At 34.2% G+C, this 139,389-nt stretch overlaps 14 protein-coding genes, 3 long non-coding RNA genes, 1 other non-coding gene and 1 pseudogene across 42 annotated transcripts; 13 read left to right on the forward strand and 6 right to left on the reverse strand.

Moving 5' to 3' along the window:
- Positions 1-2,160: 2,160 nt before the first annotated feature.
- On the forward strand, positions 2,161-3,822 carry LOC105130715 (vinorine synthase-like). Its single transcript, XM_011033353.1, has one exon. It carries the CDS (start codon positions 2,205-2,207, stop codon positions 3,546-3,548), a length of 1,344 nt encoding a protein of 447 aa, XP_011031655.1. The 5' UTR covers positions 2,161-2,204; the 3' UTR covers positions 3,549-3,822.
- A 5,594-nt stretch (positions 3,823-9,416) lies between these two features.
- LOC105130718 (Exostosin family protein) lies at positions 9,417-12,636 on the forward strand. The gene is made up of 4 exons (XM_011033355.1): positions 9,417-10,118; positions 10,862-11,158; positions 11,248-11,343; positions 11,784-12,636. The coding sequence occupies exons 1-4, from the start codon at positions 9,618-9,620 to the stop codon at positions 12,207-12,209; spliced, it is 1,320 nt and encodes a 439-aa protein (XP_011031657.1). The 5' UTR covers positions 9,417-9,617; the 3' UTR covers positions 12,210-12,636.
- Positions 12,637-12,996: 360 nt separating this feature from the next.
- Positions 12,997-13,080, reverse strand: TRNAY-GUA (transfer RNA tyrosine (anticodon GUA)). The gene is given in 2 exon segments: positions 12,997-13,032; positions 13,044-13,080. It is a non-coding gene; the product is annotated as a tRNA-Tyr (tRNA).
- Positions 13,081-16,747: 3,667 nt separating this feature from the next.
- LOC105130719 (uncharacterized) lies at positions 16,748-20,535 on the forward strand. Of its 4 annotated transcripts, none has more exons than XM_011033359.1 (6): positions 16,748-16,894; positions 17,721-17,883; positions 18,092-18,372; positions 18,933-19,020; positions 19,885-19,951; positions 20,184-20,535. In XM_011033359.1, exons 3-6 carry the CDS (start codon positions 18,249-18,251, stop codon positions 20,235-20,237), a joined length of 333 nt encoding a protein of 110 aa, XP_011031661.1. In that variant the 5' UTR covers positions 16,748-16,894; positions 17,721-17,883; positions 18,092-18,248; the 3' UTR covers positions 20,238-20,535. The 4 variants fall into 4 exon arrangements, with proteins under 4 accessions (XP_011031661.1, XP_011031662.1, XP_011031660.1 ...); XM_011033360.1 differs by having other exon boundaries at positions 17,770-17,883; XM_011033358.1 differs by lacking the exon at positions 17,721-17,883.
- Positions 20,536-21,316: 781 nt separating this feature from the next.
- Positions 21,317-24,557, forward strand: LOC105130720 (vacuolar protein sorting-associated protein 24 homolog 1). Of its 2 annotated transcripts, none has more exons than XM_011033361.1 (6): positions 21,317-21,714; positions 22,001-22,077; positions 22,697-22,799; positions 23,239-23,360; positions 23,887-24,081; positions 24,162-24,557. In XM_011033361.1, the coding sequence occupies exons 1-6, from the start codon at positions 21,603-21,605 to the stop codon at positions 24,240-24,242; spliced, it is 690 nt and encodes a 229-aa protein (XP_011031663.1). In that variant the 5' UTR covers positions 21,317-21,602; the 3' UTR covers positions 24,243-24,557. The 2 variants fall into 2 exon arrangements, with proteins under 2 accessions (XP_011031663.1, XP_011031664.1); XM_011033362.1 differs by having other exon boundaries at positions 21,631-21,714; positions 22,009-22,077.
- Positions 24,558-28,695: 4,138 nt separating this feature from the next.
- LOC105130721 (serine carboxypeptidase-like) lies at positions 28,696-32,675 on the forward strand. Its single transcript, XM_011033363.1, has 9 exons — positions 28,696-29,076; positions 29,523-29,691; positions 30,417-30,536; positions 30,827-30,970; positions 31,054-31,204; positions 31,378-31,466; positions 31,712-31,970; positions 32,052-32,185; positions 32,298-32,675. Exons 1-9 carry the CDS (start codon positions 28,730-28,732, stop codon positions 32,424-32,426), a joined length of 1,542 nt encoding a protein of 513 aa, XP_011031665.1. The 5' UTR covers positions 28,696-28,729; the 3' UTR covers positions 32,427-32,675.
- A 671-nt stretch (positions 32,676-33,346) lies between these two features.
- Positions 33,347-36,583, forward strand: LOC105130722 (uncharacterized). Its single transcript, XM_011033364.1, has 8 exons — positions 33,347-33,604; positions 33,683-33,759; positions 33,908-33,949; positions 34,302-34,343; positions 35,016-35,099; positions 35,435-35,522; positions 35,885-35,982; positions 36,072-36,583. The coding sequence occupies exons 1-8, from the start codon at positions 33,427-33,429 to the stop codon at positions 36,117-36,119; spliced, it is 657 nt and encodes a 218-aa protein (XP_011031666.1). The 5' UTR covers positions 33,347-33,426; the 3' UTR covers positions 36,120-36,583.
- Positions 36,584-37,282: 699 nt separating this feature from the next.
- On the forward strand, positions 37,283-39,219 carry LOC105130723 (uncharacterized). Of its 4 annotated transcripts, none has more exons than XM_011033365.1 (2): positions 37,283-37,517; positions 38,037-39,219. In XM_011033365.1, exons 1-2 carry the CDS (start codon positions 37,420-37,422, stop codon positions 38,872-38,874), a joined length of 936 nt encoding a protein of 311 aa, XP_011031667.1. In that variant the 5' UTR covers positions 37,283-37,419; the 3' UTR covers positions 38,875-39,219. The 4 variants fall into 4 exon arrangements, with proteins under 4 accessions (XP_011031667.1, XP_011031668.1, XP_011031669.1 ...); XM_011033366.1 differs by having other exon boundaries at positions 37,285-37,517; positions 38,040-39,219; XM_011033367.1 differs by having other exon boundaries at positions 37,429-37,517; positions 38,009-39,219.
- Positions 39,220-41,718: 2,499 nt separating this feature from the next.
- LOC105130725 (protein FLOWERING LOCUS D) lies at positions 41,719-47,470 on the reverse strand. Of its 6 annotated transcripts, none has more exons than XM_011033373.1 (8): positions 45,013-47,468; positions 44,002-44,763; positions 43,843-43,888; positions 43,635-43,759; positions 43,129-43,216; positions 42,453-42,824; positions 42,192-42,214; positions 41,719-42,077 (listed from the first exon to the last, which is right to left on the reverse strand). In XM_011033373.1, exons 1-5 carry the CDS (start codon positions 46,694-46,696, stop codon positions 43,167-43,169), a joined length of 2,667 nt encoding a protein of 888 aa, XP_011031675.1. In that variant the 5' UTR covers positions 46,697-47,468; the 3' UTR covers positions 41,719-42,077; positions 42,192-42,214; positions 42,453-42,824; positions 43,129-43,166. The 6 variants fall into 6 exon arrangements, with proteins under 6 accessions (XP_011031675.1, XP_011031676.1, XP_011031674.1 ...); XM_011033371.1 differs by having other exon boundaries at positions 41,722-42,077; positions 42,192-42,375; XM_011033374.1 differs by lacking the exon at positions 42,192-42,214.
- A 715-nt stretch (positions 47,471-48,185) lies between these two features.
- LOC105130727 (exocyst complex component SEC8-like) lies at positions 48,186-61,163 on the forward strand. Of its 4 annotated transcripts, none has more exons than XM_011033378.1 (27): positions 48,186-48,600; positions 49,216-49,346; positions 49,885-50,097; positions 51,350-51,523; positions 51,693-51,797; positions 52,253-52,362; positions 52,680-52,847; positions 53,405-53,573; positions 53,673-53,779; positions 54,181-54,482; positions 54,557-54,720; positions 54,821-54,936; positions 55,218-55,291; positions 55,646-55,776; positions 55,875-55,924; positions 56,685-56,785; positions 57,436-57,548; positions 57,735-57,842; positions 58,079-58,276; positions 58,597-58,682; positions 59,531-59,681; positions 59,772-59,849; positions 60,095-60,196; positions 60,332-60,406; positions 60,571-60,666; positions 60,752-60,801; positions 60,889-61,163. In XM_011033378.1, exons 2-27 carry the CDS (start codon positions 49,305-49,307, stop codon positions 60,974-60,976), a joined length of 3,171 nt encoding a protein of 1,056 aa, XP_011031680.1. In that variant the 5' UTR covers positions 48,186-48,600; positions 49,216-49,304; the 3' UTR covers positions 60,977-61,163. The 4 variants fall into 4 exon arrangements, with proteins under 4 accessions (XP_011031680.1, XP_011031679.1, XP_011031678.1 ...); XM_011033377.1 differs by having other exon boundaries at positions 48,186-48,572; XM_011033376.1 differs by having other exon boundaries at positions 48,186-48,555.
- Positions 61,164-61,211: 48 nt separating this feature from the next.
- On the reverse strand, positions 61,212-66,052 carry LOC105130726 (armadillo repeat-containing kinesin-like protein 1; annotated as a pseudogene).
- A 1,738-nt stretch (positions 66,053-67,790) lies between these two features.
- Positions 67,791-71,465, reverse strand: SVR1 (pseudouridine synthase family protein). Of its 5 annotated transcripts, none has more exons than XR_843295.1 (11): positions 70,935-71,465; positions 70,751-70,830; positions 70,545-70,645; positions 70,377-70,449; positions 70,211-70,304; positions 70,051-70,099; positions 69,710-69,860; positions 69,125-69,201; positions 68,704-68,759; positions 68,118-68,277; positions 67,791-68,017 (listed from the first exon to the last, which is right to left on the reverse strand). XR_843295.1 is itself a non-coding variant. In XM_011033380.1 (10 exons), the coding sequence occupies exons 1-10, from the start codon at positions 71,404-71,406 to the stop codon at positions 68,217-68,219; spliced, it is 1,194 nt and encodes a 397-aa protein (XP_011031682.1). In that variant the 5' UTR covers positions 71,407-71,464; the 3' UTR covers positions 67,791-68,216. The 5 variants fall into 5 exon arrangements, 3 of the variants coding, with proteins under 3 accessions (XP_011031682.1, XP_011031684.1, XP_011031683.1); XR_843294.1 differs by having other exon boundaries at positions 69,125-69,181; positions 70,935-71,464; XM_011033380.1 differs by having other exon boundaries at positions 67,791-68,277; positions 69,125-69,181; positions 70,935-71,464.
- On the forward strand, positions 68,744-69,182 carry LOC105130730 (uncharacterized). The gene is made up of 2 exons (XR_843296.1): positions 68,744-68,884; positions 68,918-69,182. It is a non-coding gene; the product is annotated as an uncharacterized LOC105130730 (long non-coding RNA).
- A 1,527-nt stretch (positions 71,466-72,992) lies between the features above and the next one.
- Positions 72,993-80,414, forward strand: LOC105130731 (vacuolar protein-sorting-associated protein 33 homolog). The gene is made up of 22 exons (XM_011033384.1): positions 72,993-73,150; positions 73,223-73,262; positions 73,453-73,533; positions 73,651-73,845; positions 73,934-74,044; positions 74,154-74,219; positions 74,333-74,440; positions 74,559-74,603; positions 75,372-75,428; positions 75,753-75,847; positions 76,130-76,181; positions 76,313-76,369; positions 76,651-76,713; positions 76,807-76,913; positions 77,435-77,557; positions 77,702-77,783; positions 77,906-77,976; positions 78,510-78,590; positions 78,972-79,029; positions 79,184-79,245; positions 79,609-79,702; positions 80,060-80,414. Exons 1-22 carry the CDS (start codon positions 73,098-73,100, stop codon positions 80,147-80,149), a joined length of 1,791 nt encoding a protein of 596 aa, XP_011031686.1. The 5' UTR covers positions 72,993-73,097; the 3' UTR covers positions 80,150-80,414.
- Positions 80,415-80,460: 46 nt separating this feature from the next.
- Positions 80,461-84,539, reverse strand: PUB14 (plant U-box 14). The gene is made up of 4 exons (XM_011033385.1): positions 83,806-84,539; positions 82,882-82,998; positions 82,285-82,698; positions 80,461-82,200 (listed from the first exon to the last, which is right to left on the reverse strand). Exons 1-4 carry the CDS (start codon positions 84,082-84,084, stop codon positions 81,124-81,126), a joined length of 1,887 nt encoding a protein of 628 aa, XP_011031687.1. The 5' UTR covers positions 84,085-84,539; the 3' UTR covers positions 80,461-81,123.
- A 4,754-nt stretch (positions 84,540-89,293) lies between these two features.
- Positions 89,294-92,866, forward strand: LOC105130733 (ras-related protein RABF1). The gene is made up of 8 exons (XM_011033386.1): positions 89,294-89,499; positions 89,926-90,005; positions 90,911-90,994; positions 91,165-91,259; positions 91,490-91,595; positions 92,185-92,274; positions 92,411-92,497; positions 92,641-92,866. Exons 1-8 carry the CDS (start codon positions 89,475-89,477, stop codon positions 92,677-92,679), a joined length of 606 nt encoding a protein of 201 aa, XP_011031688.1. The 5' UTR covers positions 89,294-89,474; the 3' UTR covers positions 92,680-92,866.
- A 21,436-nt stretch (positions 92,867-114,302) lies between these two features.
- Positions 114,303-117,264, forward strand: LOC105130735 (uncharacterized). The gene is made up of 2 exons (XR_843297.1): positions 114,303-115,250; positions 115,796-117,264. It is a non-coding gene; the product is annotated as an uncharacterized LOC105130735 (long non-coding RNA).
- A 12,164-nt stretch (positions 117,265-129,428) lies between these two features.
- LOC105130736 (uncharacterized) lies at positions 129,429-129,793 on the reverse strand. The gene is made up of 2 exons (XR_843298.1): positions 129,650-129,793; positions 129,429-129,569 (listed from the first exon to the last, which is right to left on the reverse strand). It is a non-coding gene; the product is annotated as an uncharacterized LOC105130736 (long non-coding RNA).
- Positions 129,794-133,162: 3,369 nt separating this feature from the next.
- LOC105130737 (vacuolar amino acid transporter 1-like) lies at positions 133,163-138,971 on the forward strand. Of its 6 annotated transcripts, XM_011033388.1 has the most exons (14): positions 133,164-133,323; positions 133,412-133,491; positions 133,877-133,958; positions 134,073-134,291; positions 134,756-135,081; positions 135,862-136,076; positions 136,253-136,276; positions 137,003-137,183; positions 137,396-137,615; positions 137,720-137,855; positions 137,944-138,109; positions 138,249-138,292; positions 138,413-138,475; positions 138,640-138,971. In XM_011033388.1, the coding sequence occupies exons 4-14, from the start codon at positions 134,101-134,103 to the stop codon at positions 138,736-138,738; spliced, it is 1,665 nt and encodes a 554-aa protein (XP_011031690.1). In that variant the 5' UTR covers positions 133,164-133,323; positions 133,412-133,491; positions 133,877-133,958; positions 134,073-134,100; the 3' UTR covers positions 138,739-138,971. The 6 variants fall into 6 exon arrangements, with proteins under 6 accessions (XP_011031694.1, XP_011031690.1, XP_011031689.1 ...); XM_011033387.1 differs by having other exon boundaries at positions 133,164-133,491; XM_011033389.1 differs by lacking the exon at positions 133,412-133,491.
- Positions 138,972-139,389: the final 418 nt, after the last annotated feature.

The following is a 139,389-nucleotide window of genomic DNA, read 5'->3' on the forward strand; positions in this document are numbered from 1 at the left end:
CCCCCCCCCCCCCCCCCCCCCCCCGGTATTATCTTTTTCTTATAATTTCTCAGTATTTTTACTGTTGTATCGATATTTTTAACCGAATATTCAATTGGGAATTTAATCATTTTTGGTGATCACTAAACCTCAAATCACCGCTATTAAATCCGGTTGACTCATTTTTTAACCCGGGCTAGCTGTTTACAAAAAATGATATAAAATTAATTTGATTTGATACCATTAATCTAGTAATTTGAGTAATGATTTAATTAAATCTTGGTTTGATTTTAATTTTTTTTAAATAACGCTGATCCCGGGCTGACATTATTTTTATGCTATCAACTATGTATACATCTGGTTTTTAGTACTAATTAATCAAATTGATTAATCTGGAGGCGACGTGGTATATATTCTCATACTAATTTAAATAAATTAAGATTAAATTCATGTTTTTAATTCAGTTAAAAACAGATTATCCACTCAGAATTAATGGGTCCACAGGAAAATAGTTTTGATGATCCTACCCGATTTAAGAACTCACAAAACGGTTAGGTGAAAATCCATATTTAGGTTTTCAACAGTTATCATACGATACGACGGCTATAAATGTTATACTTTATCAATCATATACATAATTTTATGCTTAACGTCATCCTTTATCAATAGGATACAACGGGTGTAAATGTTGTCCTTTGCCAAGTATACACATAATCTTATCTTTAACGTACGTTATCTAGTCATCCTCTTGTCAAAATTATATTAAAAAAATTAATATATTATACTAAATAGCAAAATTCACTTATAAAATAATAATAACAATTTGTTCGATGCTCTTGAGTCCATTCTTTAAGGATAATAATGGATTCATAGGTTGGATTTCTTAATGTTTATATCTTATTTATTATTTATCAAGTAAAAAAATTAAATATTTGTAAACTACTTATCAGATTTTTTATATCCATATGGATGTTTATTATTTATTATTTGAAAATAAAATAGTTTATATATCTTTTTTATAATAATTGAAAGATCTTATTAATTGAAGAACCGGGTTGCTGACCGGAAAAAAAAAAAAAACAAATTAAGTATCAACTACATAGAGTTGATAAAATGTAAACTAAAAGAGTAAGGAAATAGAACCTATACATAATGTAGAGAACTAGTTGCACATAACCAGTGCAAAATTCCATTAGGGCCTCTGAATAGATATATCAGTGCATATAAAGTTATCATATATTATCTTCAACTCAATTACTGATTATAATAAATCCATGTTGTAATACAATATGTTTTTTAAAAGTAATTTTTATTTAAAAATACTTCAAAATAAATTTAACAGGTTTTTAAATATATCTAAATATATATTATTGATTTAAAACTCGAAATATTGGGTGAAATTAAAAAATGAGTTATACTATCTTATTTTAATAATCCTTTATGTACACTAAGTCATTCATATCAAAAAACTTAAGCTATAATTGGTTTCAAAGATTTATGTTTTTATATATTTTATAAATATTATCTCATATTATTCATTAAGTTCGATATTTTCCACATTTCTAAATTGAATGATTTTGTCAATTAAGTTTAATATATTTTAATTTAATATATGCATATTTAATGCAAAAAAACGATATATTTTTTAAAAAAATAATAATGGAAAAGCTAATGAATATCAATATATTTTTATCTAATGTAAATATTTCATGAACTAAAATAACAACAATTAAAAAATAATAATTTAACAAAATAGTCGATTGATGAGTATTAATATAAAGACTTGATTGAGTTTTTTAATTAAATATATGTTTAGGAATAAATTGATAATATTTAATTGTTTTGAGAATCAATTAAGAACTAAGAATGAATATATAAGTTAGGAATAAATTAAAATTGAGGGTTGTACAAGACTTGTCTACCAATAAAACATTGGGTTGGCCTTGCTCATTGCCATGATTTTTTAGATTCAAATATTAGAAATACTCAAAAGAATTTATTACAGTCCTTTAAAAGCACCATATAGCATGCAAGAAAGAAAATTTAGTCTCAATTGAAGCGCAATAACCATTTAATATTTTTATAACGAAAAAAACTAGATTCTATAAATCATTATTTGCGACTCGAAGCAAGGGTCTACCTCCTCTATATAACGAAGCAATTCTACCTCAATCAATAAGCACTCAAACACAGATAAATTTTTGCACAGCAAGAGTCTTGTGAAAATGGCGAAGATAGAAGTTCACATCATTTCAAAAGAACTCATCAAGCCATCTTCCCCAACAATTCAACAGAAAAAACCCTACAAACTCTCCCTTTTTGATCAGCTCACTCCAACAACTTATTCCCCAGCTATCTTCTTCTACCCCATGAACGATGCCGGTTTCAACAATATTACTGCCAAAACCAGAATTGATAGCCTAAAGAAATCTCTCTCAGAGACCCTTAACCTCTACTACCCCCTTTCTGGAAGGGTTAAAGATAATCTCTTCATTGATTGTTTCAGTGAAGGCGTCCCATTCCTTGAGGCCCAAGTTAATTGTCGCTTGTCTGATTACCTTAAACACCATGAAGTTGAGTCACTGAACCATTTCCTTCCATGCCAGCCCTTTACAAAAGAAAACATGAGTGCACCTATATCAGCTTTTCAAGTGAGCATATTTGCCTGTGGAGGAATATCACTTGGCTGGACTGCCTCACATAAGCTCGTTGATGGGGGAACAGCCAAGACTTTCCTTTCAGCTTGGGCATCTAAATCTCGAGGAGAACATACTGAGGCTCCTGATTTCAGTAAGGCGTCACTCTTCTTTCCACCAAGAAACCCACTTCCACAAAACCATATATCGCTAACGGAAACCTTGTGGTTCAGGGAAGGAAATTACATTACAAGAAGGTTTGTCTTTGATCCCAAAGCGATAGCAATGTTAAGGGCTAAGGCCAAAGCTGGCAAGCCGGACAATAAGCCATCAAGAACCGAGACATTGTCATGTTTCATTTGGAAATGCTGTATGGCTGCTTCAAAGGCAATATCAGATTCACCAAAGCCATCCATTTTGGTCGAAGCAGTGAATCTCCGGTCGCGTACGAAGCCACCCTTGTCTGAAGCTTCCATTGGAAATATCTTTTGGTGGGCAACTGCTGTTGCAAACCCCACCGACACAAACACAGAACTGCATGAATTGGTAAACCAGTTGAATGAAGCTATTGCACTGTATGATAGTGATTATACACAAACTATGCAAGGTGAAGAAGGGTTTGAAACCATGTCTGATTACTGCAGCCAGCTAGAAGGGTTATTCTCTCTTGAAAAACCAGATATATTTGCTTTTACTTGTTGGTGTTATCTTGGTCTAACCAAGGCAAACTTTGGATGGGGAGAGCCCTTCTGGGTTGGTCTCATGGGCAAAGCTGGCCCTGCATTCAGAAATCTCACTGTACTTATGGAAACCAAAGATGGTAACGGGATTGAGGCATGGGTCACCTTAGATCAGGAACGAATGGCTATATTGGAACGTGATCCTGAATTTTTGGCATTTGCTTCTCCAAATCCTAAGTTTTCAAGCCTTTGATGTTTTTCCTTTCTAACCCTACCCTTGCAGGTCCTGGGGTAAAATAATTATCTTGCGTAGTTTGCTAGCTTGGAGTTAGACAAATTAACAACTCTCCAGAATAAGCTAGATTAATCGACTATATATCCATGCATGCTGCTGGTTTCCTCCCTCTTCCCTCTCTGGTAATTTGTAAGAGACAATGTCTCTTTCCCCAGCTATTTGAACTGGCAGACTAGATCTAATGTTATGTAAGTCTTTTAAGTAAGCTTAATTAAGTTGTCTACCGTTTTAATTTAAAATATCTGTGTCATTTGTATGAAAAGCAAATCATTCAAGCACTGCCTAACCAGCTAGTGTAAGAAATCTCCCATACATTGCAGCTCCAACACTCGAGCCAGTTATAACGTTTGTTCAAAGAGAAATTAACCTTACAGTATTAGATACAACTGTAAATTCATAATTAGGTGGTATAATTAATGAGATTTAAGTGAGAAATGAGTTATAATTGTTGGAGGATGAGTTGGTATGAGTGAAGGATGAGTTGTTAGGTATATATATTTTTTAAATTTATGATCATTATACCCTCACTCTTGCCTATAAATAAGCAATACAATTAAGCCTATATACACACCAAAATAGAAAGAAGAAGAAGAGAGTGAAGAGAGAGTAATCCCACAAAATTATGAGGTATTTGTAATAGAGTAAGTGAGATGTTTTTTCCTAATAATAGAGAGATTCTTAGTTGTTCTCCTATTATTCGAGAGATGTTGTAATTCTCATATTACTTAGTAAAATCCTTCTATATTTATTTGTGAACATAACTCAATTGGATGAACCACATAAATTTTTGTATGTTTCATTTTTTATTTTATCTTGTCTCTTATTTTTTATCTTGTCGGGTTTGCATGCTAGAATCCTAACCACAACTACTTTAAGTTACTAATGGCAATAAACATTATTGTAAATTATTATTTTAATGGAATTAGAAGCTAATTAATTATTTAATAATTTCTATATCAAAGCATCTGGTGCACCCAGCTAGCTACTTGTAGAGTTATCATACCAAACGAGCAGTAATCAAATCCTCAGGATTGTAAAAGAGCTCGTGCTTAGAAAAAATGAAAACTATGGAAGAGATTATAAAAGTAAGAAGTGGTTAACATTTTACCTAGAGCAAGACTTGTTGCTATCTTCAGAATATTAACTAGCAGAAGGAATTTAAGAATCCAGTAGCCAGAGAAGATTTTATGAGGCTTAAATAAAGAAAGCCTGTCTTTGTCTCTCATCCTTGACTGAAAGCTGGCGAGTCTAGCACCAATTTTTTATTGCAGAAGTCATGAAGAAAACAAGGAATCAATGACGTGATTTTCCTACCCGAAAAAAAGGCCCTGAAAATTTTAATATTCCATTTTTCTGTGATCAATAATTTAAACTAATCACAGAATAAAGAACTAGTCAAGGATGATAATGATAAGGATATATTCCATTTCAGTTTAAATAATTTGCAAGTCTTAGATACCGCTCCTTTCCTTTAGAATTGTAAGAGACTTGAGAGATTAAGGTGTGGGTGTCTATACATATAATTTTTTTAAATTGAATTGTAATTTTTCATGCAACCACGCGGGCCCGAAATCTCACCAAATATGTAGAATTGTTCTACCTCACGAGTGATGAGGTTTCTAAAAACCTCCTTTAAAATGGTTTCCAAATTAAGGCTGTCATGGGTTGGAAGATGTGAAATGCCAGACGAGGATAACTGGGATTCCACAAAACAAATTTTCTAAAAAGGTTTGAGGGTCATAATTCGATGAGAGATTGAAACTTTATTATAATTATTGTATGCAATATCCGTACTGTTCAGTAAAAGAGTATGTATATAGCTTTGATCTCACGTAAACATGTACATGCAGAGTAAAAGATGATCAATATATTTGTCACCTCAACTAATTATCAGTGACAACAGGCTATATACATACTCTTTTACTGAACAGTACGGATATTGCATACAATAATTATAATAAAGCTGTCATCTTGCTTGGTTTAATTTGTGGGTTGCACGGTGTCGTCGATGAGTTTCAGACTAATCTTTAGAAGACACTTGACCAGGAAATGTAGTATTCTCCGAGTAAACTATGGTTTGATGATGATGTAGTGCATTCAGGCATAGCAGCTTGCTTTGGGTTTATCAGCCTTATCCCATTTTAGTTAGATTTATGGAATCTTAACGAAACTCCCACCGCGAGATGTTGTAGGCCTGTTTGATTTTGTGTTTTGAAAGTGTTTTTGAAAAAATTTAAAATATTTTTATTTTTTTATTAATTTTAAATTAATATGTTTTTAGTATTTTTAAATTATTTTGATGTATTGATATTAAAAATAATTTTTAAAAAATAAAAAAATATTATTAACATATATTTTAATATAAAAAATTATTTAAAAAACAACATTAACTACGTTTCCAAACAGTATCGCAATGTTCAACTCTAAAATCACCTCGGATCCAGCATCAGGGCTTGCTAGACCATTAGGGCCTCTAGAGGACCAAGTCAACAACTCACGTTTCCGAGGATCAGCACTATGTCCCACGCAGAGGGGGTCTGGTGATGGTGAGATTGCGGTTGCAGGTTGCTGCTTTCTCAGGGACGTTGGATTTCAGGAAAAAAGAAACTGTCTGTAATACTGTATCAATTATTATCAGTCAAGAATATCAATTGTTTAAATCTTTGTACATGTAAATAAGTGAGTTGAATGGTACTGTATTATTTACTTTTTGATTATTTTTCAATTAAACAACTCTTCAATAAAATTAGGGGATCATGTTATATAATTTACAAAATAATAATAAAGTAGAGGTAATATCGTTGATCCAGTCTTAATTAGGTATGTATGCAGCAAATAATGCTTCTTATATGATCGCCACACATTTAATATTCTTTTTCTTCTTCGTTTTTTTTTTTAGCCAGAAGTTTTTCCTGCCATGATTAGAGCACCCAAAAAAACGTTCTATGATAGTACCGCGTGTGCATGTATCGGAATGACATACATAACATCATGGTTTTTGCAACTATAGTGCCACGTGCATGTATCTGAATGACTTCCATAACATCATGGGCCTTCGCTTCCTGTCAGCTATAATTGTCCGATGATTAATTATTTAATATGTTTTTTAAATGGAATTATCGGATAGGTTTTTTTATTAAAAACAAATCTTTAAACAGTTCATTTACCGCGTTCATTAAAAAAAAGTTCATGAATTTTCTTAATTTGACAAGCAGAAATTTCCCAAGTTAATATTAAATTATTTTCCTTAATTTAGCTCACGTGATATTCTTCTGCTTCTTTTTTTTTTTTTTCCTAGTAGGTTAATTGTAGTTTGTCTGAATTTTTTGAAGACCCGCAAATTGAATCTTTAAATCAGTTCCATCCATGCCCACCTCTCGCTGAAGAATCACAAGATGACTTGCCCCTGTTGATTTTCCAGCTGAGCGTATTTTCTTGTGGTGGATTGGCACTTGGTGGGTGCATGTCCGGCCCACAAGCTTGGTGGTGGAGGAACTGCTTCCACCCTCTTCAGTGCATAGTCTGCCATCGGCCAGGGGTCTTCCTCTTGTGATTTTGAAGCACTTCTTCCTAACCTCGTAAAGGCATCTTTAGTGTTCCACCAAGAAATGATGTGCCGAGGCAACTTTTCTCTCTTGTAGATGACATATATGGTTTGTGGAAAACAACTGCATCACAAAGAGATTTGTGTTTGACGCCAGGACGATAGAAACATTGAGGGAAAAGGCCAGAGGTGAAAGTGATCTTAAGCCGTCTCGATCTGGAGCCTTGTCAGGTTTCCTTGGGAAACGTTATATGGCCACATCTCTTGCTCTCTCAAGCTCCCCAAGGCCATGCATTTTGAGATGAACTTGCGAGGGCGAACAGAGCCACTCTTTTTTGATGGCGCCATTGGAAACCTATTTCGGACTGTTGGGGCAGTACTAAACCGGAGGCAGACCTGGAGCTGCATGAGTTGGCCAGCATAATAAGCGAATCTGTCGCCAGAAATGGACCGTCAGGATTTCCTGAAAAGTCTACAAGGTGATGAAGGATTTAAAACCATTTCTAATGGTCTAAACTAAAGCAGCAAGGTAATTTTCTAGCGAAGGAAAATCCCGATGGGTTTCTGATCACGAGATGGTCTAATCTTGGCCTCGACGATGTGAATTTTGGAAATAGGGAATCTGTTTTGTTGGGTATTTGTGGGAAAGTTGGTCCAGCATCTATGAATTTTGCTTCATTGATTGAAACAAAATGGAGCAAAGGATCATTTGAAGCATGGGTTACCTTGGCTGAAAAGATAATGGCTATACTCGAACAAGATCCTGAATTTCTTGCGTAAGCAACTCCGAACCCGAAGATAGTAGTCCAGACCGTGGATCGATCTTAATTGGTTTGCTTACCAGATAATATATATATATATATGTTATCTGGCGATGATCAATGCGCAAAAAACCGTACTTGTTGGGTAAATAATTGCAATAAAGCTATGATCAAAGCTAAATCGTGGCATTAATAAATAATGTGAATCGAACTTTTCCTAAAAATTCCTTACTTTTTGCAATAAATTAGATTTTTTTTCAAATGATTAATTTGGGGGAAAAATTGATAAAATTAGCATTCACATACTACCTTTTTTTTCTTCTTCCCTTATGTCGTATGAATGTGATCGGAAAAAATATTCATTGTTGGTAGTTTCTTTTCACAGAGTATTTTTTATATATATATTATGGATACACTTTTAGATGGGACGAAAAGCTTTTCACGGAGGATTTATTGAGAAGGATTGATATAGTGTCTGTGTATAAGAAACTACATGTATTCTAGACCAAGGAGGATGGTGGGCTTGTGATGCAGAGGTGTACCCGTTTCGAGTTCATCACCTCAGCCATCCTGGTTAATGCTTCGTCAATTCAGTGAGTTTGCTGTGAATTTAATGTAAAATACTTCTTGAATCCCATTTATTTGTAAAATTCAATATTGAATGAATACTTCTAGTGTATTTTTCTTTCTAATCTGGTTATTTTATTGGTTTTCGTTGGCAATTTACTCTCTTTTTTTAACTTGAAATATCCTTTATTTTTAGTCAAAGTTCACGGTTTCATCCACAACAAACAAAACGAAAATAATTAAAAAGGTTACTGCAGTAAAAATCTTGTTGACTGATGCGGCTGGTAATGAAAATATTGTTGAATGCCCAATTGGTGATTTACTGAAAATACAAAAATTACGTTTGTTCTTGTATTTTAAAGGATTTTAAAAAAAATAGTTTATTTTTTATTTTTTATTAATTTTTTTAGTATTTTTTAAATTGTTAATATGCATTAGTATTAAAAATTATTTTAATATAATTTTAAATAAAAATTATTTTAAAAAACAATTAAGAAAACTCCATACCCATGAAAATTTTGTCGCTTGTATCCTTAACATTCTCAGTACTTTTATTTTTTACACTCGTTTTCATTTTTTTTAACATTTTATCAAATTGAATTCTGAGCCTTTTTCAACTTTTTTTTTTTTGGACGTGAGTAGAATGATTTTAATCAATTTAAGCATCAATAGAGATAAATCTCAGCGTTGCAATATTGAGCAAAATTTTATAGATTTCTCCCTGTTCTAATCTTAATATTTAAAATTAAAAAATAAATATACTTACTTAACTAACATTTTACGCTTCACTCAAATAACGAAAAACTAAAACATCCATGTGAATATCACATCGGACGATCGACCTGCATCGGACAGAAGATCTCTTATTCAAATAGGGACTCATTTGATAAATTGTACAGTTAAAGATTTTATATGACAAAGTTACAAACTATAGGGACCGTATGAAAATACTAAAAGCAGATTCATTGCCTTCTTCCCGGATCAAAATTCCCTCTCTCCAATCCCCAGACAAAATCCCAAAAATCCTCTCTTTTCCTCTCAAACACTCCCGCTCATAAATTCCAATTCCCTCTCCACTCAGATCCACACAGCTTCTTCTGCTATGAACTTTCTCTTTGTTAGAAATTAGTATTTTTTCTTTCTTAATCTTCCAAAATGTATGGAAAAGCAGTTGTCTCACTAGCATTCATAATCCTTCTCTTAATCACTTTCTCCCTCTTCATCGGCACTGTTGATATCAGATCATACTTTTTTGCATCACCAGATGGAGCCCACAACTTACCATGTACGCCCACCCACACGCAATCCTCTCCTTCTTTTCCTCTCAGAGTGTACATGTATGATCTTCCACGTCGATTCAACATCGGAATGATGCAGTGGAAGAAGGGGGGCGGAGATGACACGCCGGTGAGCACAGCGGAGGAGTTGCCGCGGTGGCCGGTGAATGCGGGGGTGAGGAAGCAACATAGTGTGGAGTATTGGTTAATGGCTTCGCTTCTGGGAAGTGGTGGAGAGGGAGCGGAGAGGGAGGCTGTTAGGGTTTTGGATCCTGAGATTGCGGAAGCGTATTTTGTGCCGTTTTTTAGTTCGTTGAGTTTTAATATTCATGGACGTAACATGACTGATCCTGAAACAGAAAAGGATCGGCAATTGCAGGTGATTTTGGATTCATTTTTTAGCTCAAGTTTTGAGCTTTCTGTGTTTAATTTGGAGAATTTTGATTTTTCTTAAGGACTGGATTTTGATGGGTTTAAAAAAATTTCGGGTTTAGAATTGTTTGCGGCTGAAAAGGTGAGATTTCTAGCTTAATAAACTATGGCATTCTGTTTTTTAGCCTTTTTAGGACAAAGGGTTATAGGCTTAGAAGTTTGATTCCATAGAAAAAAGAATTTGTAGAGAGTAATATATTGATTCATGATTGGAGGGGGTTTTTTTTTCCAAGGCGGTTTTTTTTTCGATCGGATATGAAATCAGCTCAATGCACTAATATTGCGGTTTTCTTTTTTAATAGTGTTGACATTTTTTAGCTTCTTTAGTGACTGGAGTTTAATGAGGGTGATATAGAAATGGAGGGATTGGCTGAATAATTCTGTTAAATCAAGGAGTTTTCTGTGTTAGGGGATTGAGTTTTCTTGCTGATGTTGATATAGGGAAGCAGTTATGAACACCTCACTAGTTGTAGATCTTTATAAGCTGGTACTGGACTGATAATCAGATATTCTCCAGTCAATTCACACTAGATTCTAGAGGTAGAGAATCTTTTGGAGTTAAGTTCAGTTTCAGAATAACTTGTTGTATCCTGCCATTACACAATATCACTATCTATTTACTGAGTTCCAATATATTTTTGCTCGAGATCTAGTTGCTTAAGGTTGACTGTATGATTCTTCTGGTTTCAGGTTGATTTAATAGACTTTTTGCAAAAGTCGAAGTACTGGCAGAGGTCTGGAGGCAGAGACCATGTGATTCCAATGACACATCCAAATGCTTTTAGATTTCTCCGACAACTGGTGAATGCGTCCATTCTTATTGTTGCAGATTTTGGCCGCTACCCTAAATCCTTGTCAACTCTAAGTAAAGATGTTGTGTCACCGTATGTGCACATTGTGGATTCCTTTAAAGATGATGACCTATTGGACCCATTTGAGTCTCGAAAGACACTTCTTTTCTTCAGGGGGAATACAGTCAGGAAAGATGTATGTGTGCTTCTCTTGGTGATGTCAATCTCATTTAAAACATCTGGTTTGATGTCAAGGTGATTTTTAATGGACCTGTTGTGTTGCAGAAAGGAAAAGTTCGTGCCAAACTTGAAAAGATACTGGCTGGTTATGATGATGTTCGGTATGAACGAAGCTCGCCTACAGCTGAAGCAATACAAGCGGTGAGTAGTGAGTGATGGGGTTTGCCAAAATTGACTTTGACATTGCATGCTGAGTTTCTTCCAGTTTTTTATTAAATGACCTTAACATTAGGATCTGACAAGTACCTTTTCCTATCCCATTAAAATATGGTGCATTTGACATTACGATATGATGTGCTTTTGCAACTAATTATCATCAAAGGCAATCCACTCTTTAAATTGAATGTCATGCCATGTTTTATTATTTTTAATACTCCCTGCCATTTAATGAACGGAATCTTCCCATGCATGCTGGGCATTGAAAATGCAAGATCATTCTTTATGATCTCATGTAGAGAGAGAATGCCATTAGTGTGCCAGGTTTTCCAAAGAGGATAACTCTAAGTCAATTAATGTGTTATCCATATAAAATTACGTAATTTTAATGTCTCTTCTGTTTTCCTTTCTTTCCTGAATATCAGTCAACTCAAGGGATGCGGTCATCGAAGTTCTGCCTGCATCCTGCAGGAGACACTCCTTCCTCTTGCCGGCTTTTTGATGCTATTGTTAGCCACTGTGTTCCGGTTATTGTGAGCGATCTAATTGAGCTCCCTTATGAAGATGAAATTGACTACAGCCAATTCTCAATTTTCTTCTCTATAAACGAAGCTATTCAGCCAGATTACTTGGTTAATCAGCTCCGGAAATTTCCAAAGGACAGGTGGATTAAAATGTGGAAGCAGCTCAAGAAGATCTCCCATCACTTTGAATTCCAATACCCCCCATTGAAGGAAGATGCAGTCAACATGCTATGGAGGCAGGTTAAGCACAAGCTTCCAGGAGCCCAACTTGCTGTCCATAGAAATCACAGATTGAAAGTCCCAGACTGGTGGAAGCGGAGAAGATGATTCTGCTCTGGAGGTTTCATAATGGACACTGTACATTCATGATTTTTTTTTTACATTATACACAATGATAACTCATTGAGGGAATAATCTGAGGTAGATACAATCACCAGCTGTCATCTACCTTTATACAGAAATTACTACATGTTCACACTTACTCGTCAGCGTCAGATCAAAGAAGATTCTCTTTTGAAAATGAGATGTGCAGTGATGCATCACTGCCTGTCTAATATTCTTTTGTTCATTCCCAGCAGCTCAGTAGTGAGTTCTGGGAAATAACTTTCATATGTAGACGTCCAGAATTTAGCAAAGAACTAATTCCACGCTGTTGTATTTGTTTCGCTCGATCTTTGTAGTTTATTTGATGGAAAGTGATTAAACATTCCATCCATTGAAGAAGTTATCTGGCAAAAAATGGTGTTCTTTGTTCTTTTCAGTTTTCCTTTTTTTGGGTCCTGAGGTCTTATTGCAGTCAGGGGAGAGAGTTGCTTCGTTTTGTTTGCATGTGTAGCCAGGTTTAAACCGGAACCTTGAACCGTTTTATCAACCGATCCTTGATGTGAGGCACGCTTCTGACGAAGGCACAGGAATATTTAGAATGCCCAGGACAGGGACGGTAGAAGGGCTGATTTTTCATCTTGCGGCGGTTTTTAGTTGCATAAAAAATTTGGAGATCAAGGTGTGGTCCTGCCTATAATTCAATCTACGTAATTTTTTCTTTTTTGTCTTATATACTTACTGTAAGGAATTTTCTAAGTAAAAAGAAGAGGAAAGGAAAGCAAAAGAAATATCCGACCTGCCGGATTCGAACCAGCGACCTAAGGATTACAGCTACAACTACAGTCCTCCGCTCTGCCAACTGAGCTAAGGTCGGTTTGTAGACTTTCCACATAATATATATTTATATATATCTATTCTAGTGCTTCGTTTATCCGTCATTTGCTGCATATATGCTAGTCATAGTTGCTGCTTTTATTTCCATACGACTCAAGGGAATTTGATTGGGTACTCTTTTATGGATGGTGTATTTTGCTTTGGAGGAGTTTTTACTTTTGGTGGATGATGCATGAACGTGGAGCATTAAGGAATCGACCAGACTATTAACTATGGGGCATCACTTGGAGGCACTACACGAATTTATATATATATATATATATAGATATTCGGGTGTATATTTCTATTAATCTTTTAAGATTCTAAAATTAATCATCAGATAAACCTTTAGTAACTATGAGATGTAACCTGCCGCTGCATAAATATTACTCAAAGGGTGATAGCTTGGAGGAGCAAAAGGGAAATCAAGATAACTTCTCGTCTAAGGAATCCAATTAGACGAGATGACATGAAATAAATAAACTTCACGGGCTTGCATGTCGTTTAAGATACTAATAAATTACATGGGTAGTCTACAATCGAAAAGAAAGGACGGATGTCAAAAGGATAGATATACTTTAATCTTTCGCGTGTAGACCCAACATAGCACCACGTTTTGAGATCTAATTTCTCGTGCAATGAAGTTATTGCTGAAATGGCCAGGGCATAGTCAAATAGTAGCCATTACCCTCCACCATAAAAACAGGTTTTAAGTTCAAACCTCGTTGTCCTAAATCTAGACGACAAATTTGTGACCAGAGTGCAGTTGAGGAAAAAAAAAAGTGTGGTACGTAGATATTTGTTTTGGGTTGTTGCTGCTTTGAAATGACAAAGACACCCGTAGATTGTCTACCTACCATGAGATGTACCAGTAGGTGAAGGGTATATCAGTCATCATGGTATAAAGACAGCTTATCCACTCCAAATTTCCCCAGATCAAACCCACGTCAGCTGGAAAGAGAAATCAGAAAATGAAAATAAAAATTAAGTATATCTCTTAAAAGCACGAGTTTTTCGGTGCGCAGGAATCTGTTGTTTATCCTTTTATATATTATTTATATATATATATTGTAAATGGATAATGCAATTTTTTAAATTTAATACTCTAACTTAAAAAAATATATTATAATTAAAGATAAATTACTTTTGATTTCTTATAAAGTTATAAAAAATTTTTAAAAAAAATGGTGTTGCGTGAGTTCTCAAATGATGCACGTGTCTTAAATTTTTAAAATAATGTAATTTATATAATTTCAGTATTTTAATATTTTTTAATTCAATTTAATATAAAAAAAATTATTTTTCAATTTCTAGTTGAGAGAAAAAAGAGGTTGTCAAATTCTGATGTTAAAAAAAAAATATCATTGACACTAATTTAAACAATTCAGATAAACTATATTTATATCAAATAGTTTTATTTGATAATAATCATTTATATCAAGTTTTTTTTACCTTTAAAATTTGTGAAAAAATAAATTTGAATTCGAGTTAATTATTTGTTTCGGTTTGATTTTTCTTTTTAAGAAGGTTTTTCAGTTTTTTAAGATCATAAATAAATTTATCATAATTTTTATAGTGTTTTAGGTTAAATATGGAATGAAAAACAGGTTTTCAAATTAAAAAAACTCAAATCTTGACAGAACAAATGAGGTGTGGTCTAATTTTTTTCAAAAAATTTTGGGGCAGTTGTTCTCTCTGGTCACAAAAAAATAAACAAGGGCCTAACAAGTAACGTTTGTTTTTTTTTTTCTATTATTTAACATTAATGGTTTTAATGGTTTTTCTCTCTAATTTTTTAATTTATATTTAAATTAATATCTATTCTCTCTTCCATTTTTATTTGAGAGCCACTTGTAAATGACAATTATTATGATTTAATTGTGCATTTAAATTTAAAGTTGATTTATCTATATTTTTTTATCTTTCTATATTGATGAATTTTGTTTTTTCAAACAATGAAATATTATTTTTAATATGTGTAGTTTTGTGTGGTGTTATTTTTTTATTTTTAAATAATGTTATTTTTCCAAATCAAATCCACGTCAGGACAAGTAAATCAGAAAATAAAAATAAAAATAAAGTATATTTTTTAAAAGAGTGAGTTTTTCGTTGTGTATGAATATGTTTTCTGTCCTTTTATATATTATTACTGTAAATAGATTATGTAATTTTTTTAATTTAATACTCAAACTTAAAAAATAAATTGAATGGAAGATAAGTTACTTTTGATCTCCTATAAAGTTATAAAAAAATGATAAAAAAAAAACAATAAACATGAGTAGTGTTACATGAATTTTGGCAAATGATACATTCTAGTTCTTAATTTTTTAAAATTATATAAATTATATAATTTTAGTATCTCAATATTTTTTTTAATTTAGTTCCAGTATAAAATTTTTTTATTATCTCTTAATTCCTGATCAAGAAAAAAGAGAGATTACCCGATTCTAGTGATAAAAAGAGAAAAGTCTTATTAACATTGATTTAAACAATTAAAATAAATTATATCTGTGTTAAATAACTTCATTTAATGACAATCATTTATATTAGGTTTTTTTTTTACCTCTAAAGTTTATGAAAAAAAAATTTGAGCCTGGGTTGAATTTTTATTTTGGTTTGATTTTGCTTTTCTAGATAATCTTTTTAGTTTTTTCAATACCATAAATAAATTTATCATAATTCTTATAGTGTTCTTGGTCAAATATAGAATGAAAAACAAGCTTTCAAGTTTAAAAAACTTAAACTTTAGGCGGGTTGTCTGCCTCAATTGCAAACAAAAAAACAAGGGCCGTAACATTTGCCCTTTTTTTTTAATTTTTTAAATTAATAATTTTTATGGTTTTTCTCTTTAGTTTATTTTAATTTATATTTAAATTAATATATTTTTTTTCATTTTGAATCGAGAGCCACTTATAAATAATGATTATTATTTTTTAGTTATGGATTTAAATTTAAAGTTGATTTATCTATATATTTTTTTATTTTTTGTACAGATGAGTTTTATTTTTTTAAATAATAAAATTTTATTTTTAGATAACATTTCTAACAAGTAACATGCATAGTTTTGGATGATGTTACTTTCTCATTTTATTTTATTTGATCTATATAATTTTTATTTTTATTTTTATTATCATTTGCTAAAATAAAAAATTATTTTAATGAAAAATTTAGTAAATATAACAGGATAAATATTTTATTTTTAATATTAAATATCTTAATTTATAATTGTTTCTTGATTTTTCAAGTTTTATTTTTAATTATTCTCAATAATTTTTTATTTATTTATTCTCATATATAATTTTTTTTTTCATTTAATTATATAGATACATAAATGTTTTAATTTAAACTAAAAAATTTTAAATTACATAAATTTATTAAAAAAACTATATATATATATTTATTTATAGAAAAAAAAATATTTAATCGTAGCGAATCGCTGACTCATAGGTTTAATAAAAACCCAGAGGAGGAAGCTCACGAAGCAAGAAAAGAATAGAAGGGCCTGCCAGGGATGAGAAAAGCAAGCATATGTGTATATATATATATTATAGATAATTTGCTTTATTAGATTTAAGAGATGGATTTAGTCAAAGTTGATCCAGATTAATCATCTGTTAGGAAAATGGATTTTCTCCTTTAATACAAAGATTATTATATTATCATTACCATACCAAAAGTCAATAATTATCAAAACCGACGTTCTCCTAATTTCCTTCTCCCCCCCCCCCCCAACCACACACCCCCCTCCCTCTGAAAGAAACACTTTAGATTCAGCTTTAAAATACCCAATGCGTTGATAAAAAATCTGGAACAAGGTATTGCCCAGCCTTTTCTCTCTTTCTCGATGTAATTCTTTTTAGGGATTTTGATTTATTCCTGCTTAAGATTACCTTTTATACTATATTTAAAAAAAAAACTGGCTAAATGCATGCTTTCTTAAATTTAGAAAATGTTTCCGAGTTCTGAAAATGATTTTGAGCTCGTGGGATTTGCTTTTGCAACTTCTGTGTCTGTGTTTTTATAATCTGTTTGGTTCGCTTCACATTTTGAGCATGTTTTGTTATGCATATACCAACAAGAAAACAGGAAGAGCAGTGTAAAAGTAGATAAACTGTAGCTGATAAGATGAGTAAAAGAAGGTCGGCTCAAGAATGTGAAATTTAGTTGATTTAACGACCCAGTTCTTGAAATCTGTTCTTATGTGAAAAAAAAAAATTATTGGACTTGTAGAATGAGGAGTTGCATAGTAGCATGGTGGGATTTTTCTTTTTTTCAGAGAATTTGGATCACAACCTGGTGAATTGTGCAAGAGGAAGTGTGGTCTTTTTTTGGATTTCTTGGTGATTTGGTGGGGATGTGAAGAAGTAAATGCATGTCTTTGATGGTTCTGTTCTGTGGGTTTGTTTTTGGAAAAGTTCATACTTTGCAACAGATCTGAGTTTGTGTTGACTTTGTTGACTGTAGAGAATAAAATTTTGTCATAAATTTAGATTAAAAGAACATTTTTTTTGTTGATCACGGCACTAGTGCTCTAATGATGTCTGACAAAAAAATGATTGCTGGGAGACTTTTATTTTTCTTGTTTTATAGCTCACATGCCTTTTGGTTTATTTATTACTTTACATGTTATGTGTCTGAAAGGAAGCTCGTGCTAGAAAGAAAGATTAAGGACGGACATTAAAACTGATAGGACCAAGTCATCTGCTTTTCTAGTGTGGAACTTCTGTTGTCATTAACATAAATGGACTCTGAAAGTTTTGGTGATTAATTTACCGAAGATTTTACATAGATTTTCAGAAGCAAGGTAAATATGATTAATGTTGAAGTTGGCTATGGTTTTATATTTGGTCCAACGAGAAGAATGTGGTTCTTTTTTTCAAAGTGTGTCACTATTGTATTCACTTTTTTTCAAAGTGTGTCACTATTGTATGTTAATCTAAAAAAAAAAAAAGTGACATTCTGACTCGTATGTCCTTATTCTTACCTTTCCTTTTGATTTGCCAATCACAGAGAAGAACTATTTTATGCCAAGAAGTTGTTGTAGAAGCCTTGCATCATTCCAAATAGCTATATCTTTTGATAAATCCCCGAAGGAACTTGTTAAAAAGGACTGGTAGTCGGCAGTTAATGTGTTACTTCCAAAGGGAATAAGTATTCAGTTTAGAGCAAATGGAGGTAAATTCTGTAAGCTCCCACTCCAATGAGAAGCAATCATCAGAGCATTCCACATCCACCAATGGAGAACATATGAACACAGAAAAAGAGAAGAGTACATCTGTATTTGTTAATCATGGTGAGTCTCTTGCCTTGGTCATGAATGCCAACAATTTCTCTAAATCTATATTCTTTTGGGATTTCTTTAAAGCAACTCACTCGGTGATTGTGAATTACAGCAATTTTTCTAGTCTTACATCTGCTGGTTTTCAGGGTCTTAATTTTTTAATTAGACGTGTTCTTAGAGATTTCTTTTTCTATGTTAAAGATACACCTAATGCCAATTGAAATTTCATGCTTTATAAGGAGAAGATGACAAAAGAAGTTTATTATTCTACCATTGACATCACAGGAATAATCTGAATAAACGTCACTGATAATTTTCTGTACAAAATAATGACTGGAAACTTTTGACTTTTTTCAAGTGTTGCTTCACATGGGTTTCTAAGTCATCCATTGAAGTCGAGTTTCAAATAGTAAATACTTCTTTGGTTTTGCTTTTGTGATTGTTATGCATCTTTCTTTCCTTTTGCAAATCTCAGTAGCGAGCCTTTGTCTATTCATATTCATTATTTTCTGTTTCTTTCAATGTGTAATTTTCTTTTCCATGAGTATAATGTGTCCAAATGCACTGTTTAGCTTCAATTGCATGGCACGAGAACAGAAGAAAATGGACAGGAAATCAATCTCGTCAGCCACAAAGAACGACCAAGGACCCAATTATAAGGTAATTTGTCTGTAAAGCTTCTTGAGTGCTATGAGCTCTATTTCAGTGGTCAACGATTTGTACCATCTATAAGCCTGGAAGCTCCCTACTCTGAATAATTTGTATTTCGTGTTTTCAGGGTGCATATATTAAATCTTGCCTCAGCAATTAATGAGGAAAAAATAAGAACGTTATTGCACTTCCTGATGGCAGACACTGAAAGTTTTGGACAGTGAAATGAATTGTTGAACTGCATTTCACTGCCTGCTGCATTCAGCCAAGAATAAATGCATGTGTCATCATGTAATCATGTAGGGACCAGGGGCTATTCTTGTCCTTCCAAAACCTATGCGTAAAGAAATCAGAAAGACACCATCGACACTTCCAAGAGAATATTTGTGCTTCCTAAGTAGGACTGACAGAAATACACCATTGACAGAAATTTAGGACTGGCAGAATTTTTTTTTTTAAGTGGCTTCATAAGTAGGACCGACAGAAAAACACCACTGACACCTCCAAGAGAATGTTCGTGCTTCCTATTTAGTTTGTGTATTACGTGGTTCATGATATCATATCATTGTTTCTGTCATTATTTTTGCCCATCCGTACTGTGGTAACCTCTGCCTAGTTTGTTCATGTATTATGATGGTTCATGACAATTGACATGATTAGATTGGTTATTGATCTTCATTTGTAATTACTCGTATTAGTGGTCTTGAATCTTGACCTTGTTATGGTCCCATCTAAGAGGGAGCCAAGACGAGAGTTTAAGAAAATACATTTTGAGCATTTTTGCATGACATGGTGCTTTTAAGATTCAAGCAGGCATCCTTGGAGCCGATCCTGTTGATAGATGAAACATAACGCGAGAACTTTTCTTTGCAGCTGGTCAACAACCTATGAAGATTTGCTTTCTACTCACGAGCCCTTCTCTGAGCCAATTCCTTTATCTGTAAGCTCTTTTCTGACAACCATTCTCACATTAAGTAAATTTTATGGTTTATTGGTTTTGAATCTTCTTTAGTGGTAGTGTGCATGAGCATGAGCATGCGCATGAAAGGTCAGGGTTAAAGATTTTGGACTGGTGATTCTTTCTGATCTTTCAGAATGTTCCACTTCTAGTTTTCTTCTTAATTTCCTGTGCAGTTGTTGATCTCGGTTCAACTGATTGTTGAATTTTGCAGGAGATGGTAGATTTTTTAGTTGATATTTGGCATGATGAAGGCCTATTTGATTAAATAATCAATGACAATGTTTTAATTCTAGGGCAATGGAGACTAATAGAAGGTAAAGCATACAGGAATTTCTGAATGTGCAGCCTGATTTCTTGTAATTGATTCTTCCATGTAGAATATGATAATGGACTAGTTAGGGTTTTTTTTTTTCCAGCTTATCCTCACGGAGATTACAGATCCCAGATGTAATTTTACTTTAATCTGTAACAAACAACTTGTGTATTTATTCACTATGAAAACTATTCTTCTTGGTAGCATTAGCATCAGATACAGAATGGTGCGCATCTTTGGAAGTCTGGCATTTCTATCCAATTTTCTTGTGATGCCATGTAAAATTGCCTCCGGCGTGTTTTATAGTATTGTTGCTTAAAAGTATGCTTCTTGTTGTTTTTTATTAGAAATATATGAAAATAATATTTATTTATTTTAAAAAAATTATTTTTAATATCAATACATTAAAATATCAAAAAAAATTTTTAATATCAATATATTAAAATATCAAAAAAAAAATTTAAAAAAATTAATTTAAAGTAAAAAAAATTAAAATGATATAAATTTTTAAAAAATAATATAAAATATAAAAAAAATAGGGTTTTAATATAATAGCTGTAGTTTTGTTTGTTATATTTAATATAATGTAAATTGTTTATTCCCTTACTGATCGAGATAAAAAAAAAAAGAGACAGTAACCAAGTAAGTTTTGTTTTGTTTTGTATTTTTATCTTTTTAACTAAATAAGTTTCCTTTTCTATTATTTTTATTTTTATTATTTCAAAATAATAACTAATGATATCTATAAAAGTAATTGACAAAAGTATTTAATATTATCAATTGATTTTAAAAATATTTCAAATTTTGCTGGATTTTTAATTCATTAACCTATTCTATTATTTACCTCATGTTTGAATCCAGACAATGATAAAGTTCGAAGAAAGAAATCTTTGTGAATAAACTAATTTATAAAGAAAATGATTTGTCTAAACTGAATTAATAAAATATTTAATTTTTATTTATTGAAGGCTCTGAAAAATAAAAATAAAAATATATAGAAAAGAATTTTGCCCATTCACTTCCTTGTTTAAGAAAAGGAAGAAAATCTATCTTTCAGAAGAAAGAGAGGGAAGCTCTCTTCCGAAAAAGGCAACGCGGTTTATGGTACGACGTGTCGTTTTCCAGCTCTCTTAATGTCCACGATTAATGTTAAAAACACCTTACACGCTGACTGAACCGGAAACAAAAGGAAACAGAAAAGAAAAACATTCCCGGGAAACAAACACCAAAAAGAAAATCCAGCTTCGATCGTAAGCTATTATTCATAGACGGAGACTGATTGTTCTCCTGTTAAAGTTGAGAGCTTGAGAGAGAGGGATGGATAAATTCAAGAGCATGTTAAAACCGAAACCAAACCCACAACAGCAATTGAGGGATTGGCAGAGAAAGCTACGTCAAGAGTGCCGTAACATTGAGCGGCAAATCAGAGGCAAGTTTCCAACTTCTCACTTTTTTATCTATTATGGGTTTTTTAAAATTCTGAGTTTGGATTGATGGTTTGGTTTGTTTAGTGTGTTTGTAGTGAATCTGGGCTGAAAAAAATGGTGGGTTTATTGTGTTTTTAGATTTTAAAGCAGAAAGATTCCATCTTGGTTGATGGGAATTGTGGCTTTTGGGTTTTCTGAATCCTGAAGCTTGGATTGCTGGGTTTGTTGCATTTTGTATGGTGATGGCGACTTTGGGCTAAAAAACTTGGGGTTTTGTTATGGTTTTAGATGTGCAGAGAGAGGAGAAAAGTGTACATAAGGCTATTAAGGAGGCTGCCAAGAGAAATGACATGGGCTCAGCTAAGGTAAATTATCAAACTTCAGAGTTGATTTTACTCAATTTTTGATGAAATTGGTGCTGAATAAGATAAAATGAAAGATCTGTAATCTCGTGATGGTGAACTTGGAAAATCATTGAGGATTTTTAGAACATTCATGCATGATGGACTTAGATAGCTTGATTTTGTAGCATCTGTTCTAGAATCCCAGCTTCTCTGTGAGCTACCGAAACTAAAACTGCTAGTTGCTTTATGTGCTTGATCATGTGCATGGATTAATGATCCTGCTCTAGGGGATTTTAGATGTCTCTTTTGGTAGTTATGCTTCAAACTCTTCCATGTATCATAATAACTGAACTGGCAAAACTTTTTTAACTTTGAAGTGGAGCTTAGAGCTAGAAAGCCATGTGGATAATGTTGAAATCAAATCAAGTTTAGGTTGAAAGTTGAAACTAGTGATGTACTCAGACTTATCCTGCAAGTATGTTGAGCTGAACAAAAATAAACCTTGGTAGTAGCTTATGTGCCTGCCATTGGTTGAATCCTGGTTGAGCCATGAAAGATGCCAATTTCATGTCTTTTGTATGGCTTGCTGTATCATATTTTACATGCTCGTGAGTCTCCCTTTCCATCTATTATGTTTCAGGCACTTGCAAAGGAGATTGTGATGTCGAGAAAAGCCGTGAACCGTCTTTATGAAAATAAGGCCCAACTGAATTCAATATCAATGCACCTTGGAGAAAGTGTTGGTAGGATTTTTTACTTGGCATGCATTTAAATTACTTAGTTTTAAGAATTTTTTCACCTGAAAGTCCTTTTATGAGAATTCTCTTTCCAAAGATATGGGAAAAGGTATGAAATAAGTTTCAAACTTCAACATTTTTATGGGAAGGAAAAATAGGCAAACCCTTGTTTTATTGTTGGACTTTTGCCAAATTTCCTTGGAAGCTTATCTTGTATTGCAGATGTGATGTGGCAAGAGAGTCTTTAGTCATATGTCCATATTGGTCAGTTTTTGTCACACTACTTCTGTGATCATGCTGCTATATTCTTGGTTGCTTGCATTTTACTTTCAAATTAATGGCTTGAACTATCTGAAATAATTTGTCAAAAAAAAAAAAACTTTAATATTGTTCTGTTTCATTGAGACTATTTCTTGAGGATTCACATGTTGGGTTTGATTCTCAGCAATTGCCCGTACTGTGGGTCATTTATCTAAAAGTGCTGAAGTCATGAAACTTGTCAATAACCTTATGAAAGCTCCAGAAATGGCTGCAACAATGCAAGAATTCAGCAGGGAAATGACAAAGGTTGGTTTCATCATTTTTTGGAACACATTTCTTGAATTGTTTCAATGAAAAACCAACTAGTTTCACTTTCTGTTTAACAGCTCATCAAAAATTCTACTAACATGCTGAGCCCATGATGGAATCTAATTAATGTTTGCAATTTTTTTTCTGATTTTTTTTTCATCATTGTTGTAGTAAAAAAAAATCCCCTGTGATCTCCAGCAGAAATTATGACTAAGAAACTTTGCTCCTATGAAAAATACAATTATTTGTCTTATTTAAACGGTAATTGCAAGTTAATTTATGTAGTTTGGGAATCCTAGCAAATTAACTGAGCTCAAAGTTTATAATGTGGGAATGGAGGATGTATTTCTTAGGATCCATTCATCTACTTATCAAATAGGCTCGATGCTTGTTAGAGTGAGAGCGTTGGATGCAGTAGGTTCATAATGTCCACTAACAATGACATGTTTCAGGCTTTGAGCAACGTTTTATGTTTTACTTCACCTATATTTTACATCCTTGGCTTTTGGTTTGCACTTTGTAGGCTGGGGTTATTGAAGAAATGGTAACTGATGCTGTTGATTCAGCACTGGATTCTGAAGACATCGAAGAGGAAATTGAAGAAGAAGTTGATAAGGTCCTAACAGAAATAGCTGGTGAGACAGCTGCTCAGCTTCCTGAAGCTGTCAGAAAGGAACGAGTAAGGGTACCTGCCAAAGAAGCAAGCACCTCCCATGAAGTACGATTAACTTCGATCTAAGTTTTTTGCATACTTGGTTTGAGGAAAGATTAGACCTAACGTCATTGCAATGTTCACAGGAAGAAGCTATTGCAGAGGGTGTTGATGACGAGGAAGAACTAGAAGAGCTAAGGGCTCGGCTAGCCAAAGTCAGATCTTAGTTCGATGCATGCTTATTCACTGCATTTCCCTCGGTGTTTATTGAAGAAAAATGAATGAGATTAGAGGCCATTGACCCGGTTACCATAATTTTTGCAGAAAATGTATTTCTGCACTTGTCATATCAGTTTGTATAACAGTACTACCACTTTGATTTTACCACTACCTAAAACCCCTGGTATTCCCCAGACACCATTTATGTGTCGTGTAAAGTATCGATGCTTCTTCTGAAGTTCACACCCTGGAACACGCTACTGCATAACATCATCTAATGATCCAAAAATAGTAGGGAGAACCAGCGCTTTCCCATTTTTCTAGTAGTCCGGCGTCGTATAAGTCCCTACAAAATGGCGAGTCCAAAAATCACTCTATGGGCTGTGGTTTAGTCACTTGCCCTCTAATGGCTTCTTTCACAAGTCACCATGTGACGGCAATTAAGTGGAAAAATTTCGAGTATGCTGCTCTCATTTCCCAAGACCATAGCTGGACTTTATCGCCTCTATCTGCGTACATTCGTATATCGGACGGGTAATACCTGGCCAATGGCCATTATCCTTATTTACTGTTCTTTTGTTTCTGATTTAATTATTAAAAAGAAAATGAAAAAAAGGCAGGTCAGGAAATTTGATGGTGATTAAGTTATAACGAGAGAGAAAAACATTAAAAAGGAGAATCACTTAGTAATTTTGGCTTCAATAAGTTTGTTTTTGTGAGTGAAGTTTATATAAAATATTTTCCTCATAAACTTATCTGAAACGATAAATCTGAATCCAAAAAATTTAAGTTTAGGTTGATTGTGGATTTTAAAAATATTTTTTTATTGTTAGAGATTGTAAATATGCTTTCCAAGGTGTTTGGGGTATTTTTTTTATTTTTTAAGGTTAAAATATGGTTTAAAACAGGTTTTTTTTTACTTAAAATATACCATCCTAATTTTCAAATAATTACAGGGTGGTTGCCCTTAAAAAAAGAAAACCTTGATACGTGGGTGTTCCAAGCCCATGTACTTGAGCCTTTTGTGAGGTCTAGGAGATATGAGACTTCGTAGTACAAGAGACTAAGCTTTTTTCTATCAATTATTGTTGCAATTGTTTAAAAAAAAAATTGTTTTTTTATTATTGTATTACTTAATATTGGTTAAATATTAATTAAATAATATAATTTATTTTATTTTATTTTTTTATCACTTTAATATTTTGATGATTCTTAATTTGTTTCTTTTAGATAAAAAATAATTATTGAATAAAATTATTAAATTCAATTAAGTTTATAATCAAGATGATGTGTTTGATTGGTCTATTTCAGTTGAATAGTTGAATAAAGATTGGACTTGATAATTTTTTTATTATATGTATAGTTCTTAATTTATGTAATTAAATGTTTGCGAGAATTTTTTGAATTTTTCTTGAATTTTTTTTATACAGAAATATATCATTAAAAGTTCATATATATACCTTTTTTTTTGAAAAGCAATATTCAACTTATGAATAAGAACGTATTTATCCAAACTTTCTGAACAAGAATCGGCAATCACTTAAAAACTTTCTGCCCAGATCCACTGCCAGTTTTCACGTATAACATATGTTTTCTGGCGAAAAGAAAACTGAAAAAAGAAATAAATATTAATGTCTTTATACATCTGCTTTTCCATTGTTCATGTTTCTGTCGAAGGAGGCTATGTTCTTGTCTTCAATAATCTATTTCGGAAGATACTTTCCAGAGTTATTTATTTTTTTAAATGTATTCATCCAAAAATTTCTTTATTTCTGAGTCCCACAAATTTAAGGCATTCAAAGCTGAGTTGAAAAATAATAAGTCAAGTATTGTCTTTAAAACTTGTCACGGGAGCTTGATACTGTGTTAACAATTATTTTTTAAAATATTTTATTTAGAAATATATTCAAATAATATAAATTTTTTTATTTTTAATATCAACATATTATCTTTTATTTTTTTAAAAATCATTTTTTAACACAATCTCAATCACGTTTCTAAAGGCTATATTAGCTGGACTCCTGCAGAACCGTTCCATGATTTTAGCATGGTTCTAGATTTAGTTGAGATTTTTCAGAACGTAACCTTGCAAAAGGTTTTAGCCAAATATAGCTTTACTCACACCGGTCTCATGTTCTTTCCATCAAAATATCTCGCTTTTTCCTTTTTTTATTTGCCTTTGAAACTGTCACCACCGCCCTTCCACTTCTATATTCCATCCCATTTTCTTTCAATATATATATAAATATTTTTTTAAAAATAATTAAAAATTATATTGACATTTAAAATTTATAATCAAGAACAATCTAATAAAAAATAAGTTTATTATTAAAATACTCGTGATTTAAATTATAAAACTAATATAATATTTTTAAAAAATCTTAAATTAATTAAGATTAAAATACTAAAACTTGTAAATTTAATAGTGAGACTAATATATTTTAATAAAAAACAAAATCATATTATAAAAATCAATTTCTAACCCAACAAATATTAAATTATAAAATTATAAAATAAATAAATTAATTAAAATATACAAAAAATAATTCGAGTCAATCCATTAAACATTATTCTTGAATTATGAGATCGTGATAACCTAATGAAAAGTAAATAAAATAAATTATTAAGTTTAATTCTTTATCAAATTAATATTAACTGATAAAATTAAAAAAAAATCAATCAAGTTAATTTCTCAAATTCAATCAAATTATCAAATTTAAAATTTATACAATAAAAATATAATAATAAAATAAAATAATAATTTTTTAATATAGAAAAAACACCATTCCAATCAATAATAATATGCGAAAACTCCCTACCCCTCTTTTCAAGTTCATAGTTATTTTTTGAGAATTTAATCTTGCAAAAGGTTTTAGCCAAAAATAGCTTTAATCACCAATTTCTTGTTCTTTCCATCAAAATATCTCTCCTTTTCCTTTCTTTCTTTTTTTTTTTTAATTTTTTCCCTGAAACCCTCACCACCGCCCTTCCACTTTCTTCCATTGCAAGCACAACTTGGATTTTGCAACCAAAATGGATCGTCACCATTCACAGCTTTGACTTTTAAAGTTCCAACAAATCAACGATCATAATCTCCCATCTAAAAGAACTTGATCGGTGTACATTGGGACCCACAATTCTTAGTCAAAACTCCAGAGACTAAAGACTCAGGCATTTGGAACCTAACAAACTTTATTAAACCAAATCATCGAATTCTTTGCTAAATTCTTTTTTTTTTAATAATTATTAAATTTCCATACATTCAACAGATAAAAAAATAAAATTTCCAAAAAATGATCTCAGAAATATACCTATTGTTAAAAAATTAATTATTAAATTTCCAAAAATAATTTTCTTACAGATAAGATAACACACACAAAAGCTCCTTGTATAAACACACAATCCACTTGCGTGCACATTTCTAACAGTGGACCCCTTCTCGCGTAATCAAAAATCCCTTCATCTTCCCGCCCGAAGCAAAAACGACACCACATCATATCATCACCAACAAAAACAACGACACGCTGTCTCCCTCACGTTTCCTTTGCTTCCCTTGTATAAAAAACACAAGACGAGAATTCATCTTAGTCCTTGTATTTATTAAGATATTACACTTATATACCTGTAGTTATAAAATTTGTACAAACTCTAGATTCTCCAATTTGTTGTGTTATGCAAAAATATAATCGAATTTCTAACAACACAATAAAAGATTGTTTTCCTATTTGTTCTTACCTTCTAAGATAATTTATCTACGATGTTAACAAATTTTGCTGGTATGAACATGTAGCTTGATTCATCATATATAATAATAATACTATTTTATTCATCATTACCATTGGTCTAAAGATATATTTATTGAGAAAATAAAGTAAAATTGAATGAAGCTAGTGTTTGCTATTGTAATTTAACTTATTTTTAATGTATTTTTCACTTGAAACAAATATTAAATTGATGTCTGTAGGTGTTTTTTGATATTCTAATGTATTGATATTAAAAATAAAAAAAATACAAAGAAATTATTTTTAACATATTTTTTTATTGAAAAATATTTTTAAAAACTACCATGTATTATGTTACTAAACACACAATTAATTAAATGAAAATAGTAAGATTATCCCTTAATTTTATAAATGAAAATAGTAAGATTATCCCTTAAAAAAAGATGGAATTTAATCACTAAACATTTTTTTTATATCTCGCGTGTATCAATTACAAGTACAACTAAATTTATTTAATTAATAGACCGAGTCTTGCAACGACAGGGAAACATAAAGCATTTTTCGACATAAGATTTTAATTGAAAATTAAAGAGCTGCAAGGACTAAAAATAACTTCAACCTAAGCATGCTCAACCAACATTCCTTAAGATGTTAACCCCTAAAATAAGACTGGTAGTTATGCCACGTGTCCCTCTTCAAAACAATCTACAGTACTCTTCTTCTATATAAAGTTCTCACCTTTGTCTTCCATTCATCCTTCAAGAACCTCCAAAATGGAGAACCTTAATTTTATTTCTGTCTTTCTCCTCTCACTTATCGCGATATCTCACGCGATTTTATCAGACAATGCTTATCTCAGTCTCGGGAAGTCAAATTTCCCGTCTGTGCAAGCAGAGAAGCTGATAAGGGAGCTGAATTTGTTTCCAAACTCAGAAGTCAACGTGATCGACCGTGGTGATGATGGTGCAAGTGTTATTAACCAAGCAGGGTATAATAAGAGGATTGTAGAGAGGAAATTTAGGTTTCCTAATGTAGTTGGTGATGAGGAAGAAAGCTTTACTGTTGATGATCTGGGAAATCATGCTGGTTATTACAAGATTGAGAATTCTCATGATGCTAGGTATTTGATTTTAAAAACCCTTGATTTTTTTGGTCCAGAGTTGAGTTTGGGGAGATGGGTTTTGTTGGCTTTTTTGTTTGCTTGTTTTGGTTTGGTCAAAGTTTTGATTTTTGGGTAAAGATTGGATTTTTGAGGTTTGAGATTAAGTGGATTGGTGATTTTTTTTGAGAATTTGTCGTGTGTGTGCCGTTGAATGTTTGATTTTGTTGGAAGTTGAAAGAGTGGAATTTTCAGTTAGTTTGTTGGTTTCTAATTATTGATGCTGTAATGAATGTTTGATTGGGGTTTCATTTTATGTCAAGTATCATTTTTTTCTTTTCTAAAAAAGATTGGATTTTTGGAATTGAAGTTTGAATGGGTTGTTAAAAGAGTAATTTTTTTTTTTTGAAGTTTGTTTGTTGGTTTCTAATTAGTGGTTACTAATTGGTGCACTTATTGTTTTGTAGGATGTTTTACTTTTTCTTTGAATCAAGGACCAGCAAGAAGGATCCTGTGGTCATTTGGTTGACTGGAGGACCAGGGTGTAGTAGTGAACTGGCTATGTTTTATGAAAATGGTCCATATACTATTGCAAATAACTTGTCGCTTGTGCGAAATAAGTACGGATGGGACAAGGTAAGATGCCATTAAATCTTCTTCAGTTTATGCAGTACTTAATTAATACTGGACTGTAATTTCATTGTTCTTTCTTCATAAAAAAATAAACGTTTTCCATAGTGTAGCAAATGTAAATTGTGAAATATCATATAATGTTATGCCAAATGGAGCAAATATCCAATTTTTTACCCAATGTTATTAAAAGTGTGTTTCGTATTGTGTATTATTTACAAATCCTGGCCCTTAATCAACCTAGAGTAGGTGTTGATAGCCTGATGTTGATATGTTCTGTACTTATCATGGGCATGCTGCCGTCGGCATTGAACCTGCAGGCTTTTATGTGATTTCTTTGTTCCAACTCTTAAGCTAGCTGCTTGGTCAGTAGTCAGTTGTTTATTTGATGAAGATCCTTGATTGCATTTTGTGAATATCTCCCAACAAAATACTTACACTTGCACTTTAGAGTTATTTTCTTCATTTTGACACACGGTTGCACTTTATGCACTGGAGTTCACTTTAACTTGGTTCTCAGTGCATTGGTGGTTTGTTTGTGATATTGTGTTAGCAGAAATACGAAGCACAAATTAAATAAGATGTGTTCTGGAAAAAATGAAGGATCGTTACTAGTGCTATTGAGTTTGGCTTTTGTTTCTCTATTCCTTTTCATTAATTTGGTAGGGAAGAACTGCAACTTCCCTGCTTGGTGACAAGAGAACTAACATGTTGCTATGATGATTTTGCAGGTGTCAAACCTTCTATATGTTGACCAACCTACTGGGACTGGATACAGTTATAGTACTGATAGGCGAGACATCCGTCACAATGAAGAGGGAGTTAGTAATGATCTATATGACTTCTTACAGGTTAGTTATCCTGTATTTCCCTGTGATAAGAAATGAAATAGAGCATAATATTCTGGCATCCCCGTGAACTTCTTATATATTAATTTCTTAGGAAAGAACTGTAATTGCTAAAGTTTTACTTTACTGAATGCTAGTCTTAGTTTGGGACACTAAAAACACATTATGTGAAACTTGAAAGGATTGGTGAATTGTTGTTTAGAAATGATTAAGAATTGTTGTTTAGAAATGATTAAGATTTGTTAAAGCAAAATATTGGGAGGGACTCAAGTGCATTCTTTGTATGGCACCAGGCCTTCTTCAAGGAGCATCCTGAATTGGCAAGGAATGACTTCTACATAACTGGAGAATCATATGCTGGCCACTATATTCCTGCTTTTGCAGCCCGAGTCCACAGAGGAAACAAAGCTAAAGAAGGAATTCATATAAACCTCAAGGTATATTAATGATTTTGTCTAATACTGACCTTTGATGGATCTGTTTTCTATATTTATTAATTGCAATAAAAATTTTGGAGCAGGGATTCGCCATTGGTAATGGGCTCACTGATCCTGCAATCCAGTATAAAGCATACACAGATTATGCGTTGGATATGGGAATAATTAAACAAGCTGAGCATGATCGCATCAGCAAGATAGTTCCAGTGTGTGAAATGGCAATAAAGCTTTGTGGTAATGTTTTATCTCAATTTACTCTAATTCCTCTAGGAGATCATTGTCCTACTTGATTTTTTCTAGATCCCATTTTTGTATCAATCAAATTTGTTTTTCAAATTTTTCTCCATGCATGAGGGTTGGACTTTTAGCTCCTGGTTCCTTGCTTGAACATGTGCTTTCTGTCTCAGGCACTGATGGTACAGTCTCTTGCTTGGCCTCCTATTTAGTTTGCAATACCATATTCAGCAGCATCTTATCAGTTGCTGGTAATATAAATGTAAGACCTCATAAACCCTCCTGTTGGAGTGTTCATGTGCAAATTTTTTTTTTTTCAATTTCCAATGTGCTCCCATTGATCATATCTCTCCTTGAAGGAATTCTTCTATACATTCAATAAGATATGTCCTTGAGGAATTTATATCAGATGCACTTTTGTAGATGTGAAAATAATCTGCATACTGGATGCATTGTATGTATAACACCCAACCAAAATTGACAAGCATTGATATATTATCCCTGCAGTATTATGACATTAGAAAGAATTGCGAGGGGAGCCTCTGCTATGACTTCTCAAATATGGAGAAATTTCTGGTCCAGAAATCTGTTAAGGAGGCACTTGGTGTTGGGGATATCGACTTTGTTTCCTGTAGCCCTACAGTCTACCAAGCGATGCTAATGGACTGGATGAGAAATCTTGAAGTGGGCATTCCTGCTCTCCTTGAGGATGGAATCAAATTGCTTGTCTATGCTGGAGAATATGATCTCATCTGCAACTGGCTTGGTAAGTAGTACCAACGATTAAGGTACAGCAAGTTTCACTTACTTATTTATCCAAGGCTGAGGGTAAATCTCACATGAGCAGGTAATTCAAGATGGGTTCATGCCATGGAATGGCCTGGTCAGAAGGAGTTTGTGGCATCTCCTGAAGTTCCTTTCGAAGTTAGTGGTTCTGAAGCTGGAATACTGAAAAGTTACGGGCCTCTCGCATTCCTTAAGGTCTCTCTCCCTCTTTCTCTAAAAAACGATAGCTTCCATTTGCTTTACCAAAAACCATAGCTTCCATTTTATGATGAGTGCTAATCTTGTTGCGCGATGCCTCTGCCAACAGGTCCATGATGCCGGGCACATGGTTCCCATGGACCAGCCCGAGGCTTCATTAGAGATGCTGAAGAGGTGGACTCGGGGCGCATTGTCAGAAGCCACAGAGGAGCCCCAACAATTGGTTGCTGAGATTTGATTGCCTTTATCAAGCATTAATAAGAGTGACCGCAATACATGGTTTCCTTGGTTTTTCCTGTAACCTTGTAAATATTATTTTCTCACGGATCAAACAGAATCCTAAACAACGGGTATCTTGGCATTTGATTCTTTGAAGATTAGAGACTGCTAGAATCGGAGTGTTCTATGGATGCATGCTTGTTTGTGTAGCTGCTATATAGTTTGTGATTTGTGCTGGAATCTTACATTGCGCGTATGTGTTTGAGGACTTTTAGCCATCTAACAACATGCTATTAAAAGAGTCAAAATGAAGAGTCAAAATGATTTTTCTGTTGAATAATGTTCACTCGTACATTTCTATTAAAAGAGTTAAAAACATAAAATAAATTATTTGAAGATTTATTTTTTTCCGAAGGTTTTTATTAAAAAAAAGAAAAATATTAATATTAAATACATTAAAATACAAATGGATTGATAAAATAAAATTTTTAAATTGGAGTGCATATAAAAAAAACTATATTTATGAAGATATATCGACAATTTAACTCTTTTATATTACTTCTGTTTTTGTCATTGGATATATTTTCCCCGCTAATTTAGGGGACGGATTTATCTTGTTTGAACAATGCGATTTCGTAGTAACATTTTTTATCTATTTATTTATTACAGTAACATTTTAGTTTCTATAATGGTGACAGTGTTACCGTTCAAGGATAACTGATGAGAAATCTAGTGAAAGCGCTGGTACGGATTAAAATTCAAATAAATTATAACTTGATCCTGATGTGTCCAAATATCTCTATCAGTAACCCCCCCAACGCCCCCCCCAAAAAAAAATAAAAACCACCTCCATACCTCTTATCGTAACTTGATGTGGCAAGTTATTATTGGATACACGGAAGATCCTGGTAACAGCAACACGGGACAAGATCCAAACCGTGTACTACTTTTATCAAGAACATAAAACAAAGGATTACAGTTTAACTCCCAGAAGATAAGGAAAAGAAGTGCTCGCTTTCATGGCTGCTGCTCTTGCATTCTCAACCAATCGTTTTTTAAATTCTCGTGCCCTTCTGTTTCCTTCAGTTTCATCAAACCCTCTTGTAATCTCAAAGATATCAACAGTTTCTTATTTATCAACAAAAGATGCAGGCCATCACATGAAGCTCAAGAACCCCTCACGAGCATCTGCAGAGGGTATGCTTAGCAGCTAGCACCCTTTCAAGTTCACTAATTAGGACTGCTTCAGTTAAGACCTGCACTTATCTCTTGCAGGAATTCCTAGTGAGTTAATGGATGAAGATTCAAAGTTTGTTCCCTTAAACGCGGAGGATTCTGCATATGGTCCACCTGTAAGTTCTGGTTAGTTATTTTCCTATTGCCTTCAAATTTGAACATTTCCTGTCACTATGCAATTGATTTTTATGTTTTGATGTGTAAGCCAACGAACATATCCGGCCTCTATTCAAGTGAGGCTAAAGAACTCTTTTTATTTTGCAGGCCTTGTTGTTATTGGGGTTTGAAGTAGAGGAAGCAGTGAAGGTAACTCTTGTTTTCTGTCTACTGACCTTTATGGAGATTGCCAGTACTAATATTGATTTGTGGCATTTTTTTATAACCTATTGTCGTCATTCCTGATAAGTGCGAACCATTAATATGATAGTTAGCTTATGCGTTGGTTCAGAGGATACTGGCTAGGCCAGCAGAATAGTTACTGCAAGTTCCAACATTTGGACTACTTTAGGTCTGATCAATATAATTCTTTGCCTAATTTCTGGGAAGAACAACTCCTTAGAAATTAATCTCTCTCTTGAAGGCATCAAAATAATTGTTGAAGGCAGTATGTCCCGGAAACATGTCTAACTTTGTACAACTTTGAATCTTCTTGGAACAGATAAGGCAGCTTCTGAAAGAGTTGGATGGTGAATTCTTAAAGGTAATATAGAATTCTCTATTTATCGGCTCATCTTCATCTAATTGGATTGTGGATATAATAAGAAATAGCTGGAACATCATGAATTCAGTGTTGAGGCAAATCCAAGATATATAACTAAATGGTTATTTAGTGTTTGGGATAATGATTAATCAATATATTCAAGGGGATTTAAATTATTTAGTGTTTTGAATACCTGTAAAAACAGTTCCAATCAAGGGGATTTAAAGGCCCTTCGATCATATAATATATTTATGGGATATTTATTAAATAGGTCAAGACAATAAATGATTTTAAAAAGCTTTAAATTCAAAGAACAAAATTCTTGAGTTTTATTTAAGAAGATTTTTATTTTACAGAAATCTTAACCAAAAGTTAGCTCATCATGAGGTTTTGTTTTCTTACTGAGTTTTAGCATCACATCAATGCATGGAATAGAATAATGGCACAGAAATAAGTGATCTAACCAAGCAGAGTCCATGAAATTTGTTTGCGAGGGGAGAGAGGGGGGGGGGGTGTTAATCACTATCGTTGTAGTTGTTTTTGTTTTCAAGACTTGAGGCTCGAGACAACGTAAAAAGGATGTTGTGATGGATGCTCAACATGTAACCAAGAATATGGATACTCTTCCGAGTGTTATTTAACTGGTTTGTATTTTGATGTTCTCCATTGTAGGTTATTTTTTGTACTGAAGACATGATTCCTCGGTCGCTATGGGAAGCAATGAATATAAGTCAAACAAATTTGGAAACTGTGAAGGTTGGTTTTCTTAACATGCTGCCTCCAGCAGCCTGTTCTTATTCCTGCCTGTTTACGATGCATTTAGCTATCGGGGGATGGTTAAATACTTGGGTCTTGTGAATAGTTTTGGTGGAAAGACCAGCAATTGGAACGTGGAAGAACATGTTCTTATTAATCAATATCATGAGTTTGCAAAAAGAAAGATAGCAAGACGAGTTGATGAATAAAGAAAATCAATTAATTTGGCTGTATTTCTCTGCCAAATCATGCAGGAAGGACGTCATCTGTTAATACTGTCAAACTTTGTGTACTGTTTTAGAAGTTGCCTGAATTTATTGTATCCTGTTCTGCAGATTGCAAAGTCACTGCCACGGATCTGCTTCTTGTCTGGCCTTAGTGGGGAGGAGATGATGATGTTCATTGATGCTTTTCCAGAAACAGGTATTCCATTGTTTTTCTTGATAAAGTAAAATTAGTTTAATGCAATTATTAGTTTGACAGTAATTTAATTCTAACTTCAAATCATAGTCATGTCACAAGGTTTTAGTAATCGTTGCCATTAAAAAAATTTGTTAAGTGCATGGTATCGAATTGACTGGACAGGATTTAGTACTCCATCCTTTTTTTTCTAATGGAAAATAATATAGCAAATGATTCAACCCAATTAGCCCCAATTAGCCAGAAGAGATCTCCATCTTCCCCTTCATGGATGAGGGCGGTGCATGGGCGTATCATTATTCTTGCACGTAGCAGCAGTATGCATTATGCAACAGGCATAAACCTGCTCTTTTGGCTATATACAGGACTAGAACCCGCTGTGTTTGCAGCTCTTGTTCCAAACAGTTCTGACAAACCACTCGAGGAATTAATAGAAGAAATTATGGGGGACCATGAAATGCTGGTGAGCTGATCTTGCTAGCTTTGATAAACTCCCGAGCAAGCATCTCCATCTAAGTTCTCACCAATGATAAAATTTAATTTCCTGCGCAGGCTGCAAATCAACCTGGTTCAACAGAGGCAAAATCAGACTCTACCTGAAGACTCGAGATTATTTCTACTGTCGTTCATGGGGTTTTCAGACAATAAAGTTCTCATTGATTGTGATTTCTGGGGACAAGAAGTCACGTTTTCTCCTCATCAGTCGAGGAAGTTCTTTTTTTCTTCTTTTGTCAGAATAATAGCATATATTGAACCTCCATTGTTGTTAACCAGAAAGAAAGGGAGAAACAGAATAAATAGCTAAGTCGAGTTTTCAATTTTACCACTCAGGTTAATATTTCCTACTTCCAAAAGCATGTAGATAGGCATTCTTAGTAGCAATTGTACAGAGCTCTCGTTTTTTAATATCAGAATAGCAAGCAACAAAAGAGATGAGTGAAAAATCTGAGAGTCTATGAAACAATTAGAAAATGGACACCAGTGCGAAGTCTGACAGTTTATGCAACAGAAGTATATGTACTGTTCTTTCTACCGAACGTGTTACAAACACAGATTTCACTGTAGTGAATCCTTGTATCTGCTGCATCTTTGTGCTTTAGCAAGATCACCTGTTTAAAATTCTGGCTGCAGCCGAGGCAGCTCCTTCAGAAAAGCTACGGCCAAAGATGTAAAGAAGGATCTGTCTCCAACCTAAAGGTGGTCATAATCTCTAACAGAAGAGCGAGAATTCCAAATAAATCTCAAATCACATGCCAAAAACAAATTCCAAAGCCTTTACAGCGTGAATACTATTGATTAAATTTGGATGAAAGATGTGATTATACCATACAAAAGCATAGCACAAATATCAAAAACAAAAAAATAAAAATTGTATGAATATATTTTTAATTGAAAAATTCTTTTAAAAATAACATACATCATAATATTAAATATTTATTAAATTAATTTAAAAATCAACATATTTTATTTTAAAAGAAGACACTAATTAACCTAAAACCTAAAATATAAGAAAAATGGCCTTATTTTCGTTCTATTAAGTAGAGAGTAATGAGTTTAATAATTTACCTCGAAACGTAAACAGTGAAAAGAAAAGGGAGAGGAGCAACAGAACATTATATACTTTAATTAATTTATTTTCATAAATAAAATAGTTTAATTTACCGTGTAAAAGTATGCCCCCATTTTTATTTTTTTGTTAAAAACAAAAAAAAAAAAAAATCTTATCCATCAACAAACTCAGAAACAAAATTTTTTTGTCTTTTCATGGCTTATGTCGTCAACCGTGTCAGAAACAGATAAATAGATTGACAATTTTTGGTTCCACTCCTACCGACGCCTTATATTATCAAACCCCCAAAGCTAAAATATTGTCTAGCATCAAGCAAAGTTTCAATCTGTTATGGTCCATCGCCGAATCTACAATAAAAGTTGGAAAGATTTAACTTCACGAAACAAGAACCTGAAGATTGTTATTATTTTCCACTCCTGGGTCTTCCTGTAAGTGATTTTCGCTTTCCCCCCCCTTTTTCACTGGGTATAATTCTTTTTATCTACTCAAAGATTGTATTTACCGAACCGTATGTATTTGATATAATTCGATGTTTTGAGAACTGGGGTTTGTTTCTTGTGATTTTCTCACGTGGGATTGGATTTAAATGTCTGATATTTGGTTTAATTTCAATTTTCGTGTTGTGTTGTGCGTTGTTGATAAAATGTTTTACTGGAAGCTGTTTAGTGGGAAAATCATGGAATGTTTAATTTCTCAATGAAGAATGAGCTGTAATATGCTATTCAATGCAGAGAAAACATGAACACTGGTGAAATAATCATTAAACGTGACGAGGAAGTTCTTAACTTTGAGCAGAGAAAGTGGAAATCAACTGAAGAAATAATCTTCAATGGTCAAAGAATGTGTCAGAGAACTTTTTGATATTGTTGTACTAGTATACCCTTTTCATTTGAATTCTTTGTTTATCCACATTGAGTAGCAGTTGCGTTTGTAATTTGTGACAAAAGCAGTAATGAACTGCCACTGGGCTTTGACAAGATGCATGGCTTCTCCATGGTTGATGGCTTTGCGGAGATAACTGAAAGCTTGGCCGAGATGATCAAGTATATAGCGAACGAACCCTCGGTAGGGCTTTTCTATGTTCAGCAGCATACTCGGAATGCAGTTCCGAATGTCATTAGGCTCAAGAACAATGTTGTGGAGAAGTCACGTGAAACAAATTTGCACACTGAAGACTTGGAGGATTCTATCACCGTGGTGAAGTCAATGAAAGAATGTGGTTTCCCTGTTGCTGATGAGATGATTAGAGACATCAGGAAATCTTTAGCAACAATGTCAGCTAAACAACCAAGAAGAGGATTAATTAATAGCCCAGTTTCAGGTTTTCAGATGGGAAGAACCAGCTCACGGGGACCAGGCACTTGGGGTCGTAATGGAGATGATGCCAGGAAGGATGGCAAAAGAACGAGCAATTACTTTTCAACTGCATTTAAATCTGCCAAAGAAAGGGCAAGCAATTTCAAGTGGCCACCACGGGATTCAAAAGAATCAACCACAAAACAGGCAGAAAAACCGTTGTCTTATCCCAATCCATCACAATTGGTCGGTATCTCTAGTTCATCTTTGCCTGATGCAGAACTTGATGAACTGCCCTTGTCCAGTCTAACTGCTGACGAGCAAGATTTAGATAAAGAAAAGGATCGGGTTGGTGTAAATTCACCACCTCGTAATATATTGTTGGTAACAGAAAACCACGATGACTTCCAGGCTGATAAGGAAGCCAAGCTAGAGGAGTGGTTGGGAAGGACTGGTGACAGCCAAGATAAAGTGCAATGGAGCAAATGATGCAGGTGGCTTTTCCTTCTTCTTCATCGAACATTTCCAATGCCATTGCTTCTCAAAAAACGTTTTGCTTGTATACCTGTTGTTTGTGCCTAGTGAGCTTATATGTTATATTACACGGTTCATCAAAATACTTGTCTCGTTTTGGTTGGTTTCACATAGCTTTAGCGTCTCAGGTTTCTTTTATTAACTTTTTTCTGTTTTCTCATGTAATTAAATGTAACTAGAGAGATCTTCTGTATGATCGCGCAGTTAAACTCTTTGGCGATGCTTTTTTTCCCTGGTACGCCCAAAAGCAAAATCATATTTGTGAAGCAGGATTTATGCGTATATGCTTGCTTCCAGCAACACTCCTGGTACAAGCTAAACATTTCCAAAATTGTACGGTATTTTTTGGAACTTATCCCGCAGGAAAACTCCAGCTCCCATTTATTACGAATACGATCATGGTTATTGCTTAAGCCTGGCACATCTGCAAACACCCTTGAGATGTTGCCGTTCACCTTTGTTGTCCAGATTTGTCTCTTCAGTAGTGTTAGGCAAGATACCTTGAATCCTTAGTTCGCAAACATTTCGTGCAAAACTGGAGCTGCTTGTCACCCGGGGTTGGGGGGGTTGTGGGGCCGGGGTGGGGATCTTGACAGGTTCCCGGTTGTGTAATGCGCTTCGATCAATACTTAGTTCTCCCTATTTATCTGATCTTGAAAGCAAGATCTAATAACCAGCCGACTCCAGCTGACATAAATAGATAAGATAAACCATCGCAAAATATGGAGGTTGATCATGTCAGCAAGACCAGTTGATGATGCTCCGACGATAGTTGAGTCTTCTCTGGTGATAAACTTGTACATTGAGATCGATCATCGTTCGGTAATGTTTTTGCACGAAGAGATTTGATCATCTTCTAGGAGTCTTGAACTTCATTAGCAGAGAGCTCTGCGATTGCATAAGCACCCTTTCTGGTGGGATCCGTCCTGAAGTATACGTGGATTGAGTCCTAACCACACACAATTTCGTACACAGTTGTGAATATTCACGAAGACTTCTAGCTTGGATTATTCAGAAACTGCAAGAAGAGATTTTCTTAACCATATGGACTTACGACACCAATGAAATTCTTGATACTCTAATCTTACGACGATCGAATTTCTTGCTGAATGCATTAACTCGTTTTTTTTTTTTAAAAAAAAGGACAAGGAAAAGAAAGTAAAGGAAATAAATAAATACATGGGACCAATCAAATAAATTTTTATAAAGCAAATAATTTTATTTTTAACATCAAAAACTTATTCCACTATTTATATATAAATATGTGATCTTGATACATGTTATTATCATGTTATTATCATAATGGGGTTATGCTAAAGACCAGAAACAACGAAGTGATTAAAGGTTCAATCACTCCATTATAGAATCAAGTGTATTAGGTCAAGCAGTAAGGTTATTCTCAAGTTTTTTCATGGGATGCAGAGGGTACAGCTTCATCTGCTTGCCGTTTTGTTTCTTGGGTTCTTCCTCCTTTGATTGGTGGAAGCTTAATGTGGATGGCAGTGTTTTTGGGGCTTCGGGCGATGCTGGTGTTTAAGGGTTAATTCGTGACCATGCTGGCAACTGGATTAAGGGTTTCTCGGGTTATAGTGGTTGCACAACTATCACGGCTGCTGAACTTGGAGCTCTGCAAAGTGATTTACAGTAGGCGCTCTCCATAGGATGTGCTCATTTGGAGGTGGAGTCAGATCGTCTGGAAACCACGCAGTTTATTTCTTCGTTTCCGGCTGGTGACCACCCTCGCTCTCACCTGATTAGTGATGCGAGGCTGCTTCTCTCGGCATTCCTCAATTCAGGGTCTTGCATACGCTACATGAGGGTAATCGGTGTGCTGATTTCCTTTATAGCAAGCTTGCTTTGGATCAAACTTGGGCTTCTCCCCTTGCCGATCTTGGTGGATGCTCTTTAAGCTGATTTAGCTGGTGCTATTTTATAGCAGGAGATAGTTTTCTTGTCTTGCTATAGTTATTTTATGTACCCAAGGGGGGAAAATCTCTGTATCTCAGGACATTTTGTGCAGGCACGGACAAGGACACAACATCGGTAGCCTTGCAATGGGTCATGGCAGAGCTAACCAACAACCCAGGGATATTCAAGAAGCTTAGAGATGAGACCAATACAGTTTAACAGGCTAGTCAAAGAATCCGACGTCCCAAAACTCTCTTACCTAAGGGCAATCTAAGACTTCACCCTTCAGCACCCTAAATCACACGAGAGAATGTGCTGAATATTGCAAGGTCAACGGTTTCTGATATCAGAGCCAAGACACGAGTTGTAACTGATGTCTACGCTATCTCGAGGGATTCGAATTCATCGGATAATTCGAATGAATCCATGCCTGCAAGTTTCTTGGTGTTTTTAGGGGGGAAAATTGTGTCCTGGTGCATCGCTTGCTACGATGGTAATAGGGGCTTAGGTGTTTGTTTTAAACCCAAGTTCAATGGGTTGGCCTGGAACCTGTGAAGACCGGTCCAAATTATAGAAAAAATAAATAACTCAGCTGGCAGGACATGATTAATCTAAGCTTGACATCAACCCATTGATTTTTTTTAAAAGATGTTTTTTTTTTTTCCCAAACCCATGATAAGGAGTTTGCCCCGGGTCAGCTTTAAAGCTATGCTTTGGAGAGTGCTTTGTTTGGAAAATCAAGGACTGGGAGAAGATGGATTCTCTGCCAATTGTGTTGCCCAATGAAATGCATGAATTCATTTTTACGAGCTACCATTGAATTTCAGACAAGTTCAACATCACATTGTTCTTTAGGTCTATCACAAAGTCTGTCCGGTGGACTTTCGCTCCGGAGAACTAAGTATGTAATCCCTTGAAATTTAATATATTGATCCGTTTGCCCACAATTCCAATATCCTTACATTGCCTTTGCAAAATGATAACATACAGGCTAATTTGATCAATTTTCTGGCCATGACCACAGCTATAACCAGTCAGCTCGAGTTGGGACGGGATGAACGAGTCAAACCACCCCAAATACACTTCGACCTCCTCTACAAAGTACAGGCGGAACCCAAGATGAAACTAGATGGACTAAAACCTTTAACCCGAGGATCACTACCTTTGCATGCATTTAAAAGCACAATTGCAACCGAACCTCGGTTTTTTTGACCTGCATTTTGTTTGCCAACAAGCTGCTCATCCTGTAACTGAAAAGGCAAAGTTGAATCAGTTTTTTTCCCTTTATTTCTACAAACCATTACACGGCCATCTTATCTTCAACGTCAGCGAACATTTGACATTGACGATACAGAGTCTAGTACCTGATCTGAATCTGGCCACGAGTCTGCACTGACAACCAAGTTTAGTACACAGGCCTTTACTGGCAGTCTTCATCATAAAAAAAAGTTACGATGTTGATTAAGATCTAGCATCAATGATCATATCTTGTGCTTTTGTGATAGAGGAAGTCAGATTTCACCGTGACTAGCGCTTGCATCATAAAATCTTCTCTCCATCATGTCACGTTTAAAATAATGATGAATTGAACTTGGAAACTATAAATAAAAACATAACCAATTTACCTGGACTCATAAAACCTCCTCCATAAGGACACATTCTCCACACCACAGTTGGCTTGGGGACAAGCTTCATGGTAAGTGGGTAGTTCAGGGGCACTGCCTCTCTCCAAGGCATGACCAAACTGTTGGCCTTCGTCATAAAGCTCCAATTCATTATGCAGTCTTTGAGAAATGACTGTAGTGATGAAGCATGAGGAGTCATTGATGACATCTTTTTTGGCTAGATACTGCCATTTTCACTTCTCATTGCAGGCAGCATCCATTACTCCAAGTGCTTTTGCACATGGAGCATGCATCTTCAACAGTTGGGAACCGCACGTACAGAATTCTCCAGCATCCCTAGTTGACTACTTCAGAAGAAAGAAGGAACAAATTCTGCAACACATCAGAGGAAAGCATTCAAAATGGAGAGCGAGTTCCCCACCAAACAGGGATAGAAATATCAAATCCACAGTCAAGGTATGGATACATGTTTGATACACATTTCAATTTTATCATAAAAGAGAGAGAACAAGTAGCATCAATTGAAATAAAATTCAGAAACATGTATCATTAAAATGCATTCAACCTAGTAATCATCAAGAAAAATGAGTGCTCATTTGCCATGCACCAAGTGACGTGATGAAAAACAATATCAGAAACCATAAAGTTAACTTGCACAAGGAATTCTCAAAATAACCTTGGTGGTAGAAGATATTTCACCATCCTAGACACTCATCAGGGAGGTGCTGTCTGATCATTCTTCAACATGTATACTTGACTTTGTCCTAACAAAATTGAAGCATTTATTTTAGATTTCCATGATGAGAATAGTTAGAGAAAACAATACTAATGAATGAATATGGACAGAAAAAAAAAAAAGCATCAGTTTACAACCCTTTCTATGGAGTGTAAAAAAGTGTATAATCCCATTGCTACTTCTGTGGTTCTAGAGAATATATGTCACTTCTCTCAATGGAAGTGCAAGAACTAAAGTCATCATATTATATAGGACATGGATAGATTATATTGATGCTAGTATGAAGTGATAAAAGGGCATTTATATTAACTTGACATAACAAGAGAAGAAGAGGCTCAATATGCATGTAAAGAGTAAACAGAACAGGAATGATTCACTTCCACCTTGCATCCAAATATACCAAAACTAACAGATTTATTATAAAACTAAAAGGACTTGATATTTACCTGCACTATTCGTTTCAGGAGGTGCCTGATTTGTTGTTCGAATTTCTTCGGATGCCTTAGCAATAACCATGTTAGAATTGGGCAGAGGAGCAGGCTTATTGCTGCTGCGCACTATTTTAGCCCTCCTGCAAGATTTTAGTAATAAGAGTTAACAGGGAAAATTCTCAAAAGAAACAATAATGATAAATCATCTTCAATCAACACAAACCTGACCAATTTTCGCTTCAAAGTTCCCTTTTGTAGTTTTGACATCCCTTTCCAAAAAAGAAGTAAAACGTTATTTCAAGTTCCACATAACAGACTAACATAATAATTTGGAGATTTGGTGAAAAGAGGAAGTAAACAAATAATGTTATATCATTTTCACCTGATTTTAGACCTAAAGAAGTAGCAGAAGCTTTGCGACCACCTCTCTCAGCCTTAATAGAAGCAATAAGTGAATCAGCAGTGGGCCCCAAACCCTTTCTCCCAATCAATTTCACTCCTAGCTTCTCACAGAGATAATTCATCCTCATTTCATCACCCCCTCTCACCTCTCTCAGCTCAAGAACCTGTTGCTTTGATAATAAAGTGTACACATGAAGCGGCTGTTGCTGATTGAAATGTGACTGAAGTTGCTGAAAAAGGAGCTTATTGGAATGGTGTTGATCTGGCCTAGAACTTTCCTGACTCTTTTTCCGTGGTTCATTAAATGTAACCCTTAAAATTGCTGTTGACTTCAAGTCAGGATTATTTCTGCCAAAAATAACAGAAAAACTCCCAAACTCTATATCTGGCTCCCTAAATAAATCTGCAAGAAGGGAAGCACATGCGTGGGCATTATTTGATGGGCTCCGATTAACCTTCACCCTTAAGGCTCGAGTGCCAGCATAGTGAGCTATGTTTGCAGCTTCTCTTAACCCGCTGAGAAAAGCTCCATGCATGGTCGCCGGATACCGCCTCATTGTGGCCTCCCCAGCAAAGAAAAGTCTCCCATCTCCCACACTTTCTGCTAATATATCATAGTCATCTCCTGATGCTCCAACTGCAACATTAGAGTAAGAACCAAGAGTAAATGGATCACTACCCCATCTTGTGCAGATAGTTTGGATAGGCTCAGGGACAGTGATTCCTTGCGGTTCATAAATACCTGCATGCATTCAAACTTGAGTCGCATATAAATATTATTTAATCATCTACTCAATATTCAGATTTGCTTTTCATCTTGAAACAGATAATTACAGTGGGCAATGATACTGGACATGCATAATGATGTAACTACTCCAAATATTTTAAACTAACACACAAATGTGGTATTCTAGAAATTGCAGAGATTTATAAGAAAGAAAAGCGAAAGCTACATAAACAATACTTTCAAACAAAAAGTTGAATGCATTACCCTTGAGGATCTGAATAACCCGGGTCACCGCATCTGTAGGCGGCATACTCTCAAATGTATGTGCAGCTTCCCCTGCTACTAAAGCAATCAAGACCGGACCACCAGCAACAGTTGCATAGCTATAAAACAAGAAGAACTCCCCTCGAGAACTTGTATTGTCAGTCAAATGTCCAAACGTGTCCAGGTCAGTTTCCCAAAACACGCAAGGAAAAAGCATCGCAACCTTATTCAGCAGTCCATATCCCAACCTTTTTATCCCATCAAGCTTCCTCTGTGGCAACTCAGGAATAAACTTGATCGACCCACTCTTCAACACCCCAAGAGGAACTGTACACAGCACCATATCCCCCTCAAAGACTTGATTCCCTGCAATAACCCGAACCCCATCACTCCCATACCTAACAGTATGCACAGTCTTCTCATACAAAATCGGTACATTCTCAGCTAAAGCCTGGACCAACCGCCCATTCCCTCCAGGCAAAAAACAATGATCCCCTCCCATGTCATATGGGTCATCCTGGTCCCAAAATGCCAATGATAACTTCGACAACAAACCTGCATTGGCATACTCCAAATTAGCACAATGCCAATTAAACAAATTGATCTCCTCCTTATTCACTGCATCCTCATAAACCTGCCTAAATGTCTCCAATGCAGCCCCCAGCGATACATCCACCGAGACATCCCCCATCAACTGCCTGAGCCTACTCGCTTTATCCAACAACCTATTGAATGCCGTCTCAACCTTCATATCCATATCCAAATCAACTGGTTTCCCATCCACACTATAAAGCGGACACTTATCCCTCACCTTATGCATTGAATACCCCAACTGCCTCGCCAAAATCCCCAACGGGTTCCCCAATGTCCCCGTCAACACGCTCCCTCCTAAATCCACCGACGCACTCACCCTATTCCCGGCTCCTCCTTCCATTCTCTTCGTGTAAACTCTCCCACCAGCACGCTTCCTCCCTTCCAAAACCGTAACCTTAAATCCCAACCTCATTAACTGCCTCGCCGCACTCAACCCTGCCAATCCTGCCCCAACAACAATCACATTTGATTTCGTATCCTCCTGGGGAAATTGCTCTTTTATCGACTGCGAAACTCCAAAATTAATATACCCACGCGAAACTAAATAATTATAAGCAGATTCTAATAACCCATGACAATGTTTCGGCACGGAATTAAGAAACATTTCTTTAGTCACCCAAACATTAACATTCTCGCGCCATTTCGCAATTATATGATTCCTAATTAAAATGTAATTAACCTGTTCGATTCCGCCAATATTGGTGACCACATGGGCATCTATTTCCTCTTCAGTTAATGAATCAGCAGGGAATCCAGCAGAGAGACCGATTACGGCTTCGTTTGTTGGATCTTTGTTGATTACTATGATTTCTTCGGAGATATCGTGGATTGGTTGTTTTTGGTGTTGGTTTTGTGAGAAAAATTGGGGAAACTGAAAGGAGGTTTGGGCCTTTTGGGGTCTGCCGCGGCGGCGTTTCTTGGGAATAGGGAAGGAGAGGAAGGCGTTGGGATCAGGAAGCGCTGGTTCTGGTGCTGGTGCGGGTTGGTTTTGGGTTGGACTAGGGGTGGTCTGGGAAGGGAGAGGAAGGAAGGGGATGAATTCGAGAGGGAGGGAGGAGAATTCTTCGGGCGTTGGAATTGGTGGGTTCATGATTGTACGATTTTAGCTGTTGGTGGTTGTGGAGAGAGCGAAGGAGGTCAGTGTGGCGGTGGCGGTGGCGGTGGCGGTGGTTAAGCAGCTGATAGCGTGGTGGATGGCGATGTGTAATAGTTAATTTCTTGAAACGAACTGGATTGCTTTGTGAACGACGTTTCGTTGATAGTGATCTGGGGCTAGATACAGATGTGCTTGGTTTAGAGGTGAGGGGAGATATAATTTACTCTTTTTCCAGGAGAAAAAATAAATTAAAAAAAGCATATAAAATTTGCTTTTAAGGTGGCCTTTTTGTTTTATACAGTGGAAATAAAAACAGAACAACTGCCTATGATGAGTAATACCCATCGTATCAGCCTGAATCAAATGGCCCCTACCAGGCGGGGGGCTTTCCCAAATATGAAAACGCTTAACCCTTTTAGCCCCAGGTTTAGCTAAAAAAAGTGCACAGGAATTCCTCTCCCTGAGCGTGTGATGAAGATCAATCACCCATGGTCTCTGCATCAGCTCCTGAATGTCAGCTAAAATTTATGGAACCCTATAGTGTCTTCTCGAATGAGTCGAATAGCATCATGAAGTCAAGAGTAACACAGAATCTTAGTAAAGCCTGGTCCCAAGAGAGTTGAAGACCATGCTTGATAGCTTGCAATTCTGTCAAGAGATTTGTGCCGACCCCAGCCAAGCTTGAGAAACTCGTTAACCAAGAACCTGCCTCATTTCTAAGAAGACCACCAAAACCCAACCTGCCTGGATTGCTACACGAATTGCCATCTACATCCAGCTTAAACTTGTGGTGTTTTTTTTTTATTATTTTCATTAAATAGATTGTACATTAATTTTTTTTTTTATCGTATCTGGTAAAAACCCTTCCGAACAGCCTTTAACTCCTTAAGTATTCAGCCTGGAACCACTTTATTTATTATTATTTTCTGCACTTCATTTTATTTCTTTTTTTTTGGGGTAACAAATACACTCGAGAGGACTTGAATTGAATGTTGAAGCCATTTAATTTAGCTACCGTTTCACTTTGCACTTAATTTTTTTTAATTGTCAATTAAAGTTTTAGTGTTATTATATAGTTTTGATGTGTTAATATTAAAAATAAAAATATATCATTTTCTTTTACTATATTTTTAAATAAATTTTTATATGTCTTAGAGACTTTGTTTTGATGATACAATATATTTTTAAAATATTTTGTAAATTATATTTTACTTAAAAAATATTAAATTATATTATTTATATACTTTTAAATAGTTTTTATATAGTTATGAAAAAAAATATTTAATGTATTTTTAATTAAAAATTATTTTTTACTGCATTGAGAAATACATGCCTTAAACACAGGGACAAAATTGAGCCATTAAGAATGACCTAGTGTCATAGTCACATAATTTCAAAATCCAGGGACTGATATGAAACAATATCTAAACTTTCAATATCTAACTCGTAGTTATTCCAAATGAAAAAAATCCATATTTATAATTGAAGCTCCATCCTTTTTCCTAGAAATAGAAGGTTAAATTATTACAGAGCCAGCCAAGAGCAGGAAATACCTCCCAAAGCCAAATACAACATTCTTTCATTTTCGACTACGTTCTCCGTCCTTGTCCGTCTCCCTCTCTGTATTAACAACAGTAACAAACCGATCATCCTTTTCACTACCTCCTAAACCGGCGATTCGTCCCGATATTTCGGTCTCGCCAATGTGCTATCCGCATCCATCCTTCGCCGATTCATAGGAACACCTCCATGTCCGCGTTCCCCTTCGCCCTTATTCAACCGTCAATCATCCGAACGAGACGTCGTTTTCTTCTTTCGAATTGAAAAGCACAAAATCTGACCAGCTATTTCGAGTTTGTTATCATCTACTGTTCGTGAATTTTTTTGAATCTGTTTTGGTAAATTATCTGCTTTTGTTAATTTCTTTAATATTCAACTTAGTTAGGGTTTTTATTGTTGTATTTTGTGAAAATGATGAGATATCAGTGTTCACCGTGTTGGATCTGGCATTTGCTTCTTTTTATCTGTTTGGTTGCTGAGAAAATGCTGCACACTTCTCTTTCTCTATCGATCTTTTGTTTCTTAAATTATTTTTAGGACGGCTGTTTCTAAATGAAGTAGAAAAAATTGTTAATAGATTTTCTATAATAAAAAACCAGCAATTAGGTTGCGATGTCCTTTGGAGTAGAACTTTCTTAGAAAAGATTACTTGTATTGGTTATGTTTCAACAGCTAATAAAAGTCAAATTATGCATTCGGAGAGCATTCAACTTTGACTTTTTACACACTATTCCTTAGAAACTAAGAAATATTAATTAAAAAGTGCAATATATTTATATCTCAACTTAATTATATATTATTGTTTTTGTAACTTTTATTGGGTATCTGAAGGAGACTAGTTGAACATTGTATTTATGGGTTATGAAATAATGAGAATATTTCATTTTGACTGTGTTGGAGAAGATGTTTGACTGATTTTGTCATTTCATTTTATTGAATTTTATATGTTTTAGAGACTGAATCATCAAGAGCCAAAAGAAAAATGAAGGGCCTTGTTGGGATGAGCTGGTTGTAAAACTGCAGTTGAAGTGCAAGGATTAAGATGGGGATTTTTGATGGGTTGCCTGTTCCTCCTGACAAAGCAGTGAGTCATGTATTTGTTTATTTTGGGGTGTTTTTGTAGAAGTTTAATGCAATATTTATTTTATAATGTGCATCGACAACTGTTGTTTAGCCAGAGTTTTGTTTTGCGCAGTAGATTTCAGATTTTAATTCAACATCTTGACTAGAATTATTAGATTGGAAGTTGACAGTGTTATTTTGGCATGAAATTGCCATGTGATTATAAATTTACATGATAAGAGCCTATGATGAATCATAAATATGTGTGTTGCCACAATATGTATATCTTTCTTGCAGTAGTAGATGGTGCTGCATCTTGCAAAAACAATTTATGGGTTGTCAAGCATCTTTAAGTGTTAATGTGGAAAGATAGTGTATTTAATTTCATGATGGTCTTTCTATGATAGATTTCATGTCAAGTAACAGCAACTTCATATCAAATTGTTAATCATGTAATCATATAGATCATTCAGCAATGTCATGTAGTTTATTGTCTTCCTTTTTATTATCCTGTTGTTGTTTTTCTCATTCCCCTGGTTTGCTCCTTTGGTACAAAACAGTATTTAAGAGAAGAGCTTTCAAGAATAGATGAGAGTTGGGCTGCTGCACGTTTTGACTCGTTGCCTCATGTTGTCCATATTTTAACCTCAAAAGATCGCGAAGCCGAAGCCCTAGTTTTGAAGGAGCAAAGTGATGTTGTTGAGGATGTCGTCGATGAAGTTGTGCAATCTTATCATATTGGCTTCAATAAAGCAATTCAAAATTATTCTCAGGTTCCTTAAATATTTTTCTATATGCTGATCTAAACATGCCTATTTCTAATTTTTATCAATTTTCTTGCTTCTGTGTATCCAAGATAGCGAAAGATAGATTATTTTCCTTTCTTTTTTCTTCCTTTTTTATTTTTTTTTCAAATTCCTTAGATCAGTTTCATATAAAATATCAATGTTTCCCACTCATAATTCAGATTGTAGAATGTTATGATTTGAAAGACAAGGATCATACTATAAAATATCAATGTTGTCCCCTTCTAATGCAAATTGTTCTTTGAAAGTTAGGGATCATACTCAGAAATTGCAACAATTTTTTAATGGTATTATTCTAAAAACACCACATAATTAAGTATACACTATTTTACAGATTGGAGCCATGTTGATTACCAAGGATTATTTTTTGCAACCCTGATGTAAACTAAAAGAATACAATAGAAGTCTGCTAAAAATCAACTTCCTGTCACTTATTTTCAGATTGGATGTAGATGTAAAATCTATAGAGTGTGTAGTTTGTGTTACCTTCTGACTACATATGATACAATTTGACTGCATTGATTTGCCAGAATCTCGAGTTCATTCCCAAACAATTTTATTTCACTTTGGGTTCTAGTATAAACCTCCTAAGCTCCCTCCCGACCATGGTTCATTATTCAACTGTATGTTTTAGGTAAATTTGTGCTTTATTTAGTAAATTTTTGTTGATTTCAGTAGATGTTTAAATAAAATTTATATCAGTAGCTTTCTCACTGTTGAAGCTGTTGATTTTCAAAGTTTATCATAAAAAATAACAATTCTCTAGCCAAACATGTTTCCAGACTTGTTTCCCACAGATGAAGATTGTGATCCAGCTGCCCCTTGTTATAATGGCCTCTCAGTTGCTTTAGATTACATATTTTTATATGTTTTTACCTATTTCCATATCAAGAAATTCCTAACTTCATTCACTTTTTTCTTCTAAATTGTTGCTTGTATTATTCCTAAAATTTCCCTTTTATGATGTAAAAGCCTGATCAAATGCTTCTTCATAAAAAAAAGTGATAAATGATTGGTTGATAAGGAATTGAGGGTGATCGTCCATAGGAGGAGTGAGTGAAATTGTATGCTAGATTGTGATGATTTCATCACAAGTTCTGTGGGACTAGATTTACCCATAAACTCATAAATGATTATCATATATCTCACTTCTCTGGAATTTGACAAAAAAGAGCTGGTGCCTATTCGTGATTATCATTTTTTAAAATTTTTCTTCCAGATCTTGCGGTTATTCAGTGAATCTGCTGAAAGTATCACTGCATTAAAGATTGATTTGGCTGAAGCAAAGAAACGTCTTGGTAACCGGAATAAGCAATTGCATCAGTTGTGGTATCGGTCTGTTACACTACGACACATAATCTCTCTTTTAGATCAGATTGAAGGCATTGCTAAGGTTGGTCTAAATTTGCCAGCAGATTTTGTAAATGATTTGCATAATGAAAGGATTTGCTCTACTACCACGCTACAATTCATTAGCATAACAGTGTTCATGGCAGAACTATTTCCATGTCACATATTTTGATGTTCTACAACCAATCTACTGCTGCTTTTTTTTGGCTTAGGTTCCGGCTCGTATTGAGAAACTCATTGCTGAAAAGCAATTTTATGCAGCAGTTCAATTGCATGCTCACTCCTCATTGATGCTTGAGCGAGAAAGTCTTCAAACGGTGGGTTGTCAAACTTCCTGTAATTAGCTCATGAGAATGGTCCTTGTCCTTTATTGTTTGTTTGGTTTAAATTAAAGTTCTGTTTTATCTCATATTGCTTCCAATTCCTAGATTTGATGGTGGTGACTTAGGACATCATAGGTTGTTGGTGATTATGTACTGGCTCTACACTGCTTATTATGGATGCCCAACAAATGTTTTTTTTATCACACATCATTCTTGCTATAATTGTCAAAATCTAGCTTTGAGATTTGTTTGACTTGTAATACAATACTTTTGGAGGTGTGGAAGCAATATCCTTTCTATGAAGGTCAAATTTCGCTTAACACTGGTTCAGGATTTCAACATGGGGTTTTTGTACATGTTTTTTTTTTTTTTTTTGCTGACTTGACCCTAATATGTCATGTAATTGGTATTTTGGGAACTTCGAATTTACTATGATTATTGTCTCGCAGGTTGGTGCTCTTCAAGATGTGCGATCTGAGCTGACAAAGCTGCGAGGAGTTGTCTTCTATAAAATTTTGGAGGATTTGCATGCACATCTTTACAACAAGGGAGAACATGGGTAAATAGAATTTTGATGGCATTTTGTGTGTTATTTTTATTTGCCTTTTGTTTGCCAATTTATAACCTCTCCTATATTGCGTGTGGAGAGTGATGCTTGTTCTTGCTTATATCACATAGATCATGTGTTTTATACTAGGAGCTTCTCTTTTGTAATGTTAAAGAAAAGTGATGACATTTTTAAGAAAGCTTTTCTCTCTGTTGTGATTCTTAAGTTTGCTGGAACTGTTGATCTTTTGAATGTTAATGCAAGCTATAATTTGAGACCTTTTTTTTCTGCAATTGAATTTCCTTATATTAGTTTGATTATTTCTGCAGCTCAGTTGCCTCAAGCATGCATGAGAGATATGATGAATTGCCAACTACTGTAGCTGTTACTTTTACTATGAGCAATTCACAATCTCTATCTCGAAGAACGAAGTTGATGAAAGGTGACAATCATAGCTTTGCTGATGGACCATACAGGCCAAGCTCTATTGACGGAAGGTAAGAATAACTATCTTCATAATTCAGTGCTATTCTCCCTTTGCTTTGTACCTCCCCTGCTCATTAATTCTCTCTTACTCTTGACATTCCATTTTTCATGTCTATGAAATGATTCCTAAGTTTAGAAATAGATTGTTTGTGTTTGTTTCTCCTTTGAACAATCATATGCTTTCCTGATCTCGTAAATGCTCACTCACATCATCAAGTCAAATTATTTTGACCCCATATGCTTTTCGCTGTTCTAGTTAAGTTTTCAAGTTTTCAATTGGTTACTTTTAGATTGAGCAATTCACTTTGTTTCCTACTTATTAATTGTCACTTATGAAGTCAATATCCTTAAGGAAAAATTTTCCAGTTCATTTCAGCTATTTCCATTCCATCACTTTGGGGGGTGTTTTCAAATTGGTTTCATATTTTCAATAGAAGTGCAAATTGTGAAGATTTTCAAGATTCAGCATTCATGGATATGTATAAGATTTTTTTTAAGTGTTTATTTTGTAGTGATCAGCTGTTAATGTTATTATTTTCTGATCATTCATGTCTATCTTCCATCACAGTTCATTTGATGGTCCTGATGAGGATCTTGATATATCTGATGAGGCAACACCTGATGGGCACATTGGATCAATGAGAGCAAATGGTGGCAATGGGAACATGAAGGACATTAAAATTGTTTCTCATCAAATACCAAGTTGGCTTTCAAATTCTACTCCAGATGAATTTATTGTAAGAACATTATACTTAAAAACCACACTCGTGTTGAATTTGTGGTGGTTTTTTTCATTTTCTCTGGGATGAAGTGCTGGTTTTTACATTTGCATGCAGGAAATTATTAAAAAGAGTGACGCTCCACTTCATGTGAAGTATTTGCAGACCATGGTTGAGTGCCTCTGCATGCTGGGCAAAGTTGCAGCTGCTGGTGCCATATTATGGTTGGTTATCTGGCTGTTGCACTTCATGTATTATGTTCCACTGAAGGGGGGAAAAATCCAATTTCTGTGGTCTTCATATCTGCAACTATACTAAATTAGTAATGATCACCCATGTGAATGGCATGGATTTGTTATGCTATTTATTTTATTTTCCTCCTTTCCCCTTTAATGATGGGATCTGTATTTGAACAACATTTATCAAGGGAAGTTCCATCTCTTGTTCAGTTTTCTTGTATACATTATTGGCATGGTTATGTTCCTTGTCTCGTTATACAAAACCAAAAGAAGCATTGTCTTATTGAATGTTTAAGTCATCTTACAAATCTATTCATGCTCATATAGAACAATTTAGTGCTTGGAGAGAGTATATGACATTCTTTGCCCTTTTTTTTTCTTAACAGCCAAAGGTTGCGTCCTACAATTCATGACATCATCGCTTCCAAGATAAAAGCTTATTCAGAACTTGTCAACTCTTCAAGGTCTAGCAATGACCAAACTGCCCTAACCAGAGGTCTTCATTCTGTGAAAGGACAACTAGAACGCTACCAGTTGTCAAAACAGAAGCGTCAGAATGGGATGTCATTGTCACGGACACTATTGGCAGTAAGCCCTGTCTCACCAGTGATGGCTCCCACAGGGAAAGCACAGGCTGCTGCAAAAGAGCTTCTTGATTCAATTCTGGACATTCTTGTTCAAATATTTGGTAGGCTACTGGCGCCATCTTTATTAACATGATTTGAAAAAATACATTTACCCTTGACACCTTTGTTGGTCTAGAGAATCATGTCATTGTTGGAGAGCTTCTGGAAGTAAAAACTGCTCAGAACGGTGACATGAACACACCAAGGTCGTTGACAGCAGATGCAAATTGGAGCCCAGATTCTGAAGCATCTCAAGTTACTGGAGGTTACAGTATTGGCCTTTCCTTGACAGTTTTACAGGTACTTGATGAATGAAGTCAGTGCATTTGAATGTTTGTTTTCTGGTAGTAAACCTTTGCTCATTTTTATTTATTGTTTTCCTTATACAATTGTGTGAAAGAGTGAATGCCAACAACTCATATGTGAAATTCTGCGAGCTACTCCTGAAGCTGCATCTGCAGATGCTTCTGTACAAACTGCTAGACTGGCGAGCAAGGTCCCTTCCAAGGGAAAAAAGTGGGTAACATTAATTCTTACAGTGTTCCTTGCTTCTTTATGGTACATTTTATTTTGGGTCTATAAGGGGGTTTCTTTTGGTCACTTTCAACCAGTCAGAAAAGCTCCTTTTTTGTAATTTTCTAGTTCTTGTGTCATGTAATCATGTTTCATTCTCTTTGAATGAAATATTGTTCTTTTCTTTTCTTTTCTTTTATATATATATATATAAAAAAAATGAAGAGTTTTGTTTTATCAGAAAGATTGTATAGTAATGCCCTGCCAATTCTAATGTGTAACAGGGATGGGTCAGAAGAAGGGCTCGCCTTTGCTTTTCGCTTCACAGATGCAACTATATCTATTCCTAACCAAGGTAGCTGGTATTCATTCTTTTGTAATGCTGTTGTTTCTGCTTTGTTGCAATCTTGAATGGTTTGAAATTAGGCCTGTTGAAAATTTATTAGAATTTACTGAAACCATGCTTTAGATGACAATCTTATAGTTGTAGGGATTCTCCTCTCATCTTGATTTAGAAGAAAACAGTTACTGGTGACTTCATATTTTTTGCCTCAATGATGCAATGGCCGCATCCCCAATTATGCTTCAGTTTTCATCTGTGTTAACTTTTTTTCAATCATTTTCTTTGTTGTTAGATTTGTTTTTCATAGGCTATGGCTCCTGTCTGATTAATCCATAAGTTTCATGGTTCCCCATGTTATCAATTATTCAGGTGTTGATCTCATTCGTCAAGGATGGAACAGGAAGGGTCCAAATGTGTTACAAGAAGGCTATGGCTCTGCTGCTGTCTTGCCTGAGCAAGGCATATATCTAGCAGCATCTGTATACCGTCCTGTTCTTCAGGTTAGTGACTGACATTGACCCAGATTGTCAAACTTGAAGCATATTACGTGTTCAAGGCTTATCTTGTTGGGCTTGTCTGAAGTGATTTTTTTCTGCAGTTTACAGATAAGGTTGCTTCAATGCTGCCAAAAAAGTATTCCCAGCTTGGGTAAGCTTGAAAAGCACTGTGCTTCTTGTTGGGTGGCGTGCATATGCAATCAAATGTCCCATTGCATGATCCACACTATGCATATTTGAGTGTAGATATTGGGCCAAGAATTTTCTTTAGATTTTTCTGTGTTCCAACTTCCTTTTTTATTCATCACTTGTCTGAATTCAAACACTGCACTAAATGACAGTATTGTGCCAAAGTCAAATAGTGGAGGCAGGGAAGATGCCTGACCACCTTCCAACCAAAATTTTACTCTGTATAGTTTGTCCAAATTCTCATTCCATAATCAACTACAGAACAGAATCACTGTATTTGGTACCATTTCTGTTAAGGGGCAGAGGGGTTGTTGGCATTCAAATTAGCCAAAGTGAGCTAACGTGACCCGAGTATGGTCTCGTTACATCTTTTACCTAGGTAGTTCAATTTTTTTTTTACATTTGCTTAGAGGTGATCACAATGAGTGTGCATCTGTGGTGTTTATTTATTTTGAACCTTGAAGAGATGGAACTTTTCATGCTGCTTGCACTCCTGGTTGTTTAGAGCTTGACCATAGTATATTAAGCTCAATCAAATGTTTGATTTTGAAGATTGCTGCACAGTTATTTTATGTGTTTCTTGTTATTTGTTTTTTTTTGTCTATAAGAGACTCAAGATTGCTGCACAGTTATTTTATGTGTTGTTATTTGTGTTTTTTTGTCTATAAGAGACTCTGGGGATCCTGATGTGATTTTTGTACTCTTTGCTTAAAAAACTGCAGGAATGATGGATTGCTAGCTTTTGTGGAGAACTTTGTGAAAGATCATTTTTTACCAACGATGTTTGTGGATTACCGGAAGGGAGTACAGCAGGCTATATCAAGCAAGTTCTTCTATATGCTCCAAAATTTAGTTTCACTGTGTTGATTGTTTAATAATGCATGATATACGTTTTCATAAATTAATTGAGTTCATCATACACTTGTTAATATTCCCTTGAGTAGTTTCTCTTGTTCAAGTTAACATACCATCAGCAGACATATTGTTTGAAGATGCAACAGTGTCAGTAGATTGTAAGACAATAGGTTGAGTGCTGAAATCACATGGACAATTGGAAGAACTTTAATTTTTACTAGCATTTTGAAAAAAATAAAAATAAAATAAACTGTTCCTCCCAATAAGAGCTTCAAATCGCTTATGGAGGTCTCCTCTCTCTAAAGCAAACAAACAAGGGGGGGCACCGATTTCAAGGGTTTCCCTTGTCGAGTCAGCTTTCGAGGCCTTTTCCAAGGAAAATCCTGAATTGGATCCCAAATTTTTATTTTTTTATGCTCAAGGACATGGAATACAAATAAGCTACATGATAATCTAAGTACCTTGACCAATTTTAATGATGCTGAGAGAAATTGTTGTTAGAATCTACTGCACATGCATTCTCAATAAGAGATTGTTGAAACTCATTTGCTGTGATGTTGAACGCTCTTTTTTATTGTTTATACTGTTTAAAATCTAATTCTGGAAGTACTATCACAGGTCCAGCTGCATTTCGTCCAAGGGCCCATACTGTTGCTCCATATACACCATCAATTGAGAAAGGTCGACCTGTCTTGCAGGGACTTTTGGCTATTGATTTCTTGGCAAAAGAGGCAAGCATATCTTATCTTTCCATTTTGCCATTCCTTGAATAAGTGCAATTTTTGTTGGGTTTGAGAAGATCTTGGCTGTGATGCTTTTATATGTTATGGAATGCTTTTTGAAGTTTCCTGTCAGTTAGTTTTAGTCTGATGTGTTGGATTTTGTGATGTCTAACGAACACTTATCCTTTACTCCAGGTGCTTGGTTGGGCTCAAGCAATGCCCAAATTTGCTGGTGACCTTGTAAAGTTCGTGCAAACTTTCCTCGAGCGAACATATGAAAGATGTCGGACATCATATATGGAGGCATTTTCCCCTTTTCTTTTCCTATTAACCATAAGAATCATTAGTGCTGTTTGCTTAATCTGTCTTTTACAATAACATCTAATTTTATGTTTCTCAAAAGCATTAAGTTCTTGCTTTGTTGTTACTGTTCCTGAACATTGAAAAGAAATGATTTCTGCATGTGCCTATAAGCCTATTTTTGTATTGTGTAGTCACCATGTAGCATCCATCAGCTAAATTTGGTGGTAATCTTTCAGGCAGTTCTTGAGAAGCAGAGTTATATGCTGATCGGAAGGCATGATATTGAGAAATTGATGCGATTTGACCCATCAAATGCATATTTACCAAATTCAGTTGGTGAATCAAACATGGTAAACAGTGCTTCAGATGCTGAATCTTTAGAGATTGAATCAGAATTGAATGAATTATTATTCAATCTGCGACCTATCAAACAGGTATGTGTAATTATTTCAGCTAGTTGTATTTTTTATTACAGGGATTTATTTTTGTCCCTTTTGTTGTCACAAAGTATTGCTCTCTCTTAGGGGTGGGGATGTGGCAGGGGCGGGTAAGATTACTAGAATTCTGTTGTACTTAAATGGTTGAGGTGCTTGTTTTGGAGACAGTTCCTTCATTGCTGACTGGTAGAGTGGACATTGTAATTGAACTTTATTGAGTCTTGTTGATGAGTTTATCTTCCCTGCTTTGGACTCTCTCTAAAATTTGTATCACAGATGCAAATTGATTTTCTTTTCCTTTCATGTCTCATTTGCAGGAAAATCTAATTCATGATGATAACAAGCTTATTTTGCTGGCTTCCCTTAGTGATTCGCTTGAGTATGTTGCAGACTCAATTGAAAGGCAAGTTCATCTTATTAGAGCAATAAATGTGTGCTTTAGTATTCTTTTTGTTTGTTGCATGAATAAGCAATAGGAGGAAATGAGGAAGTCAATTAAGAAACATCAAACTTCTATTGTCCAGAACTAGCCCTTTGTTCTTGGCTTGATGACACCATGATGCTTTCCTTTTCTGCAATTCATTATCTGAGCTGCTATAGTATGCTTGGTGGCTATATACAAGTTCTGTATTGAAGTATTAGGTGCCTTGTACATTAAGGGTGAAACTTTGTTGGAACTTATGGTCATCAGGACATGAATACCTATTTGGAATAGACATGAAGATAAGGGTGTTCTATTGGTTGTGAACTTTCAATCGGTGCCAACCATTTTGTGGCATATCCTGGGCCTCAAAAATAAATGACAACTAAAATCCCATGGAATACTCGTTGATTGACTATGTCCTCATGTTTGCGCTCTATGGGATCAGGCTGTGTGAACCTTCCAACTAGCAAGGGTCTGACTAGCCCCTATCGAAGGCAGTTGAATGTTTGGAGAACCCTTCTCACAGCTCATTATCTTTCCTATTTAGAGGATGATAATTGCTAATCTATGAGCTTTACTCTTGATTTACCCCTTCAAGACACTTGGTAAACACTGTTGTTACCTCTTATCTCCATATATTTTGGGTGTGCCGCTTGCTATGGTAGTATTTAATTTAATACTTTAGTTTATTTTTGCCACCGATAAAGTGCAACCCTAGAAGAGACTAGTTCACATCTTCTATCTTCTCTGGATCAATTTTTTTATGCAATTCTGATAAATAGAAAATACCAGGCTTTAATTTATGTGAGATTTTATTTAATTTATAGGCTTGGGAAAATAACCTCACAATCACCAAATCAAGTAGCAGATAAGGGCAAGACACTAGCATCATTTGCTGATGATTATAGAAAATTGGCTATTGACTGCCTAAAGGTTTTGCGTGTAGAGATGCAGTTGGAGACAATATTCCATATGCAGGTTTGAGAAACGTGTATTACAAGAATTTAATCCCTAAATTAGAAGTGATATCTTTCAAATTAACTCTTCTGAGGGAATACCTTCAAACAGGAAATGACCAGCAGGGTGTACTTGGAGGACCAGGATGCAGAAGAGCCAGATGACTTTATTATTTCACTCACTGCACAGGTCAGTGTCAATGATGTATGGTTGGCATATTGGTGTTAAACAGTAGATGTCCATTTCAATCTTCTCCTACAGCTTGTGCGGATAATTTTTTTAGATGGAACATTGTTGCATGGAGCATATTTTGGAGAATTTTACCTATCTTGCTCAGTGTCTTTTAATGCTATTGTCATCAAATTTTATATCATTTCTTCAGTTGTCCTGTATGTTCTTGGAGTCAAATGTTACATCTCTTTCCCTTACTGTAGATAACACGTAGAGATGAGGAAATGGCACCCTTTGTTGCGAGAGCGAAGCAGAATTACATATTTGGTGGAATTTGTAGCGTTGCAGCAAGTGCATCTATCAAGGTTTGAATCTCTACTCTTGAAAATTTGGCTGACTTTGATGTTGTTTCTCTTCTTTTTTTCCTTGCCCTTTAAAGTGCTAGGTACCTGTTATCTTCCATTTCCACGCTACTAATTGGAAACACAATGTCTTATCAGGCTCTGGCTGACATGAAGTCCATTAACCTTTTTGGAGTTCAACAAATATGCCGAAATTCAATTGCGCTGGAACAGGTAAACCTTAATACATAATAATTTTGTAATTTCTGGAATCTGGCATCCTTCTATTAACCTGATGATATATATACCAAGAATTGACTACTAATAGTTGAAACGCACCTTGCCATTAGATTGTATGAAAAAAATGTGGTATAATTATTTTTATTGGCATTTTACAGGCCATTGCAGCTATTCCGTCAATTGATAGTGAAGCTGTACAGCAGAGATTAGATCATGTCCGAACATATTATGAACTGCTAAACATGCCATATGAGGCAAGTCAATGGAAACATTGTTTATTCTTGTTAATAAATCTCTATACAGCCATACTAAGATCGCTGCCATCTCCTGAATTTTCAGGCCTTGCTTGCTTTCATCACAGAACATGAGGGCTTGTTTACAGCTGCAGAGTCGGTTTCTATGACCCTTTTTCTCTTGTGTCACTGGCAAGAACTTATTTAAAATTAATCAAATAAAACATTACATTGATTTTGCAGGTACATCAACCTTTTAAAGGTCAACGTCTCAGGGAGAGAAACCCCCCCAGATGCACAAGATCGAGTATTGCACATTTTATCTCATTAACTCTTTCATTGGTGGGAGGAGGACTATTTTGTTGTGTGAAAATCCAAGGGGTTCATTATTAATGTTGCTTCACAAATGTATAGAACCGATAATTTACTTGTTTCAAGTTTGTGGATACGGCCAGATGCAGAAAGCCAGTTTCATGGATATCACCTTCCAAGTATGCAGACAGCCACTTTGTGTTGAATTTTTGGGGTATATTGTAGAGGTAAGGGGCTTGTCAATGCTTTTGTTATTGTAGCGTCTTGTGTAGTCATATTATTTTTGTGTCTGTCTTTCCTTGGGATTGAGGGAAAAGGACCAGGGATGATCCGGGAAAGAGATTTTTCCATTGTACAAGGACGCTATGTCGCTTGATTTTGACAAAATTCAGATTGTTGGCCATTCTGGTTTTACCTCAGCTTGAAAAGATGGGTTCGATTTTAGAGTCTTCTTTGCCAGGTTGCGGATATCTTCTCTGTTGGATTCAACTGAGATTCGAACTAGTTCTCTCACCCCTCCACAACAAATAAATTCCCTGACATTGTCGTCTGCAAGAGGTAGTGGATAATTTGTTAGTCATTAGATATCTGGAAGATAAAGATACATATGGAACTGCAGATTAGAGCAGAGATGCAGCTATGGCAATGACTTTCTCCAGATGCTTTTGCAAGTATTAAAGTTCTTGATTTTGGTTGATCTATATATATATAAACCTTCCTCTTCTTTTTAGCACAGAGACATGAAATGGAGACACTAGCTCCTATATTGTCTCATTAAAATTCAATATAAGGTCCAACCACCACCTCTAGTGTTGACAATTTCCCAGTTTTTTCCTTCTTCTTCCAAACAGTCAAGCACTTGCTTCCAGATTTTCACTAGTAGTTTCAGAACTCAAATTATTCAATGAAAATGCTTGGTTCCATGGGCAGTTTACCATTATGTGCCAAATGACAGGGTAAGCTCAACATGGCGTCGTGTTGGAGCTGAAGTCGTGTTAGAATTGACAACCAACCATTCTGTGCCAAATGACAGTAATCTCAACTGGTAAAGGTGTAACTGGAATGATTCAACTTTTTTGTTCTTTATCATGATTTTGTTTTTTTAGTCGAGCTCAAAAAAATATGTAGTCTAGTCTAGAACCGAATTTTCATGTGATAATTATTCCAGTTTGATATTTACTGTTCTTACACCTATAAAATGATATTTACTCGAAACAAGACACTCACAATTAACTTGAGTTCATTAAGAAAGAGGGAACCAAAGCAGCCGCAGTCTAGAATTCAAAATCATCATGGCAAGTCCATGTGAACTTACGAAGTTTGTTACAAGGTGAGTCATCATTGGATGATAGATGCACAAGAACAGTATCTGTTGGATAACACAAGTATAAATAGATGTCAAACATGTTTATATGTGTACTCACACTTGCCACCAAAAAAAGAAAAAAGAAAAGAAAAGAAAAGGCTAAGGCCAGCAAGCTATAAATTGATCGTGGAAGAGGGGCACACCTGGCTACTTGTTAAGCTAAGCTCTAGCTGAGAAATTTTGTCACATGTTAAATCATTACAACCTTTTTTGGGACTCCAATTCATTTGCGATGTCTTGCATCTCCAACTCTAGACGAATATTTTCCTGCTGTAGAAACTGGATGCCAATAGAAGATATTAGCTAGGAAATTATAAGATACATTGAAATGAACACTTAGATACAGTAGCAATCACTGCATAAACGGTACATAAGCTGGTTGATCATATCAAGAGGAACTAAACCCACCCTACGCATTACTTCAGAAACAAAAATGATACACAGTCACGGGAGAGACAACTATCTCGGACCTTGTGACTATATTCTTTTCTGCTTCAGAAAAAGAAACTTGACATTGTTTAAGCTGTTTCTCCAAGTCTCATTTTTCACTCTCTCTCAATTTTTTTTTCCCTTTCTATTTCTGCAGCGAGATGGTCCACTTGAGTCAGAAGCTTCCGACATAAACTTCCATAGTCTAATTCTTATGTTTACTATTTTCATTGCCTGCAAAAGAATAAGATATTATTCACAAGAGAATTCTAGAATACTCAATTTGATTCTTTATAGGACTCACCCGTTGCCCAAACATGATTGTGCTAGTGATCTCTGCATGTCGTCGTCCAGATGGCCCAATCGTTATTATCAATGAAGTCTTTGCAGAGCTTGTTTAATTGAAAGTGATTATGAATTTCCATAAGAAATTTATCATTTTTTTTTTTTTTAAAAAAAAAAGAATCCTAGCAAAATATGGTAGGTGCACTGGAGCATCAGTACGAATTCAAAAAAAAAAAAAAAAAAACAGGAACGATGTGTCACAACACATAAAGGAAAATTCTAAAATAAATTTCAGAAATAAGTTCTCCTTAGGTAAGGAAAGAATATAGCAAGGCAATGCTCAGCCTCTTTCTACTAATATTTGACCTGGGAAAACGTTATAACATCATGTGTTGATATGTCAAAATAAGGGAAACTAGAAACTGTTGCTGTAATCTCGTTAATTTGGAAGGAGAACAGAGGGATTAGGCGAAAAGGAGCAGAAAGTAAAGACTGTTGGGGCTAACCTCCATATGGATCGCGCAACAATCTGGTTAACATAGAATCCCTTGTGGGTATATGTGGGGACTGTTTTCTGCCAGTGCATTTATACATATGCCAAGGGAAGTAAGAGAAAGATTGATAAACTTAGCCTCTTCGAGCAAGTGACCTTCACTGCCTACACAACAAATATACAGGACAAGGCTTGTGTGCTTGACAGAAATTCCTTTGAAGGCCCTGCCAAACAAAACAGAAGTACAGATATCAGCTCTGGCTTGTATAATATCACCCACATACCAGATTTGTCTAATCTTTCAGATCCAACAAGATCCACAATCAGCAACTTGCTTTTCCGTACTCTAGGTAACCCAACTATATTACTTCACATCTTTCTCTTGAGAACCGATTTCATCTCCTGCCTTTTGATTTATGGATCTCCGTGCATGAACCTGTAAGACCAAAAAGGTTCGGATGCTAAAAATTCAGATTATCACTACTGGTCAAGAAACACCATGAATCCTCTGCAAACTTGAAATTATATGAACAAGAAAATCTCGTGTCCAACAAAATACTCACCATTAGAATTGCATGACTTCGGGAAGATTCAGTATTGTGCTTTGTATTAGCAGCATGACGGTTTGCCTCGCCAATTTGAAGCAGTTCTGAAAAATGATTGAGATCTTGAACCTTAACTACTGAGACATCAGGCAATGATACTTCCCCAGTCCTTGCATCCTCATTAATAGGGATACTAGTCTTTTCTGGTGCAAGCAAGTCTTGTATGGATTCCATATACAACTGGAGCAGCAACATGAAGTGAGAATCTAAAACAGAAAACATCCATCTTAAAACTAGCATGAATATCTTCACACAGAAATTGTTTGATAATAAAGTAAGAGCGGGAAAAATCGCCTTTTTTAGTTATAATAATCAATTAAAAGAGTCATTTTCATTGCAGACAATCAAATGATACACAGTGGTCCCATCCAGGGAGGGGCCACGCCATTGCAGTACTTCTTCAATTGAATTAAAAACACCGGTTTCCTCATGCTACCGTCGCACAATCACAAACTAAAATATAACAACACATGAAAAGGTGCCCCATATACTCATTTCTTCATTTCACATGAATTGGCAGGTATCGTACTAGCAAGTACATCCTCAAGAGCTCTGACTATAATACCACGCTCCGCCGCATCATCTTTGCCCAGATTCCCAACCGTATAAGTTTTTCCGGTACCTGTTTGACCTTAAGCCATAACAGTCCCGTTATAACCGCTCAAGACACTCTGCAAAAAAGTATATAAAAAATTTCCAGTCTATGATCAGCATATTGCATCCAAACCATACAATCACTTCGATTTCTTTCATAACCAATTATGAGCAAACATAAATATATTAATCATATATTCAATCGCACGTTACATTCTAATAAATATGAATTAGTTACCTCAACAACAACAGGCTTCACAACAGCTTCGTAAACGCGCTTTTGAGAAGCAGTTTCAGTAAAAACCTTGTCGAATCTATAAGATTCAGAACTCCAATTTTTTTTCTTCAATTTCAACCTCTTGAACTGCATATCAAGAAACAAGCACACGCATGAATTTTAATTTACAAAAAATATAAGTGTGAATAAATAAAATAAAAACATTTTTAATCATAGACTTTTCAGCACATAAAACAAACAGGGAAAAAAAAAACCTCAGGTAATAATTCCACACAATCATTGAAATCGCCATCTAAAATGAGTTATTCTGCATTCCTTCGCCGTAATCTTGCAGCTACTCTCACTCTTCCATTGTCTGTCATTAACACAATAAATAAAAATAATTAAATGTTTTAGAATTCAAAAAAAAAAAAAACACCTCTCCGGTTTTTGAATTTTTTTTCCTTCCAAAATAACAAGAAAGCAGAGAGAGAGCGTTGTCGAAGTCGAGAGAGTGAGAGCGGGAATAAGTAGGAGTAACAGGGAGTCGAGAAGGAGGAGGAGGAGCCTTAGAGCGAACAGAATGATTGCCGTTACTATAATTTTGTCGTGAATCTCCATTTCTCGAATTCGAAGAGAAAGATGAAGAAGATCCATGGAGAGGAGTAATTTGACTTTGTTGCTGTTGCCTCTCTACTCTGCATGACACTCTCACTGTTGAATTGCGAGCCATTGTTGGAATTTCAAAGCCAAAGCGTAACCATTTTTTCAATTAAAAAAAAAAAGTGAAGGAGACCGTTTTCTTCATTTTTGGAAATTTGTTTCTTCTTTTCTTTTCCTTTCTAGAGAGAGATAAAAGTTCGAGGCCAGCGAGATGGGAGTGGGGGGACGTAGCGTGTGTTTTGTGTGTGATATGGTTCTTTCCCGCGCGTTGAGGTGGTGTTATGGACGACATGACGTTGGTGTCAGTGTTGTTTAGTAAAGGTAGGTTACTACGTTGGTTGTTAGGCTAGGTTAGGTGTTGCCGTTTTGGGATTTGTGGACCCAATGAAAGAGCTAAAATTAGCCCTGGGACGTGGAGAGGAGAGATTGGAAGTGTGTTTTTAGTGATGTAGTGTGTTTTTTTTTTTTTTCTAGAAAGGATATATTAAAATATTTTTCTAGTGTATTGTTTTTTTTTTTTCTTTCTAGAAAGGATATATTAAAATATTTTTGTAATATTAATATATTTAAATTATTAAAAAATACTAAAAACATATTAATTTTTTTTCCCATGTAAAACACACTAAAAAAACACAGAGAGAGACTCACTTAAATAGAATTTCAATTTTTTGTGATTGTGACTGCCCTGTTCATTAATGGAGTTTTGGTTTGTGTTGCCCAATGAATGCTGCGTCAATTATCTGCAATCTTTTTGTGAAAATGTGGATATATGGGAGTTTTTTTTTTTTAATGTACCAGGTTCTCCAAAATCATGGCTTCTTTGGGGTGTTCTAGTCTTATTTATTTTTGTATTTTAAAAATATTTTTAAAAAAGTTAAAAAAAATTATTTTTTTATTTATTTTAAATTAATATATTTTTAACATTTTTAAATTATTTTAAAGTATTAATATTAAAAATAATTTAAAAAATAAAATATATTATTAATATATATATATATATATATATAATTATTTAAAAAATAGCAACAGAAACAAAACTACGTGGAACTGCTACGAGATTACAATATTATCATGATGATATTAAAATCTCATCATCATATAATTAATGTCAGTTCTTTATAATTAATGTTACTACTTCCTAGTACTTCGCTAGCTACAAGCCTACAAACCCACAGCCACGGGCCTGTTCTCCTTTGCCATGTTCTGAGCATCTGGACATTCCTAGGCATCCGAGCTTTCAAGAAAGTGCCGCCCCTATTACGAATGTACACCATCGTTTATTCAAGTTGATCACTTCAAGAGAATTATCGCTGTTACTAAAATTTACAAATGTTGAATACTTTTCTTAGTAGTAATAAATTCCTCTTATAAAATGAAGACCATATTTCCAGATATATCATGTTACTAGAGGTTATATTTTTTTAATATTTGAGAGTTTATATCAGTAATATTTGGTTATTTCTTCGAAATATAAAAAACAAAGATATTAAAAATAGAAAGAACATATCTCCTTTCACCTTTCATTTTGATAAATAAAAACTTACCCTCAACTTATTATAAAGAACGTCAAGAACTTTAACAAAGACAGCTATATCAAAGTAACTCATACGAACTTATTTGTAGGTAATTACGCATTGTTTTATTTAATGTGTTTTCCTTATCCTGATTGCAGTGCATTTATCTCGCATTGTCATCATATAATTATTCTGGCGGGGTTCAGTTTGCTTTTCTATGCTGATTAAATCGTTGTCACTGACCAGTTTAACTACTACTACATAATCCAAATGTTAAAGCCAGCTATCTTAAAAGATAGCTGGCAGAAAGATCAAATAGCAGCGTCAAACTAGATGAATCGGCAGTTTCTATTGTTGTTTTCTTGTCTGTTTTGTTTTGTCCATTATGGCCGGCATGAGAAGAAAGTTTCATTCCAGGAGCAAGCTGGATACAGAAGTGGGAAGCAACCTTTCCAAATTCGTAAATCATTTGTGGGTTCAACAAATATAGAAACGCGAGCATGAAAATCCGAACTTTTTTAGTTTTTTTAGCATTGCTGTAAGACTTTTACACTACTTTCAATGCTTTTCAAAGTATTTTTTAATTTAAAATATATTAAAATAATATTTTTTTATTTTTTAAAATTTATCATCTACTAAGAAACGCATATGGTGGTAACAATGTTAGTTCAAGCAATCAAAAGAGGTCATGAAATCTCCATACCTTTGATCTCTATGACAAGTTAATATTTTTTGATTTCATGAAAAACCACATGTAGGCTCTTCACTCGCATTTACATTTCCATTGTATGCATACAGATCCTCCTTGCAACCAAGATATTTCCAGATTCAATAGATGGATTTACATTTGATACTCGCAATGCAAGCTTCCCCGACATCGTTTGCCTTCTTGTCCTGCAGTGGTATAGATCAATCCCTTCAATTTAAAGGCCAGTCCGATTCATAAATAGGTATGCCATCCAACAATGCAATAGTGTGCAAAAAGCATAGGCACCTCTCGTAAGTTAAAACCTTGAAGCTGTGTTCCATCTGATTTTGAAAGTTGCTTCCAGGTAGAGAATGTAAAACTCCAGTTATTTTGCAGCGACTGCTCTTAACATTTCCATCCCAGAGTCTTCAGATCAGTCTGTTTTAGCTCAACATGCTTCCCAAGCCTGAGAATAAAATAAAATAAAACTTAGAGCTTTCACATCAACTGATCACAAAAGAGTTGGATTCTAAAAAATATAGCATCGCCAGCGAAAGGCAGCCTCTTTTAGAAAATGCACGCTCCATCAACTACTACAAGCAACAACAGTGAGCCCTTTCCCTAAAGGGACGAGAGTAAATTTGGGCCTGGCACCCACTATTTGTCCCAAAACATGTATCTCATGATGTATCAAATGTTTTAACTTCTTTCTTTCCAACGTTCACTATATCAGCATCGAGGCTGCTAAAGTTACCACAACTAGCAAGGGAGATAAGCTTTGTTATTCTTTCTTCCACTTTTGCAAAATGAAAATTTTGATTCAAGTGAAAAGGATGAGAGAGAGGAGCTTAAAGAATGTTCTCAAAAACAGAAAAATGTCAGAGACAATCACCCGAGGTCTGATGGGAGTCTGAAACCACCAATGCGGACACGTTTCAATGAATGCATCTGAAAAAAAAAATGGAGAAATATCTGATGTAAACACATTGAGCAATAATCAGATCATAAACAAGACAAGAATGGAGTTGCTATTAGTAGTTAACATAGGAAGAGTGCCGCTAAAACCGGTAATGGCCATTGTCTGTGTTAAATTTTTAAGATAAAAGCATGCAAGTGAAAGGACAAAAATGTTTATCATCTCAAGCCACGCTTAAGATTAAGAAGCAATCAATATATCACTGTGCTTCCCCTATACAACCTCTTAGTAAGGATATAATTGATCGAGGATACAAATAACAATGCTGATGATACTGCTAGTTTCCTTTCTCTTTTTTTCCACTGTAACGAGGGTCTCATAAAAAACTAAAACCAACCTCAAGCCCGGCATTTTTTACTAGTTCTCGGACCTCATGGTTCCTCCCTTCATGAACCTGCAACAACAGTAAAAGGTCTTTAGCATTTAAGCGTGCTAATCAGCTGAGATGAGACATTGAACAAAGCAAAACCTCAAAACCAGAAAGAAACGCAAACGTTATACAAATTGAAAAGGAAAATGATCATTGAGCAACAATATTTGAGGTTACATAGCAATTGTAAGAATCCCATCCATCACACTGGTGTAAACAGCTCTCTTGCCCCACTTGTTTTTCCTTCTTCTTGGTGAATATAAAAGAAAAGAACACAATTTTTTATCAACCCCATCTCATTGAAATCCAAGAGTAATATCATTTAAGCACTTTATAGAAAAGCATGAAACTGTTTCACTGTGTTAGAATTTGGTACCTTTGAAGTCTTAACACAGTGAGGAAGGTCAAATTCAAATTCAAGATTTGAATTATATGATAAAACAAGTAGATACATGATAGGAAAGGTTGTGATGGATAAATGATGTGTCTTTATGGATGCAATACTATACGATATTAAAATAATTCTTGCTGACTGAAACATGGGAAAAATACCACAATTCGAAGACGAGGTCTTGGTCTATCTGATTGTTGTGGTAACAACTCCACAGAGTCTGGGGCGCAATGGACACCTTCAATGACTGTTCCTTCGCTGATGGCAAACAAATGACGTTTGCTTACTACACCATCAACTGTTGCAATATATCTGCAATCACACATACAGTTACTAAAATGCAGAGGATGTTCCCGTGTCTAACCATTCACAGCAAGTTATATCCAGTCCTTTCTCACCAAAAATTAGAAAGCAATTTCATTCATGATTCAATCTATTCTGCAGGAAAATTAAGCTTAACAGTTTGTAGTTTGAATAAAGGACTAATTGCATGAAAACTTACTCCTTTGATAAATTTGACGATGGATGTGCAATTTGTTGGGCAAAGTCTCCTAGAGAAGAAAGGCAGTAGTTATTATCAATCCATTGAATTTTGGGGGGAAAAAAAAACAACTCAGAAAATCCCAATTCAATATATCACAAATCATAATGTATCATCACACCATCATTGGTCACGATAATCAACCCAGTTGTGGCAACATCAAGTCGTCCGACAGTAAATAACCGTGGCTTAGGTAATCCTGGATTTCTTTTATCCTACAAAACATAAACAATTATAACAAACTTCCAAAAGCAAGTAGATAAAAAAAAATAACATAAACACCTTACCCAACTCTGAAAATAATCATCCAATAAGCACATTACAGACTTAGACTCCTTCTCCCCCAACGAGCAAATGTACCTGCCATAATTCGCGGATCACATCAGTCTCCACGGCACATGCTGCATAAACATCAAGAATACTTAAAAACAACCCAAACATAAGTGCTAACATACCCTTTTGGCTTATTGAGAGCAATATAAATTTTCGGGGGCAGTTTCTTGGGAAGCCGATTTCCATTGACATAAATAACATCCCTCCCGGGATCAACTCGAGTCTAAACATCATTAATACAAGTTAACAAAGCCATAAATTCCAAATTCCAACAGAAATACTAGTTTTATTAATAGAGAAATCATATATTTATTGTTATTATTATTACCTGTGGAGTATTGCACACAGAACCATTAACAGTCACTTTGCCTTCAAAAATCAACGCTTCACTGCTCCTCCTCGACGCCACTAATTACAGAATTAATAACAGATTAATAAATTACATATACGCATGTACATGTGTATATACGTATGCAATAAACGAATACGTAGAGTATTCTACAGTGATTTACCTCCGGCAGCGGCTAGAACTTTACTCAACCGCTGCGCTTGGTCTCTAAAATTCTCATTATAGAACCTACGCGCCGCCTTAGACCGCGTAGGCTCCGCTTCCAACTTGGCCTTCACATTTCCACCACTCTCTTTCTTCACCTTGTCTTTCTTTTTCTTTGGTTGTGTTTTGGCATCGGCGATAGCGTGGATGAGACGCGCGGGAGGGTTAGATTGGAGCTTGAGGTTTCCATCTTCTCCTCGGACTATCCAGGGAATGAAGAGCTGGCCTGGAGGGAGAGAGAGGGAAGCGGCGTCGGTTTGGAGGTTGGCAGGGAGTTTGGGTTTGGGTTTAGGAGGGGCGAAGGTGATGTCGAATTCTAGAGAAGCGGTGATGCGTGTGGGACGGATGGACTTGTTGAGGAGGGAGAGTGAGGGTTTTCTGAAGAAAGTGAGTTGGTGGTGAAGATGGAGAGTGGATAGCGATGCTGCCATTTTAGGGAGGAGACTTGAGATTGGTCTGCGGGAGGTTTAGCTTAGCCGTTAAGTTGATATTTTGTATTTGGGTTGAGTCTCCTTTCTAATGGCCTGGGCTTTTCCCTCTATTTTACTCTCGTGCTTGGTTTTTCTGAAGAAATTTATTTTATTTATTTATTTTAAATTATGGGTCTGCGGGAGATTTAGCTTAGCCGTTAGTTGATATTTTGTATTTGGGTTGAGTCTCCTTTTCTAATGGCCTGGGCTTTTCCCTCTATTTTACTTTCGTGCTTAGCTCTTCTGATAAAATTTAAATTTTTTTATTTTTTATTTATTTTAAATTAATATATTTTTTTAATTATTTTAATATATTAATATCAAAAATAATTTTAAAAAAAAAATTACAATCATACTCCTAAATAAAATTTATTAATTTTTTTTCCTTTCCTCTTCTTTTTTTTTCTTCTTCTTTTAAGATTATTATTATTTTTTGTTTTTTTTTCAAGGCTAGGGTATTGAATAGGATAAACTTAAAATTTTAGAAGTATTTGGAAATATGGTATAAATTATATTTTTTAAATTTTAAATTTTTTATTTAAAAAATAATATTTTAAAATAATTTTAGATCATTAAATATATTGATACCAACAATTATTATTAAAAAATAAAAAATATTATTTTAATATATTTCTAAATAAAAAATATTTTAATAAACAATATAATCACACTTTTAAAAACCTTTTTAAACTCTTCAACCAACTTTCCTTAACCTCAAATTGACGAACCAATAACACACAAAATTATTACTGTGGCTGCGGACATCAAATCCCTTGAAGATAACTTGGAAAATCACATTAAAAAAATATTTTGGTAGTAGGAAATCTTCCCTTTTGGAGAATAGTGCGTGCAAAAATAATTTAATCATGACATCATAGAAAAATAGGTTTTTGGTTTTCTATACAAAAAATACAATTCAACTTTAAAAAACTTCATCAAATGAGCTTTTTATCAACTGTAACGAAAAAGAAATGTAACATGTTTTCTTAACAAACTATATAATCTCGCATTATTAAAATATACCAGGGTCTCTTTGTTTACATACATAAAAAATCATTTTATAAAATATTAGATGATGATAATGGATGAAGAGATAGTGATGAAATGCTCGCCACGATGATAATGATAAAACTAAAAGTAACGGTTGAGGAGAAATTAATAATTACAGTTGAAATAATTTAATAATATTCTAAATAAATTATTATTCATTATAGAATTTCATAATTTTAAAATATTTTTTAGTAAATAATTAAAATTTAAAAAATAATTGTATGATATTTTTTATTAAATATTTTTTCGATCAAATATTCTATAAAAAATAAAAAATAAATATTTTAAAAAATAATAATAAAAGAATTTAAAAATATCTTCACAAAATAAACCAGCTTGGGATATTCGATGCATCTAATATTCAAGCCCAGTTTAACTGGATACTAAATTCAGGCACATTACGAGGCACAACAAATACTTCCCTAATTCAGGCCTATATAATAGCCCAAGCCCAGAAACAATGTCCAAGCTCTCTTTCAAGCCAGTTCAAAAAATAAAAATGCGAAGCCCAAAATATCCTCCGTCTCCATCCCTGTTGCAGACACAGAACAGAAGCCGAAGAGAACGATTTCACTTTATCGCACTTCGAATTCATAGCAAAAATGGCACAAATCCCTAACTTAGACAACTCTCCTCTCAATCTTAAATCCTTCAGGTCCGCAATAATCACCATCTACTTAACTACTCTTAATCACGATCACTAATCCACTAACTTTTAACTTTTCAGGGAACAATCTCAGAAAGATCTCGTTGACATCCTCAAGAACGTAAGTTCGTTGTCTGTTTCCCGAGAAAATGAAAATTCTCAAGTTTCTTGCAGATCCGTTGCTTTATTTTAACGGAATTCTTTGTACAATGTAGATTAGCGGTGTTCATATTCCAGCTAGGTTTCTTGAATTTTGAGAAATTTGATGTTTTATTGAATTTTAATGTTGATTTTGATTGTAAATTTAATAGATTCGAGGAAAGAAGTGTTTAGTGATTGATCCAAAGCTTAGTGGATCAATTTCGCTGATCATCCAGACAACAATTCTCAGGGTAAAAATTTTCTCTAGTATGTCATGCTTTAGTGTGTTTTATTAGCTTGATGAATTTGAATTGTGTAACTTAATTGCTGATTTTAGAAATTCTGTTGTGTTAATTGGTAATAAACAGGAAAATGGTGCTGAATTGCGGCATCTTTCAGCGGAACCAGTTCAGACTGATTGTACTAAAGTGGTTTACCTTGTTCGTTCAGAGTTCAGTCTGATGAGATTCATATGTTCCAATATTCATCATGACACGTCACAAGGACTCCAGAGGGAGTACTACGTTTATTTTGTGCCTCGTCGTGAGGTTGTTTGTGAGAAGGTATGTTTTAGTGGTAGTTCATGTGCACATTTGAATTCTGATGTATTGATCATGTCCAGGGTTGTAAGGTGTTTACTTGGTTGTGCAGGTCCTTGAGGAGGAAAAGGTTCGTAACTTGGTGACAATCGGGGAGTACCCATTATACATGGTTCCATTGGATGAGGATGTACTATCATTTGAACTTGACTTAGCTAACAAGGTAAGGCTGCTGTTTTTGTTCTCTCCAAAAGACCTTTTAGATATTCTTTTTGTTTATCCTCATCTATAATATCTTCGTTTTCTTTTCTGTTTTCCATTGAGCGTGGCAGGAATGCCTAGTTGATGGTAATACAAGTTCACTCTGGCATATTGCAAAGGCCATTCACAAGCTTGAGGTTAGATGATTTGATGGATCCAAAAAATTTACTTTTAAACCATGTAGTATTGAGAATATTTCCTGATGAGTATGCTTCTCATGATTATACTTTATGGAAAATTATGCCTGCAGTCTTCTTTTGGAGTGATACCATATGTAAGGGCAAAAGGTAAAGCATCAGTACGTGTTGCTGACATTCTCAATCGCATGCAAGCAGAAGAACCAGTTAACTCATCCGATGTAATTGTAGCTACTTTTAGTATGCTTTTAAGTTTTAACCAATGTGCCAGTTAGACACTTCTTTGTATATTTACAATTGATTGGTTGCCTGTGACTGATTACTTGCTTATCATTTCAGATGGTTATGCCAGAAATAAATATGCTCATTCTTATAGACAGGGAGGTGAACTATCTCTCTTCCTTTCCTTCTTAGCATAATCAATTATATCTAACTTTTGCAAGGCGATGTGATGCAAGTTACTCATGTACATGTGCATTGGCATGCATAAATTTCCCATTATTGTCTTAAGAACACGACTGCACTTTTGAATAGGATGAGCATTTGAAAATTTTAAGAAAACTGAAAATTAGAAAGTGACTGCACATCTCAAAACATGATATTGGATGTTAAGTGTAAGGATTGGTCCCGATCCTGGATAACGAGATGGAAATTGCTTTATATATACTGATCCTGGGAAAACTTTGTAAACACCCTCTTTCATGAAAAAAATTATATAAACTAAAAGTTCTATCTATTAGTTCTTCTAGAGTCCAAGTACTGTTTCGATAGTATCTGCCAATTGAAATTCCAAGCTGTAGTTGCAATGATTGTAAGTTGTGCGGACATTGGGTTAAACTCCACCTATGGTCATGACATTAAGACATCTAGATTCTTTAGCTAATTTAGGAGTTAGTTGTAGGGCTTTGCAGGGGTGTGCATATCAAGGAGTTAGTTGTAGGGCTTTGCAAGAGTGTGCATATCAAGTTAGTCAGCAAAGAAATTGATTGAAGTTTCTGTTGTTGAGCTAAGCTGATACCTGGGCCAAGCTAGAATTAAAGCATAAACTTGTAGTATGAATTGTAAAGCTGATATCTCTTGGACTTTGCATATTATGATCTTGATGTATAAATAAATACTCATTCTATTTAAAAATTTATCCGCTTGCTGCAGGTGGACATGGTTACTCCTATGTGCTCTCAATTAACGTATGAAGGACTTCTGGACGAGGTAATTTGACACTCAAGTTTAAACCAAGATTCTTTAGCTATTTTGACTGTTTTTTGGAGACTATATGTGCTAATTTTGTTACTAAATATGATTACTGATGAAAAATGTGTGTCTGTGTCTGTAATTCTATAGTTTCTGCCTTAAATTAAGTATAACTTCAACACAAAAATATTTGATCTCTCCTAGCATGAGCATCAGAAAATTTTAGTTTCTATTATTTGGATGCTGAATATTTGAAGTGTTTCTGAATGAAGAAAAATGACAATGCTTATCTATGGTTAGTTGGATATGTTATTAGCCACTCTCTAATTAGATTTAGTGCAGTTTCTGCACATCAACAATGGTGCTGTGGAGCTTGATTCATCTATCATGGGTGTTCAACAAGAAGGAAAAAAGATGAAAGTTCCACTTAATTCAAGGTATGCTATGTGATATATGGGTATTTCCCCCCCTCTTATCTGTTCCATAGAAAAGGGAAAAAGAGATGATACAATGGATTTAGATGGATGTTGGCGAGGAAGTGTTATCCTTGATTGAAATCCTAACTCTTATAAGTGCATGTTGCATAGGTGCAGTTGGGTTAAGATTTATACCCCATGTTTCACTGAGCTATCAGAACCTTCAACCTTCTCTCTTGCTCTCTACCCCTTTTCTTATGTCTTGGCAATTAATTCACTGTACATGGCTGAACCTTTTTTCAGCGACAAGCTGTTCAAGGAAATTCGAGATCTCAATTTTGAAGTTGTTGTCCAGGTTGCTCCATTTTTCTGGAAGTTTATTTTAATTTCCACATTAATTTAGGATTCTCCTTTTCAACTGTTATCAGTTCTTTGTATGCTCTTCAGTTTCTATTTCCTTAGTGGGCTTCTGCAGTATGATTACAGGTCCTTCGTCAAAAAGCAACATCTATGAAGCAGGACTACACAGAAATGACGACCACTGTACGTGAATTGTCATCACCTGAACTTTCATGTTTGTTTTTTCATAATTAACGAATAACTGTTGCCGACTCACTACCTGCTTAAGTAGCTGCCTTGTATTTGTTTGTTCTTCTTTCTGCTTTATGAGAGAGCTTCCCAAGTCGAGAGTTGCAGCTACAGTTTATACCAATTCCAATAATCAGATTACTATTGCATGCAAGCTTAATCTCTTGAATGCTTTACTTTTGGATACTTGAAGAGTTATGTGCATTTTCTAATCAGGTGTCATTTAATTGATACAGCACCAGACAGTTTCTGAGTTAAAGGATTTTGTTAAAAAGCTGAATTCATTGCCAGAGATGACTGTAAGTCACTCTAATTCAATTCTCACCTACCATACCCTGTCAGTGTTGTTCCAGTGATGCTAGGTTTTGATTTGCTGCTTCTGATGGCTACAGAGACACATAAATCTTGCTCAGCATCTGTCAACATTCACATCAAAGCATTCATTTCAGTCACGTCTTGACATGGAGCAGACACTTGTTGAGGCTCAGAGTTATGACATGTAAGTTGATTTGAATTCTTACATCCTTGCTTTGAGAGCTTTATATGCTCTGTTCTTTTCTGCATATTGATTAATAGGTTAATAGGCCAACATTTGCATTTGTTCTATGTCATTCAGTTACCGACCTTTTTCTGCATGTTGATGCTCATAGAAGATGCTGGATGTGATATTTTTATATTGTGTGCAAAAAAATAGTTTATTTGATTTCCTTTAAAAATTTAGGGTGTGTTTGATGAGTAGATGGATTGGTCTGACGAGACTACATGAGACAAACTTGTGCAGTAGGGGATGCTGGACAGAAATCTGGGCAAGTGGCAAGATAGAAACTGCCTATGTTTCAAACAACAGTATAAGAGTTGTCCTGTCTAGTCCTATTAATCAAACTTATTTTCTGCTCGTGTGCTTTGATAAAACTTTTCTGTACCTCAATTTTTTTCTCACACAATATTGGAAATGCTTCCTCAATTCAAAATGTTTGTATGCATTTGGAATAATGTAATTGACTAAGATTGTTTTGTCAGATGCTATGATTACATTGAAGAGTTAATCCATAAGCAGGAGCCTCTAGTTACTGTCCTGCGTCTTCTGATCTTATTTTCCATCACAAATTCAGGGCTTCCAAAAAAGAATTTTGATCATTTGAGGTAAGAATAGCTTGGTTCACCTTTTTTTTAACTTTAATTCCGCTTGCTTTTGACTTTCACAGCTGTTTTATCCTTTCTATTATGTAATTACATTCCAGTTATTCTTCATTATGGTTATTCAATACTTCTGTATTCCTCATCTAGGAGGGAGCTGCTTCATAGCTATGGATTTGAGCACATAGCAATGTTGAATAATTTAGAAAAGGCTGGATTGCTTAAAAAGCAGGTTTAGTATGATTTTTCCTTCCTAGCAAGGCATTTCGTTTGCATTACATTGTAATTTAAAAGTTAAGGTAAACAGCATCTTTCGAATTCCCAAATTCATTGTACATCATTCTAGTCTTGCAGGAAAGTAAAGGCAACTGGCTGACAATCAAACGTAATCTCCAGCTTGTAACTGAGGATACTGACACTACCAAGTATGCAACCTCTTGATCATGCAATCTATTTTTTTATAATAAAATTATTTAAAAAATGTTTAATACATTCTCCATTTAGCTCTGCTAATCTTTTGTTCCAAAGCTGAAGATGCCGGGGGATAATGAACTGGAATGTATTATAGGGCCTGTTTTCCTGTGGCTCAGATTTATTTATTTATTTTATCTGTTTCTGAAGTTGAAATTACAGTCTGCTAAAACATGTTTTAGATTGTTTTCTAAAAACACATTTTCTTAAATTCTCCTGAAACTGCATCCATGAGCATCTGTAGTATGCTTGCAATTTTTCCCCCCTAATTTATCTCTTAAAAGTTGAAATCATCTTAAATTGAAATTCTCCAAATCTATTACTGTTTGAAAAATTCATTCTTGAAAAATGAAATGGAATGCCATGAAAAAATGAAGCACACTTTTCTGAATTTATAAATTTATGCTGTTTTGATTTATTTTGCAAGTTTGCCTTTTCTAACAATCCCTTTCTTTAATAACTTGTAAAACTATTTCTTATGCAACAGCCCCAGCGACATTGCGTATGTCTTTTCTGGATATGCACCACTTAGCATCCGCCTTGTCCAGCATGCTGTTCGATCTGGATGGTGGGGTCTATTTTGAATTCTGCTTTGAGCTTTTGTACTTCTTCAGCAGTGGATCCTGCATGTTTACTGGTTATCTATATTCATTTTTGTAATTAAATTGTGAACTACCTTATAGATTAATGCATCTGTGCCTTTTCTGGTCTTACTTAAAGATAAAGCCCCTTAAGCATTATAGGTTGAATTGAGACAAGTTTAATGTGATCATGTCCAAGTGATGCACAATTGTTTAGGGTTGATTTATCACCTTGTTTTTTATTCCAAGAAGCTTAAGTTCATGTGTTCTTTGGTACATTTAATTGGATATATAACCATCTTTGCACTATAAATGTGAACTTTACAAGTGACCTTATCTTAGTGAAACATGATGGCTTGACCTTTCAGGCGTCCCATGGAAGAAACTTTGAAGCTGTTGCCAGGACCTCATTCAGAAATGAAGAGAGTCAGTACACTTCTCTCTTTCCTCCCTTCCTCTTGTTTTGCTGTTGCTTCTAATATTTTTGTTTTACTGATTGTATGCTTCTAGTTATTTACATATATGCATGCCATAGAACTTTGATATCTTTACCACAATTGCTTTCATGCTACTTGTGCAGGGTGGATTCTCAAGCAGTTCTTCATTTGACACGGTGCATGGGGCTTCAGCAGCTGTTGACAGGCATGTTCAAGCTCATCCTGGTTTCTTGTATTTTGCTCATGCTGTTGTTTCTAGTCAATTGATATTTACATTGCTTTGATGGCATCATGCCATCATTGATGACGTTGAGGTTATCTACATTTTCTGATTGATATAATCTAAAGAGCATTGCCTGTGATCAAGGATCATAAAACTTTTTTTGTGCATCTCTTTGTATGACTTTTACCAAATACTTAATAGTACAAAAAGTTTTTGTGAATGACTGATCACGGAAGGGGTTGGATTAATCATGCACCCCAGGTGTTTAGAGTAGATTCATTTTCAACTTCTATCATGCAACATCTTGATCTTTGTTGAATTGTAACACTAGTTTACATGTTTCAGAGTTGCTGATGGAAGACGCTCCCTGGTACTTGTCGTTTTCATTGGAGGGGTAACATTTGCAGAGATTTCTGCACTTCGATTTCTCAGTGCTCAGGTTTGTTAAATACTTTGCTGTCTGAATCTGTAGTGGGCAATTGTAATATGCTGATCTTGATTAGGCAGTCGATTATCAAAGTTGCATGTGGGTGAGACCTTGGTTTTTCTCCCATATTAACGAAAGCATGTAGACTAACATTTCAAAATGAACGAAGGATGGTGCATCCCATTGGATGATTTTACTGGATCTTTTTTTCCAGTATAGTTTCTCTTTTGTTAACGAAAAGCTCTATAACATGACTTCTGAAAAGAAAAGTCTGTCTCAAGTATTTGGATTCTGTCAATATTGTATCTGAATGGTTGTTATGTTGTGTATAGTTTTTTTAATATATATAAATATTCATCTATTCTTCAGGAAGCGATGGCATATGATATGATTATTGGGACAACAAAAATCGTCAATGGTAACACCTTGACTCAGACATTCATGGAAAAGTTGGGGTAATTTGTAAAGACTGACTTTTTACGCCGACTTCTGAAGCGTGGACTTGGAAAAATTTTGGCTTACCAAGCCGAGAATGAGACCGCTGACAGCAAACGCGCAGAAAGCGCCAAGGTAATGCTATTGAGCTATTATGTGCGGAGAAACATTGGTATTTTGATTATTTTATTCTCCCTGGCCGGAATTGTTTGTGTACATACGTTGTGTTAACTTTTCCAGAGAATTCTTGTAAATTGTTTATTCGGGTTGAATGAAAGGGAGGTTTTTTAATTCAATAAATGCTACTATCGATACATGCCTTCTTCAGATGAAAATAGCTAGAAAGATTGTCTTCTAGTCTATAAATATCTTTCGATCCAACTCTCATTGCAATGAAATTTCGTTTCACGCCATCTTTTAGGCTGACTACAGTTGCACCTTCTAATCAACAATCTTGGATGAAAAGGGATCAGATGACACCTGAAAATGTTTCTAAAATATAGCCATTGTAAGTCAATTCCAACTTCTTAACATATTACATGACGTCTGGCGAGGAAATGTGGATGCTCCATGCACTTCTAAACGTTCACTGAAAGAACCCATCACCTTGAATGCGATGCTAAAAGGCTGACATCATCCCATGAAATCGCTGTAGTGTTGCTTTCTTATTCTCTATACACCAAACTCCTCCACCTCATTAAAGATAATAGTTTCCTGAAATCAGCTGCAGCTCGTAGAACGAGACCAAGTCCCACCAGTGCCGGCACAGTTTTAAATGGAGGGCCACTGACCCTTCCTGCCTGCTGGTGAAAGCTGACCGTTGTTCTTACCTTTATCTTAACTGGGGGATACGCGCCATTCTTGTATGCCCAAGCCGCCAAGATGCACACTTCCATATCTGCCCTTTTGTAAAGAGATACCTATTCAAAACTTAGTAACTATTCAACAGACATGATTTTCGTTTGCAATTTTCTGAAGTAGTGCAGCGTGATTCAGAATCAGCTTTGATTAACCACAGTATCAACTCGTTGAAGGAGCTCTAATATGCTTCCAGCCTTTCTCTTGGCCCTGTCAGTACCGCTCTCCGAGAGTTCCTTTAGTGCCTCTTCAGCACCAAACTGCTTAGCTAAGATCAACTGCTGTGAATCACCAGTGCAAAGCGACCACAAGATTGCTACAGCATTCTCTCGGTTGCGTTGAGATCCAGTCCTGATGACCTCTATCAGAACAGGAATCGGGTCAACCTGACCAATTGCTACCTTCCCTTCTTGATGACCTGCAAGGATGGCAAGAATTGCCAGTGCTTCATCCACCATTCCTCCCCCAGCATCCCTCAGCAACCTCATCAGGGGTGGCACAATACCAGCCTTTACAGCCCTAGCCTTGTTTCCCTGATAAATTGAAAGATTAAAGATAGCAGTAGCAGCATCCTTCTTTCCTCTTGGAGTCCCATCACAAAGCAACTTTATAAGTGCTGGGATTGCCCCAGCTGCTCCTATAGCCACCTTATTCTCATCTATCACGGACAAACTGAAAAGAGTTGCAGCTGCATTTTCCCTGGCCTCCATGCTTCCATTTTTTAAAACATCAACTATATCAGGAATGGCTCCTGCATTAACAATGGTTCCCTTGTTAAGGTCATTTATGGAAAGGTTGAGAAGCGCTGTAACAGCATGCTCTTGGGTTCGAGGATCTGTTGAGGATAATAGCTCCACAAGGAGTGGAACTGCTCCTGCTTCAGCAATGCAGACTCTGTTATCCGCATTCCTCTTTGCTAATAAACGAAGCTCTCCAGCAGCTGATCTTTGTTGTTCCAGACTACCATTGCCCAATTTGTCTAGTAAGGTAGTGACTGCAGCTCGGTCGCAATCTGACATGCTGCTTCCTACTTTTTTGCTTCTACAAGCCCCTGGCTGTTTAGGAAGCTCTACTCCATTGCTCTCACACCATAAAGCAATCAAACTCTTCAAAACATAGTTCGGTGTAAGCGCAGTATGCAAAAGGGTCTGCTGTGTTTTTGGACATGTCTTATGGCCTGCATCTAGCCATTTTTGGATGCAGGATCTTTCATATGTCTGGACAAGGAAACAAACGCTTAATGAATAATGGCTACTAACAAAGATGCAAAGCTGTAAACTATAAGAGAACTTGTAGAAAACCTGTCCGGTAGAGACAATAACAGGATCTTTCATCAGTTCAAGAGATATTGGGCACCGAAAATCATCTGGGATAACAGGAGATCTGTGTTTAATCATACCCTTTCCAGCCTCAGCAGAATCAATTTCAGGGTTTTCTGTTTGAACATAGTCCTTCAACTTCTTAAAGAGGGATGACATCTTCTCGAACCAGTCTCCTGGATCTCCACCACTTGCAATAACCAGTTCATGGAACGCAAGGGATTCTTTCTTTAGATCATCAATAGTCTGGAGATGCAGCTTTTCTGAAAGTCTTTTTAGTATTGCAGGGTCAGGCTCCTTCTCTCTCTGTGCTATGGCCAAATCAACTTCCAGTTGATGATCTTGGAGTTCTGGACTTCCCTTTGCTCTTCTGAATTGAGCGTGCACAAGTTCAATCTGGAAAAAAGTGGTGGATATAACATCAACTGACAGCACTAAAATTAAGCAATCCATTGACTAATTTGAGTCATCATCTTGTGCCAAAATCATTCTTCAGAATATCTCATGATGTGCATAAATAAAATGGAAAAGAAGGTTCTAGTAAATATGCTAAAAAAATCAATTTGGTCATAAGATTACCTGTTCTTGAACTTCCTCCGATAAATTGAGTTTGACATAAGGAATCTCACCCAATGCTGCTTCAATTTTTTCTGTAATCTGGTTGATCTTATCTGCTATGTCGTCCCTTTGCAAGGTCTGCATTCCAAACATGGCTTCATTTAATTTTGGAAACTTGGATCTAAAGAATCATGTTTGCAAATGAAAAAAACTGCTAAATTTGATACCAACACCTTAATTTACAGACTTTCTACTGTCAAATCATTCAACCTCAAAAACTGGATGATCAAGTTCTAAAACTATCAATGAAAAGAAAAAAACCAAAGTATTTGTTGCAGAACACCAGAAGCATGGCATAGCATGGGAAGATGATGGGTATAATCAGAATTCCAAGAAATCATCCAATCCCGCCATGAACTAAGGATGCTGATAAAAATATCCTAGCCGTGGGACGAAAAACACAAAAATATGGGAGCTGGTCACAAAATTCAGTGACCTGTATTTGGACAACTTTGTATTTCCAGGTCTGTTCTTTCAATTCATCGAGAATTTTACAGATGATTCTTATGTTTTCAGACACGCACCGCTATGCATTCAGTTACTGATAAAACTAATAATCAAGAAGTTCATAATCAAAGTCCTTAGCTTTCGTTCTATTCTAAATCAATAATATCTCCATACATCAAATATAAGAAAAAAGAAAAACTCAAAACATATAACTTCCATCCATTTTCTCAGAAACCAAACAGAAAATTGAGGTAAATGAACAAATAAATGAAGTCTTCCTCATAAAAATTATCCAATAGACAATATAATTTATCCTTGAACAGAGAATAATTAAACCATAGCTCCAACTCAAAGCTAACAAAGAAGAAAAGGCACAGAGCTTAATTCTTTCATTTTTCTTCTTCCTTGTAACCAGACAGAAAGGACAAGAAACAGTACCTGATACACCTTGCTTCCTTCAACAACCGATTTGAGAAATTCCTTAGCAGAATCCAAAACGGTTCTCAATAATTCAAATCCTTTAGTCTCTTCTTCACTTAGCACTTCATTATTATCCTTCAATTCCTCAAACATAGGGCTCAGCAGCTTAATCCTACGTACCAAATCGCCATGCGTCTTTTTAAAAACATTTCTACACTCCGGTAACCCAGAAATCTCTTTCACTGAGTCAACGAGTCGACTCAGCAACTCAGAGCTCGGATCTCCCGTTAATGACATGAGTATACGACAGAATTGTGCAAAAATAGCCTTAAAGTGAGGATTTTGAGAGAAATAAAAAAGACCCGGATGACAAAACCGAGTGAAGTTACATGGGTTTCTTTCAATAAATATACGGAGTCTTTTATAACTAAAGTTAAGCCAAAAACCAAGGTCAAGACACAAACTTTTGGCCAAAAGCTGAGGAATCTGAGGGAAAGAGGAGAGACCCAGATGAGAGAGTTGATGGAATGAAACTGGGTTTTAATGAATTGACAAAACAACAAAATGAATGGACAGTACTTTAAAAGGAAAGTTTATCAAAGAGAAGCGTTAAACACCATGGAAGTGAAGAGGTTTTTATGTAAAAGCATGAGTCTTTGATTTTTGGCAGAGAGAAAGATGGACAGTTTGGAGCTGAGCAGAAAGTTCTATTTTTGCTTCGGCTTAGAAAGAAAGTAAGAATAAATAAATAATTGTGGGATTTAATTTTTTTCTCGTAAAAAATAGAAGGGGGGGTGATAAGGGAATTGCAGTGTCGTTTTAATTCCTGTTGAGACTTGGAAAATAAAGAAACTGAGGGAATGATGAGATCATTACTGACCATATTTTTGGTGCGGTTTGTGACAAAATTGTCCTTAAGAATGTAATGTATGATTGTACCGACATTTTATTTTGTGTTTTTAGCAATAATATAGAATGGACTCCCGTTGATTAAAATTATTTAATATCTCTCCGGGCAGCACATATCTTTTTACTTGGTCTGGAGAAATAATTATGTCTGGATTAGAAATTTGAAAGTGATTTTAGAGTTAGGATATCTCTTGATAAAACAATTAAATGATTGACTGAGTGTTTAGAAATATGGTAGTTTTTTCTTTTGGTTATGTTTTAGAAGTTTGCTTTACTTGAAAAAAAAAATATCAAATTAATATTATTTTAGTGTTTTTTATAGTTGTGATGTACAGATATTAAAATAAAAAAATATTTTAATATATTTTTAAATATAAATTATATAAAAATAACAATTTATACCATAATATCAAACATATAAAATATTAGACTTTAATCTCTAATGCATAATTTTCTATTAAATTAGAATATATTAAAAAAAATTTGACTTTAATCTCTAATGCATAATTGTCTATTAAATTAGAATATATTAAAAAAAATAGAATAGAGAAGACTTATTCCCACCCAAACTAGCCTCCGAGTAAAAGTGCGTGTGTGTAGATAAAAAAATAGATATTCAATTAATTGTCTGTTAACAAAGTCTTATCCTCAATAATTTGTTAAATATTCCATCATGTTTCTAGATTGCCATACATTAAGTAAAAAATAACCATTAAAATATTTTTTTATTTATTAATTTCGAGTTTACGATGAGATAGCTGTATGGGATGCTAAATTTGTTTTGTTGTCAAAATGAAAATCTATTTATATATTTTTTTGAGAAAAAAACATAAAATAAAATAAAATATTTAACTGCTTTTTTGAAAAACTTTCTATAAAATAACTCATTAAAATGGTTTTTTCCATTGAATATCACATGAAATAAATAAATAAATAAAAGCTAAATAATATTACTCAAAATACTATAGTAATTATTTGACTCTTTCATATGATTTTTGTGACTAGAGATGCCACTAGCCATAAAGGTATTTTAAGGAACCCAGGGCATGCAGGAAAAAATAAATAAATAAATGAAGGGCATTTCTGCCTCTAGGGAAACCAGTTGAGCAGGCCCAACAGCCTGTCCAGTGGCGCGTCATTGTCACTGCTGGCTTCTCTTCACGCGCAGAAATGTCAATGGACGGTCAGATGTAACCTCAAACCTACCCCAAGAGCCTCGGCTTGGCTATCGAGTCTCTAGCCCAAAAATTCAAAGAGAAGACAACAATTTTTTGCAGAGACCATGCAAGTTATAAATAATATCAAAGTTATTTTTTTTAATAATTTTAAAAATATATCACCTAGTATATTAAAAAAATTAAATATATATTTAAATCCAAAAAATAAAAATATAAAAAACATTTCTTTAACCATCAGACTTGTATCTTGGAATTACATGCAGTTTATTTTCAATTTAATTTTGAAGAATCAATAATTTAAAGCATGTTTATTTTTGTGTTTTAAAAATGATTTTAAAAAAATTTAAATTTTATTTTATTTTTTATTAACTTTAAACTAATATATTTTTAGTGTTTTTAAATTATTTTGATAATATTTTTAAATTATTTTGATGTATTGTTGTTAAAAATAATTTTTAAAAAATAAAAAAATTATTAACATAAATTTTAATACGAAAATTTATTTAAAAAGCAGCCACACCCATTTTTTCAAACAAGTTTTAAATCTAAAATAATTTTAAAATCTAAGTAAGTTCTTTAAATTAAAGTTGTCTGACACTGAATGTTGATTAATATAAATTCTTAAAAAATCTTACTTGAAATAATCAAGATATTAGAAAATTCATTTATATTGCTTGAGAAGGAATGTTATATACAATAATGGTGTTTGAAAAACCATTTCACGACGACAAAATAAAATTCCAAAACACTAAACAATGTTACGCTGGTAATTATGTTCATGTATCATTATTATAACCTTTTTATTATTATTTTTCTATTAAAAAATCCAGAAAAAAATGAAATTTAAAATCTAAAAGTATTTTAAAGAAATAAGAAAAAATATATAATGAAAATATTAAAAAAATTAAAATTTAAAATTTAAAATAATATATTTATAACTCATTAATTTTATTTTAAGTGAATCCATAACCTGCATTCTTTCCTTAAAAGTGAGCCTCCTCCCTAGCAGAATCACAATCCTTTCAAAGAAGGGGAGACGATGGATTAGGGCTCTTCTTCCAAAATAATTGAATGATTCATTTTTAGGAATTTATACCTATTAAATTGTTTGTTTGAAAAATGATGAGAAGATGCATTCTCTTGAAATTTTCTTCCTTTACTTCTGAATAAAATCTTTCTTTATATTAAAAAGTCGGCAAATTGCCTTGAGACTGCATGGCAATTAAATTAAAAACAGTACATGTTCATGTAATGAATTTGGTAAAGATTAGGCAAATAATAATTTTGCATAAAATGAATTTCGTAAATTTCAGGCAAGGAAATTATTAGCATCATCAGTTACAATTTCTCTTTGTCAGCCATCAAGCTTTAGAGATAAATTCTCAGAACTCATCGTGAATTCTGGATATCAAAGACAGTGCAGGTCCGTTGTTCACAGAGAAAATGTTCAAAGAAATTAGTGGATAAATTCCAGTGTTTGGTTACAACAACAAAGTAAATAAAATAGAAATAAGAGATATAAGAGTAAATACATCATTTGGATATGCATACACTTTTTGGCTACAATCGGATGCGCTTAGGATTTTGAGAGAGAAAATGAAGTTTTTGAAATGTTTTTTAAATTCTCTAACCCAAATTAAAATTTTGATTCTTCGAATTATATTTTATAAAATAAAAAAATTAAATCATCTTTTTTTTTTCGGTGCATTATAGTTCTTCTTCGAATTATATTTTATAAAATAAAATAAAAATTAAATCTTTTTTTTTTCGGTGCATTATAGTTCTTCTCCAACAAAGTAGCAAATTACTTTTGTATTTATAAATTTTAAAAATCATTCTAGGTATTTTGATTTTTCATAAAAATTAATTGAACCCTAACCCAATTTTCTTCAGAATTATTTTGGAGAAGCACTCAAACTTTTTATTCCAACCTCAACTTAACCTAAAAAAACCTTCATTCAGCTCAGCAGAAGACCTGTCTTCATTGGATTCAGTCAAAGAAAGGACTCATCCTCTCGCTCCTTCTACAATTATCAATTATTATGTGTATAAAAGTTTTTTTATATTTTTATTAATATTAATATTACATAAAAAATAATATATAAAAGTCATTTAAAAATCTATTATATTTTTATTTATATTAATACACATATACAGATATTTACAACTAATATTAATACATGTGTTAGTGATGTTTTTTATTCTTTTTAATACTGTTAGGAAAATATTATATTTTTAATCTATTCTTTCCATAAAAAAACTTAGGAGCTACAAATATATATATTTGAAACAAAAAATTCATAATTCTTATTATTTATTGTATATTTATTTGTAGAGTATTTATCTTTGTTATTATTGTATTTTATCTAAAAAAATCATCGATTTAATTATTAGAGGATCCTAAATTTATTAAAAATAATTCTTTTGCAGATATCAGGCATTTTGCTCACTGGCTATCTCAGCGATGAAATAAATTTTAAAAATTAAAAAATTAGTTAATTATCCAAGATATAAGCTCATTTTCAAATTATCTAAATTTTTTTGACATCATTATATTCTTTGATTTGTTTTAAAAAAATATTTTACCCAAATTAGTTTAGAAAATCAGGCAATTCAATTTTTCTTGAAAGTATTCACCCCCAAGTAGACCGACATTTTCCCCTGAGTCTACCAAACCATATATGAAAGAATAATTACATGTATAATTAAAAAGAAAAAAAGTGTCCACCACATGAAATCATTCAATACCAAATTATCAATCAGCACATGGTTGAAACCCTGTGCAATCATGCAATTAACACACGTTGAAACCCTGTGCAATCATGCAATTAAACAGCAGGATTATAATTATAACCCTTCTATCTCTCGTGCAAACATTATTATTATTATTTTATTTTTATTTTTTTATTTATGTGTGGTCACCACGATTAATCCCCATGATCCACTAAATATCCTGTAAACCCAATAGACATGTAAAACACCGCGAGGATGACAGTTTGCAAGCCTTATTATTATTATTATTATTATTATTATTATTATTTGTAATTAATTACGGCATGAAATGACATAATCCTGTAATAACATTTTGATACTTATCGCGAGCCTTCCATGGTGAAAGTCTCCATCGACTTTTAAAATTATTTCCTTTCTTTTTTTAAAAAAAATAAAAAAATACTAAAATAATTATTTGATAAGAAATATTGTGTCTTTCACATCTAAATATGGGATAGAGGATTCCCTCTTAACTTTTAACTTTTATATATAAACTATATGCATATTCTTATCTTATTAGATACTGTATTTATACTCGAATTGTTTGTATTGTTTTAAGGTAATGCTAGACATGATATTTACCACAAAATATGGGACCAATTTGTAATTTGGACAAAACACCTCGACAGAAATGAGAAACACGTTGCACCATAAGCAAGCAATCCAAGTCGAATAAAAGAAACCTTAACAAAAAGCAAATGCAACAGCCATTAACGACCTTGCAATCAGCTAAGAGAGAGCAAAAAGAATCAATCCTGGTAAAACCCTAATTACTCTTTCTACATTTACAGTGTTAATTACACCTTACAATATCTCGACAAGAAGGTCATGGGTTGCTCCTCTTCTCTTCCAGGCAAATCCCTAAATTTTTTCGGTGGATCTTTCAATTCTATTAAAAGCCATAATTTCCAATTCTTGGGTTATGATTTTATTTTGGTATGATTGTAAATTAAGTGGATCAAAATGCAATTTTGATGTTTGATCGCTTTTATTTGGTTAATTTATTGAGTTGGAAGGGAATTTGGGAGATTAGTGTGTGATCGGGGGAATGGGTTTTTGGTAAATAGGGTTTGAGAAAGTTTTTTGTTGATAAAATAGTTTAGTATACTGACTTTTTTGAGGATTTTTGCTAAATTTTCTGTAAAGGTATAAATTTTGGTCTTCTAGTTTCTGTGGCTGTTTATTCTGGGCTTTGGTTGTTAAGCAAGTATTTGATATATTGATTTTTTTGATAATTGTGGCTAATTTTGGGTGTTTCTGTTGGGGAAAATGTATGTAGATAGAAGTACTGGGAGGTTGGGTGGACTTAACAATTCAGAGAGTGGTGGAGTGGCTGATGCCAAAAACCTACGTGTGAAGGTAAATTTATGGGCTTCAGATCTTAGACTGGTTGTTGTTTTTATTTTTTCTGTGTGCGATTTGGTTGGACAGTCTTAAAATGCATGCGGGTAAGGTAGCAAGTATTGAAGTGGGATTAGGCTAGCAGCTGACACTATTTGAATTTTTCATAATTTTTTGGGGGCCTGACTTGATCAGGATTGCTCTAATTCCAATCCATCTGAAGTTTTTGGCAGCTGTTGATGAAAATGTGCATCAGCATCTTCTTTTCCAGACCGAGGCATCGTGTTTGAAGATGTGACTAGTGGACTTTTGATCCAAATAGGAGAGATGGTTGCTATTTTATCATGTTGGCCGTTCTTTTCTTTATTTTGGTTGGGCTTGGGGGAGTTAATGGTGGTGCTTATGACCACTTTTTTTTTATCTTTTGTTGTGGTGTGGTGCTATGTGCTCTGTTTGAATTCTTGAATTAAGTTTTTACTTTTGGGAAAAAAGTTGTTCTTAGCCATGTATACAACCTCGAGCGTTTCTCAGGTTGTTTCTGTGAATCATTCTGCTAACTTCTGTAGTCATATATTGACTAACTTTGTTACAGTTAGCTGATGATATAATATACTGCAGTTTACTCTAAATTTAAGTCTCTCTAGGTTTGCATAGAATCTGATTCAGAAAGATGGTTTAAAAGGTCAAATCATATGTCTGCATGTCATGCATGGTGCAGCTATACGTTTTATATGTAACTTTGAACCATCAAAATACTCATGATTGAATATACATTGTAGGAGGAGCATTTGAACCATCTCTTGATTTTAATGTGTCTATGAAAAATCAAATACAAACTACTTGTGTTTTCAAGAACAGTGATAAAGCATATCACACTTTTCGAAGTGAATACAGCTGACTTTTCATTCCAATGCTGTGAACAGTTGGTTTTGTTAGGGGATTCTGGTGTTGGTAAAAGCTGTATTGTCCTTCGTTTTGTTCGTGGTCAGTTTGATCCAACATCCAAGGTAAGGAATCCATCATTCTTTGCCATTCATTATTTGAGCCTCTCCGCCTCTTCCTTCTCCCTCCCTCCCTCCCTCTCTCACATGCACGCACGCATACATAGATGTAGGCTCTAGAAGGCTAGAACTACTCTTTGAAAAATTTATTTAGATTTGTTGGTTTTAATTTCCAGGTAACTATTGGAGCTTCTTTTTTGTCACAAACGATAGCATTACAAGATTCTACAACAGTTAAGTTTGAGATATGGGATACTGCAGGACAGGAAAGGTATTATTGGGCCAAGTGTTTATTCTGTTCATCACCCGCACATGTGTGCACAGATAGAAGCAAACAAGTCCACTTCTAAACAAGTTGCACAGATAGAAGCAAACAAGTCCACTTTTGAAATTTTTAGGAAAAGTTTGTCTTCTAATATTTTTTTTCTTCTGGATGACCCTCCCCTTCACCGTTTCCTTCGTGAATACCAAAGCTCTGATCGATTTTTGTTTCTTGCTCAGGTATGCTGCACTGGCACCGCTATATTACAGGGGTGCTGCAGTTGCAGTTATTGTTTATGACATAACAAGCCCGGAGACGTTCAACAAAGCACAATATTGGGTGAAGGTAGTCTGCCTGGATCTCGATTTCATCCTCCCTCTCTCCCTTTCTGTCGCACATATCCCGATTTCCTCCTCTCTCTCCCTCTCTCTCGCACACATGCTGACACTTCTATGTGGGTGATGAATTTGGCTTATTTAATTTAAACTATTGCTATATTGCTTTCAAACACCTTATATATATATATAAAATTCTTTATGCAAAATAAGTTTTCCTATTCTGAGATGTGAGCCTAACATTTTGAAAATTGAAACAATTATTCAACGGCTTGAATTCAGAATACAGAACAAAATTTCCTTAAAACATAAACCAGAGGCTGCCAAAATCTGTTAGACGAGTAGGAGTGTTTTGATACCTTTTTGTTACAGCACAAGTTGTTTTTACTGTTCATTTAGCATTTTGAACGCTATTTAAAAATCTCTTTTATCAGAAAATAAATCCCCCCACCCCTCTCTCTGTCTCTGCATGTGAATTTAGTCAGAGATGTTTCATAGACTTGTTAAGCATGTTTACCTTTAGCATTTGCTTAGTGATATATCCTCTTCTTCTTTATGTGAAAGTTTATTTTTGTGGCTTGTAACCTTTTGGGTAACAGGAGCTACAAAAACATGGTAGCCCTGATATAGTCATGGCATTAGTTGGTAACAAGGCTGATCTTGAAGAGAAGCGAGAAGTACCCACTCATGTAAGTCAGTTATTTATTGTGATTAGATCTTTCTTAAGTGCTGAATATATTTGAAAACATTTATTTATTGTGATTAGATCATTCCTAAGTGCTGAATATTTCTTAACACATTTTTCATGTTCATATATGATTGAAGGATGGCATTGACTATGCGGAGAAGAATGGGATGTTCTTTATTGAGACATCTGCAAAAACTGCAGATAATATAAATCAACTGTTTGAGGTACTTTTAACACTAATGGCATGCTTTATTTCTGTAGCATGATACTACTCGAAAAATCATTACTTTGATGCAATGCATGTGACTCTGGTCAATTATAATTAAAAGTTCTACTTTTATGATTTGACAACCTCATCAATTTTCAGGAAATTGCTAAGCGACTTCCACGACCTTCCTCATCTTGATTGCAGAACCTTGAAACTGAATGAACTAGATTGCCTCCGTTGTTACAAGAAAACCACTTGCCTGTATCAAGTCTCTGTATATTTTGACATTTGCTATATTCTGTGATTTGATTGTCAATCCCGTTGAAAACTTGTGCTCCCATTTATTACCATGAATAACACATACAGCATGTTGGCTTACAGCCCACAAGTTTATGTCCATGTGAAAGGACTTTATAACAATGTAGCCTTTTGCTTCAAATGTCATGGTTTTCGGGAAGCCCTACCTGTTCGGGTTATAAAAATTTATGTGGAAGTACAAATTTATCAGGAGAAACCTGGTGATTTGAGCACCATCCCGTGGATGCTTTGCTTCTGGGAATGGGAATTTGGTTTGACGCATTCCAGAAATTCATTTCCTAACTGACGTTGTGTGGCTTGGTAGATGCAAATCTTCTGGGGTGGGAAATGAGTCCACTTCAAACTGGGGGAAGGGAACAAGTAACACTGATGAAGCTATTTACCTCCTCAGTTATCTTCTTCAGACTTTTAGCTTGGTATTTGACGAGATAAAGGTGTGGGAGTTCACTTCGTTTCTTCTCTTTAATCACACGGGTAGGATAGGTTATTGCCGAATGCATTGCAAGGAAAACTGAAGTTAAACTAATCTGATCTTTGGGCTAAGATAATGGTATAGATCTTGTGAAATAATTGAAGCTATCAAAGATTTCGAAGGCAAGCTAAGTAGTTACCCCTGTTGAAAGGTTATACCAATGGTAGTTTTTCCTTTGTCTATACAGTTTAACGGTCTTTGTAGTTTTAAGAACACTGCTCATTGAAGGTCGTATGGACATAGCAAGAGCTGAAACTGTTGACCTGAATGTTCTGGATCTCCACACAAGCTCAGATGATGTCAAGCCCTCATCATGTTCTGTTGGCCACACCAATCGATTGTGAAAGCTTACCTGTTGTCATTTTCTTGCTGCCCCTCGAGCAACTTTTCGAAAACCCATTTTCTATTAGTACCTGCGCGTCCTTTTAGACACGGCAACTAGTTTTTCATGACTTGGAACTGGCCGTGTCCCGTTACACCATCTCTTGAATCGATCTTCATGGAACTAGGATTGGGGTTGTGGAGCACATAACAGGAAGTTTCTCTTTCAAGTTAATGAAACCAAAAACAGAAAATAAAGTTTGTTCAAGCCAGGCAAAGATAATACCAAAAGAAGATGACTTTTGAAGAACATGTTGCAGGTTGTGATAGTGCAATGAAACTTCTACGAATCAGTGGAAACCGAGACGTAGACAATGGTTTGGGCACGCACGTTCGATGGTATTTCTCTTAGATGTGGCTGCTAGGTCCATTGTAGAAGAGTTCTAAAGTGGTTTTGGATAGTGATGCATGATAAGTATCTAACGCACAAAGCTCCCCTATACATCGATGTCAGGGACAGGGACCATATGACTGTTTCAGTCAGTCATCGTCCTGTCTTCCGTGTTCAATCCATCGAGTGCATGAAAAAAAACAAAAACAAAAAACTCAATGCGCAAGTGATTTTTAAGATCTACCCAAGGCATGTGCAAAAATTAAGTTCCTTTAATTTTTCTTCTTTTTATGTATATAAAAAAGTCTGTCCCACAAAGGCAAACGCATCTGTGTCTCACTGGGTACACCTACACGTAGAGTCTAACCATAGCATTGGTGTTTTGATGGCTAATTTGACATGTACAATAAACAATAAAAGTACCTCTAAATTAGTTCATACTTGGTGTTTCAATCAAGTTTTATTGATTTGACTAGTGTAATGGGATTCTCGAGATTAACTAGATGGTTGCGGGAGACCGGAGTTTGACTTACCTTCGTTCTTAGATCATAGAGAAAATCAAAGACATTACTCTGCAACTGACAAACTAAAACTAAATCCGTTTCACCTAGTCTTCTCTCGTCACATCACATTTAAAATTCTTCTGCTTTGCACATTTTCACTTCCTTAATCCATGCCATTCTATTCTGCAATGGCAATCAATCTTTTCCGTGCTGAATCGTTTAATCAGATAAAGATTAGTCTCTGCATCAACCTCACTTTCTCACATAGTCACACAATTCAAGATTGTATATGATCATGTGGGCTCTAATTCGCAAACTAATCACATCTTGATTGATGCGAAACCATGTAATAACACAGAGTGATTAAAGTATTTAATGACACTAAAAGTTTTGTTATTCAGAATTGATTGGAGAACATACTGAACACTAAAACATGCACAAAAGGGCCCTGACTAAATACCGCTATCCCAGAACAGGGCTCTTATTTATGATAATATTGCACATGGCATCCTAAGCTTGATCCAATCAGAGCACCATATAGCAGTATAGTATTAGTAGGGCATACCAGTACAGGGCATGGTGCTTCGTCGCCCATTTAAATTAGAGGAGCACCTGTCAGAAGAAGAAAGGGGGGGAGTTGCATGGTTAACATGTCTGGGCGATGTTTGGAGCTCATGAAAGGACTAACCAACCTCCCAGGCGACAAACCCACCTGAAGGTTAGAGATAAAATGGGGTCCATTTTTGGAAATAGATTTTGATTTTCGAAAACAGTTTGGACTTGTTGCTTTGATTGTAGGGTTCCTCTCATTTAAGTCTTGATAGAACCTCAATCTTGTCAAAACCCAATCTTCTGACTGTAGGAGGCGTGGTGGCCATCAACTTTTTAATTAGGACAAATCATGCTCTGAGAATCTTGAGTTAGACTCATAATTTGACATTGACTGACAAGTTTTGGGTGATACAGGAAGAGATATCCCAAGAGCATTTTAATTTTACAAAGCTTGCCCCTTCATTTGTGTGATCTGCCTCGTTTCATCTAGCTAGTTTTCCTTTCTCTCTCTCTCTCTCTCATCAAGTTGTTCTTTGAATATCTAATTTAGAAATTAAGGGACTGTACTGTTTCAAATTTAAATTGCAATGATGAGTGTGAACAGGGCATAATCCATGGTAGATATATAGATTATCTGAAATTAAATTAAGATGTAAAAAATCATTTCATCATCGAAACAAAACAAAAAAAAAAAATCATTAATTCAATGAATAAATTAAAGTATGTTTTGCATTGTATTTGCTTCTACTTTTTAAATTGATTATTTAAAAAAAAATATTAAATAGATATTTTTTTATTTTTTAAAAAACTCTATTATTGTGGTGTTAATATTAAAAATAAATAAATAATAATTTAATATATTTTTAATTAAAAAAACTTTTGAAAAACATCATTGATATAATAACACCCACAATTAAACCTCGGGACACACACAGAGGACGTAGAGTTCCCATCGAACACAAAAACATCCTCCTTGTGTTCCTTGGATATTTCCACACACAAAATGTGTTTTGCTTTTGAACAAATTAGAATTTTTTGTCCAAAGTTCGCGGTTCCTTTCAAGTTCTTAGAAACAAAAGTGGAACTAGATCATGACATCCTTGAATTTGCATCTGTTTTGATTTTTGAATTCCCATTTAACCTAACTTCTGTGGGGCAGACTTCTCGGGACATGTCTTTGAGGAACACACGACTGAGCTACGATCATGGTGGGAAACCCTATCTTATCCTGTACAAGGGTAGATGCCCATCATGTCTGCAGGCAAATCCATAACATGTTTCATGTATTTAATTTGACCATTTGTTACTTCTCACAGCTGATGCTCAAGAGAATTTGGTGGACCACTTCCCAATCCTGTTAAGCAACCTAATAATATGCAGACTTGAACTTGGAACAAGCGACAACTTCTTCCAGCAATCTTGCTACTGTCCATCTAAAATTATGATGAATGGTATATATAATTGGGTGCCAGCTATGTGCGTGTGGAAACGGTGCATTATAAATGGGAATATGAAATCATTTTCTTTGGAAGAATACGTTCCAAGACGTGGGAAACAAGGAGGGAAGAGAAGGGAAGGAAGAATTTCAGCAACATGCAAAATAAAAGAGATTAAAAGGAGAAGAAGAGAGTAACTAAGGTCTCATTTGTAGCCCATCGAACCACGCAGAACTTTTAAAAAAGGCAAATCGATAAGAATATCCTTGAGCTTTAAGATCGTTCAATACAATCTTTATGTCTCCACATATAATACTCTCTAATTATAACAGATCCTTTGTGTCTTTTATAATGAAAATGGGATGAAAATATAAAAATAAATTTAATCTTGAAATAAAATTAATATTAAAATTAAAAAAAAAAAATAAGAAAAAATAAGAAAAACTTGAAAAAAAAAAAGGAGAGAAGAAGAAACTCGTTGAACTAAAACATATTTGAAAAGTTTGTCAACCGTGTCACAACAATGATCAGTTATAATGCTTGTTTGAAATAGCGATTGAGATTTTTGTTAAAAGTAATTTTTATTTAAAAATAACTTTTTTAAATTAACATATTAAAAAAATTAAAAAAATATATAAATATGCTTATTATAAACTCAAATCTAATAGGAAAAGGATGTTTGTCATATATACAAAATTTGAATACTTCTCGATCACACATAAATTAATTATATTTGAATTTATATATTAATTGTTATAAACAAAGACCCATCTCCTAATGACTCTATTGTAAATTAATTATATTTGAATTTAAAAATATTTAAATTTATAATAAATATTTTTTTTTAAAAAAAATTTAAATTATTATTGACGGGGTTAACAACGAATGAAGTCCATTGACATATTACAGAAAGTTAAGAAAAAATTTGCAAATATCATTATCAATATTTACTCATTGATGAAATAATAAAGAGTTTGTTTAACGGTTATACATCAAATTCATAAAAAAAAATACCTACAAACAAAATAAAAATCACTAATGAAATAATATATATTTTTTCTATTAATGATATATTATATTTATCTATATAAATATCAATAAAATAAAATGTATATTTTTTATATGTATTTTCTGTCAATAAATTTATTTATAAAATTACTATCACTAAACTCACTAACATACAACAAATCATCGGTCAAGATTTTTGCACACCGATGATTTCAGTAGATTTAACTTGTTAGTAAAATTTGTGTTGGTGAACTGTAAGTATAAATATAGATAATCACATCTCAAATTATTAGATGCTCGACCATGCTTCATTTTATAGATGTGGAAAGCGATTATACTCTTGTGTATGAAAGTTTAAAATAACTGTGATAAAGGATGATAGACGTACATGTTCTAGCAGAAGAACAGCACGCAGAGCTTTGAAAGTTTTAAATTTAAGGCTTTTTTTTTTTTTAATAGAAGAAACATATTTGCCTCCCTAAGAATTGCTCATCAAGCCATCATCCCCGCGGCCAACACTAGCATAATCTAGTTTACTTTCGATGATCCTAATATTCTTTCATTTTAATTTCCCATCTAATTTCTAAAAACTTATTTCTGTCGACTGTTAACTTGGAAAAGACTGAACAAAATGAGAAATCAAAAGGCGTTTCTTCTCCATTAACAGTCACTGATTGAACTTATTGTGTCTCATGCAGTACCCTAAGCAGAAAAGATTCAAATCTCCCACGAGAACTTCACGTGTACAAGCAGGTTCGATACGCTTATAAGCCACAATCTGCTGGTCCCATTTTCAGAAAGACACCATTTGAAGTGATTGCAATGAGGATTTGTCATACTTCAGACTTCGGGTATCCAAGTTTCTGACTAGATTCAATAATGTATCCAGCCACGTGAGTAGTCGGTGGATGTTATTAACCAGCGTAATCATAGATTACTCTCAAGTCCCCTTCAGTTAATTAATTTCATGTCCCCTCCAATTTGTCTCATCAAGAAAATAAAATACGAAACAGCTCTACCATAAAAAGCTATTGCAAATATTTTGAATATAATAATATTACATGCTAATTTCAAATATATTTAATTCAAAACCTTTTACTACAACTTACTTATATATAAGTGATAATGCTGATCCTGATTCGTCATGTTGTTGTCTTCTTAAAAAGTATTGTTTTGTGTTAAAGTTCATAAACTTTAGTGCGTTTTGCTCTAAAAATCATTTTTTAAATAAATAGGTAGTACCTAAAGTTTATAATCGTTACAGGTTCTTGTTTCTTAGCTGATGTGGTCAAGGAGCTTGAAAGCTAAGAGCACATATCTCTTATTTTCACAAACACCGTTAATCATGACACTGATCAAAACCCACCATTTGACTAACTCTTCAAGAAATACTATTTCATGTTCAGGTTTATAGCTTTGCGGTGGGGTTTTGTCCTGGAAGGACGAGCGTCTTCTTGTAAGTTGTTTAAACCCTCGTTCCCATTAATCCATATATAACATTGGAATCATTAATAAGGAATGAAAAATAGAAATAATTCTGATTTTCTGGATTTGGGAGCACAAATTCATTTGGAAATTAGATGGTCCCTACGCTGTACGTAGACCTAAAGGCATTGATTTCCCAAGCATATATATATATATATATAGACACGCAAACGCTTACCTGCCAAGGCAAGCAAAATCCCAGCATACTAAATGGCCGAGAACTGTAGTGTCAAATAGACCTTTAAAAATCCAAATTAAGCAATATAATGAGCTGCGACGAGGAACAGGTGTGTGTTGAGCGCGCGCAAAGGAAGAAGAACCTCGCTCACTGAATTAATATAAGAAGTTAAAAGCTGACTGTGGGGTATTAATTTGGTGTTTTTGATTAGACCAAGTGCTGATAATTTTCAAGGCGTCAAAACCTTTATGAATTAAGTTCGGTATAACTGGGTCCATGGTGTTGATATTTTGCGTAATAGACAAAAATAAGATGCAAATCCTTGCGTAATCTCACTTCTTATAATGTCCAGCCAATCGGAACAAAAATCAAGGAACAGGAAACTCTGGCCACAGCTTAATCCTACGGTCTAATGACCACATACCGAAGCTTACGAATTGACGCAGCAATCAAACAATCCTATGTACTTAGTTAGGAATCCTCGATCCCGGCATGTCATATCACCGAGCAAATGGGATCTTCCTGGCATCAAGAATTCTTCAGAATTATCGAAGTAGGTTTTCTTACCTGCCTCGAGTTTTACACCATTTTGATTTATTTTTTTCTTTCAATCCTATTCATTTCATTTTTATATTAAAAAAATACCACAATCAGAAAAAAAAAAAAACTAATATTACACACCCATGCACCAAAATAAAGGATTCAACTCAAGTTTCTTTGATGTTTGATGCGAATCTCGTCCAGACATATCTCTCTCACTGCACGTGTGAAGCATCGAAGCGGGTCCCACATTCACGGAATTTCCTGTCATTTCCTTTTAGGTGATGCGTTGAGACCATACTATATATATCGTTATAGCGCTCACCGAAAGGATTAGACATGAGGTGGCAGCACAGTGTGCAGGCACCCCTTGGATATGAAAGCAGAAAAAAAAGAGCAATAATTCCCTCCTTTCTTTTCTTTTTTTCTTTGCTTTTCTGTCAAATATTTGCTCACTCATAGTCTCATACGTTAAAATCAATCATTCATATAACCCAAAAAGAAAGAAGGAAAGATGAAAAAATGTGGTTGCATGCTGCATGTCAGTTCCATCGATGTTTGGAATCCTTCTGGTGGAAGTTTGCAGCTCGATCCTTCGAAGGTACTGTGAAACAAATCTACATGGACAGGTGCTAAATTGCATATTTTTAAACTACAAGTATTTGATTGAACTTTTCCTGCAAAAGTTTCCAGCTCCAAGCATTAGTGTTTCATAGTCAACGAACCAATCCGTCATTGAAAAAAATAATTGGTGGAACAGAGCAGAAATTAGATAAAAAATAATTACTTGGGCGAATTTGGTGGAGCCCAGTTTAGAAAATGGGATAGGTTACTAGAGAGAGGGTCACACGAGGGGAAAGGGGGGTTTTGAAGTTACCACACGCGTTGATTGCTCTGAGGATTCTTGCCGTTGCCTTTATTTTTTGTGTGTTTACTAATTCAATATATAATATTTTTAAAAATATTGTTTAATTAAAAATATATTAAAATAATTTTTTTAATATTAATACATTAAAATTATCTAAAAAACATAAATCAGATACATTTGAGACAAAAAAAGTTCAAAAAACTCTAGTAGTACAGATACAAATATCCATTAATACTTCAATACCCTACATTGACTCATCGGATCGAAGTCTTGCTTTGATTGAATTTTATCTCAAATCAATTTTTTATGTCAAAACAAATCAATTTAAATTTTTAATTAAAAAATATGCAAGATTCATCTAGACCCTCGAATTAAATCTTGTAACTATATTTGAATTATCTCATCCCTCCCTCCCTCTTTCCATTACCGGGAGAAACCATGGAGGATCTTGTTTCCAAAATTTCATTTGTCGCCTTGGAATATGAGTAGTCAGCACAATCATAGAAAGTGACGAGTAGCAGCAGCTAGTTTGATTATAAGCATATATAAGAATCCAAGATTCGTTGCGGATAAGCATATATAAGAATCCAAGATTCGTTGCTGATATGATGATTAGTACATGTTGAAGATCAAACTCATTTCAAATTATAAATCATGGTTCTTTGACAAAATGATAAACCAAACGAGAAGGAAAGACAAAATCCACTGTTTTTTCTTAGTGAAGTTGAGAATCTACTTACTTCTCATTAGAACACGTCAGATCATGGTACATGGGAGAACCTGTACCCAACCATATCCTATCTTTAACAGAGATCGAATTAATTAGCACACCTAACTAAAGTGTATTATATACTAAATATCCAATGATTATTAGAAATAAGACGAATTAATTACGATTAAAAAAAAACTTATTTTAGGCTTCTTACAAATCAATCTCTGTACATTGATTGGCACGTGTGCTCTGGATAAGATCTACATATCGGTGTTCTGTTTTTCTATTATGCCTTAATTAACAGCTCTTTCCCCCAATAATTTGGCTTGAGAAAGAAGATTAAAAAAGAAAAATTCACCGCGAAAAACTTGAGAGAAGCAAGTGACTAATTAAAGAAAATTATTAGCTAATTATTAAAATTGATATAGAGATCTAAGCAAGATGAAGCACTGTAAAATATGAACTCTCTTTCCAACATGATATAAGGCACAACATCTTTCACCAAAAAAACAAAAGCTGCTATCTTCTCTTGTAAAAGAGAGAAAGAAAACAGAATCCTGAAACTTCCCCTTGTGTATACTGACATATATAGCATGTAATACAATACATAACCTCGTTAAAATATATGTTTTATGAACAAAAATCATTACGATCACTAACTCCTAATTTACACTAATTAAGGTTCACCATAGTCATGCCAGCAAACTAACATAATAACACATCGCCGGAGAATGTAGAACCTTGCCCTTTGCTCCTTCACTAGGCTACTGCATCTGCGGCCAAAAGATCTGCAAGGGTCACGAACATGCTTGCTGCAGAAACCTGTGTTCTCTTGCTTCATGATCTTTAATTTTCCTGCGAGCTAGCAATACTGAGCTTCTTGTTATTGGTGGTGATTACGGTGCTTGAAATATTATTTTGATACTTAGTGGAAAAAGAAGTACAATTCTGAGAGATAAAGGGTGAGAGACCGAGAAAAGGAGAGCTTGTTGTGATTAATTTGCTGGTAGAGATTGAAGGGGGTTTAGCCTTTATATAAGTTTGATTTTGATCAAGGGATTTGTATAATAATTGAATGCATTACCAAATTTAAAAGACAGGGCTACCCATTTTATATAATAATCTTGGTATTGCATAATTCAAGGGGCGCTTGGTAATTTCAGTGTTCATGATGCGTCCAATTTTTGGGGGTTTTTGTTAATTGTACTATTTAGTATTATTTTAAGCAACAGCTATAGTACTAACAAATTTGATATTAATATTATGCTCACATGTTCCCAAAGTGTGTTTTGAGCAACGAACACCAACCTTAAACTTGTTCTGATAGTAAATCCATGATTATTCTAGAAGGGCAGAACTGAAATAATTAGTGTTTTTTTTTTTTTTTTGTTAAAGGGACCATTGTGCTAACCCATTTTTTTAAATCCTAGTTGGAGGGTTAATTTACAAGAAAAGTCTCGCCTTTTGATTTGTTTAATGAGTGTAGAATTAACAAATAGATTGCATGACAGCAGGATCTTTCGACATCGTAGCAGATACCAGCGAAAGTCATTTGATGGCCAAAAATTGAAAAACAAAGGCATAGGCTTATTTTGGGAGCCCAATTGTGATCCAGGCTTCTTTCTGTCACTAAACTCACAGCCCCATTGATGGCATACGCTTTTGTTTCAATGTTTTAGAAACAAGCAAGTAAAGCACCCGTCCCTGACATGGATGGGAACAGCCTTCCGGCTTACCTGTAACAACACACTCGGTTGAGGCTGCCACCGTTTTGGTGGTTCTTCAAACCCAATTTTTTATACTCCTCCCATTGAAATAACAAGGGTACAGAGAAGTGGACTGAAGCATATACGCTATCAAAGTTTGTGTACTTCAAGCATAATGTAAATAATAATGTGGAACGAGAATGGACTTTTCGATCATGCATGCATAGGAGAAACATATATAATTGAATATATTGATTTCATGTTCATCCATGGCATGGTAGCTAGACATCTATACATCACACCATTCCTTCCCTCCCTCGTCCTTACAATCTTATACATGCAATTACACTGATCATTACATTATTGATCAATTCATTTTTTTCATGGTGCATCAACATGTTTGCTTGGAGTGCATAATGTTGACCCAAGAGTATGATAATTTATATATCGGCTAGGGGCAGAAGTAGGGTGGAATCCCTTTGGCAAGCAATTCTCCACTTCTCTACCATGGAACTCTTGCTGCCCATGATTAGTTTTCGGCTTCAATGTCTCGTAACGCGAAGATTTAGATTCCAATGGCCGCGTCGCCACCGCAACTCTAGCCATGGAATTTGTACCAATCAGCATTGGTGGTGGAGATAGGAGCAGGATAAGATAGAAGAAAGCCATGGAGAAAAGAGTAGGGCTAGACATTTTGGACTCTGTTGTTTAGAGTCGTGGGAGACTGAGGGGTTTATAAAGGGTTTATTTGCAAGGCTGAAGACGCTTTAAATAAGATAGCTCGTGAAGATACAGATGACCAACTGATCAAAGCTAGCCAGCAAAGCAAATATTGCTTGCCCTGATAGCACTACCACTTGATCGGTGTAGAAGCACTTTTTGACCGTGCAAGGGAGGATGCCCGTGCTCTTCATTACTCTATCTTCCTAGTTCCTTTGTCTAAGTCAAATTCTTTTGCATTTCTACGCGTGACATTATCAACTATATCAAGATTATGCAACCCTCCACATACTATATTATCCATACATAAATTCAAATGCTGTTTGTAAATTTGCAGTTCTGTTACTTAAATATTAGGAATAATTAAAGCAATGCTGAGTGGATTAATTTTATCTTAAACAATCATTTTTGGTTTTGGGATTTAAGAAATGAGGGTTTTTTCTTCTCATAAATATGCTAACATTTTTTACTGTCTTTACCATTTTCCTCAAAATCCAGACAAAGAAGATTAAGGTGTTGTAATATGAGAACTAATGAAGATTATTTTGTCTGGAAATAGAAATTAAGTACTACAACCTGCTAAGGCCCAGCAGTACGTACTCCTCGGAACGTGAATTTGTGATGTTATCCAAATCTTGCAGTAGCTAACAGCTGATAATTTAAGAGGAGCGCCAATCAATGAAGTATTTGAACCAACCCGGTAGGGTGTTCCACGTCACACATGGGAGCATTCCATTGGGCCACGTTGGACTAGTAGCTAACCTTCTTGGACACTTTATTTAGCGCTGCTCTTTACACATCATCTCCTGACCTGTCTAGCTTGATCAGTCGCCACGTAGCATTTCAAACAAGCAAATCTATCAGTAAAAACACTTTATGGTTTACAAATCTCAACCGCCACTAAATCTGAATCAACTGCATGTTTGTTTTTGCCGCATATACCGTGTCTTTAAAAATCTTGAACTATTTTTTTTGTTTGATTTTATTTAAATTTTTTGGATCAATGTAATGATGTCAAAAATAAAATTTTAAAAATAAATAAAAATAAAATTTTAATTTAATCTAATGGTTTTTTTTTTTTTAAGAAAAGACAGTAGCTATCTTGGAAATTTGGGAGACACGATTAAACGTATGGCCCAATCCAGCCAGTGTCACAGGCCCAAAAAATTTAGATTGCGTTTCCTAGGCCATGAAAATCTAAGGAGATGATAGCAGGCCAGTTTAGAAAATGGACTTACATATTTTCAAACGGAGCTCGGTTGAGCCCACTCGAAGAACCTAATGGCCCAAGGTACAAAAGAGAAGTCTAGTCCAGCCCAAGGAGATGTGAAGAATCAAAGATGGCGAGATTTAAAGATTCTATACGTAAAGAAAATGGAGTCAGAGTTAAGAGTAGAAGAGAATATTTTAGTAAATATGATTATATTTCCGTCATCTTTAATCCTCCGACGTACCCAATATTATTTTAATATCCCATGATTATATTTTCTTTCAGACCTAACTATTTCCTCATCAAAATCTGGTTGATTTTAACTGGAAAGAATTCCCTCAAATTTCCCTCTATATCAGACAGATACGGTGAAATGTGCGAAATAAATTGAAGTCTTTTTTTTTTTTTTACATGCCTGTCTAATTTAAATGGGCTAGCGGGATCTACCTGGCTAAAACAGCAAGGATTTTGTCTTACAATATTTGGCTCTCAATTAGCATGATGTTAGAACAGCAGCGGTGCAGAATAAGTTCTAATCAAGTTATTCACAAGGAACAGGTAAAAAAAAAGTTTACCCCTTTAAATACTGTGTTCATAATCCAGTGTTCTTAGGTCACTCGTTAGGGTTAGCAGCAACGGTCAATTTTCACAGAAGTTGACCGAATTCTCCCTCGCTGTGCCTCACGGTTTTTATTATTATTATTTTATTATGCGAGTCTTCCAACTCCCCTACCTGCCAGCATTAAATGTTCTCTGTCTCCATTCTCCATGGTGCCAGGATAGAACCAAAAAAATAAATTAAGGAATCCATCCAAAGAATCTGATGGTGAGTTGGTGTGAGAAATGAAGTAGTAATTGAGTGCTTGTTACGCTCGCTGTATCGAAGTAATAAACCACCATTAGCCTCTTACACCCCTCACAAGGCATGAGATTAACAATTGGTCCTCAATTTCGAAAAGGGCTAAGGTTAATTAATCAGTTAAAAGTACTTAACTAAAGTGATTACTTTACAATTAAGATGTCTCATCAACTTTCGAAAGTTTGAGTTAATAAATATATGATCAATTATCATTTAATTTAATATATATTTATTTTATTTAAATTATAACCGACAAGATAAAAAGTATATTCATCAGATTAGATTGTAAAATATAAAAAATTATAACTATGGTATGCGTAAACTGGTCCGGATATCCATATTAATTTAAAAAAAATATAAAAAATTATGATAATATGAATAAATTATAGTCCTTCACATGCATAGCCATGTTCATTAATGATTAAATTTGATCCGTAATTGATTTAGTTATCGCTATGCAAGTTGTATTGTATATTTTATTTTTTTAAAATATGGTTGTAACCAAAGTGGGATTTTAATAAATAGTGCCGAAAAAGGAATTATGCTTTCTTTCTCACAACAAACGCTAGAGAGAGATCCGGGAAGATTGAAAATCTCATGATGTTGCAAGATTCTTAGCTTGCAATAGAAAATGGAGTTTGGTTGCTGCCATGATCAATCACTTGCTCATGTTCTCTTTGAACAATATCTTATTACAAAATTCATGAAAACATTCATGTTGAAACACTACGGGGTCTTAATGGATCTTTCAAGATCTACATTGCGCAGTGGTTCTACAATTCTGTTGACGATCAAGCCACCTTCCAAATAGATTTGTGCGTTAGCAGATGTCTTCTTAATTTCTGCAGAAGAAACCAAGTAAGTATAATCCAAAAGAACTTTAAATGACAACTAACTGATTGAAATGCCAGCCACAAACAAAACCGTTAATCAAAAGCAAAGATGTGGGCATCTAAAGAAAGTGATAAAAGAAAATAAAGAAAAGAAAAGGAAGCAGTGATTGGTTATGGAGGCGAAAGTAGTACTAGGTTGTTGGCCATGAATAAGGCACGCACAGTGCAATTAAAGACATCACGGTGAGATGGTCACTCTGGCTTAATAATTATAGCCATTTAATGAGGTTTTTATGTGGACATGTGGCACCCATGTATGGGCTCGAACAACGAGGTTGCCCATTTAAAAATAAGAAATCAATATCCCTGTAAGTTGTACTATATCACATTGTATCCAAATTAGCTACGTCTTGTATACGTGTATAAGGTTTCTTTTTCTTAATATTGATTTTTTTAGTTTAAAACTACTCTTTTTTATATATTTTTTAATTATTTGATGTGTTGGTGTCAAAAATAATTTTTTAAAATAATAAAAATATTATTTTAATATATTTTCAAGTGAAAAAACATTTTAAAAAATAATTGTTTCATTAAGTGTGTTTATTAAAGATTTATCTAAACTTAATTAAAAAGTTATTTTTTATTAAGAAAAACTATTTTTTAAAAAAAAAATTAGTTATTATATATTCATTTTTATAATTTAGGTCAAGAGAATGCACAGTTGTGTATTTTTTAAAAAATATCATTTAATTAATTAAAAATATATTAAAATAATTAATTATTATTTCAGATTTTTTTATTTATTTTTAAACCCAGCTCATTAAAATCTTTTAAAAAAAATAAAATACCAATTTAATATATTTTTATAAGTAAAATAGGTTTGGGAAAAAAAGAAGTAGAAAACAGTCTCTTTAAACACCCGAGTGTCACTGTACGGATAGTAGTTTAGGTTGCTGTCTAGCAGCTGTAGTTTTAACAACCATTGATAGCACGAAGCCGCAAAGAGTTGAGATTGGGTGTACCGAACTTCATCTCTATTGGTGGACAGTAATTTATTACTCTTTGATGGTTAATCATCATTTTTCATGAGTGTAGACAAGTTGCAGGTTTGCCTAACCTATCTGTTTGCATACCATCCATGTAACGTTAGTTCTATATATAACCCTGCGCTGCAGTTACCTTGCCCAGTACCCTTTATCTTTAACAAAATGAATATTCAAATATTATAGAGGTTTAACTTCACTTCGTACGTAGTTCATCGCCTTCTCCCGGCTAAATCCTTGCGGCCGGTGGTTTGATGCATTCCCAGATGAAAAATATGTAATGCAGAAATCAAGGGAGCTGCCGGAAAAGCTTCACAGTACTACCCTTGAACTAGGTAGCATCTTGAAAAGGAAAAGATGAAGGCTTGGGAAATAATTAACTTTTAGGATGGTTAGTTTTCATACATTTGTTCTCCATCACTATAGTTTATTGAATGAGAAGGAGTGACCAATCCAACAATTAGTCCACAGAAAATTTATTAATCCTTTATTCTAATATTGAGGTTCGGATGCACGATCGATCAGAATATTTTTCGGGAGTGGAACTACCGACAACATTGCTGATATTCCTCCCCAATCCCCCACGAACAAGAATAAAACTCTTAATTCACAACCTAAGACCGTTTTTAATTAAATGCTTATGGGACAGAGAGTTATCAACAACCTGCTGACATGATCAAGCCTTTGATAGGTTGATGACATAGACAGAGAGTTTCGAACAACTACTGCTGACACCATCAAAACTTTAATGGGTTGATGACAAAGTCCAGTTAGTTGAGCTGTGTTGATGATCAACAACGTTTTAGGTGCTTTTATATATATATATATATAGAGAGAGATGTTCGAGTCAGTTTATATATATTTTGATTAATTATATATATTTAAAAATTAAAAATTATATAAATTTTTATTAATTCTAAAAATTATAAAATTAAAACTAATACCCCTTAAAAAACAGATCTAAAACGCGAGATACACCCATAGATTTATAAATATTTTGATGTTACATGAGAGAAACCTTTCGGGTGACACCCATTTCAGGTGGATGCTTTTCTTACAGTTTTCACATGATTTTTTTTGGTTGGTGCGATTGTAGTTGGTGCTTGACACAAGGAATCTGTACCTCAAATTTGCATGTTTCTCTCAAATTTTACGAGGTAATTAATTAAAGAGTTTGTCCTGCATATTGCACACCGTGTATGCCTAATCCCCCAATGCCCAGAGGTTAGTGGCTTGGTATGATTTGTGTAAAAATACAAAATCATGATGAAATACTGCAGACAACAACTTAACATGTACGGAGGTTGACGAGGCACAACAGATGAAGTGGTGGTAAAGGCACCACCTAGGCACCTCCTAAATGCCCCATCACTTCTTTTTTAAACGGCTGTGTAGGTCGTAGTTTCAGATTAGTTAGGCTTTTTTCGCCGGGCAAATTGCTTTCACCACTACACCTCTCTCTCTCTCTCTCTCGTTCCTATCAAATCATTGAAAGCCTATATACATGTTTATAGACCACAGGTCTGATGTTGAATTTTATAAATTTCACATCAACACTACAGAGATCCTTATATATCTAGAATCATCAGAATATTTTTCAACAATTTTAATACCCTCGTGCCAGAAAACTACAGTTGTCCAAATGTCAATTTGTTATTGGAAGGATGTTTTCTGGGATAGGATTGGAAGGATATTTTCGCTGACATGGTCATTGGCATCTCAAACTAATTACTTTGAGGGATCACAAAATTTGTAAAGGAATTGAAGTCCAAATCATAATCACGAGTTAAATGGAAAGCATACGAAGATAATTAAGGCGATCGATAGTGTATTGTTTTCAGAAGTACAATGGTGGTAATCATGACAGAGAGAGATAATGAGAGAATCATATATATATATATATATATATATATATATATATAATGAATTTTGATTACTATATATATATATATATATATAAAATGAATTTTGATTATGAGAATCATAATGATAATAATTATAAGCATTAGTGGCGTCGTTGACGGCGGGGCATGGGGATAATGATTAAAAAGGTTATGTGTGGTTGATACATTGTTCAAATGCTAATCTTATCCCTTTCTAGCCTTGACTAGCTTAGATTCTAGACGGCTCCACACCGAATTTCATTGAGAGAGGGAGAAAAACAAAAACTGTAAATAAAAGTGGGAAAAGCACTGTTATAATCCACAGTACATATTATGTTAGTGGATATACAGTGTTTTTGTTAATTTTTTTCGTGTAATATATGTGATCAAGGCCATTTACAGGGGAAAATAGTACAGATTCAAAGTACACATTTGTTGATTTTTTTATAGTAAAAATATACTTTTTTATTCCCTCATAAGAATTTTTTTGGGATGTATTTGATATTACTAGAAAGTTTTTCAATTTAAAATATATTAAAATAATATTTTTTAATTTTTTATATTAGTGCATTAAAATTATTAAAAAAATACATAAAACACATCAATTTGATGTTTTTAAGAAGAAAAACAACATGAAAAGCATTTTTAAAACATGTTGTAATGCAAAAAATAAACACTTTGATTTTATAAGTAAATGAGGGGATTTTCTATTTTTTTTTAATCAAGTGTTTGAATGTTAAAGAAAAAACTAAGAGAAAATAATATTTTTGTATATGTATGGTGTGAATAACCAACTATCTTAAATTAACCAGGACAAATCTAGTTTTTAGTAAAAAACTAACCTAAGATTAATTAAAGAGAAATCTGAAATATGGGGACAAATCATTATATATAACTTCTTTTTTTAACTATGGATTTTAATAGCAAATTGATGATTTTTTCCTTCAAAAAAATCTAAATAAATTGTTTTTTATAGGTAAAATAGTCTTTTTCTTTAGTTTATTTGTCATTTTTTAATTGTTAAAGGGGTTTTGATTTTTTAATTATTTTTTCACAGTAAAATGACTTTATTGCAAACAATCACTTATTTATGGTCTAAGTTCTTTTTAGGTATTTTATATTTTTACTATAATATAATTACTTTATTACCCTTGAATTCAAATTTTCAAAAACTTGAATTGAGGGAAAAAAACTCATAATTTCATTTTTTTGGTACTAATGTTTGAGTTACAAGGGTATAGTGATCTTTTTGAAGATTTAAAACAATGCAAAATATTGTTGATGCATAAGCCATTTCATTGCCTCTGAATGTCGTGACTGGCTAACTTTAGTGATTAAAAATGTTATTCCATTGTGTCATTCGATTCTTCTTAGTTTTTTTTTTTACGACACGTGTAGTCGTCGAACCTCCGATGCATTATCAATATTTTTTTCCCTCTATTTTCTTTCTTTTCTCTTTCTTTTTGAAAATCTATGCCTAGCTCTCCACATTTTCATATAAGCCCTTCAATTTATTTTTATTTTGATTTTGTCCTTTATTTTTTTATTTCTATTTATTTTATCTTAATTCATTTTTTAAATCTTGATTTGTTTTCAATTGCATCCTCTAATTTTTTTTTTGTATATTAGATATGATTCTCATTCTTTTGATTTTTTTATTTACAATAGTTTTTGAATTTGTTTTCCTTTTCAATTTAAACCCTTAATGTTTTTTCTCCTTTTACATTTGATGCTTATTTTTTTTTTTGCATTGCTTTGTTTTTTCAATTTTATTAATTAGCGTTAAATCAATTGATAATTCAAATTCTTAATTGCACTCGAGTTTTTAATTTCACATGTTGTAAATTTAAAATGTTAACCTAGGTTAAGAAAATCTATCCGGATTAATTATATGGTTAGAAATTTTAAATTTAGTAGGCTTTTCTATAAAAACTTTCATACTTGCTCTCCTTCAATTATTATAAAATAACTATTTTTAATTGATTAAGGTTACTACTATCTTTTTTTACAAAGTTAAGTTACTATAATGCCTATAAACACCATCTTAAGAGTAATTTGGTCTATTACTTAATGTTGATAATAATTAAAAAAATTATTTTTTTAATTTTTATCTATTACTATTGAATTAGTAGATAAATAAACTTTGAGGATGCCTTTTTTATGTTTTACTTAGAGTTATCACAGTTTTAAACAAACATCTATATTAGTATTGATGCTCAAAATTGCAAACATTTAGTTTTTATCATGTAATTAAATAAAAATTATTTTTATTTTTATATTAAAACTCAGCTAAGTTCATGAACCAAGTTACCTGTGACCATGATCATCTAATATATTATTATCTTAATATTTTAAAAGAAAATTCTTCTTAGTTTTTCTTATAAGTTGATACATGTTTTATTCGGTTATCTAAATTTTCTTTAAACCTATTAAATTAACTAATTCATCATGTGTTAACTTTTATATAGTTTAATTGAACACCTGTACTAAACAAAAAATAAAGTTAAAAGATTTCAAAATTTACCTATTTATTCTAATTTAACAGCATTGTTAAAAAAAATCGATGTTCTTGGTAATGTTATTTCTTATATTTTAAAAAGATTGTTCCTGTCAGTTGCAGATCAGAAACCTATGTACTTCTATGCTAATTTTAACTCAAGCAAAGGCTAGATTCCATCTATTGATGTTAAATCTATATTTTATATAATTGAGCATAGTAGGCCAATAATCTAAATGCTTGTAGATCAAAAAAGGAAAAGAAAAAAGAGAAGAAGAAGCAATGTGGTCCCGAAAGGTCGACCTACCATTCGCATATTTCTTCCACGTAGCTATATGTATTTCACACACAATGACTAAGGTAAATGTCATGTAAGATTGATTTGATTATCGTATGATTGACTATATATATAAAAATAATTTATCACAGTAAACTTTAGTTTTCATTAATCCCCCCTCGAGTATTAGTAATTAATGGCTTTTCAAAAAGTTAGAGTCGATCTTAACACTTGTATCCATAGCATAAGCCCAGGATAAAATATCATCCAAGTGCTAAATTATTTGATGCTTTGCTTTATTGACACTAACAGAAGCTTGCTGTAAACGAAGATCAAGTACCATTATTTTTTTCTAACTTTGTGTTGATTTGACTACATTTTTCTGTTCTTCATTAAAAATATCAAGAACAATATCTGAAATTGATGAGAAGATATTTTTATACTGATCTTACCGTTGAACTGTTGAATACAAGATCAAACGAGAGGACGAGCTGATCAATTATTAGATTCCTTCTTAAGGCTTAATTCGAGTTTAAATTCTAAGAAGGTGGAGATGAGTTTTGTAGATGAAAATAAAAATAAAAATAAAAATAAAAATATATATTCTTCAAGTTTTATCGTGGAATAAATCATGTGACGGGAAAAACCCTAATGTCAATTAAGATACCAATATCACATGTATGCGCCATTAACAAATAGTAACTATCTAACTAAGGTTAATTTTAGATCAATTCGAAGACATGTATTTTTTCAAGTTCAAGCCTTAATTATTTCATGGAGCTCAAACTGATCATCAATTTCAAGTTTATTGCCGTTTTACTACATGGATCAGCTAATTAAGCTTATATTTGATGCGTTTGCTCACAGATAAAATAGATTTTGATGAATTACTTATTTTCTCTTTTATATTTTTTCTTTTTCCTGCGCCTTTGGATTCCTTGACTCTCATCTTCTTATGCTTGACTTGTATAGAGACACGGCTCCTGTATATACAGACCAGCCTGGCTGCTGACTTCATGGATGTAAATTCTTGTATGACCTAACTTTTTGATTTTAACATATGATTTGATCTATTAACCTTTTGAATTTAAATTTTAAAATTACGAATACCCTAGATTATTGTAAAGAGATGCGTATTTAATATCATTTAAATAAAGAACTTAGCCTCAACAGCACAAACATTTCGACAATATCCTTGATTAACAAATAAAGAACGAATATAATTCCATTTATGGAATGTTTGATTTATTTTCCAAACGGTAACATTCCAACTTTTAAGTACTCCATATATATATATATATATATATATATATATGTAAGTAAGTATGTATGTGATTGTATATATACATATGTATGTATGTATGTATTTTCACAATAATGTCCAATAATCTTATGTGAATCCTACTTTGATGTTTATTGGGTGGTGTTGTTCTCATTGAACGAATTGTTAATCGCTTTCCATATTTATTACACGTTTTATTCATAGACTCTATTGCCCCTTTTATTTTAATGTAATTATAAAATATCTTATTTTAACATAATCAAAATCTATTGAAATATTCCATTCTAATTATTAAATTTCAAAATTAACTCTAATTATTAAATTTCAAAATTAACTCTAATAAAAAACAAAAGTATATAAATATAACGGTAGCTCTCATTAATTTCATTATTTTTAAAAATCTAATTATTATCACTTGTGAAGAATATAATCAATGATATCTTGTTGAATCTATACAAGAGATAAAAATAGATTATCACGAATTGTGATTAATAAATTATGGAGTGGGGATACCACAACCCTATCTACTTTCCTAGAAAAATACCATACATGCTTTTCTACCAAGAAAAAAGAAAATTCTATTTCAACTTTTGTTTTTTTAATTTACTATTAATTATCAAAAAAAGAAACAAACCCTAGAAAATAAAGGAAGAAGATACAGAACTTCCATACACCCTCGAGTCACGGAAGAACTCGTTTAAGAATCAAACCATCGTGTGTATATAAGAACCTCAAAACCCCTTCTCCTCACCTACTCCAACTCCTCTCTCTCCCTCTCTTCCCCACTCCCTTCTTTCCTTCGTTTTTTCCCCAGTATTAAGGGCTAGATCTCGACACCTCTCTTCCCTTTTCTTATTACCTCTGTCACTTTGATTTATGATGACTGCTTCAAGTTCATTTGGAGTTATATTCGTTTTTATTTTTTTTGTCAGCTCTGTTTCTCTAATGGTTGCTGTTAATTTCGAAGATTTTTTTGTTTATTTGTTTTCGATTTCCAATTTCTTTTCTTTACGGATTCTTTTTTGATGGTTGCTGGTTTGTTTTAAATTTTTTTCTAAGGGAAAAGATATCTTCTTTTTCTTGTTTCCGAATTTCCTCTTCTTTGTTTTTCTTCCCTACTTGTAACTATATCTATCTAACCCACAAAAAAATCTAGAAACCCCAAAACCATGAATTACAAAAAAAGAGAGAGAGAGGCAGAGATGTTGGTTTTGAGTGATTTTGTTTTCTTCATAAATTTCTGGGTTTTACTGTTCTTCAGAGGTATATGCAGGGCTCTTTTGTGGTGGGATCCTTGTAAACCATTTGTTAGTTGCCACTTAAACTTAAAAAGTAGATACATAGATCTCTCTCAGTCTGAGCTCTGTTGCTATCGTGCTCTCTCCTTGCTCCAACTTTTGTCTCTACCTTTTACTGAATTCATGTAACAAGTCTTTTCAACAATCGAATATGCATGGACATGGATCAACAACATTCAACAGTCATTGTTTGCAGGTGCAGCATCATCAAGATTCACATTCAAATAGATGTACGGAAGCTATACAGCTATGTAGCTAGCTAGCAATGTATAATCATTGTAGGTGAGAATCTTGATGATGCTGCATCAGCCATAAATGACTATATATACATTTATCCCTGAAGTAGTTGGATCTACGTTTTTCCGCTTCTAAACAAGGTAAAAGCCCCGATCCCTTTTTTAACTATATTTGTTTTACTTTTAGTTAGTACAAGCCTTAAGTAAACAGTACTACTGTGTGCTATGATTGATCCAAATGTAGGATTCTATTTGGAATTGGAATTTGGATTTCCTTTTTATTGTTGACACACATGTGAAAGACGTACATGAATAGCATACACATATAATAGATATGAAAGTACTGAAATTAGTCCCTTTTGTTGTCGTAATATTGGTTGTGATTATACTGGTTTTAAATACCCCTAGGAGTAGCATATATAAATTAGTCCTTTCATGTCATCTTTGGTTGTGATCATACTAGTTTCAAAATACCCTTTAATTTGTGCATGTTTTAATGTATTAGCATGGTTATTTCTAAAGATGAACTTAGTTCTTGAAGTTCAGGGTTTTGTTAGTTAATTTGAATGGCTAAAGAAATTTAGCCCTTGTTATAAATTTGAACTTGGTATATGCCATAGTTGTGTATGTGTTTGATTATTGAGTTCTTACAAGATTGACACTACGCTAATCAATGATTATCTTAGAGCTTAGAGTTTCCGTATATGCATATCCAAGCTTGATCGCGGAGCAACCTACAAGTAATGGTGGAGAGCTTCTTGACACACTCACTCTTTTTCATATGGCTAGCTCCTTCACAGATACAATCAACAAGATGATCATTCCTCGTTAAGCGTGCTCCCTTGAAACATATGATTAAGCAACCCCGTTTCATTTGCTGCATTAGTAATTAATTCGTTTCTCTCTGGTTCCCTTCATGATTCCAGATTCTATGTAAACTACTATTCCTTGTGGATCAGTCAGAGGAAAAAACAAATGCGACGCATTTCTATGACCTTTCATTTTGCCTGTTTAGTATTTTCATATACATTACTTGCTTTACTCACCTTGAACATGCATGTCCAAGCAGCTTGCAGTACGTATACATATAAATATATATGCTTTTGTTGTTTCCTCTATTTTTGTCCGAATCTGAACCATTGCATAAATAATATTTTATTTGGGTATCTTGCAGTCATTTCCTGTAGATCCCATCCTTCTCATTTTGGAGACCTTCTAAAGGAATCTGTAAGGGACTCTATGTTGAGCTTTAATGTGCATGAAGAATATGAAAGAGAGAACACATTCTTATTCAATTAATTCACACAGTATCCCTTAAGGACATTTTTACGGCAGACTTAAGGTGACTGAATGTCCCACACGCAAAACGGACAATAAAACAATAGAGAGCGTTAGCTAGCTGTAACTCAGCGAGAAAAAAGAACATTATTATGATTCCAAGTGACTTGCATTGTTTTTCCACCTTATTCGTGTAGTGAACATGGGCTCATGGTAATTTTTGGAAAGACTACAGAGTTTAACTGTTAAGATATATAGGGTATATACATTCTCACCAATTAATTGGTTTGGGACTACCTAATTCCTACTTGAGTTTAGCCTGTTAATTAGGCAGGAGATATTAAGATTTTTACATCAAAAATTTGTGATCATCTGTATTATGATATGCATATATAAGTATATTGTATATTGCAGAAGCTGCAACAAAGAGAATCATCTTAATTCTTGGAGTTGCATTAATGTTTGAACTTCTGCTTGACATTTTTTCTCAATGGGACTAACATAGGTCATTGGCTCAGGTAATCTAATTTTGTTTTCTGGTGCCAAAAGGTGTAATTCCAGTTGGATATGACTTAGACAGAACCAAAAGAGTGCTCCTGTGTATGTGATCTAATATAATACAGGTATTTCTTTAACAGTCATGGATTTGAAGAAGAATCTTAAGCCATGTCAGGTGGGGGCAATTTGAGACAAAAACTGGTGTCAATTGACATGTGAAAGGCGGGAGTAGAGAATCATTCTTTCTTGTTAAGGTCCACTGGTACATAGAATAGGGGGAAAATCAATAGTATAGTCTACCATGCGATCATAGCAAATCAACTTTACTACGAATGCTTGTTTGCATTTGAACATAATGCAAATTTGGATGTGCATGTCAGTCTTCCACTTTCATCTGTGTGTGAGTGTGTGTGTATCATGGTTTGAAATGAACTTTTTTTTAACTAAGATCGCTAAGGGATTTTAAAAATTGTATCAGAAGATCAGATTATAAATCATAAGATCTTACAAACCCTAAATAATAAGCAATGAAATGGATAATAAATACCTATACTCAAGCAATAATATTAGCAATTGATTATTTCTCTGGCAACCACTGAAACCAATTAATTTACTATTAATCGTAGATATGTAGTTTAATCGAACTTGTGTCCATGAACTGCTACTTTGATCATGCGAAACAAGGCTTGGTCAAAATGAACCAAAGAAAAATTAATGTTCGTTCCAGACAGGAAGCATTCTCAAGTGTATCAAGTCATTCTATGATATAAGCTTTCATCAAAATAGAATCAGGCAGGAAACATTCTCTAAGTATATCAAGTCATTCTATGATATATAAGGTTTCATCAAAATAGAATCAGGCAGGAAACATTCTCTAAGTATATCAAGTCATTCTATGATGTATAAGGTTTCATTAAAATAGAATCAGACAGGAAACATTCTCAAGTATATCAAGTCATTCTATGATATAAGGTTTCATAAAAGTAGAATTAGATTACAGAATTTCACAATACCAGTAAGGTATTATCATCGGATCATACATGTCATATCCCTGCTCTAAACCATCAACTTATGGAAGTCCAAAATGTCATATCCCTGCTCTAAACCATCAACTTATGGAAGTCCAAAATAGTCCTGGTGAGCCAAGTTTTTATCTATATATCTTTACAAAAAAACATTGGATTTATAAAAATTTACGAGTATAAATTTTCTAGAACAAAAGCATGTCTTGGTGAAGGACGGCTAGATGTGGCGCTAGCTAGATCCAACAATGATTGGGCGTAGTAGTGTGCTAAGCTTTGGGCACATCTAGGCACGCCCAAAAAAATAACAAAACCATCCTTCTCGAGGTATTCCAAAAAGAATGAGTGTTAGATCCAACAACGATTGGGCGTAATAGTGTGCTAAGCTTTGGGCACATCTAGGCACGCCCAAAAATATAACCAAACCATCCTTCTCGAGGTATTCCAAAAAGAATGAGTGTTCTTCTTAGACACCAAAAAGAATGACCAAATCCTCTTTCCTAGGCATGCCTAAAAGAATAATCATCTTTCCGGGGCACGCCCAAGAAAATAGTCAAATCATCCTCCCTAGTCATAGCTAAAGAAATGAATATCTGTTTTAGAGCACGCCAAAGGTGATGACCCTTTTCTCTTGAGCATGCTCAAGGGACAAACCCAACCTCCTTTTAGTCTCGCTAGGAAAAGGACACACCTCCCTTATATTTAACTTTAAGGAAGAGCTCAACTTCTATCAGCTCAATTATATTTGATGTCTTAGACCTTAATCTCCTATACTTTTTAGAAGTATAAAAGTCCTCTAAGAACCCATAATATTTTCATCAAATATTAATATAAATGTAAGAGATATTTATCATTTATTAAATGCTATTGGGGTAAAATTACACTTTAAACCCTTCTCTTCGCAAAATAACAAGACTCGTGGGTTATAAATATATTATGAGATCTTTAGAAAAAATATTCAAAATCTTCATTCTCTATTGTATATATATTTTCAGAGTATCTCTCTCTAGAATATTATTGTATTTTCTCTCTCTAAAAAGATATTTATTTAAGTATAAAAAAGTTTCCATGTCCACCAAAAAGGACTTTTTGCAAATACTAGCCACAAACTATCTTGATCTACCAAGCACCAAGTATAAGTTATCAACCATTTTTATTAAGGAGAATGGATGAGATTGTTAATACCAATTAATTAACCAATTATCCAACTAGAAAGCCCTATTTCTAAACTATTTTAATTTTTTAGGACATCATCAAGCTCAAATTTCTTCTTAACCTAAAATTCAAATTTAAATTGTAGAATTGTAAATCAAATAATTAGGATTTTATCTATTTTACTGATTCAGCAACCTATTTCTTATGTTTCATTGTGTGTTCCAACCACACATATGTGGCGTCTTATAATCTTATAGAGCTATATTTGATAAGAAAAACTCCCACAGGAAATTAAAGTCTAGTTTTGATTTACCGTATTTTTCTTTGAGCGAATTACTGGATGAGCTGTTGTTGTTAAAGGAAAATTTTTTTATATTTAGTGATAATAAAATAATTGCTTAATAGTGTATCAAAAAATTGAAATGATGTTTAAGTAAAAGAGAGAGCTAACCGGAGGGAGTAAGAAGTTATATATATTTTTGTTCTATCACATTGAACCAGTCCATTTATACAGAATATTTATTTTGCTTTATCACATTCACTACTAGAAATTCATTCAATACCAATGACATTATCTGTAGAATAATTATGTTAATAATTTATGGTTATAGTTATCGACATAATATTTTATGTCTATAATTCCATCGGTATATATCAACAGAATACTGCGGTCAGTATATACCAATGGAATTACAAATCAAATATTTAGAAATAAAATAAAGTAATTCACTGATATGGAAGTTTTTGCGAGCGATTTAACTGACAGAATCACTGAGGGATTCAAACCAGGAGCTTCATATAGTGACGTGATTGATTCACTATCAAAATTATTGAAGAAATTACTGGGGATTCAAACTAGGATCTTTGTACAGTGACGTGATTGATTCACTGTTAGAATTGCCGATAGAAGTAGCCCGTTAGTGATTCCATCGGTAAAAGTTAATATATGACTACTCTGCCAACCTTTTCTTTTCTATTTCTCCTTATTCTTCTCCATCTCAACTCTCCCCTCTCAAACTGCAAAGAACCAGCCCCCCTAAAAAAAATCCCCTCTTCTCAGCACAAGTCATGTTTATTTAAGTTTTATGGTCACAACATCTGTGTTCTAATTTATCAATGAATTTTATTATTTTTTATAAGTAATTTTATCTATTTTAATTTTAACATTTAAATGTTAATTTTATTATTTTTTTTAGTATATATACATGTTTTATTGTTATTTCTTAAACAAACTTATAGTATATGAATGTATAAATTTGTACTTGTTATAGTTTTTTCTAGATTTTTTAAAATTGTATTTATTTGTAAATTATTGAAAATTTATTGAATTACCGAATTACATGTGTTGTGGTGAAATAATTAATAGCTTGTTTAATAGGCCTATTTTAATTTTTATCGATGCTATTATGGAGTTGTAATATTTATAAACTTAAATGTCTAAATTTGTATGGATGTTGATAATTGATAATGAATATTTAATATTTATGAGAAGTTGTAATTAGTTTGTTGGATAATCTTGAGGTAAACCAATATTTGTATAAATTCATGTACTTAACATGGTTGATTAATACATGTTGTCATTATAATTTTATAAAGATTCGATAAAAGTCATGAATGATTGTGTATGGATGTATGGAGATTCACACCAAAGACTGCGAATGATAGATTATTATAACATAGTTCAGGGTTTTATTAATTTCACAACATCTATTCCTATAAATTTTACTTAAGGTGGTATTAGGTGTCTATGTAGGAAGTGTCCAAATAAAACATATTTGCATCTAGATGTTGTAATGATGCATCTTCTATATAAAAGGTTTATAGAGAATTACTGGTATTGGTATGCTCACTAAGATATATTTATTCCTAATAAGAGCATGAGAGAAAGGGTGGTTAGGTTAACTTCTAGTGCTTAGTATTGTGGATGAAGTTGCACATGACAATATGAATCCTTATAGAAATATAGTTACTGATGCAATCAGAATAAATCAAAGTAATGTCAATTAATGTCCAATTATAGAAGAAGAACCTAATACAGATACAGCTAGGTTTTTTTGATATATTGAAAGATTCTAACGAACCATTATGGGATGACTACATGAACCACGGTAAATAATCAGCCGTAGCATAAATGTTCACCATCTAATCAGATCACGGGTTAAGTGAGACCGAGTATGAAAACATTATTGAATTAGTAAAAAGCATTTTACATGAAAAAACAGGTTGAAAGAGAACTTCTTTGTTGTGAAGTTCATAATGAAATCCCTTGGTTTAGGATACCAAAAAATTAACATGTATCTTTACTTCTACATATTATACTACCTTGAAAATGCTGAGTTGATTGAGTGCATGACATGTAGGCATTCTTGTTATAAACCTAGAACTGGGAAAAGACTCAACATTCCTGTTATAAATCTAGAACTGGGAAAAGACTCTAGTGGTATATAAAAAATTCAGATACTTCCCAATCACACCTAAACTGCAAAGATTATTCATGTCACTAAGGACTGTTAAGCACATAACACGACACTAATCACATAATGCGGTTGATGGAGTGATGGTGTATCCTTCTGATGACGAAGTGTGGAAACACTTCAACAGTGTTCATTTTCACTTTTCAGCTGAATCAAGGAATATGCATCTTGGGTTGTGTACAAACAGATTCAAATTATTCAGGTCATTTGCTGCTTATTATTCTTGCTAGCTGGTCATATTAATAGTTTATAACTTGCCATAGGAAACATGTATGAGGCCGAAGTTTATTTTTTTATATACTGTTATACCCGGTTCAAGTAACCCAGGCTGAATATAGATGCTTGTCTTCTATCGTTGATTGATGAGTTGACGTAGTTATGGTCCCTAGAAGCTTTGACTTATGATACATCAAGGAAATATAATTTTATTATGAGGTGAGCTTTGATGTGGACCTTAATAATTTTTCAGCTTATAGAATGCTTTCTGGTTGAAGCACGCATGAAAAATTAGCACATCCATACTACATGAAAAACAACTAGGCATTTACATTAACAAATAGAAGTAAAGTTTTTTTTTTTTTTACTATGACCATTGTTTCCTGCCACCAAATCATAGATACAAAAATGACATAAATGATTTTTTTATTGGCAGAGTTAAAATGGTTGTTGCACCCCCACGTCTTTCTAGTGTAGAATTTCATGATGTTATATTAGAGTACGGTGACATTATGTTTGTTGGTAAGTAGAAATTTTTTAGCTTTGGTTTGACTTATAATTAAGTAAAGTGAAGTATATTTTAGAAGCTTTCTTACTGGACGACTAATATCCTTTGCCATAACCTTGACATCATGCATATAAAAAGAACATTTTCAACTCCATCATGGATGTGAAGGGAAAGACAAAGGATAATATCAAGGCTAGATTGGATATAACTTTATTCTATAACAGTAAAAATATAGATTTGGTTTGTGATAGGTCACGGGTCAAACATATCAAAGTTGGTTAATATAAAGGAATACAAATTGTATAGAATGAAGAGTCATTATTACCACGTGTTTATGCAAACACTTATCCCATTAACTTATCATGATTTGTTTCCATCAAGGATATAAGATGCACTTACAGAGATTAATCTTTTTTTTAAAGATATATGCTCTACCAAGTTGAATGTTGATCATATTGAGAGGCTTAAAACAAATATTATTCAGGCACCAAGCAAACTTAAGATGATATTCCCTCAATTATTTCTTGACTCAATTAAACATCTCTCTATATATCTACCGCTCGAGGTAAAAGTTGAAGGACCAGTGCAGTATAGATGGATGTACCCATTCGAATGGTTAGATATTATAGTTACATTGTAATTCATATATAAAATTATTTTTCTTATTTTTTTAATTAAAAATATTTGATTAATTCAATACAGGTACTTGTTCAATCTCAAGAAAAAGGTTAAGAATAATACGCATTTTAAGGCTTTGATATGTGAGGCTTATATTTTTTAGCAGATCTTAACATTTATGTTGTACTATTTCGAACCTTAACTAAGAACGAGAAACAATCGCGTTTCACGGCATAATGATGGTAGTAAAGTGTTTTCTAGTAAGAATTTGTCAATATTCTTCAATCCTATATGACTAACACCTAAAAATATCACAAGGGGAAGATATTTATCAGAAATAGAGTTTAAACAAACACATAAGTATGTGCTATTTAACTGTGATGAGTTGAGACTTTGTATTCAATACACACACACACACACACACTACTAATTAAAATTTGTTAATAATATACTATTTATATGTTGTAATATTATAAATTTATTATCATTTGCAGGCAACATCGATAATATTTGTTGTCCTGAAACTGACAACTGACTGAATTCCAAATCTTTCAATTACAAGATGAACAATCTATCATATGATTCAGAAAATATGTAACTACTATCACAAACTCATTATCACTTATAAAATTATTGTATGCATGTTATTATAAAATTCTTGTTTACTGTTCATTATTGTACATTACATACAAGGTTTATCAAATGAAAAAAGTACTACTAAGTCATTGTCTTTACTAAGTTTAGACCCTGAAAGAAAAGTTAAGTGTTACAATGGGTATTTATCAATGGATTTATGTTTCATACTGAAGAATACAGGCATGGAAGAAAGACATACAGCATCGATGCTTGTGTTAAGGGATCGACTAGTAGTGAGTTAGAAGTTGACTACTATGGTAGATTAGAAAAGGTCATCGAACTACAATATTATAACAAGCAGAATATAGCGTTTTTATTCAACTATTATTGGTATGACACTACTAATAGAGAAATCATAGTTGATCCTTACCGTAGTCTAGTCGAAATTAACCTAAAAGTTAGACTTCACAACATAAATGATGTATTTGTTTTCACAAAGCAATGTCAATAAGTTTATTATATATACACCCCTTTCCCTTTAGAAAGGATCGATCAAGAGTTGATTAGTTATCTGTTATAAAAAAATACTCTAGGGTTATGTGGAGGTTGTTCATGATAAGAACAAAGACACAAGTATGCAAAATGAAATCTTTTAAGATAGTAAGTTGGTTAAACCATATTGAGTTGCTCCTTCAATTAACTTGGAATATAATTCAAATTTTCTTGTTTTCGATGATAATCTTGTTGTTGTTGATGCAGAGAAATTGAATGTTGTTTGAGTTCTAGCAGACAAGCAAATATCGATGAAAATGATGATGATATCCATATTGAAGATTGTGATGAAGGTGATGACTGTTCAGTTGACGACGAAGAAAAAAAAAATTATAATTAACTATCAGAATGAAGCAATGTGTAAAATAACTTTTTCATATAATATATATCATGGATGATATCTTTTATAACAATAAATATTTATTTTATAAGTATGTATTGTTTAAACACTGTTGTTATTGTTTTGTGTGATGGACAATTTGTAATTTAAGTTTTTATAGGAAGTTAAATAGGCAAAACAAACATGATTTTTTTTGTACACTGTATTATCACCGACGACCATCCTAACGGATTAAAATCCGTCAGCATTTCACAGTAGCCTTATTGGAAATTGTGAAATCTTGTAGTGGCCGTTCACTATTTCCAATTTGCTTTTTTTTTTTTTTTTTTTTTTTTTTCTAATAAACTTATTTTAGAGGCAAATCTCAAACATGATGTAATAAGTTCTGGAGGATGTGGTGAGCGTACAATCCCAGAATTAGGTTTCCAAATAATTAAGACAATAAAGAGAGAGTGATATATATCCTATGATTTGATATATAACTTGGTTGGAATCGCTCGATTAATTAAAATGATTTTTCACTTTTTCTTCACTCCCTCTCCTTAGGATCATCAAAGAGAAAGTGAGGAACTAGAACAAGTGCAAGAAATCAAATGGAGGACTAGTGCAATATATAAAGAGAGCATAAATCCGTAACATAAAGACCACAAACAATTACTAGCCAAGGCAGCTATTCGAATTGCCTCATATGCACATGTAAATAAAACTACGTGCGTGCTTTTGACAGTTAGCTAGCTTAATTTTGACATAATAGAGATTCTAATAATTCACAAAAACCAGTGTTAGTGTATTAAAATCACTGTATTCTGCCTCTTCACTGTTTATTGTCCTCCCATTGCTCACTGGCCAGATGAGTTCAGTGCATAGCAGAAACAGAATTGTATCTTTCTGAGGTCTCATTTCATACGAGTTAGACTAACATCAAGGAATATTGTCACATTTCCTACCCTTATACCTTTCTAGCCCTTGCTGTCATGATCATGACGTGGGTATAAGATCAATAACTTTCTTGAGGCTTGGCTGTGCTAACAAATATGTTTGATGTTCACCTTGAATTGATAAGTTGGAATTCAATGAAAGACTGTAATATATAAAAAGGCAAAACAATCGTGAGTCCACGTATGAAATTTATGATCTAGAGAAAATACTACGAGCAGTAAAAACAAATGTTAAAACATTATTAATTATTTGAAATGTTCTGTGGTCGAATTCCACTTTTACATATCGTTGTAACCATAAGGTTACATCATTTTCAAAATAGTCAATTAAATCCTGTAGGATCGCAAGGTGGAGCAATAGATCTCTGGGTCCATGCGTGAAGAAAATCAAGGGTCCCCACTGCAGAAAATGATGATAGTATTTATTTCATTGTGGGGGTGTGATCCCTACTCAACATGTACAATGGCAAATACAAAATGATATCGAAATTGAATGATCATAGCAATCAACTTTGTACGTGTCATTTGAGGCCACAAGAAGGATGGCAGTACAACAACGCATAGCTTGTGTAAAGGGCTAAAATTTGATAATTGTGTTGGTTTTGCTACGTAGCCTCCAGATCCAACAGGCATAATGGTCTCCACATTCTGTACTTTTTATGTTTAAATTTTCTGGGAAAAAAAAGCTATTTCCATTAATTGACGTTACACCAGATTTTGTTAGGCTAGTGGAAGACAATCTTCAAATGCCAGTTAAAGAGGAGGCTGGTTCAAAAAGGGCGGTGTAGAATTGCATGGATCAAAAAGAAACCCTAGGTAGTAAAGATGGTGAAAAGCCACTGTGAACTGTCACAATGAGAAATAATTGAAAATAGCTTTTATTGCAATGTACTATTTTTACCCTCAACGTAACACTTTTAGCCTTTGGTGCACCGTGCACCAAGGCTGGGCCACCACAGAAGAATCGCCTCTTACAATGATTGCCAGTTAACCTAATTTGTTGGATGCCCACCTCCATTTTTTACACCCCTCGAATTCCATCCGTACCACATCCGAAATATTTCGAAATATAACTTGGGCTTGATAGAGCACGGCCCATAGTCAATCCGGCTTAAGAATGTTCTACTCCCTCATTTCGATACCCAGGAAAACTGTAGCGAATCAGCCGAGCCTACTCATTTGATCCAGAATATCACTAGAGCCATTACATGGTACTGGGCCTGGTGGCCATAGAAGACCAAAATTAGGAATCCCTTGAAGCCACTTCGAATAACCACCTTAACTTCCTCTCCAGCAACAAAAGTACAAAAACAACTGCACTGGCTTATGATAATCAGACGGTAAAACCTCTGCTTCTGAACGAGAAAGATCCCGAAAATTCTCAATCAGATGGAAGAGATTCCTTTTTATCCCAGTTTCTAGTGTGTTTTTGTTTATGGGTTTTGTTTATTACCTAACAGTTTTCTTAATTATTGAAGATTGAGTTGGGTTACAGAGCTCAGCTGGAACTTTGAATGCTATGATCTTTACTATTAAGGTTTCTTTATTTCTTTTCACCTTTCATGTTTTTGTTCTAACCGAACCTAGCTATGTCCTTCTCCTTGTGTTCCTGATGCTGAAGGAGCTTCTGCCCCGCCACATCAAGAACCACTCAATAATGTAAGTACTATATGAGTAAACATCATAAATTTCATCTCTTATTATTGAACGTGTCTGAACAGTGATGTGTTTTGTATACTTTTATTTTATTTTATATTTTTTTGATAAAATCAAGGAAAAAATAATAAAATTATTAAAAAATAATATAAATTATATTTTAAAATCTCACTTAATAGTTTAAATTTTTAGGTAAGATGGTTATTTAAAATGGTATCAAAATCTTAATAATTAAATGGTTTCAAGTTCGAATCTCACCATCCAGGTTTTTACCTAAGGGTTTTTACTTGAGGGGGTGTGTTAGAGAATAATATAATCATATCCTAGATCTCACCTAGCAGTTTAAACTATTAGGTTGAAATGATTTTTTGACATGGTATTAGAACATGCACGCACACCGATTCAAAACTCCTACAATCACCACAAGACGGTGATAGGTATACACCATCACCCCCTCTTTGCCTTATTTAAACCACCGCCACTAATCCAAAAATAAAAATAATGCGAAAACCTCACTTGTCAAAGTTTTATATTTACCATGATCGTCGTTGATTGTAGGGAGGAGAAAGAATGGAGAATAGTTTCAGAGACCAAGTTGATAAAATCTTTGGCTCTCCCACGCCCTCTTCTCCGCCAAAACCACAACTTTCTTTGTCTCTCCCATCAGGTTTATGGTCTCTAATCGACGATGTGATCGAGAGGAAAGAGTGGAAGAGAGACACTTCTTCTCTCTCTGCATCTTTCGCTTCTTCTCTCTGTGCATCTTTCGATAGAGACGAAATACCCTGTACCGTGACTTTTGACAAGTTAAGAAAGGAGAGGAAAAAGAAGAACTTTGAGCCTGATGATAACATGGTATTAGAACCTTGATGACCAAACAGTCATGGGTTTAAATCTCATCATCTTTATTTATTTGATAAAAATTAAGCACAAGGTAATATGAGCCTGTGTAAGTTTCAAGTCCAAAGAGCTTTCACTTGAGAGGATGTGTTAGAGAATAATATAAATCATATCTTAAAATCTCACCTAATAGCTTAAGCTATTGAGTTGAATTGGTTCTTTAATAGAAATCTTGAATGTCATTGTTTGTGTTTTAGAGTTGGTTTATGATGTTATATTCTTTGGTTTTGGCTTGGCTGATGAGAAATCAAGAGAAGGATATGTATATATATTTAGGTGTAAAGTTCAATTATTTATGCCTTTTGTGTTAGAATGAGGAAGTAAATTCATACCTGCAGTGCAAAGATTGAAACCTTGCGTTTTCTGGGCTGCGCTATTGTTTGATGATTTATTTGTTAATTGATTTACTGTGAATTATTTAGGTAGATGGTGGTTTTAGTGAATGATTTGTTCTTTCGTTGGCTCAAGTTTAGCTTCTAGGTGGTTTCCATGACAAGGGACGATAAGAAGAATGATGATTTTGGTTTTCATTTCATTTCCTAACTTGATTGCAGGACCATCGTCGTCTAGAAGCTTTTTGCATGCTCAGGTCATGATAATCAGCTGCGCATTCCAAAAGAACTGGGACTTCAGCCGAAGGATTCCTATGAAGACTTTTTTTTTCTTGTACGAGGGTATTATTAATCTTGCACGGCAGCCCTTTGATTATGCCGTTCTTATTTTGGGAGTCGTTTTGCCACATGGTCAGGTCCATTCCCTTATAAGAGTAAAACCCCAAAAAACATGATCTAAAGTTTTGTGATCCATGCTTTTCTGCTCTTTAGTCTTTACGACTTAAATTCTAGATATGCAAGACCATATCATATGAAGGACAACAAATTGCAAGGTCAAATATGGCCACTGACCACCATAGATTGTGGTCGGAAAGACAGTTTTTGCAATATACACTGCTAGAATGGTTCTGAATAGCATCTAAAACGTCTTAAACTTCTCCATCATCATTCTCATAACTCAAAATTTTGAAAAATGTTTCACAAGATTGCTTAGAAAGTAAATTGAAGCCAGGAATCTTTTGGTTTTTATTCAGCCAATGAATCAATTTTAGACAGGCATATGGCACTTGAGTAAACCTTGTCTAAATTATTCCTATCAGCTAGTACAGATAATTGCATATTGTTAGTGGTTCCTGACTCAATGTCCCTTCTCTTAATATCTGTTCTTTCTTGAGTTTTCATACAATATACGGTTTTGAGTTACCGGGGCTTATTAAGAAATCTGACAATCTATGTATTTTAGAATGTTTCTGGAGCAATGATGTTTTGCTTCAGCATAACAATTGGAACTCTTTTGGCTTGACATATTTATCTCATCATTCGCAATATGATGACCATATAATTGAGTTTTCAATTGTATAGTCACCATGCAACCCAATTTATTTTTTGATGATATCTAGAATGGGTCTTTGCCAGCACTATGAAGGAATATTGGCTGCGTAGTTGGCCAGGAAATCTGGACAGAGTAATCGATATCCATTTTTACAAAAATATCACCCCGGTCTCACTGTATTCTTGTGTTGTTGTTCTTTTTATCCTTCTAGTAGCTAAGTAATCTGCTTTTGATCAGGTATTGGGTCCAAACATGCTGAAATGGTTTTGCCCCACAGCTAGCAGTGAGCTATCTAAAAGATGGAATGAGCTACGTACCCAACTGCGCATGATAGTTGATACATGTCAAACAATTATAAATTGCACGTTAAATTAGTGGATCTTTATTTATACCCGCTAGAGTTAAGCCATGATGTTGCTATATATGAAATAATTAGAAGTTGCACGTTAAATTTTCTCGTGTAATATACATACCGAAGTACTTGCAGAGTTGCAGTTCATGTAAACCAAGTAACCTAGTACATGCTTCCATAGTTTCTTGTCATGACGGCTATTATTTGATATATTGTTGATTAAGGTTTTTCAGTCTGCTCCTATCACTCGGTCAATCAATAAAAATTGGCAATCCACAACAACCCCAAAAATGTTTTGAGATAGAGCTGGAGCTGGAGATTTGATAACGTATATTCACATCTGTAGTAGATAGCTGTTGCAAGGAAGAATGAATGGGTCATTCATTTGGTGCAATACATGACATGGTGAGGGAAATTTAACTAAACATTTCCCCGCCGAGTGTTTGATATTGTATTAGAATGTATAAAATAAAAGCACATTACATTTTGGCCTGAGCATTTTGGACACACGATGACGGTGAACTGATTTTTTTTTTTTTTAGATTAACGTGGGTGTTCGGGTCAGCTTGCGCGCATCACGACTAATTCCACGGGCCCTAAAATTAACGACTATGTAAATCTCCAGTGGCCATTATATGAGCAACCAAGAACTCGAACCTGAGATCACAGAGAAAACAAATTCCTTAATCCCAAGTGTTTACCACTTGATCACCACCCACGCACTTAACTTTGTATGTGATGGACATTGTGACTTATCCGGCGTCCATGGCATTTTGACCACACACTTAACTTTGTATGCGATGGACATTGTGACTTATCCGGCGTCCATGGCATTTTGACGTATTTTGACGAGTCAAAGAATCACCCACATTTATATATGGGCCTCCATCAACTTGTTCAATATTGAAGGCTCTCGAACAGTAGAAAGTTTTGATCAATCAAAACAGCTGTTGACTATTAATTTGTTCAATATTGAAGGTATGTCCACGAACTCCACGCTTCCTCTGCTGTTATCTATATTGTCTCTGTAATTTTACTGTATGCTTATTTATTGCCTTCCTTACTTTCTGTCTTTCCTCGTTACCTTCTGTGGGGAAAGCCAGGTAATTGAATCCTCTGGGGAGAAATAGAATGAAGTTAATCAGTCTCTCCTGCACCACTAGTCTTACTGTGGCACCTTATTTGTCCATTAGTCTCACTTACTCTCTTCATTCCATGGAGTTGGGCGGCTTGGTAACTCACAACCTTGCAGTTTGGTGAAGGGAAAGAAAATGAAAAGGAAACGTCACCCACAGGCATTGTCCACGTTTGCAACACCATGATGTCACACTTGAATTATAGGCTTCTCATGATAGGTAGAAAAGGCTCTTTAAAGTTTGAAGGCTAGGATATATAGATGGAATGCTGAGTTTTTTGCCAGCCCAACTTGTTGTGTTTCAAATGGGAAATTTAACATATGGACCGCACCTCGATGCCAGTTTGATTCCAAAAGCCAAAATGCTATGCTTATGACAACTTTAGCTTTGTATATTCTTTATTGCACGGTTTTTGCGGTTTCAATTTTTAAAAAAATTAAAAATATATTTTTAATTATAATTTAAAAAAATATATATTTAATTAAACCCAATAACATAAATTTGAGATATATATATATACTTGAACAAAGAATAAATTACTTCAAAAATTTTATTTTTAGTTTTTCTCTTTAATTCAAACCTCATATTTATGATCTTTTAAAATTAATATAAGACATAATTTTAACTATAATTTTCATACTCGATTTAATCTAAAGTTCATGTTTCAAGTTTTGATTAGGTTATCAGGTTTTAACTATATTACTAAGTTTAAGTTTAGATCAAATTTTTTAATTAAAACAATATTATTTTAGTAAAAAAATAAAAATTAATAAGTTTTTAGTCAGGTCAACTCTCAATTCTATCAAATTTTTTTCTTTAATCTAACCTGATTATAATTTGAAATTAATTAAATTTCAGATTAATCCACCGGATTGGATTTAAAAATATGATATTAGCTACGTAACCACTGTCGCTCACACCGGCACTCTCCCTGTATACTGAAATTCTAATTTCCATGGTGACATTCATAATCTTTCCGTCACATCATCAAATCATGGGGCCTTCCCAATTCGCCAGCCAACTCCCATTGATGATCTATAAAATAGGAAATCACAGCGAGCCACGTGACGTGATGAAACGCTGATGAGCTATCTGCACGCCCTCTGTCTCACATGGACAGGCATCTTATCCACAATGATGCTGAAAATGCTCTCTGCACGTATGAGGCAAATCATGTGCTAGAATCAATCTGTGATGCTCCTTATGAAGCCGTTTGATTTGACCAGTCCTCGTCCTTTACCTGTAAATTCAATAATTAATTAATATTTCAGCAGCTCTCCGGTTTTTAGTGGCCAGCGATTGCTCATTGTCTGTAGCAACAACAAATCAAGAGGTCATTGTTGAATACCTGATTTCATAGACTCGGTGTACCGAATCACACTCAGGTTTAATTTAATCAGCTTAATATTCAAAATAATTTAATTATTTTATTTTTTTAAATATCGGATCACCCGGGTTAAAAAAATAAACACATGATACAACAAATCATGTTTTAAATCACCAAATCAGCCTGCATTTTGCAAATTAAAAAAGCCGAGAAAATTGGTAAATAATTGAATATTTCAAGTGCACTCATACGCTGGACAGCCCAGACACGACGATAATTCCGCTAGCTAATAAAGTGTATAAAGGGCCTCCTATATTTATTTATTCAAAATATTCAGCAGTCTTGTTGTCTCGTAGCGGTGCCTTTTCCGGCGGAGTGGTAATAATGAGCAGCAGTGCACAAGCATGTAAACATCTAGCTTTCTTTCTCCTCCTGCATCAGCTGCTAACGATCACAGATCTATATTGTTTACGGCATCAATCATCATGATCCGTGATGAAATATTAAATTCATTAGGTTTTGGTTTTAGAACATGCTATCGCATTAAATTCATCATCTTACCTATGAAATTATCTCAATTATTCAAGATTATACCTGTGTTGATAAAAATAAATCCTTGGATTTTTAAAAGTAATTGCAACAGATAATCAAAGGGTATCTAAATTGACAAGCAATTTCCACCTGTAATGATTATGGAATCCACACATATTATATGGATGATATATATCACGTTAATTGGTTGTATGCCTCGGTCACTCGTGATAATAAAATGATTTTTCAAATACTATATGGATTTAGGGTATCATGATTTAATCAAGATTTAGAAGAATTACTAATTGATTTAAAGAATAAATTAAAGTTTACATTTTAAAATAAAAATGATTATCTCATGTTTTAAATAAATCATGATTCTTACAGGGTATCATGATTATCCCATGTTTTAAAAATAAAAATGATTACCTCATGTTAATTTGATAAAAAACTTGGATTGACTTATAATGCGGTCGTCTAATGTAAATAAATATTGTTTTAATTTTTTTATATAAAGAATTAGGTTTAAAACATACCATCGCAGCCAAGTAATCTGAATGCATGGACACATCTTATAAACAAAGCGATATAGATATATAAATGGAGCTTTAGATACATTCAATAGAGTACCAAAAGACAACAAAGGAAAACACAAAGTTCTGTCGTAGTGTGTTTTCTGTCGCTGTTTGTCTCCTAGCTCTAAGAAACCAGAACTTTTTTCTGGTCTTTCACGAGTTTCTTCAGATCCCAGGTTCGAGAAGAAAACTCCCTTTCTTTTCATTCTTTAACTATAAAGATTCTCCTGTTCCCCCACTTTTAAGATCTCTGCGGGATTGCAGCAATATTACAAAACAACAAAGAGGAGAGAAACAAAGAAGAAAAGACAACAGCAATCTTTGCTGGACTGCAGCAATACCACGTAAGACTTTTTGCTCGAAACCCCCCTTTTTTTTCCTGTTTGGTTCCTTAGTGAGTTGAGGAAACTCGATATATCTTTCCTTTACTAGTTGTCGATCACTTTTTGTGCATTAAAAGGCTATCTTTTCGTTCTCTGTGATTTTCACTGCAAATCTTGCCATACGTTTTGTCTTTTCCTTTTCCTTTTCTGTATTTGCTTGACAACCAAGGATATTTGTTTTCCTTGAAAATTTTAGCATGTTTCCAAATATACTTGCATGCCCAAATTTAGACTCTCTTTTGGATGGTGATTCTGCGTTTGCTTATTCTTGCTTCTTCTTCTTTTTTTTTTTCTGATTGATGTTTCTCAAATGCTATGAACCATAACAATTTTAACACCATTGTAGGCTACCCAGTTAAAAAAAAATAATGCCAAAACAATAAAGCTACAAAAGCCTGTAGGACAAAAGGTGGTCAATTTTACCTGAGGTTTGTAGCATTTCTCCTTGAACTCAATTTTGAAGCTTTTGAATTAATTCTTCTTCTTTTCTCATAATAGATAAAAAAAAATTGTGCTGTTAATTTTAGTTGGGAATTTTTTAGGGGAGAGAAACAGAAGGAGAAATAGAAAATGAAGAATTCTGTATCAGACCAGAGTTTTTACATAGAAAGTGAAGAAGAAGATGAAGAGAAGGAACTTGGCAGAAATGGACAAGGTGAAGAAGATAATAATGAATCAGATTCTGATAATTCTTTGGCCGATGATAATCGGCAGCAGAGTAAAACTGGTTTATACAACACCTCCTGGCCTCAAAGTTACAGGTTTCCTCTCTCTCACCCTTCTTGCTTATGCTCTGTTTTCCACTGTTGATTTCATGTCATGGTCAATCTTGGACTTTCTTGAAGGTATAATTTATCAAAGAAAAATATGTTTTAAGGAAAATCATGCCATGAATTCACTCTAATAGGCCTTCATAAAGTGATTATATTGGGGTCATTGACTCATTAATTTCACAAAGATTAGGAACCAAAAGGGTTTGAAAAATTCTATGTTTTTTGTTTTTCCAATCTAGTGGTCGAACGAATGATTTTCCTTATCACCTAAATGAATTTTGAGCCTTTACAAAACTTTTCTTCTATATCGAGTAGTAATCTGATGATATTGAAATCAATCTGTGAATCATGTAACTTGCAAATCCAATAGTCCTCATGTTGTTTCATTAATATGAATTTGGTGCTATTTATAGCTCCAGATACTCATCCATTGTTGTTGACTGATGTTTCAGGCAATCCATCGATTTATACAGCAGTGTGCCATCTCCAAATCTTACATTTTTGGGCACACCTACGCTATCAAGATTAGGCAGTTCATTTCTTTCCTCTTCACTTACAAGAAGATACACACCAGAATCATTACCTTCTGTGGTAAAACCTCTACTGCAAAAACCAGAAGAGGAGCAACTCCCCCCACAAAGACGTAGTTCTCATTCTCTACTAGCTCGAATTACATCGAGCAGGTCATCAGTCATTAGAAAGAATGAGAAAGCCTCCCAGGTTTCACATGAACTTCCCATGTCTCGTCAAAGCTCATTTGGACAAGCTGTGCTTAATGGTAAGTTGAGGTTAACACAACGGAAAATTCTGTGGAGAATTGCCAACACACACTCGTGGGTAAATCCAGACCATCCATTGTAGTGTGTACTCCATGCAATTGACAGCTTGTATTTGCCCACGATTGTCTAAAATCATCCTCTAAGACAGTATTGTTAGCAGCAATCCTACCTGTCAACCAAACTTGATCCCACCTAGACCCTACAATTGCCAGGACCGCATCAACCAATGATGTTACAGATGATGTCCTGTTGCTTTCTTACCATCACTTCCTTAACTTGGCCTCAGGTTTAGTTTCGTCTATCTATTGATGGCATCTTGTTTCTTAGTGTCTCCATGAGTGAGCTACTCTGACTGGCATGTCTGAGAGACCCAATTTAGGAAAAGCATATTGCCAGTAGCTACCAATATCTGCAACAACCAAAACTGCCTGAAGGGATGATTTGTTGTTTATGAAATTAAATATAGGTTTTTTAGACAAGGGGGCCTGCCTGTGTTCACATCTCATTATTGTCTCCCTTTATGGGCATAAACCAACCATGTTTGTATTTCATAATTTGGTGGCTTAGTTTTCACATGGAAACTCCGAACTAAACAACAAGGATATCCGTCTGGTTGTTGTTGAACCTTTTGGCCTCTTTGTGCATGCTTATGTAAGGTTTTACTTGCAATTAACTATAAATCTGCATGGCTCGGTATCAAGTTGAATTTCTGTATCATAAATTGAAAAGGATTGTTTAATTTAATGGTTACCGTGTTCTTGTTGTGGTTCACAATGCAGGCGTGAATGTTCTGTGTGGAGTTGGGATTTTATCCACTCCTTACGCTGCTAAAGAAGGAGGATGGCTAGGGCTCATCATACTGTTCGTTTTTGCTGTTCTGTCTTTTTACACCGGGATGCTCTTGCGTTCCTGCTTGGATAGTGAACCAGGACTTGAAACTTACCCAGACATTGGCCAAGCTGCCTTCGGGACCACCGGTCGCTTTGTCATCTCAGTAAGTCTAGTTTTTATTTTCCATTTCCTGAAGACTTTGCACGGTTAAAATGCTTAAATTGATATGCAAAATTTGTTTCTTAAACTTCATAGCTGACTATTGTATCAAGCACTGGTGTATAAATTTGACTAGACAGTAATGTTGTCGTTTCTGCCTTTGTTTTTTTCTTTTTGCAGATAATACTGTATGTGGAATTGTATGTAAGTAAATCTGGCTTTTCCTGAATGATTTACTTTCTGTATTTTAATCAATCAAGTATATTATTCCTTAAAAGAGAATGAGATGGGAAGCAAGATTTCTTTCTGAGCCACTTAAATTCTTGGTCCCCAAAGTTGGATCTTGTTTTCTTTGACAAAAAGTTCACAATTTACCATTTGCCTATACTATAGGCTGCTGCATCAAATGTGGCTACTCTTTTGTTTACCTCGTTTGACTTGACTCAAGTTGCCTATTTGATCATTAGTTGCATATGATTTACAGCAAATTTATGATTTATAAGGTTGAAAATTAATGTGAACCCAAGTTCAAAATGATATTGCTTTCAGCCTATATAGCAACCAAGATCCAGTAAAATGGGTCCGATGATGATATTTGTGTCTTTCAAAATCATATTTATTTGAATATTAGTCACTCAATAGTGAATGGATCCCCTCTTTAACTTGGCATAAGCAACCATGGGACTTGCATACTTCAGATAATAACCCATGGCAACCACTTTTTCGCTGCTGCAAATTTGCAATTCTGTAAACGTGGCCTCAGGTGATCAATTTTGATTAATTGATATCGACAAAGGTGCAGTAATTTCCTTGGCATTGCCATGCATTTCTACATTGTTTCAGTCCTGTGAAAGTCAATGTTCATTGCGAAGTGAGCAGAAGATATTTGATAGCATTGCTTACCTATCTAAATATTCTTCAATGCTGCAGGCTTGTTGCGTTGAATATATAATTTTGGAGAGTGATAACTTATCCTCTTTATTTCCAAATGCACATATAAGTATGGGTGGATTTGAGATGGATTCCCATCATCTATTTGCTTTGATGACCACCCTTGCTGTTCTTCCTACTGTTTGGCTTAGAGACCTTAGTGTCCTTAGTTACATTTCTGGTAAGTGTTCTTAAATAAAGTTATTTTGGATTTTAAACATTTCTTAACGGATGTCAAAATCATTTGATGCGCATTTTTTTTCTTGCCTGAGCTACATCATCTGATCAATGACGAAAAAATGTTCTTAGCATGTCATAGGCTGCAAGGCGCGTATCAAAATAAGCAGCTATCTTGTTTTGAAATATTCTTAATTTCAGCTTTTTTTCTTCCAGCTGGTGGAGTTGTTGCATCAGTGTTGGTGGTCTTGTCCTTGTTTTGGGTTGGTCTGGTTGATAATGTGGGCATTCACAGCAAAGGGACAGTACTCAATCTTGGAACTCTTCCTGTTGCCATTGGTCTCTACGGTTATTGTTACTCAGGACATGCTGTTTTTCCGAACATCTACACTTCCATGGCACAACCTAGTAGATTTCCAAAAGTTCTCCTGGCATGGTATCTTAAGTTGCTCAACCTTCTTCATCGTAGAAACTTATTTTAATTGACTATGATTTTAATATTCCTCACTTCATCTTCGCTTGGTTTTGTCATCCATGCAGCTTCAGTATTTGTACTTTGATGTATGCCGGGGTTGCTTATATGGGATACACGATGTTCGGAGAATCAACAGAGACTCAATTCACTCTTAACTTGCCACAAGATCTAGTTGTCTCAAAGGTTGCTGTGTGGACTACGGTATGCTCATCAGCTCTTACAAAAATGTCTTTTACCTGTTCTGTCTGTTCTCTTCCTTTGATCTAGTTTATTGTTTGTTCTTTTGCAGGTAGTTAACCCATTTACCAAGTATGCATTAACCATGTCTCCAGTGGCAATGAGTCTGGAGGAGTTGATACCATCTAACCACATGAAGTCTCACATGTATGCAATCTGCATTAGGACAGCGTTGGTGTTCTCTACCTTACTCGTCGGTCTCGCCATCCCCTTTTTCGGTTAGCCCCCCTTGATTGTACTATCCTACAACATGTCTCTTGCAAAACCAGTTGATTTTCATTAAACCTACAATTTTCTAGTCCATACCTCGCTTGGTTGCGTATTTATATATGTCATCGACATTTTCTTTCATTACAGGCTTGGTCATGTCATTGATTGGATCTTTGCTCACAATGCTTGTAGTAAGTTTTCTACTACCATTTTAGTCATTTAGCTTCATATCGGAGCCTTGCCCTGCCATTTGGTCTCCCATCGATTACGTGGTTTTGTTGAATTAAACTTACAAGTAATTTCTTTAACAGACATTGATACTTCCTTGTGCTTGCTTTCTGAGCATCGTGAGGGGTAAAGCAACAAGATTTCAGGTATGCCACTGCTATTAATGCCCCCATTCACAAACTTAGAACACCCTTTTAACGTTTCCCTTCTATATTTCCCTTTCTAGCATTAAATTTTGTCTGCACTTTGGAAGCATAGTTGATGATTTTGATATTGCTCTTATTCCCATCTCTTGCTATTCTTCCTGTAGGGTGTAGTTTGTATCATAATCATTGCAGTAGGGATTGTATCATCAGCCTTTGGAACCCACTCAGCACTCTCCAAAATCATTGAGAATTTGAGCAGCTGAAATTTTGGGTTACTTCTGCAACAATAATGTCAACGAGAGTTTCATTTTAAGTAGTTTACCTCCTTATTCTCCACTCCAATTCTGAGACGGTTTTGGTGTTAGTATCCCCCTATTCCCCTTTAGTTAACTTGCAATTTTGTATGATTATGGACAGGTAAACGTTCATAAATTCGTCCTTTATACTGTCATTATAATCTTATTTTAGAAATGTATGCCAAATATATAATATTTTATTTTGACATTGCCACCAATGGAACTCATAATAATACTGATCTGACGAAGACTCAAGAGGTAAAAGATATCTATGGACTATGGTTTGCTCTTTCACAAGTAGAGACTAGAGAGGGAGCGCGGGAAGGGGAAGAAAGGTGAGAGAAGAGACTCTGTGTATTGTGCACCTACCAAGAAATAAATAAATGTTTTATTTTTTGTCACACAGTAACAGTACTAATTTAAGACCTCTTAAAGAGTTATATCTCCTTGACATATAAAAACATTAATTATATACAGTTGAACGTCTATGAATTAATATATTTTGGAATATGAAAATTTATTAATTAATAAAAATATTATTTAATTAATAAATTAATAAATTAATAATTTATACATTATTTTATAAAAAAATAATTTATCAAGGTTTTTCTTTTTCAT

Source organism: Populus euphratica, unplaced genomic scaffold (genome assembly GCF_000495115.2).
Source record: "Populus euphratica unplaced genomic scaffold, PopEup_1.0 scaffold29.1, whole genome shotgun sequence".
Taxonomy (NCBI): Eukaryota; Viridiplantae; Streptophyta; class Magnoliopsida; order Malpighiales; family Salicaceae; genus Populus; species Populus euphratica.

Bases quoted from the DNA above. Each gene is read 5' to 3' on its own strand.
- LOC105130715 (XM_011033353.1), top strand. From the start codon at position 2,205: ATGGCGAAGATAGAAGTTCACATCATTTCAAAAGAACTCATCAAGCCA.
- LOC105130727 (XM_011033378.1), top strand. From the start codon at position 49,305: ATGGGGATTTTTGATGGGTTGCCTGTTCCTCCTGACAAAGCA. The intron at 53,574-53,672 runs GTAAGAACATTA...ATTTGCATGCAG, and splicing joins CTACTCCAGATGAATTTATT to GAAATTATTAAAAAGAGTGA. The intron at 55,292-55,645 runs GCTGGTATTCAT...TCAATTATTCAG, and splicing joins ATCTATTCCTAACCAAGGTA to GTGTTGATCTCATTCGTCAA.
- LOC105130720 (XM_011033361.1), top strand. From the start codon at position 21,603: ATGGATAAATTCAAGAGCATGTTAAAACCGAAACCAAACCCACAACAG. The intron at 22,078-22,696 runs GTAAATTATCAA...ATTATGTTTCAG, and splicing joins ATGACATGGGCTCAGCTAAG to GCACTTGCAAAGGAGATTGT. The intron at 24,082-24,161 runs GTACGATTAACT...CAATGTTCACAG, and splicing joins AAGCAAGCACCTCCCATGAA to GAAGAAGCTATTGCAGAGGG.
- LOC105130725 (XM_011033374.1), bottom strand. From the start codon at position 46,696: ATGAACCCACCAATTCCAACGCCCGAAGAATTCTCCTCCCTCCCTCTC. The intron at 44,764-45,012 runs GTAATGCATTCA...GAATGCATGCAG, and splicing joins GGTTATTCAGATCCTCAAGG to GTATTTATGAACCGCAAGGA. The intron at 43,760-43,842 runs GTTTGTGTTGAT...AAAATCTTGCAG, and splicing joins TTGAAGCGAAAATTGGTCAG to GAGGGCTAAAATAGTGCGCA.
- LOC105130721 (XM_011033363.1), top strand. From the start codon at position 28,730: ATGGAGAACCTTAATTTTATTTCTGTCTTTCTCCTCTCACTTATCGCG. The intron at 30,537-30,826 runs GTTAGTTATCCT...GTATGGCACCAG, and splicing joins ATCTATATGACTTCTTACAG to GCCTTCTTCAAGGAGCATCC. The intron at 31,467-31,711 runs GTAAGACCTCAT...TTATCCCTGCAG, and splicing joins CAGTTGCTGGTAATATAAAT to TATTATGACATTAGAAAGAA.
- LOC105130737 (XM_011033387.1), top strand. From the start codon at position 134,101: ATGAAGAATTCTGTATCAGACCAGAGTTTTTACATAGAAAGTGAAGAA. The intron at 136,277-137,002 runs GTAAGTAAATCT...TCAATGCTGCAG, and splicing joins TACTGTATGTGGAATTGTAT to GCTTGTTGCGTTGAATATAT. The intron at 137,616-137,719 runs GTATCTTAAGTT...TCATCCATGCAG, and splicing joins CCAAAAGTTCTCCTGGCATG to CTTCAGTATTTGTACTTTGA.
- LOC105130731 (XM_011033384.1), top strand. From the start codon at position 73,098: ATGGCACAAATCCCTAACTTAGACAACTCTCCTCTCAATCTTAAATCC. The intron at 76,370-76,650 runs GTACGTGAATTG...TAATTGATACAG, and splicing joins ACACAGAAATGACGACCACT to CACCAGACAGTTTCTGAGTT. The intron at 77,784-77,905 runs GTTTAGTATGAT...CTAGTCTTGCAG, and splicing joins CTGGATTGCTTAAAAAGCAG to GAAAGTAAAGGCAACTGGCT.
- LOC105130723 (XM_011033365.1), top strand. From the start codon at position 37,420: ATGGTCCATCGCCGAATCTACAATAAAAGTTGGAAAGATTTAACTTCA. The intron at 37,518-38,036 runs GTAAGTGATTTT...TTGTGACAAAAG, and splicing joins TTCCACTCCTGGGTCTTCCT to CAGTAATGAACTGCCACTGG.
- LOC105130733 (XM_011033386.1), top strand. From the start codon at position 89,475: ATGGGTTGCTCCTCTTCTCTTCCAG. The intron at 89,500-89,925 runs GCAAATCCCTAA...AAATGTATGTAG, and splicing joins TTGCTCCTCTTCTCTTCCAG to ATAGAAGTACTGGGAGGTTG. The intron at 92,498-92,640 runs GTACTTTTAACA...ATCAATTTTCAG, and splicing joins ATATAAATCAACTGTTTGAG to GAAATTGCTAAGCGACTTCC.
- SVR1 (XM_011033380.1), bottom strand. From the start codon at position 71,406: ATGGCAGCATCGCTATCCACTCTCCATCTTCACCACCAACTCACTTTC. The intron at 70,100-70,210 runs GTGTGATGATAC...TTTCTTCTCTAG, and splicing joins GATTATCGTGACCAATGATG to GAGACTTTGCCCAACAAATT. The intron at 68,278-68,703 runs GTGATTGTCTCT...TTTTATTCTCAG, and splicing joins AGACTCCCATCAGACCTCGG to GCTTGGGAAGCATGTTGAGC.
- PUB14 (XM_011033385.1), bottom strand. From the start codon at position 84,084: ATGTCATTAACGGGAGATCCGAGCTCTGAGTTGCTGAGTCGACTCGTT. The intron at 82,999-83,805 runs GTACTGTTTCTT...TTTGGAATGCAG, and splicing joins AAGGAAGCAAGGTGTATCAG to ACCTTGCAAAGGGACGACAT. The intron at 82,699-82,881 runs GTAATCTTATGA...ACTTTTTTCCAG, and splicing joins CGGAGGAAGTTCAAGAACAG to ATTGAACTTGTGCACGCTCA.
- LOC105130719 (XM_011033359.1), top strand. From the start codon at position 18,249: ATGGAGGTAAATTCTGTAAGCTCCCACTCCAATGAGAAGCAATCATCA. The intron at 18,373-18,932 runs GTGAGTCTCTTG...TGCACTGTTTAG, and splicing joins ATCTGTATTTGTTAATCATG to CTTCAATTGCATGGCACGAG. The intron at 19,021-19,884 runs GTAATTTGTCTG...TTTTCTTTGCAG, and splicing joins ACCAAGGACCCAATTATAAG to CTGGTCAACAACCTATGAAG.
- LOC105130718 (XM_011033355.1), top strand. From the start codon at position 9,618: ATGTATGGAAAAGCAGTTGTCTCACTAGCATTCATAATCCTTCTCTTA. The intron at 11,159-11,247 runs GTATGTGTGCTT...GTTGTGTTGCAG, and splicing joins GGAATACAGTCAGGAAAGAT to AAAGGAAAAGTTCGTGCCAA. The intron at 11,344-11,783 runs GTGAGTAGTGAG...CCTGAATATCAG, and splicing joins CAGCTGAAGCAATACAAGCG to TCAACTCAAGGGATGCGGTC.
- LOC105130722 (XM_011033364.1), top strand. From the start codon at position 33,427: ATGGCTGCTGCTCTTGCATTCTCAACCAATCGTTTTTTAAATTCTCGT. The intron at 35,100-35,434 runs GTTGGTTTTCTT...CCTGTTCTGCAG, and splicing joins CAAATTTGGAAACTGTGAAG to ATTGCAAAGTCACTGCCACG. The intron at 35,523-35,884 runs GTATTCCATTGT...GGCTATATACAG, and splicing joins TGATGCTTTTCCAGAAACAG to GACTAGAACCCGCTGTGTTT.